At 64.6% G+C, this 135365-nt stretch overlaps 5 protein-coding genes across 13 annotated transcripts; 2 read left to right on the top strand and 3 right to left on the bottom strand.

Moving 5' to 3' along the window:
* The first annotated feature begins 13697 nt into the window (after positions 1-13697).
* RER1 (retention in endoplasmic reticulum sorting receptor 1) lies at positions 13698-24506 on the top strand. 2 transcript variants are annotated; one of them, XM_081224813.1, is made up of 7 exons: positions 13698-13855; positions 17370-17451; positions 18500-18604; positions 20609-20708; positions 21955-22033; positions 23182-23317; positions 23884-24506. In XM_081224813.1, the coding sequence occupies exons 2-7, from the start codon at positions 17371-17373 to the stop codon at positions 23971-23973; spliced, it is 591 nt and encodes a 196-aa protein (XP_081080939.1). In that variant the 5' UTR covers positions 13698-13855; position 17370; the 3' UTR covers positions 23974-24506. The 2 variants fall into 2 exon arrangements, with proteins under 2 accessions (XP_081080939.1, XP_081080940.1); XM_081224814.1 differs by lacking the exon at positions 13698-13855 and adding an exon at positions 14651-15492.
* A 595-nt stretch (positions 24507-25101) lies between these two features.
* Positions 25102-31371, bottom strand: PEX10 (peroxisomal biogenesis factor 10). Of its 5 annotated transcripts, none has more exons than XM_081224812.1 (6): positions 31147-31371; positions 30135-30215; positions 29338-29744; positions 27924-28074; positions 27769-27834; positions 25102-26247 (listed from the first exon to the last, which is right to left on the bottom strand). In XM_081224812.1, the coding sequence occupies exons 1-6, from the start codon at positions 31256-31258 to the stop codon at positions 26213-26215; spliced, it is 852 nt and encodes a 283-aa protein (XP_081080938.1). In that variant the 5' UTR covers positions 31259-31371; the 3' UTR covers positions 25102-26212. The 5 variants fall into 5 exon arrangements, with proteins under 5 accessions (XP_081080938.1, XP_081080936.1, XP_081080937.1 ...); XM_081224810.1 differs by having other exon boundaries at positions 25104-26247; positions 27699-27834; XM_081224811.1 differs by having other exon boundaries at positions 25105-26247; positions 27924-28099.
* A 54692-nt stretch (positions 31372-86063) lies between these two features.
* Positions 86064-111746, top strand: PLCH2 (phospholipase C eta 2; the record flags this gene model as incomplete). Its single annotated transcript, XM_081215979.1, is given in 24 exon segments — positions 86064-86187; positions 88552-88698; positions 90474-90780; positions 90895-91087; positions 94464-94634; positions 96138-96231; positions 96385-96588; positions 96869-96989; positions 98621-98792; positions 99186-99293; positions 100304-100462; positions 102864-102950; positions 103294-103376; positions 103747-103844; positions 103931-104113; positions 104498-104605; positions 105290-105414; positions 105489-105573; positions 105923-106069; positions 106484-106563; positions 108700-108997; positions 110487-110831; positions 110834-111652; positions 111655-111746. Coding segments are annotated over 24 exon segments (4350 nt in total).
* A 3014-nt stretch (positions 111747-114760) lies between these two features.
* PANK4 (pantothenate kinase 4 (inactive)) lies at positions 114761-131055 on the bottom strand. Of its 4 annotated transcripts, XM_081225306.1 has the most exons (20): positions 130924-131055; positions 127204-127286; positions 126696-126913; positions 126049-126232; positions 125601-125693; positions 125078-125231; positions 124813-124994; positions 124037-124118; positions 123243-123343; positions 120735-120890; positions 119680-119792; positions 119311-119398; positions 118241-118392; positions 117376-117431; positions 117172-117221; positions 116616-116720; positions 116353-116457; positions 116163-116263; positions 115991-116059; positions 114761-115303 (listed from the first exon to the last, which is right to left on the bottom strand). In XM_081225306.1, the coding sequence occupies exons 1-20, from the start codon at positions 131045-131047 to the stop codon at positions 115090-115092; spliced, it is 2430 nt and encodes an 809-aa protein (XP_081081432.1). In that variant the 5' UTR covers positions 131048-131055; the 3' UTR covers positions 114761-115089. The 4 variants fall into 4 exon arrangements, with proteins under 4 accessions (XP_081081432.1, XP_081081434.1, XP_081081431.1 ...); XM_081225308.1 differs by lacking the exon at positions 116353-116457; XM_081225305.1 differs by lacking the exons at positions 127204-127286; positions 130924-131055 and having other exon boundaries at positions 126696-127197.
* Positions 131056-133759: 2704 nt separating this feature from the next.
* HES5 (hes family bHLH transcription factor 5) lies at positions 133760-134446 on the bottom strand (the record flags this gene model as incomplete). The annotated part of the gene is made up of 3 exons (XM_081225858.1): positions 133760-134034; positions 134152-134317; positions 134393-134446. 3 exons carry the CDS (start codon positions 134444-134446, stop codon positions 133760-133762), a joined length of 495 nt encoding a protein of 164 aa, XP_081081984.1.
* Between the last annotated feature and the right edge of the window lie 919 nt (positions 134447-135365).

The raw sequence follows: 135365 nt of genomic DNA, 5'->3' as shown, positions 1-135365 counted from the left end.
CCCAGACGTGACCCCAAAAGAGGACCCCACGGGGCCAGCGGCAAGGCCGGGGGCACCTACTCATGGGGTGGCCGTCGACCCACACCCCTCGGTAGACACCCCCGGAGCAGTGGGCCATGCTGCCCTGTCCACTGAACACGTCACCGGGCCACTGTCCCTGTGGAGAGAACCACGGGCTCAGAGGGCTGGTCTCCCTGCCGCACAGCCCGGCGGCCCCCCAGGCTCGGAAGGCCCCTGGGGACCACAGGCTGCCGGGAAACCAATTTGCTCCGCAGAAGGCACTGCCCTTTGAATTTTAAGAAGCCAGGAAGTTTGGAGACAATGGCCTGAATACAAAATGCAAAGAAAATATGGCTCCAAAGGGCACACTTTTTAGCACAAAACCCTTTTAACACAAAGATACTGCATTTGTGCAGAGTCACAGGAGGTGTGCAGGCGAGTGCGCGGAGGCCTGCGGGGTCGAGGTGCTGAGCGTTCCGACACGCTCCTTGACAATAAAAAGGCCAATTAAAATCACACTGTGAACCCACACAGCCGCACCCTGGGGGCAGTGCCAACTCGCTGCACACCCCAACTCTGCCACCCCCATAATAAGCCTGCTTTGTAAACGATACACACGACAGGGTGGAAGAATGGTGGAAAAGAGCAGGAAAATTGTTTTCGTGGAAAAGTTCGAGATCTTAATGGTATTTTATTCAACTATGAATTACTCCTATTGGAAGAAGAATTAGCCAAAGGCACGTTTTGGTTCTATTCACTCTTTGGCAGAAGTTGATTGGGCTTCTGCTTTCCTGCCCAGCCCTCCGAGTGGCCCGAGGCCGCCCAGCAGCTGGGGCCGGGCTCCGGTTGGCGGGAGCCTCACAGGCCCTCGGGAGGGGCCGCCTGGCAGGTGGGGCCTGTGGGAACGGCCCCTGAAGAGCTCAGACACCCCAAGATCTGGGGGAACAGGTTCCACGGCTGTTTGGAACACACGGTCACTGTGCTCACATTACAAGGTGACAGGGAAGGGGCCTGGCTGAGGCTCCTCATCCAGCCGGGGCACCAGACAACTGTGGTGCCCTGGTGGGTACCTGGCAGTAGTGGCAAGGCAGCAGCTCGCGGCTGCAGGAGGGGCCGGCTGCCAGCTGGGGGTGGCAGTTGGGCAGAGGCATGGCTGTGCCCCCCACGGGAGGCCTGGAGCTGCAGGGCAGCCTCGTCCCTCCAGCCCCCAGGCCCAGAGAGCTGAGCCCTCTGGGCCAACACTTGGGCCGCGTTCCCGGAAAGCTCGGTGCCAGCACGGCTGACATCGCAGACGGTCTATCGACGTCCCCTAAGACGTGGCTCACGTCTGCAGGCAGCGTGCCAGGCCAAAGCGGGGGCGAGGCCCCAGGTATCATGCCAGAGCGGGGATCGCAGCCAACCCAGTGGGCCCCGTGCTGCCGTCCTGGGCTGGGGCTGGGGAGCCCCGGAGTCACTAGCTGACCATCCCTGGAGCCAGTGCAGCCTCCAAGCAGCAGCATCTGCTGGGCTTGATGCCTGCTCCCAGGAAGGGGTCCTGTGCACAGGTGTGCATGCATGTGGCCGTGTGCGCCGCCTGTGTCTGTTGTCTGTGTGGCGGAGGCAGCGGTGCTCAGTGATCGCGATGGGCGGGGTGACTGGGGGCGAGCAGAGCAGGAGGGTCCTGGGCCGAGCTGGGCCGGTGTCCCTGAGTCAGGGTGGGGACAGTCCTGGGGGGCAGGGTAGCCGCCCCCCACCCCCAAGCTGTGTAGAGCAAATTGATGTCAGAGCTTTTCCCAGCTTGAGCCCCCAGCAGTCGGTTTGCTTGGGGCAGCGGTGCTGCTCATAGGCGAACGGGTCGCTGGAACCCTTTGCTTCCCTCACGCCGCCATCCCCAGGCCTGAGAAGTGATCGGTTTCAACTCGGGAAGCAGGTCTCACAGCCAATTGAACGCAGCCTCTCAGCAGGCAAAGGAACTCATCACCCCAACCCGCCCCGTCCCCCAAGCCCTTTTACGTAGAGGTTCATGCCCTCTTCTGAGGCTCTGTGCTGGGGTGCCTGGGCAGTGGGCCGGTGGCCCCGGGGAAGGGTGGTCGCCTCCAGAGACAAACACCCTCCTGTGGGGCCCGGCTGCCTCCCCCGCACACCGTCCCCAGCAGGAGCTGCGCCCGCTCTGTGCCCAGGGCCAGTGTGCTGCCTGCCCGCACGACCGCAGGCCTCATCCCTGTCCTGGTCAGCGGTGCTGGGGTCACCGCCCCTGCGGGGTGGATGGGGGAGGACGCTGAGGGGCAGGTGGGAGATGGGGATTCCAGCCACGGGGAAGAGGCGGGACCTCCGTGCACACGCCTGCCTGCCCCCACGACATGGCCTCGGCCTCTGTTCGCGCTTCTCCATCTCGTGACTCCGAGCGCTCCCGCCAAAGAGGGCCGAGCTCTGTGGCGCTCCGCGGGCCCCTCCCAGCGGCCTCTCCCTTCCCTCTCAGTCGTGGTCCCGTCTTGTCTGTCTGTCTGTCTGCTCCGGGGCACGAGCTTCCCAGGGCAGGGCTCCATGGGGACAACTAGGGCTCGAATGGGCACGGGCTACTCTCCAAACAGTACGATGGCCACTGGGCCCCTCGACCGTGTTGGGGTCCATCTCTCTGCGCGCCCTGCCCGGCCCCTTGGCCCTCTGTGGAAGGTGCAACGTGGGTTTTCAGGAAGAAGGCAGGCAGGGCCTCGGGGTCACCTGGGAGCCAGGAGCAGACTCAGGCGGGTCCAGCACACAGAGCCTTGGAGCACGGCCTGAGGGCGCACGGGCTGCCGTGTGCAGAGCAGACGGTCAGCGAACGTGCCCATCAGACCACGAAGCCCCGGCCCACCATGCCCCGCTGGGTGTGAGCAGGGTCAGGCTCCCCGCGAAGTCGCTGTCCAGTCCTCGCCATCCACGTGTTGACCAACCGCTTAATCACGCTCCTGTAATCTGAGACCCCCCCACCCCCCAGCTCAGGCTGCAACACAGCACTTTCCCAGGACAGATACACGATACACTCCAGCAGTGTAACTCATCCAACAGTGTAGAATCTAATTAATGTTACAAATCATGCTTTTGAAAAGCCTGCCCTTTCTCAGTCAGCTGACAAGCACCAGAGCACGAACAAACACGTGTTAACGCATCTCCGCGCCTGGCGGCTCTTCCTTCTCCTCCCCGTGCAGGTGAGGACCTGTGTGTGCTGGCGCAGTGCAGGAAGATGTGAGGATGGCCGGGCCGCCCTGAACACAAAGCACGGGCGGACGGGGTCCCTGTTAGGAGAGGCCCTGCGGGGTGAGTGGGGCGCACCTCGTGGCCGGCGGTGGCTGAAGCAACCCCAGGGCCTCTCAGCTCCAGGATGGGGAACTATGTGCTCAGAACTCCTTCCCTGGTCCTTTCTTTGAAGAGCATGGAGTCGGGGGTGGGATGAGGGGCTCCTTGGGTGCCTTCCCCACCACACATGAGTTTGAATAAATTGTGAGAAATACACACTTGACTCTTCTCATTTCGGGAAGCACTTTCTAGTTAATGGATGCTATTTTTCTTTCCCGGGAAAAGTGACGGTGCTTTTCCTGGAATTGCTTCTGCGGCTGCGTTGCCCTGTTGCGTTTTCAGGCGCTCCCAGGCACACTCTGAAACTCCGCCCCGGTCAGAAGCGCACCTTCCCAGCTCACCCATCTCTTCCCCACCTCCAGTCCTCTCCAGGGCACCAGGGTTTGGCCGAGCACACCGGGGGGGCCAGGGCCCGGCTCTCCACAGCATCTGCTTTGATGGCATCCAGTCTGGAGGAGGTGACTTCCCACCTTTGCCAAACTCCCTCCTGGAGCAGGTGAGGACTTTCCTGAGGCCACGGGTCCTAGACCAGGGAGGGGCGTGGCCCCGGGTCACCTGCCTGGGCCTGTGGCTGCAGGGGGCCGGGGTCTCCAGCTTTCTGGGTGGCCTGCTGGGGCAGCAGTGGCCACACAGGCCAGAGTGTTGGTGGTCCCTGCCCATCATTCTCTGCAGACACAATGCCCCTCACTTCCCAACTAGCAGCAGGGTCCCTAAGGTGTCTTTGACCTCCACGATCCTGGCCATAAGTTCCTTGGATTTCAAAGTGTGACAAGCTCTGCTGATGCAAATACAAGCTGCCTTCACACTCCGGGTTCTGACATCCGTCTGCGTAGAACCGCACCGGGAACGTGGGGCAGCACTGGTTCTGCTCTGGCAGCCCAGGCCCCTCCTCCCACAATGCTTCTCGTGGGAAGGAGGGGCCCCATTCCTGGACTGTGACCTCCCGGCCAGGACAGTGGCACAGGGACACGGAGCCCCTGGCATTCCTACAGATGCACAGGTGAGGAGAGGGGAGGCTGGGAGCCACCAGCAGGTTAAGATGCGCACGAGGCCGACCACCTGCTCTGTGCGGTGAGCAGGTGCGCCGCCCAGCAGGCCTCCCTTCGGGCAACGCAGAGAAACGCCAACACGAGAAATGCAGCCAACGCACACGGAGGTGCCCCGGGACGGGCGGAAGCGCAGCTGCTGGAGGCACCACGGCACAGCCGCACAGGCAGGAACGTTCCACGTGCACAGAGGCTGAGGCTCACTGGAGAGGACCTGTCTTCCCCTCCGCCAGGTGTGCCCTCGCCTCCACAGCCCCCAGTCCGTCCCCAGGCTCCACGGAGGAGGCCCCAGAGGACGCTGCTCTCCGAGGGGCTGCCTGGTGCCTGTCTCTTAATCACTTCATTGGCACCATGGTTATTTAAAAAGCAGAAAACATGGGACTTCCCTGGCGGTGCAGTGGTTAATCCACCTGCCAACGCAGGGGACACGGGTTCGAGCCCTGGGAGTCCAGGAAGATCCCACATGCCGCGGAGCCACTAAGCCCGTGCGCCACAACTACTGAGCCTGCGCTCTAGAGCCCACGAGCCACAACTACTGAAGCCCACGTGCCTAGAGCCGGTGCTCCGCAGCAAGAGAAGCCACCACAATGAGAAGCCTGTGCACCGCAACAAAGAGTAGCCCCCGCTCGCCGCAACTAGAGAAAGTCCGCGCACAGCAGCAAAGACCCAATGCAGCCAAAATAAATAAATAAACAAAAAACAAACAAACCCCCCCCAGAAAACATAAGCGCTGGGGGAGGATGTGGAGGAACTGGAACGCTGGTGCGCTGCTGGTGGGAGTGGAAAATGGTGTGGAGGTTCCTCAGAAAGTTAAAAACAGGATCACCATGTGACCCAGCAGTTGCGCTGTTCCCAGAATTGGGAGCAGGATGGTGCTCACAGCAGCGTCACTCACAGGCGCCAAGAGGTGGAGACAGACCGAGTGTCTATCGATGGACGAGCAGCCGGACGCAGCGTGGAAGGAACGTCCACACGGCAGAGCAGGAGCCGGCCTCAAAGAGGAAGGAGGTCCTGACACCTGCTCCAGCGTGGACGGACCTAGAGGACACGATGCCGAGTCAAATGAACTGGACACGAGAGGACACATCCTACATGACCCCACTTCTATGAGGTCCCTGGAGGAGATCCATAGAGACAGAAAGTAGGAGGGCGGGGGCCGGGGGAGGGGGTGGGCAGTGAGTGTCTCATGGGGACAGAGCTTCAGTTTGGGAAAAAGAGAAAGTTCTGGAAACGACGGTGGTGATGGCTGCACAGCAATGTGAACGTGCTTGATGCCACTGAACTGTGCACTTATAAATGGATGAGATGGTAAATTTTATGTGTATTTTTCAACAAAGTTAAAAAATAGAGAAAGCTATTTGCCTAGTGAAAGCTTGGGGACAGCTGTACCCTCATGGGAGACATGCCAACTCCTTCTGGCGGCTCCATCTCTCCCAGGTGACCCTTCATGCCCAGAGGTCACAGGTTAGAGGCCAGGTGCAGGAGGCATCCCCACAGCACGGAGAGGCCGCGCTGAGAGCTGGGAGGTCCTGTGTCCACACCGTCGGGAAACTGTTTGGGATGCGGGGATTCAGGGCCTGGGTGTCCTCCCGGGGCCCTCAGGCTATGGTCATGGCTGCGACTGTGGGTGGGGGCAGCGCTTCCCGACCGCAGGGCTGCATGTCCCGGTGCTCAGGGTCTGGGTCGCGCGGGCAGGTCGTCTGAGTGCGTGGCCCTGAGAGTCTGGGGCATTGCTGAGCAGCTGGAACGCAGGCGGACAGTCTGAACCCTGGGGAAGGACCCTCGTTCACCTGCAAAGCGCCGGGGGGACGAAGCCGCAGGCCCCTCGCACTCTGCCAGTTCCCGCCTGACATCCAAGCTGGCGTCCACTGGGCATCCGCTTGGAGGGAAGCGGCTGTAGCTCCGCAGCCAGTGGAGGAGCACCCCCACAGGGCCAGGCGGTCGGCAGGGCCGGGCTGCCCCCTGGTGGATGGCGGCGGGGAACCCCCAACCCCCGCGGCTGAGCAGTGACTTGCCCGAGCAGGGCCCCCAGTGCCCAGGCCGCTGATGCGGAGGCCCTGGAGGCGCCCAAACTGCCCCTGGGGAAGGGCATGCCGGGTGGAGGGTGGGCGCTGAGGTTTTCGGGATTCCCTGGAAGAAGGCGAGGGCTTGGCCACCCCCGGTTTGGGAGGCCTCCTCATCTTTGGAACGGGGGTGGAGAGAGTCGGGGAGCCAGAGGGTAGCTGAGCGCAGGGCCGGGCACTAGAACCGCGCCCCCGCGCCCCCATCCCGTGAGGTGTGGACGCTGTTGGGGGGTCCGAGCGAGGAAGATCCTCCCAGGTCCCCCTGCGTTTCTCTCTTCCGTGGCAGCTCTGGAGAATTCAGGCCAGTGACTGTGGCTGCCCAGGGTGAGCCCTAAAGCCTGGCCCCATGAGGATGGACAGACGTCCCCCCTGGGGAGAAGAAGCAGAGCTCTGGCCGGGGCACAGCGGCATCTGCAAATGGGCTCTGGCGCAAACTGGCAACCGCAGCGGCCCAGGCGGCACCCCGGGAGTGGCTGGCTGCCCAGACCAGGACTTGCGGTCCCAGGAGGGGCCTGGGAGGTGGCGTCACCTAAGCAGAGCTCTGCGTCTTACAAGCAGGCAAGGTGAGCATGGCCGGCGGGGCGGGTGGGGGGGGCGCCTCACAGCCACAGGGAAGGACTCCACACTCCCCAGCAGGCCGCTCCATCTCAGGAAGGGCCCTGGCCGGGTACCACTTTACTGCCTCTCGGCCCCAAAACGACCCTTCCTGCCCGACTCCGTGCTCCGGGAGCTGGACCCTGAAACGTGTCGCTTTGCCAGCTGGTGCCGTGCTGGGCGCTGCAGGGACCCTGTGGGGAAGAGGCTACAGGGTGCCCACTCCTAACCCCTCAGGCACAGGGGTTTGTCCTGGGCGAGTTCTTCTGTGTCCCAGCGTTTCCTGCACACACGGCCTGGCTGGCAGCCAACGCCCAGGGAAGCTCCTCCAACCCAGCGGGCTGCGGCCACACCCTCTGTCTGCAGGGTCTGAGTCTCCGGAGGGGCTGGGCTTTCCCTCGTCTCCCGGGACTTCTGTCCCAATCTCCACTCTAACTTGGCAGACATATGAATTCAGCTGACAACCTAATTCTGCAACGCACACAATCCAATTGTTTCAGCCCTGAGGCTGTGAAAAGTGAGGGACTCTCAGGGCCGTGGCTGGAGCCGAGTGCGGACCTGAGCTCCCGTCCAGGACATCAAGGGCCTCGCGGCCGCCGTCACTACATCCACAGCCACGTGCAACCCTCGGCTCCCGAGGCGCATCACAGCTGAGCTCGGTGGCAGCTCAGTCACTCCCAAAGCTACCACGTGCCACGAGTCACATCTCCCATGGCCTCAGCCCCACGCGGTCAGGCCCGAGGATGCACCCAAGCCGGTCCCCACACCCCAGCTTTGGGGGCGCCTCCTGGGGCCACCTTCGCATTTGCTGTTGCCATATTCCTGCTTTCACCCCTTTGAGTGTTTTGCTGTCTTTCCCTAGTTAATACTTTCACGTTCAATTACTGGTGTGACTTCTGTCTTCTGGTGGCTTCTGGTTCAGGCATCACCACCATCCATCCGACGCTTGGGCCAAACATGCAGGGACATCTTCGCTTCTGCTCTTGTCCACCAGTCCAGTGTCTGTGCCTCCAAACCACCCCAAATGTGGTTCTACACCCCATGCAGGCCGCCATCACCTCTCTCCATGAGTGAGGGCAAGAGAAACCTTCCAAACACAGGGATCAGGTCACCAACTCCTTCCAGCACTTTCTGTGATGTGTAGGATAAAACTCCAACCCCTCGTGGCTCCAGGGCCTACGCGTGGGACTGCCCGGACCTCCTGCCTTGCCTCCCCCGACCCCTGCTCTGGCCACGCAGGCTTCTTCCTGCCTCGGAGCCCAGCCTCGCCCTTCCGCTGCCTGCAATGCCCTTCCCTGAGGTCTCCATGTGGTGGCCCCTTCCCATCCTTCAGACCTGGCTCATGCGGCATCCTCTGGCCCCTGGCTGCATCTCTGCAGGGCCGGCCGGGCCCACAGGCTGGCGTGCAGGAAGCACAAGGATGACGGATTCTGGGGGCCCGAGAAGGTCTTCCCTGCACCTGCATCTCTTGGCCTCGTGGCACCTAAAACCCCCCATCAACCCGAGAGTAGCAGCTGCCACGATGACGGGGGGGGGGCGCAGAGCCCTGCTCGCGAGGAGTGGGGAGGGGCCCTCGCCTGCCTCCCCAGGTTGTCGAGGGCACTGGGACCCCACGGGTATCTCCTCTCAAAAAGGCTTCACCAGGCCATTCCCACAGGAGAGAGTGCTGGGTCATGGGGTGTTTCAGGAACCAGATGGGACGGAAAGGTGTTAGCGGGTGGCCCTTAAGCTCTCTGAACTGCATCTTCTCATCAGCGAAACGGGAACGGTGGCCGACCCTGCCTCGCAGGGTCAGAAGCGCAGCACCTGGGCTGCGCCCCGGGCGGCACCGGCAGCAGAGGACGCCCGGCCGGTGGGTCCAGTACCTCATAGATGGAGCCATCCGCATGGCACAGCGTCCCGTGGCCCGGACCCAGTCGCCCTCGTACTCATCTCCGTTCCTGAGGGACAAACGCGGAGGCTGCTCTCAGGCTGGGAAGGGCCAGGTGGCTGTGTGACGCACACCGGCTCCTCCGACTGGGGCTCAGCACGCACCCCCGGGACCAAGGCAAAAATAGGCCCGGAACAGATGGCGCAAGCTGCGGCCTTGCCAGGCCCTGGCCAGAGGGGCAGGTGGCCTTGGCACCCGGTGGGGTGCAGTGATGGGAGGCCCCGCTTGCTGGGCCCCAGGTGTGAAGGTTTGGAGAGGATAACGGGAAGGAAATGGGGGGCCTGCAAATCCCAAGGGCAGGATTTTGCACGAAAACTGCCCAGAGTGTGAAAGACGCTCAGTACTAGGCCCGAAGCAGAGAGCCCGCGGGTGTCACCTGACTCGGCCGCGCTCCACCCTTGCGCCCACCCGACCTTCCCACCTGGTGTTTCATTGGAGGAGGGGGATGGATGTTCTTTCTACCAAATACACACAGAACCAATGTCAGTAACTGAGGGAGAAATTGCAGGATCATATGAAAGAATCACAGACCGTACTTTCAGGGCTGGGTGTTGGATGGGGGCACGGCCCGCAGGACGGTGGACTCACCGGAAGACTGCCCGCCTTGGGCCGTGCCGCTTGTTGTTGTGAAACGACCCCCAGTGCACTTGCCCATCTGCGTCTACCAGGTGCCCCTGTCCTGGAGGCGGGCGAGAGTCGAGGGTCACCTCGTGCCTCCATTGGGGAAGGGGGTTGTCTAGAAGAAGGATGGGGTCGGCACCCCCTGTAGCCGGGCCCCATGGGGGTCCCTTGGCCCCGCAATCCGATCTGGGGCGGCCTGGCAGCCACAGGCAGCGGGAGCAGCTCTGAGTCCAGCTCTCAGGGTCCCGAGGGAGGATGGGGGCGCCTGGACCCCCGAGCGCCGGCGACTGAAACGCTCTGCTGTCCGGCTGGGCTGATGCTGCCGCGTGGTCAAGGCCAGCTCGCAGGTGCCAGTTCACGCTGAGGACCGACCGTTGTGCAGGGCCTCTACCACCTACTCAAAGGGCCCAAAGGCCAGAGGAAGTGCTCATGAGGACACGGAGTCTCAGGGCCTGGACACTCGGGAAGGGGAGGGCGTCCTGACACCTCACGGGAGGGCTTGGAGGGGGACAGAGATGCGCCCACGCCGGGTGTGCTGTCGGGGCTGGGACTGCTCCGCTCGCTCCAGCGACCCCGGGGCTCTGCCTGCTGCTCCCCGGAATGTGGCCTCCTGACTCGCTGGGTCCCACAGGACGTGGAGGAGGTGACCGAGCCGAGGGTCAAGAGGACCCACAGCGCTGGTCGAGCCACTGCGACCCTCAGCGAGGCCAGGAGACCCGCCCGGCCGAACCCAGGCCAGACCACTGACGCGGGATCGAGGGCGAAGGCAGAGCGGGGACCTGAGTCACCGGGTTTGAGGGGCTTCGCCATGAGCCCTGCGCTCCGAACCGCACCGGACCGGGGAGCACACTCGCGCCCGGGCCCGTCCAGGCCCCGAGTCAGTATCCGGGGAGGGCTGGGGTCCGGGCCCCCCAGTGTCCACCCCGAGGCCGATGCCTCACGCCTTCCCACGGACCCCGGACCTTCTCTCAGGCCGCGGAAGAGCTCCCCATCGTAACGTCCGCTGGCTTTGTACTTCATGACGCCATGTCCTTGGGGTTCTCCCAAAACAAGCTGTCCGGTGTAGGTGTTCCCTGGTGTGGACGGGAGGCGGGAAGCGGTGTCCAGGGTTACCCTCGTTTCCTGAGTCCAGTGGGATAACCAGTAGTTCCTGCCCGAGCCCCAGGCACTGGTAGCAGAACACGGTGTCCCTTTATCTCACTGCTCACCCTGAACGAGGGAAATGGGACTCCCTCCCTCCCAGCAGTGTACGTGCAGACTCCATCACAAGGGGACCCTCTCTGGGGCATCTGTGTGCTGGGGGCAAAGGCCCCGCCAGGCCAGAGTCCATGGGGGTGAGGCTTCTCTCCGCTGAGAACCCAACACCCGCTTGCTGGTGGGGGCCTGAGGTTCTGCGGGCAGCAGTGTGGCCACCCTGCCCCAGGCTGGCATGAGGCCATTATGAGACACCTTAGGGAAACCAGGGGTCCCCACGTTACAGATGGAAGTGCCTTCTGCACCCGGAAGGGAGGGGCCAGCTCACACCAAGGTTGGTTTAGGAGGAAAGTGTCGGGCCAGCTAACCTGTCAGGGCCCAGTGCCGGCAGCCCTCTCCCGTGATCTCTCTGTCTACAAACCCGCCTTCGTAGTAACTCCCGTCTTTAAGCAGAAGTTTGCCCTGACCTGGTGAAAGATGTCGCGTTGTCAGGCAGTGGCTGGGAGTGACCGCTGGCCTGTGTGGCCGGGCTCATTCTCAGGGACGAGAGCGGAGCCGTGAAAGTCTCTGCGTTTGGCTCCATCTCTCATCCAGCACGTGCTCTCTGCAGGCTCACCCACACACGTCCACCAACAGGAACGTCCGTGAAACATGACTGAGCGTCGTCCTGCTGTCCTGGCCATCAAAAGTGCAAGGACCCCGCCCCCAGACTTCCTCAGAGGGGACTCGACGGCCACCTCGCCTCTGTCAGTGCAGTGGCAGAAGGAGAGAGAGAGAGTCTGTGGTCAAAGGGTGACACTGAAGCACACATTTCAGAAAGGAGGGACCACTTTGTCCAGGCCAGGAAGAGAATCAGAGATTTCAGCACAAAAGTGAGAAACATCCGTGGGGCAAAAACGTTACAAGAAAAGTCAATAAAAGTCAAAAGGTTCAAAATATAGAAAATCCTGGCAGCCAACAGATATAAAAATAGCTCATGAGAAAATACTGAAAGATCAATCCTCCAGTAGAAAAACAGGCAGAGGATGTGAGCAGACAGAACCTCAAACAGGCATAAAACCATGAGTGTAAACTTTGGAAAGTTCAGGTCTGTCTCTGGGGGGGACTCCAGGGGACTTTCACTTGATACTTGCTCTCCTCTGCTGCTTAGATCTTCTACGAAAACAGGCAGTCTCTTTATCATCAGAAAAAAAAGAAAAGCAGATTTCATCAGCACCAGGGGAGCTGTCCAGGCCTCCAGCGCTGCAGGATGGACCCTCACGGGCACTAGTGAGTGCTGAGGGCCCGGTGTGGCCAGCACCTGTGTGGCTCCCAGATCGGCAGGGACACGGGTCATCAGCGGCATGGATGCAGGAAGAGGCCACAGCCCATCCTTACCATGTTTCCTGCTTCCTCTCCATTCTCCTTCATATCGAAAGAAAGAATTCGGGTAAACGTAGACTCCGTAACCTGAATGTTGAAAGGAGGGTGCACAGGTGAGCAAGAGACATAGGTGACCCGGCTGATGACCAGCAAGCACTGAGGTGTGGGCCGTTCGGGGGCTTCTCCAGGTGTCTGTGGCTTCACCCCCCAGTGAACTGCCCTGCCCACTGCTCCCCAAAGGCTCAGTTTGGGTCACGACTCTCCCTGTTCATCTGTTTATGCACCAGACACGCTGAGCACCTACTCTGTGCAGGGAGGCCCGCGGGGAGGCAGGCTAGGAGTGAGCACAGGGTCCTTGAGAGGAGCGCTCGGGTTGGTGGGAGGGTGGATGGGTGTGCGCGGGGGTGGGGAGCCTTCCTGAGAGGGGACATTTGAACTGAGCCGAATTAGCTGGGGGTAAGTGAGGGCACAAGGGGAAGAGCCGTCCCGGTCATCTCTCTGCAGGGACCTCATCCCCCCAGTGGCCTCCTGTGCCCTCCGGACAAAATCCACACTTGCACCCAAGGAGGGCCTGCCCATCGTCACTGCTTGCCACTCAGCTGCTGGGTGCACCATCCCCCAACTCCAGTAGTTCCTGGAGGGGGCAGGGCCCCCTTCCCACCAGCCCCCCTATTTCAAGTCCAACTTGGGGCGAGCAGCTCTAGGGAAGCTTGGGGTTGCCAGACTCTGGTATCTGCCATAAATGAGGCTCGGGTTCTACCTGAAGTTAAGAGGTGTGGACTCGGATCTCTACGGCCCCGTTTTTTTCATTCTATGAACAGGTCCTATCAAACCTCCTCTGATCGCGCGTCGGGGACGTTGGGAGGCGCGGTCAGAGGAGGCGACCCCTTCCAGGACGCAGGGACACCCAGGGCCGACTCGGTTCCTGCCGGCTGGGTCTCCAAGACCCGGCCGGTTCTGCTACTCTGGGCCCGGCACCCCGCCCATCCCGCGGGCACCGGAGCACGCGAACGCGCGTCCCTCCCAAATCGGGGGCGACAAGGCTTCTGGGGGTTGCGGGCTGGGCTCGGGGGAGACGCGCGTGGGGAGCCCCGCTAGGCTTGGGGTCCGCGGGTTCTGGACTTCCTGAAGTGAAAGTGCAGGTGCGGGGACATGCAGCGAGCGCCGGACCTGCCCGCCTCCCTCCCATCCGGACCAAGGCCCGGCAGGGCGCAGTCGGCTGTTACCGTCCCGCGGTGGCCGAGCCGGCGGGTCTCGGCGCGCCAGGCGGGAGCTCCCGCACCCATCATGGGCGAACGCCATCTTGCCTCTAGAGTTCCCCTTAGCAACCTCATAGCACTCCTCCATTGGCTCGTTGGTCGCGAGGGGGCGCGGCCTCGGGCTCAATCTCTGGGCGTTACCAATCTCTGGAGCGGAGCTGTCTGGGCCCGGAGCCAGAGGACGCGACTGCGCTTGCGCAACGCGGCGAATTTCCGCTGCTTACATCCCTTCCGCCGACGGGACCACCTCGCCAACGGCCTGGGCGCCCGCACCGGAAGCGGAAATGGTTGGAGGCTCTCGGCCCCGCCCCGGCGGCCATCTTGAAGGCCCGGGAGGCGGCGCCGCGCAGGACGGAGCGGAAGTGCTCGGCTGTGTCTTCCCGGACCGAGCGAAGCGCCGGCGCGGCCGCCACTCGCGTCCTCCTTCCCGCGGCCCTCGGGAGACCGCGCTCGGCCGCAGTGGACCGCGAGGTGCCGGCGGGTGGGGTGGGGCGGGGGCCGGGCGGGGGCCGGGGTCTTGGGGGGCCGCGCGCGGGGCCGGGGCCGAACGGGGCTCCTGGAGTCTCCGCGATGACCGGCTCCCGCCCCCCGCTGGCGCGTCCTGGAAGGGGCCGGCCGCCCGGCTCGGGCCGTGGGGCCTCGGTGTCCTCGCCGACCCAGGGCGGCCTGCGGGATTTGGGTAGGAAGCGTCGCGGTGGACTTGGGTCTCTTGAGGTCGAGTCCTGGCCATTCTGCGAACCGAGGATTCCGAGCGCTCGGGCCGAGCCGCCCGACGGCGTCCCGCGTGCTGGGCCCAGAGCTTCCTCCGGAAACTTGCCGTGGGCACCTGGGCTTGGGAGCGTCCCGGGGCGCCTGCTGCTCGGTCGGGTGGGTCTCACTTTAGGGCATGTGTAAGGTGGATCCCCCGGGGCCCCCGGTTCTGGTGGTGCAGGTGCGGTGTGGTCAGGGCCCGGTGGAGACGGGAAGGTGGTCACGCCCAGGGGAGGGAGCAACCGGCGGTGGGGCTTGGCCGAGCGTTCGAGTGGATGAGGTCTGGAAGGGCATTTCAGCGGAGGGAACAGCATCAGAAGGCAAAAGTGTGGAAAATTACCACGCTGGGGACCCAGGAGGAATGGGGAGGGGGGATGAACGGAGAGGCAGTGGGAGCCAAACAGTGGGTGACCCGTGCGCCGGGCGGGACTGTCCTCTGTGCGTGATGGGGGTCATCTGAGGAGGGAGGTCCACTCCACAGGCAGGTGCAGTGATGACTCTGGAACTCTGTACGCAAATCTCCAGACGTGATACTCCTGGTCTCTGCTTGGAATGGTTTTGTCTTATTTTTGCCTTTGTTTTCTTGAGGCTGAGCCTGAAGCAGTGACATCCCACAGAGAACTTACCCACTGCGAGCTTTGTGCCGGGCCCTGTGGGCCGTGGGGCTGGCAGTGGACAGACAAGGCTCCCCCTCAAGAAGCTTGCGTTCTAGTAGGAGGCAATAGAGACAGAAAGCGGAAAGCAATCAGAAACGATCGTCACACAAAATAAAACAGGGTGACGTGATGTGAGGGGCCGGCACCTGTTGGACAGTCACAGGGGGCCTCTCTCGAGGAGGCGGCCTTGGAACAGCAGAGGGGAGAGGACCGCAGACGCCCAGCCGTGCGAGGGTTGCCCCGATCGGGAACAGGTCTGACATGCCTGAGGGAGACCCGCTCGCTCCCTCCCTCCCTCGGCCGCCCTACGGGCCAGGCCTGCTGCTGATGCTAACACCACGGCTGGTCGCTCACTCCCACAGAGGCCCGGGAGGGGCCTACGGTGCTTTACAGATCGGAGTGGGGCCGGCCGAGGTGGCCTGCGGGTCACGCCATAGACAGGCCGTTTGACTCCAAAGTTCACGTTCTAAACGTCGCTGTCGGCAAGCTCAGCCACGGCGTGGAGCCGTGTGTTACCACGTATGTCGTTTGCCAGGTGATCTGAAATCGGCTGTTTTGTTTTGGGAAGATTTTCCACACGTTCAGTTGAAAGAATGAGACTTAAAAGCGGTCATTTCTACTTAGGGCACGTGCTTTAAAGGAACAGCCAGGTTTTTCTAACGTTCATCTTAATGCGTCGGCTCAAGGAGAAGCGTTTTAAAGGTAAACACTTTGGTCATAAAAAAGTAAAATGAGGGGTACTTTGTATGGAACCGAAGGGTAAATGATGTTACTGATGTAGCTTTCCGCTGGCCTGGCTTTGGCCTAAAGAGGGTGGCTGTCCTAGGTAACAAGTTCTAATGTAGCCCCTTTTAAAAAATGGAATTTTCCCCAGTTGAACGTAAAGACAAACCTCCTCAAAAGACAGGACTGGGAGCCACAGTTCACCTGTTCAGTTCAGCCTCGGCTCCCCTGAGAGCAAAGGGCATTTCTCAGTCTCCTCCATGGCACTCCTGGCACTCCTGCACCCCCTAGCCTAGCTGGCCCCCTCCACGCGGTGGCTCCAAGAAATGGTGTCATTGAATGACAGACTTTTCAGCACAGGTGTGATGACGTGTGTGGTGGGACTGCTCGGGTTATTTTAACACCTGAGCTGTACAGTTGACCCTTGGACAACACAGGTTTGGACTGCGTGGGTCCCCTCACATGTGGAATTCTTTCATGAGAAGCATCCTGCGGTGCTGCACAGCCTGTGGTCGCATGAACTGTGGATCCAGAGGCTGCGACTGTAGAGTTACACTCGGCCTGTCAACTGCTGGGGTCCGGCGCCCCTAACTCTGTATTCTTCGAGGGTCAGCTGTAACGGGCACGTTGTTCCACTTGGGAATCGGGATCGCATTGTGAGCCTGCTGTCTTGCTCAGTGCACGTGGCGAGGACGTGTCAGCAGGCGTGGGTTCAGGCCCCGGCCCCGCTGTGCGCAGGCCGGGCGTTAGGGCGGCTCAGGCCGTCGGGAGCCGTGGTTTTCTGTCTGAATGGGAAGGGCCACTGTGCCAGCAAGTGCCATCTCCCTGATGAGGAAACTGAGGCCGCACAGCCGTGCCACTCAGGGGCCCTGGAAACAGACTCCGAGCTGGAGTCCACTTCTGGTCCCCAGTCCTGCCGTGGTGCCAGATCGGGAAGGAGCCGCCTGCAAGTTTGCGGGCAGCGAGAGCTTTGCCCCGGCATTTTCACCAGCTTCAGGCTGTCAGGGCCCTCCGTCCTCTGCATCCTCTGGTCCCGAGGTTCAGGCGGGGGTGTGCTGGGCTGCAGGAGCTGAGGTCAGAGCTACTCTTGACTTTGAGAAGTGGCTTAAACTATTTGGGGCTTGATCCTCTGTTGTGGAATAGGGGTGACGATGCCCTTGGCTTCCCTTAGAGACCTGGGTTCTCGCAGGCTAGATGCGCATGGAATCGCACAGCATGTTGAAATGGTCAGGAGCAGATAGGATTACCTCCACGCACAGATAAGGAACTGGGACACAGACGGGTGATCACCTGAGGATCCTGATCATGGAGTGGGGACCGGGTCTGGGAGGACCTGGAGGTACACAGCTGGCACTGTGGGCAGTGGCCTGGACGGAGGCCAGGGCAGGGCCTAGAGAAGTGAGGGCACCAAGGGGAGCCCGAGGAGTGGCAGGAGGAGGTGCTGGAGGCTGGCGAGCCCTCGGGAGGCTTGGGCGCAGTGACCCGTGCTGTGGACCGGCCCTGGGAGGTGGACACAGAAACGGGGCCACAGGACTTGGCCGTCAGCGAGGGCGGCTCCTGGGGACCTGCCGGAGGAGTGTGAGCCAGGTGACATTAGCAGGAACGAAAGTCCACCCAGTGCTGCTGCTTTGCATGTCACATGCCTTCCTGGCTCTCCACCAAAGCGTGTCGCTGGCTGGTTTCTTTTTTCTGGGTGACTGGTGGTAAAGACACACAGAAGGAAGCCACGGTGTGTATGAAACAGTGAATACTGAGGAAACCTGCTTGACAGTGTTGATGAAAATAGGGCAAAATGATCCAGTCCTTGGGTGCTTTTTATTTAATTTAAAAGTATGTTGTATTTTTCTTGTATACAGCATGTCAGAAGGTGACAGTGTGGGAGATTCCGTCCATGGGAAACCTTCTGTGGTGTTCAGATTCTTCACAAGACTTGGACAGGTTGGTTTTCGGGTCACTGAGTTGCGGAAACATTGAATGAGACTTGACCCCGGGACGTTTCCCTGGGGTGTAAGTGTGCTGGCAGCCCCCGCAGGGTGGGCGGCCCTTCCCTGGGTTTCTCGTTCACCCTCTTGGAAGCTTTTCCCGTTGCCGTGAGGGGGCTGGGTCTCCTGAGGTTCAGGCCATGTACTTGTCTTCTGTGTTTTTTCCCAACGACTTTTAAAATGTGAAAACCATTCTTAGCTCCTGGGTGGGATGGACCTGGCGGCCCCTGCTCTGCCCTTGCTGTCCCCTCGTCCAGACACCCGTGTCCGCGTCCCCTCGGCCCCTCTGGCCCAGGCCTGCGCTCCGGGGCGGGAATACCCCTTGGGGCTGCAGCGAGGCCTGTGAGTTCTGGAGGAAGGAGTCTAACTCAGTGAAGAATCGCACAGTTTGGTTCAAAACTAAAACTGTATTGATTTTTTAAATTAAAAAATAGCATCTGGAAAAGTTCATAATTATTGAACCCAGGCGACGGGCACATGTAGGCTCATGTTCTCTCTCATGAATGGTTGAAGTTTTTCATAATTAAAGTCTCAAAATTAAATTTAGACTACACACGTGTATATTTATTACACACACGTGCACGTGTATGTAGGCACACATGTGCACATGTGTGGATCTAAGGATTAAGGCAGTCAGCTCTGCAGCTCCTGGGCGGGCTGGGACCGGCTCTGGGGGAAGCAGGCTTTGGGACAGGACCGCGGGTGAAGTCCCACACGCAGGGTGGTGACATTCTCCTTTCTCTGTCCCATCCTCTCTGGGGTTTCAGTTCAGTCTCCCCACGATGGCCCCTTGGGCCGAGGCTGTAGGGCTGTGAGCTGCGAGAGGTGGTTCTGCAGTGTTTTTGCTTAAGGGGTGGCCTTGCCTCGGGAAGCACCGCAAATCTTGGATTAACTGTAGTCACCGCTTAGTGCCGTTGACTTAAAATCTGAGGCAAGTGCTGGCAGGAAGTGTTCTCTGCAGAAGGAACTGCAGGGTCTCTGTAACTTGGGCGCTCTCTTTCCAGATCTATCAGTCCTGGCTGGACAAGTCTACGCCATACACGGCTGTGCGATGGGTGGTGACGCTGGGCCTGAGCTTCGTCTACATGATCCGAGTTTACCTGCTGCAGGTCGGTGGGGGGTGGCGGTGACGGGTCACCGCACTGTGGTGTTGGCTGGGGTGTTGTTTTTCCTTCTGCTTCTGGATTAGTTGGGTTTATGGTGAAGGAAAGGGTCTCTAAAGATCAGTTTTCAGTTAAGCACCAAGTATAAGAAAGACTTCAGTGACTGTCTTTAAGGGGGGTTGTTTACGTCCCACCCTAAGTTCCTCGTATTCTGTCGCTGGACTTACCAGGACAGTCTTGGTGTCACAGCCGGGCCTGGTGAGGTGACGGCGCTGTCCAGTGTCCTGGTCTGCACAGGGGACCCTCTGGTGCTCCTTGACCCTTCTTCGGGTGGGACTTACGGGGGGGCTGGGGACTCTAGGGACAAAATCACCTGGACTGGCCACCCCATTCCCTGGGTGCCGTGAGCCGTGCTGGTGTCTGAGGAGGGCCGGGTGGGGTGACCGAGGGTGGCATGGCTCCTCCAGGGGACGGACACCCTCCCTGCACCTTCGGTGAGTGCCGGGCTCCTGGACGGGGGTGTTCTGTAGACCCTGAGAGGAGGGCGGCTCATGCTCCCTTGTGTCCAGAGGAAGGAGGCTGAGGCTTTTTCTCCCCCTCCTTGAAAGCAAACACCCTCCTTCCAGGTATTTCCCAAGGTTTAGGAGTATGTGTGTGCCTAGATGGATACTTCACCTACTGGATGCTGTGCTGGCGTCCAGTGCTGTGGGGAATTCTCACCTAAGCTAAGCGTAGAGACCTGTCCTTGGATGGTATTGCGACTGCGTTCCTACAAGGAAGCCTAGCCCTGGCTCGGCGCAAAGGCGGTGGGGCCTGGTCCAGCTCTGCAGCAGGGTGTGGTCTGTATTGGGTGTCTACAACTGATGTTCAGTTTGCTGTGATCGGGTCTAGATTTGTTTAAGAAACTGGACCTTGGGGCTTCCCTGGTGGCGCAGTGGTTGGGAGTCCGCCTGCCGATGCAGGGGACACGGGTTCGTGCCCCTATCCCGGAAGATCCCACATGCCGCGCAGCGGCTGGGCCCGCGAGCCATGGCCGCGGAGCCTGTGTGTCCGGAGCCTGTGCTCCGCAACGGGAGAGGCCACAGCAGTGAGAGGACCGCGTACAGCGAAAGAAAAAAAAAAAAAAAAAAAAAGAAACTGGACCTTGGTCCATTCTCAGTGGAATGAATGACCTAGAAACCTTGACTTGGGGGATTTGGGCGGGGGCGGGTGCATCTCGTACGGGTTGGTTCTCCTGTGCTCTGAGCTGAGTCTCCCCGACTTGGCGTCCCTTCAGACTCAGCCCACCATGAGGAGCTGTGGGAACACTCAGCTGTTAACTCTGCACATTTAGGTCTTTGTTGTTTGACTTGAAAACGTTTTAAGGTAGAAAGGGCTCATCTTGTTTGTGTGAAAATGTTTAGGCTTTTACAGTTGGTCCTGCAGTGCAGCTCTGGTTCTGATTGGATGAAGTCTCTCCTCTAAGAGCGAGTCACGTGGCACGTGTGCCCCCTTCTCTGTGCCGCCTGAGGGGGCTTTGGCTCCACGACACTTTGCTGACTCGTGCTTGGTTTCCTGATTTTCCAGCTCTGGATTTCTTGTGGGCAAACGTTATGGACATTCCTGACACAGCGTGTGGTGGTGTGAACCGCCCGCCGGAAGGAGCTCGAGCCCCAGGGTCTCAGGCTGGTCCGGAGCCTGTGTCTGGGTCAGGCGCCGCTGGCCGAGGGCAGGGCTGGTGACCCGGGTGTGCAGCTCGGGCCTGAGGCTTTGTGAAGCACCCCCGTTTCTGCTGCCTTCCGGGGGGCTGGTGGCTTTACGTTCTGGGTGCACCTAACTGGACCCTTGAAAACGTGTGCCGTGTGGACCTTGGCTTATCCACTCTCAAGACCCGCGGTGCAGTTTAAGATAAACTGTCAGCCTGGATGCTCACTGCACTTCAGTCACTTGTTATGACTCCATGTCCTGGTTCAGTCCAGACGGGGAATGGGTTCAGGGTGGCCTCACTGACCGTCTCTCCTTCTCTTCCAGGGTTGGTACATCGTGACCTACGCCTTGGGAATCTACCATCTAAATCTCTTCATAGCTTTCCTTTCTCCAAAAGTGGATCCTTCCTTAATGGAAGATTCAGGTAGAGTAGAGACTGTCCACTTTGCTCTGTTTGGGGGAGAGTTGTGGTCTTTCTCTACTTCCCAGGATTTGCTCCATTTTCTCTGGAAACATTTGAAATCTAAATTTTGGGACTGTTCTCTGGGTGCTTAAAATGTACCCGCAACTTCTGTGATCCTGACAAGTTTGTGGAACGACTTGCTAAGCCCCTGTGACAGTCACAGGAGGCAGGCGCTCCTGTCACCCCCCTTTGGCAGATGAGGAGAGTGAGCCGTCGGGCCGTGGAACCTGGCGAGGCCCGCGGGGGCTGGGGAGCCAGGGCCTGCTTCCTGGGAGCTGGCCCGTCCACGTCCCCTGCACGCTTGCCTGTTAGGTCCCTTTCTCACAAAAGCAGGCTTCCACGGCGGCTCCACGTGGCTGACTGAGGCCACTGGCCCCCCGTTGTCCCCTGAGGGCGATGGGTTGAAAGGTTCGTGGCTCTGGCTGCTCCTGGCGTATCTGGGCCAGGTGGGGGCCTTGGCACACACCTGCTGGGCTGGCTGGGGGCGGGGACAGCTCACGACCGGAGGCCGAGGCCTCCATCCGGCGGGTCGCAGCCACTGCTGGGAAAACCCGACGCGGCTCCTGTGGAGCCCGTGGAGTCAGAGGCACAGTTGTTAATGGCAGAGGCACACTTCACGCAGCCTGTTCACATCACGACTGGAGCCTGTGTATTTTTTTTCTGTGGAGTATTTGATGCAAACAGCAAAGGAAACAACCCTTTCATTTGGTGCTGCACTGGGGGATTAGGGAACAAGAGGCCCTTCCAGTGGCCTCAGCTTCTCCATCTGTTACCTGGGGGGGCACCTTCCTGCGGCGGGCGGGAGGCGGCTCGCGGCTCACTGCAGAGCGCGGCCGTCCTGAGCCCAGCGCCCCTGAGAGTGGACGCACGGCGCCCGCCTCTGTGCCCTCGTGGGCTGTGGCCTTCCATCCGCCCTGTACCTCGTGTTGTACCGTTGACGCGTTCCTGAAAATCGGCGTGTGGTTGAATTTTTACGTGATCACTTAAAGTGGTCTTAAAAAGAAATTCTAATACAGATCTTCTAAAGCAGTGAATTGGTTTCTAAATCAACTGAAGGTCCCCATTTTATGTCCGGTTAAAGGATGTAAATCTGTATGTCACGTATCAGGCCTGCTGGTTCACAAGCTCTAGGGAACCTTCAAAGGGCAATGGTGGAAATGACGAGGTGCACTGCCTGCCTCACCTCCGGTGACCTTCTGCCTTTCAGACGATGGCCCCTCGTTACCAACCAAACAGAATGAGGAGTTCCGGCCCTTCATTCGAAGGCTCCCAGAGTTTAAGTTTTGGTGAGTCACTTCCTAACGGTGGTTGCGAAGGACGCCCGTCCCCACGCATGGCTGTGAGACGGGGGCAGGCGCTTCGGTCCCAGCGAGCCGGCAGCTTAGACTCCTTGGAGAAACGCCAGTTCTGTTGTGTTTCCTCATTTTGAACGTTGACTCACCCAGAGCGTGAAGCGTGCCCGCTGGGCACGGAGGGGCGTCACGGGGCCTTGTAGTACCCACCCCCCTCCCAAGGTAACACTGCTGCACCTCGACACCACAGAAAAGAGGCTGCTTCTAGGGAGGTGGGTCCTGGCTATGTGGCACACTGGGCCTCGGGGGGACGCTGTTTTGTGCACGGCGCCCCTCCCGGTAGCCCGAAGGGGGACCGGCTCTCTCCCCACTCGGTCCTCGGGGTGGCCTGGGTGTCCCCAGGCCTCCTGGAGGCGGTTGCGTGTGTGTGACATTGTGACAAGTACGAATGTGACGGGAGGATGGAGGTGACCCCCTAGTGTGTGTGTGGGGGGCTGGTCTGTGAACGTGTCTGTCCTGTGTTGTCACAAAAGTGAAGGCAGAGAGCTGCCGCCCTTCAGCCTGTCCTCCTGCTGGCGCCCGGTGAGTCCCTGTGGGATGCGTGTGAAACGCTGGGCCCGGGGCTGCCGGGGTGGGGTGGGCAGCGGGCAAGGCCGGGTGCTGCCCGCCCTTTGAGGTGGCCTTTGTTCTCTAGGAAAGGGAGACCAAGGGGGATTTTAAGGAGGGCTGTGGCCCTGCTGGGCTGGGCCCTAAGCCGGAGGGAGGGCGGCCCTGAGGCCTGAGTCCACCTGCTTCTTGTCCTCCCAGGGGACACTGCTTGGCCACTGGGGGATGGCCTGCTGGGCGTGTGGGGCTCAAGCCTTGAGGCTCGGGACTGGATTTCTAGACGTGGGCCCCAGCAGCACATGGGGGCATCTGCATCCCCCAGCTGTCGGCCTGGGCAGTGCCAGGGCCCCCGCTGCTGTTTTACACTTTGTGTAATTTCAGAAAACTTCGAGTGTCCAAGGGACTAAGAACGCTGTGTCCGTGGTCACACGTAGTACGTCAGACACGCCACACGCAGCGCCCACCCCGCTCCGCACGTGGAGACCCGCACCCTCTGCGGGCCGCCGGCCAGCGCTGACCTTGTCTCCTCCCGTTAGGCACGCGGCGACCAAGGGCGTCCTGGTGGCCATGGTGTGCACCTTCTTTGAGGCGTTCAACGTCCCGGTGTTCTGGCCCATCCTGGTGATGTACTTCATCATGCTTTTCTGTATCACGATGAAGAGGCAAATAAAGGTAAAAGCCCAGATGGTTCTGCACCGTGAGACAGTGCCACCCGGTACTGGTAGCTTTGGGAGAGCCGGCTCGGGCCCGAGACACGGGAGGGCCGTGTGGACCCTGCTCTCCCTGCAGGTCTGATGGGTGTGGTGCCCGCTCCCCGCCAGCACAGCACAGCCAGTTAACACCCTCAGGTCTGGCACATGATACTGCGGGACAGTCGGGGCCCAGGACCTGCCGGCTGGTGTGTTCTGCCAACATCCCCCTAGAACGGGCCTGGCCAGACGGGGTGGTGCGGCTTCATCCTGGCCTCCCCACCCCCCCAACCACCTGGGCCCGGGTACCGCCCATCCCACGTCCCCAGCTCAGTAGCGCTAGCCTGTCCGGCACACAGGGCATCACGAAGCCCATCCCACACCCTCAGGGTTTCCAGCAGCTCGGCCGGCTCCGCTGGGCAGTGGGGGGACGGGGGCGTCAGCCGGAGCTCTGGCTCCACGCCCGGTATGTGGAGAAGGCGGGGCTCAGAGTTGGAGGGAAGGTGGGTCACGGGGAAGCCGTGCTGAGACGCGTCTGCCTGTCCCCAGCACATGATCAAGTACCGGTACATCCCGTTCACGCACGGCAAGAGGACGTACAAGGGGAAGGAGGACGTGGGCAAGACGTTCGCCAGCTAGATGCGGCCGCCCTCCGCGAGCCCTGGACGGCCGCAAGCTGCTGTGACGCCGTCTCCTTTCCTCACATAAAGTAGTTGATTACAAGGGAGTTATTTTCTTTTTAAAAAGGAGCTTCAATTATTTGTAACTGAAATATCAGGTTCTTGAAGAAACTGGCATTTAAACCGAATCGCGTTGATTTATTTTCCAGTGCTGGTCAGGCGTCCAGACGCTGGCCTTGCAGAGCGCAGGCCGGGCGGACAGCCGTGTGGGCTGGGGGGCGGGCGCGGGGGGCCGGGCCCACGGAAGGAGCCAGGACGCCAGCTGCTGCCTCCCAGGACGCTCACCGTGGCCCCGGAGGACGCTCGCCTGTCCGTCCGGCGCGTGGAGGAGATTCTGCAGCAACTCCGGGCTCCAATGCCAGTTTCCGAATTTCATCTCGCTAGAGATGTGTTGAGTTGGCCTCGATCATAATGACTCAAAACTTCATTCTTAACTACCGTGATTGCTTCTGAGGGCCTGGAATTATAAATATATATATTTTAATTGTTTGAGATTATTTTGACACATTTCTTTGATACGTGAAGGGTTGTTTTAACTTAAACGTGTTCTCATGCAGCAGCCCCTTTTCAGAGACACCCGGCAGGAGCAGCCAGTTCTGTGGCTTTTAACACATGGCTTCCCACTTTCTACAGGGAAACAGCTCTGACCTGCATGTCAACTTTTTTGATGTGATAAAAACCAATACTCGTAAACATTTTACCGAGTGACTTTTTAATTCCAACTTCATTAAAGACAACGCCCCTTCTCTCCTGTAGTCTTCATCTAACCCGCTACGCCTCCGGCACTGTGAGGGCCTGGTGGGGGAGTGCAGCCTGCCTGGAGGGCGGGCCGTGCTGCTGAGGCTGTGGCCCAGACACCGGTGGTCTGTTCCCACTCCCTGCTGCAAGCGCCGTTTCCATCTGTCTGCGGGCTTCAGACATCGAGTGTTTACCGCCTGGCTTTTCTTTTGCCAGGTTTTGCATAGCTGAAATTGAGCTCCTCTTGCTTTTAAGAGGCCGTATGAAGACCATTTGTGTACCCAATCCTGAATTTTAACTTCATGTGTAAATGATGTCCAAATCGGTACTTTTTTTTTTTTTTTGCGGTACTTGGGCCTCTCACTGCTGTGGCCTCTCCCGCTACGGAGCACAGGCTCCGGACGCGCAGGCCCAGCAGCCATGGCTCACGGGCCCAGCCGCTCCGCAGCACGCGGGATCCCCCCGGACCGGGGCACGAACCTGTATCCCCCGCACCGGCAGGCAGACTCTCAACCACTGCGCCACCAGGGAAGCCCCAAATCGGTACTTTTATTACCACATTGTGGCACCTGAGGTGTTCAAACTCTAGACTTTTGTTTTTCATACTGTTTTCCTGGTAAATGCACAGGCCTGAAATACGGGAAATTGTGGGCACTTGGTGAGTGTAAGTAAGGGGTTTTGGGAACTGTGGAGCCTCCCCTGGGGCTCCTGCCTGTCCGGAGCAGGGCCCACGGTCACGGCCTGCCTCTGGGGCTGACCTCTGCTCACTGAGGAGTCTCTGTTCCTGCATCACCGTGCCCACAGAATCACATGGAGGGAGAAGCGGCCTGCAGGGGCCCTGGGAGGGCCCCTTCCACACGGCCTTCTGTTCACCTTACGGCGCTAACACACCAGCACTTCTGTGGAATTGGTGTTTTAAGGATGCCTATGGCAAAGTCCTGTCCCTGACACGGCTTAGGTAGATCTAAAAACCTGAAAATAGCAAGAAAGGTGGCGGGAAGTGTGTTGGACACAGTGGTGAGCCGGTGTAGGCAAGCTGGCCCCCACCAGCTTTGGAGACGGGTGGCCTCAGTGGGTCAGGCTGGCTGGGGCCCACCAGGCGCTCCAAGCAGGAGGAGACCGCTCGTGTTGAGAGGCCAGGACGCACACTTCCATTTTCTTTATTTTTAAAATTTATTTTATTATTTTTGGCTGCATTGGGTTGGATCTTTGTTGCTGAGCGCGGGCTTTCTCTAGCTGCGGGGAGCAAGGGCTACTCTTCGGTGCAGTGCGTGGGCTTCTCATTGCGGTGGCTTCTCGTTGTGGAGCATGGGCTCTAGGCGCACAGGCTCAGTTGTGGCTCGCAGGCTTTAGAGCGCAGGCTCAGTAGCTGGGGTGCGCGGGCTTAGTTGCTCCGTGGCATCTGGGATCTTCCCGGACCAGGGCTTGAACCCATGTGCCCTGCATTGGCAGGCGGATTCTTAATCACTGCACCACCAGAGAAGCCCTCCATTTTCTAAAATGGGAAACAAACTTGACATTTATTAGAAGGCACCTGCCAAACGTGTTAGGGGGCGATCACGGCTCCTTTCCGGGAAGGGCTGTGCCCCCTCGCCCCAAAAGCCAGCACCAGTGACAAGGGTTAAGGTTTGTGGGTCGTTTGGGCTGGAGGACTGACCACACTGGGAAGGCGCACTGCTGGTTCTCGGTTCCTGTTCAGTCCCGGCCCGTCTGGCCCTGCCCTCACCGTGTGCCTGGTGCTGGATATAAATGACCGGTTTTGGGAAGGGAGGGAAGTTCTGTTTAAGTGCTGAGCTGTCTGGCTGGCAGCCCTGCAGGCCCTGCCCAACCTGCCCTGAAGCCATTTCACGGCTAGGTCCAGGTCCAGCGCCTGTCCTCCCCGGCGGCTGGCACGGTACCTTATGTGACAAAGAATAAACGACTTGAGAGTTTCATGATTTCTGTGCAAGTAAAGTCAACTTGTCAACCTTGAGAATAAACTTCCTCCTGATACCAGGCAAGACTCCTGGTTCCTCCCTCCGTCGGCTCAGCAGTAGTGCCTCAGCGGTAGTGCCTCAGCGGTAGTGCCGCAGGTAGACCAGCTTCTGGGGGAGGAACTTCTCCCTGCAGAGGGGACACTCCATCTGTGGGGGGAGGAGGAAGGTCACGGGTTGTGACTCCTACAACCCCGGGGGTCCCTCCCCCACTGGCATCTCCAGTAAGACATGGCTGTACACACACCTCTATTAAGACAGAAAAGCATTTTTTTGAGATGCTGCAGGCAGTCCGAGAGCAGAGCAGGGACAGTGACTGGCGAGGAGGCGGCTAGGCCGCGGGCGACGTGGGACAAGGGAGGGCGCTTGGCCGCGGAACGACCGTGGCTGCCCTGAGCCTCTCGGAGCTTCTGGGTGTGAGCTCACTGGTCCCCTGTCCCCACCCTCAGGGCCGGGTCCCTCCTGGCCCGGGAAGGTCAGCCCCTTGCCTGCCAGGCACGCGTGTGCCCCGGGGCCTCGCAGAGCGGCCTGGACCCCACGGAGGAGGCTGCAGCCACCGCGCCCTGCAGGCCCTGAGGAAGGCTCCTTGGGCAGCGCGTGGACGGGACATCCCAGTAATGAGGCGGGCTTGGCCTCAGGCCCCAAGGAGAGACGGGGCGGAGGTACACGGGGGCCCAGGAGCGGCCCCTCCCTGAAGCCAGCGCGGTAGTAAGAGGTGGCAGAGCTCCCTGCTCTGGCCCCCGGGACCCCACACCCTGAGGTCTCGAGGCCGAGCAGGCGGCTCTCGCTCCGAGGGTTCCCAGGTGGGTGGTTGGGGCCTGCCTTTCGGGAGCGGAGCCGTCACCGCGGGCTTCCGGCCACCGCATCTCCCTGCCTCCAGCCCAGCCGCCCCCCCCGCCCCCGCCCCGAACGAGCAAGGCAGCGGGCCCGGTGCAGCGGGGGCGGCCCGGGGGCCTACGCTCAGGACGCCCACCTTGGTGTCGGCCCAGTGGGTGATGCAGCCCCAGCAGAACAGGTGGCCGCAGGGCGTGGCCGTCGAGTACCTGCGCTCCTCCAGGCACAGGGTGCACAGCGAGGTTCTGCAAACGGCTCTCTCCTCTGCGTAGCTCCTGGCAGGAGAGGGGGGACGATGGGACAGAACTGAGCCCGAGTTCCGTGTGGCGCTGGGTAGCCCCCGCCCCGGCACAGCCCTGCGCACCTGCGCTGGGACAGGCCACGCTGCGGCCTCCACTCCCTCTGGGCGCGCTGCCTCTGCCGGAAGCCGTAGAGCTGCAGGCCCGCGGCCAGTGCCAGGTGCAGTAGGGACACGAGCCCCAGCAGCCTGTAGCTGGCACGGGCCCGAGGGTCCTCTGCGAACGGGTGGCGGACACGGAGCTGTCAGGGACCGGGGCGGGGGGACAGTCACACGATCTGTTGGCACGAGGCACTGAGTGGCCCAGGGGCCAGGCCTCGCCTGTGGGACGAAGCCAAGGCCTGCCCTCTGGCTGTGGGATGGGGCAGCAACGCCTGGCAGGCTCTGCGCTGGGCGGCAGCTGGGGGAGCGCAGCTGGACGGCTCAGGGCCTCACCCCCGGCGGGAGCCAGCACTGAGCGAGGACGGCCACGAACCTCGAAACCTGCAGTCACTAGGCTGCAGGCAAGGTGTCGCGGGGAGAGGGGGGACAACCAGGCCCCCAAGCCTCATAGAAAAAGAACTGGCAAAGAAGCCTGAGCAGGGGCGCCCAGTGGGATGGGAGGGGCGCCAAGCGTGGCAGACCCACTACTCAGCCCCGTGGGAGGAACAGAAGCTCCCGCTTCTAGCAAGGCACCAGACTACCCGGGTGATGTCCTGCAGCTGGGACTCCCGGCCACGTCCCCCAAGGGAAAGCTGCTTGCCCCCTGCTTCTGTCTCCTTCCCCCCAGGGAATGGGGACAGTCAGGTCAGCCAGACTGGCCAGAGCCTGGAGCCCGAGAGGCAGGACCCTGGGTGCCTGCGTAGGAAGAGCCCCGTGGCAGCCCCCAATGCCCTGACTGGGTTGAGCCCGTGTTTCCAGGCCCCTCTGTGGCTGCAGCTTAGCAAACACCCTACCTGACAGGCAGAGCAAACGTGGTGGGGACTGGGGCTGGGCTGAGGGGGGGGTGGTGCACGTGCCGGGACAGCACTGCCAGGGGAGCCTGGAGACCTCCGGGGAGGCAGGGGGCCCGAGGGAAGGCCCTCCGGATGAACCTGGGAGCAAGGGCGTCAGCTAAGACTCAGGAGGGTCGGAGTGCCTGCGGCGGGCGGAGCCCAGGGGAGGCTAGCGGGGATGCCGGCGGCAACAGGGTCACTGTAGGGTCACCATCAGGATGACCCTACACCTGACCCTCTGTCAGGGTGGCCTGGGGCCCAGGAGTCGGGGCCCCAGGCCTGCACTCAGGGTACAGAGCAGGGCGGCCACACGTGCTGGCGGCACGAAGACAGACTCGCCCTACCCTCAGGGTTTATGGAAACAAGACTTGCGCAGGTCTTTCAGCAAAACGGGACGTGACAAGACCCATGTTTCCAGTGGAGGATTTCAGCTCTGGCCCTGTGACTGTGCTCGGGGACAGAGGTCCCCTGCAGAAGAGCGGGCCCAGGCGGCACCTGTGACTTACGTAGGTGATGCCTGTGAACCTCTTGGCCAGGTGGTAGAAGGCGCCATGGATGTAGAACCAGGCGACGTGGAGACGCTGGAGGCACCCGAGGCCCTGCCTGAACACCAACACAGCCCGCAGGAGCGTCCCCTGCTGCTGCTCCGTCAGGGCGGCCGTGCACCGGCGCATCCAGCGCCTTGCCCCCGACTGGCCACGGGCACCGGGGGCCAGGCTGCCCCGCGAGGGCCAGGCGCCGTCGCCATCGGCCTGCAGTTCGTGCTCCAGGTGGAGCAGGGCCTTGTCCAGCAGGTAGGGCAGGACGGTGTGCAGCGCCACCAGTATCCCGCGGCGCAACCTCGCGGGCACTCGGCCCTGGGTTGGGTCCACCTGCAGGATGCTGACGTACTCCTCCCCGAGGGTCTGGTAGCCTGTGGGGAGAGGGACCGGTGAGAGAGACAGGCAGGGACCTGCCAGCGACTTCCCTACCGGGTCCCTACGATCCTCATAGCCCAGGCTTTGTGACAGGGCTCAGCGCTAGGACCCCTCTCGGGCCACGGGTTCAGCCGCGGAGAAGAGGTCCTAGACAGACGTGACAGGGGTACTTCAGAGCTTCCAGAGGCCCCAGCCTGAGCTCAGGGCCTGGCCTCCCACCGAGGGAAAGGGTTCGGGGTCCCTTCCTTCCCTGAGGCTGCATGCGGCCCAGCTCCGGGGACACTGAGAAGCACCTCCGGAAGCTTCTCACTCTGCTGGCAGCCCCTCTCCTGTCCTCTGGGCTCGGCGTGTGTTGTGGGCCTTGAGGTCCTGCCAGGGGCTGCTACCTGCCAGTGTAGTGAGGCCAAAGTAGGCGACATCCGACACCAGCTCAATCTCTCTCCTCCACTCCAGCCACTTCTTTGCACCTGAGAGGAGGAACCACGTCACTTCTGAGGGGTTGGGGCGAGGGTGGTGCAGCGTAAGGATTAGGAACAAGCCTACTTCCTGCTGCCAAGGCCCAGCCCCGTCACCCTTCCACGCGACCGAGACTGTCTCTGCCTGGCTCCCTGTGCTGTCCAGTCTGCTCCACCTATACCTGCCTCGCCTGGGCCACTGAGTATCCTGAGAACTTGCCAACCTGCAGCCACCTCCCCGTCCAGGACCCGCCTGGGCAACTGCTCTAGAGCCCAGAAGGGCCACAAGGACAGTGTAGTACAGTGACCAGGAGCTCAAGCCGAGAACACCCATCCAGCATCAAATCCCAGCTCCCCACACTGCTGGCTGTAACCTCAGGAAGTTACAAGATCTCTCTGGAATCCCCGCCTCCCTGTCTCTAAGGAGGGGACTAGCAGCAGGCCCGACTCACAGCGATGTGTCGAGAGTAAAATGAGTTAACGGTCTGAAGCACGGAGAGCAGTGTCTGGCACAGAGCAAGTGAATGTGTTCGCAAAACGAATACACGGGCCATCTGTTCTGATCGTGTCGTGTCCCTCTCCTGCTCAAATCCTGCCCATGGCTACCCGCCCGAGTCTACGGCCCAGCCTCGCTTCGGCTGCTCCGAAGAGGAGCCCGCTGTCGTCTGGAATCCACCCCACGCTCTTGCCCCTCCACTGGGCTCCGACGCCGCTGCTCCACGGGAGACTCCCCATGTCCCCAGAGCCGTGGACTCTTCCACGCTGGGTGCCTGGCCCCCACCCCGCCCCGGCAGCAGGGGGCAAAGCCCGGGGCGCTCGCTCCTTCCTTCGGCTCAGGCCTTGGGGGGACGAGCAGGGCCTGGCCGAGCCTGCGGGGGGCTAACCGGAGGGCCTGAGGCTCGTCGGCCCGCTTCGCGTCCCAACGGGCCCCGCGGGGGCTCACCCGCGAGGCTGTGCAGGGTGCCGCCCGCCGCGCTCCGCAGCCCGCCGCGGTAGTAGTCGTCCTTCTGCGCCGCGCGGACTACCTCCGGGGGGCTGGCGGCCGCGGGGGCCATGGCCTAGGGTTGCGGGGCCGCGGGGACCGTGGAGACCGGGGAGATCGCGGTGACCGGGGAGATCGTGGTGAGCTGGGGCTGCGGGGAAGCGGATAGCCACGCCCACGCGGCGGCGCCTCAGGACGACGCTGCTCGGCGTACGGCGCAGACCTTGTGCGTCACAGACCTTGTGCATCACGGCGCGCGCGCGTTCCGGGGCAGGGCCTGCGGCGGGGCAGGGCCTGCGGCGGGGCGGGGCGGGGCTAACGGGGGCCAGCGCGTGGTAGGGCGGTGGGTTACGTGCGCGGTCCGTACAGGGCGAACGCGGCCCGGATGAGGACCGGGCGCAGGGCGGGACGGGGCGGGTACGCGGGGTGGGGAGTTGAGCGGCGCAGGGTGGCGAGCGGCCTCGGGGATAGCTCCCAGGTACTGCGAGAGGCATTAGAGCTAGAGGGGGCGTGCCGACGCCCAGGGGGGAGGCACTTGCCCACCCCCTGGGGCCGGAAGTAAGGAGGGCCTCGTCTCCCTCCCTGCAGTGCCCTCCGCGGGGTGCTGGCACCTCTTGTGTTCTCATCCCTGCGACCCCCACTGCGGGCCCAGGAAAGGTGCTCTGCGGCCTGGGGCGGGGCAGGGAGCTCTGATTCTTGAACCGCGGTGTTTCTACTGGCGGCTGCCCAGGCCCCACAAGTGCAGACCCCTGACCCCTCCCAGCTGCTCTCAGAGAGGGGACCAAAGAGGGCCTGGGGAACTTGGAAGGCCATGCACCAGAGGGGACAGAGCTAGGAGAGCCCGGCGCCCAGACACAGGCCACGGCTGGACTTGAGCTGCAGCCCAGGGCTGGGGGAGGGGCCTGGGGGGAGAGCAGTGGGAGGAGGCAGTGGGGGTGCCCTGAGGGCTCTGGGTCTGGAGCAGGTCATGGCATCTGTATCTGTGACCCAGTGGAGGGGGTGCAGGGGTACCCCAGACAGACCAGAGGGCCCTGTCCTGTGGGCACTAAGGGGAGCCGTGGACCCAGCAGGAGAGAAAGAGGGCAAGTGGGCTGAGGGGGCGGGGGAGCCACGGGCCCCCCCCCTGACTTCGGCCGGGAGGGTGTGGGTTGAGACAGGCTGCAGCTCTTGGCCTCACTTCTGCTCCCATATCTGGGCGTCAGCTGTGGGTACGTGCACAGGCTGGCACAGCTCAGTGACACAGAACCAGGCCTTGGGGACAGGCTCAGAGCTCGTTGGGCCTCCACCAGGGGCAGGCAGGCACCTTTTAGAGGGAAGGGGCAGGACCTGTGTGGTCCCGCAGTGCCTCCTGCTACCGAAGCCCCCGTGTCCCTTTGGAGCGGTGCCCCTGTCTGTGTACCCAGTTTCCTAGTCGCAGAGGCCACCTGTTGCTTTGGTTTGCAGCCAGGGGTGGGCCCTCGGGCGGGGGCCAGGTGGAGACACTGAGGCCTCACAAGTTTCTGGCTAACAGGCTGGCCCCTGAGACCCCCTGGCCGATGGGCTTGCACAGATGGACGCAGTGTCCACCGGCACCAAGTCAGATCTGGAAGAGGTCTTGTTCCCTTCCTCAGGGTCACTGGCTGGCTCCTTAGGGAAGCCTGAGGGGGTGGGGCCTGCCCAGGGCACCTCCCCCACTGGCTGGTCCCGGCTCCCTGCCCAGAACTGCATCTTCCCAGTCTTCTAAGCAGCACAGCCGTACTGAGCAGGGCAAGGCCAGAAACAGCGTTACCGAGCGTCTGTTCTTGAGGATGTGCGGCCTGGGGTCCAGCTGGGTTCAGATCTCCCCAGTGTCCTCACTTGCCGTGGGGCTGGTTGTTTGGGGTTGCCGCTGGCGCCCCAGGGCCCCTACTGGGACTTGAGTTTGGGGTCAGAGCCCAGAATGGCCAGCAGATGGTGCCGTGGGTCCATCTGCTCCACCACGTGAGCGGGTAGAATTATGGATCGGGGAGTGAGTTTCACCCCAAAGAGTGAATCTGGATCAGAACCACAGGAGATCAGAGTGACGACTCGCCGGGTGCAGAGATGGCCACACGGCCAGGGAGGGAGATGAGGTGGTTTCAGAGGGAAGATGGGTGGGAGGGACAGACAGGAGTCCCTGCCTCATCAGAAGTCAGCTCTCCGGGTCCCCTGCCAGCCAGGCGAGCCCGAGCCCTGTGCGCTGCCCGCCGTGTTCTCGGGCTCTGGGATTCCGGATGGGCTGGAGGGACGAGGGCTCTTGCTGGAGGCCTCACCGTGTGACTTCTGACCTGGCTCCTGGGACAGGAAGGGGAAGAGCCGTGTGGAACTCGGGGAAGCGGCCATCCGCGCCGGGCAGAGGTGTCTGACCGGGGTCCAGCCCCAGCGTGGGGCCCTGATGTCCACTGCTGTGTACAAACCGAGCGTGCTGAGCCAGGAACCTGCTGTGACCTCGGCTGTGTGACCTCATCCACTGGGACCTCTCACACGCACTGTCTGTCCTCCGGGCCTCAGTTTTCTGGTCTCCGGAATGGAGATGCCGATATAACGAGCTGATGTTTATTAAGCGTATACTCTGCGCGCATCAGCAGACGCAGGCTGCGTCTAAGCTCATACTGCTCACCGCACAACAGGCCAATAATAGATGAGTTGTTGGGACAAGGCATAATGAGTTTAATTGGAAAGCCAGCAGACCAAGAAGATGGTGGGCTCGTGCTCCAAAGAACCATTGTGCCTGAGTTAGAATTCAGGCTCCTTTTGTACTAAAAGGGGAGGGAATAAAATCAAACATTTCCTGGTTCCGGTGAGCCTCCGGAGGGGGTGTGTGAATTTCTTCCTCCCTGCAGGCATTCACACTGTGGCCCTGGTCAGGATGTTTCCTGTGAGCTAAACAAAGGTATTTTAGCTGAATGCTCATTACCTGGGAAGCAGGGTTCCCAGAGATGGGCCATTATGTAGAATTTACACTTACAGGCAACATCCCTGTAGTGATTAACTTGTAGTAGAATACAAATGTTCTTCCCGATTACATCACCACCAAATTCATTCACTTCCATTGTCAGATCGGTCCCTCCTCCAGGACATTCATTGAGCCCGGCTTCGGGGGCGGGGGCATGGCCCTGCTGCTTCTCTCACTCTCCCAGCTCCCCCGCTCATCTCCCACCCTCCCACAGCTCCACCCAGCAGACTGGTGGGCAAGCCAGTGGCCAGCTGGTCTGTGTCCCTTTCCTGGGAGGCCGGCTTCACCCAACACGGGCTTCTTGCTTGGGTGGCTGCTGTGCCATCGAGCCTGGCTCGGGAGCACCTGTCGGGGGAAGGAAGGAAGGGGAGGGGCAAGGTGGGTCGGCTCGAGGCCCCTGATTCTAGCCGAGGCAGTCTCTCTGTGTGACCCCTCCCGCCCAATCCCAGGGCTCAGGGTCATCCGAGGCCGGCCGGACACCGGGCTGGGTGCACTCCTGCCCTGGGACTGTGGGGTGGGGTGCTCCCAGGCAGAGCCTTCGCTGGACCCCGTGTATCCCCAACCTATAAGGAGGAGCGAGTATTTCTCACTGTCGGAGAATGGCAGAGGGGCAACTGAGGCTGAGATGCCCACCCGGTGGTGGGGGTGGAGAGACACGGGTTGCTGGGCACCAGCCGTGCTGTGGGCCTGCGTCCATGGCTGGGCAGGCGCCTTTGGCGTGTGGAGCAGAGGTGGGTGCTGCTGCCCTCCGTGGGGCGTAGGGGGTGGACTAGCCTGTTTCTCCCCTTCCCTGCAGCCAGCGCCTGGGCGGGTGGAGAGACTGGGGAAGAGCCCGCCGCCCCCCACTGACCTTTAGGGCGCAGCACTCCCTCGGACAAACCTGGAGAACAGGCTCCTCCAGCTGGCGGTGGTGGCTGCGGCTGGGAGGTCTGGGAACACACCTCACCCCAGCAGGCAGCCGCAGAACTGGCCCCAGAGGTGCAGGTGCGTGGGGGAGGTGCGTGGGGCGGGGATGCAGTGGGCACAGGGTGGGCTCAGGCCGCCTGGGGTGGGAGAGGCCATGGGCATAGGTGGGCGGCCCCCCAGAACCGAGCTGGGACTCCCACCAGCCCCTTGGGCAGAGGCCTCGCCCAGTGCATGGGTGGGAAGGCCCTGCTGTAGGACCCAGAGCGGTGCCCTGTCAGGGGCTTGTTAGGTGGGGCAGGACAGGGGCTGCCTTGGTCTTGGGCTGGTCTGGGAAGTAATGTCAAGCAATTTCAGGGCACAGGGGCTGGCCTGGGACTCTGCCGGTGGCCAGGGCCGGTTGTCCCTGTGCTGGCCTGGGACAGGCAGGCACGATTCCTGGCCCAACGGTGTGCTGGGACTCCGGGGCCGTGGGTCACTGTCAGAGCTTCAAGAGGGCGGGACAGGAATCTGGAGCCTGAGGGGCCAAGGAGGGAGGGGGCACCATCCATGTGGCAGAGCTAAGAATCAGAGCTCGGAGAGGCCATGCCTGGTCCAAAGCAGGCGCAGGGTGAATCCCAGGTCTGTCTGGTCCCATGTCTGGATCCCAACGGCTGTGCCTGATGCCAGGGTGGGTGGAGGTGGCGTGAGTGCAATCATCATCTGGGGCTGAGCTGGTTGGTAACTAAGGCCTGGACACTAAGGGCCCAAGGAAAAGGTGATCCGGGAGGACTTCCTGGAGGAGGAGGCTTTGCACTGGCAGGAGAGGGAGGGCTCCGCCCAGACCAGAGGCCATCCTCCCTGCCTCCCCTGGGGCTGGAGGGAGGGGGGAGAAGCCAGGACCCTGTGGAGTGGGGCACCCAGAGAGTGAGGATTCGTGGGCACTAGGCAAGGCCAGGGCGGCCTGAGAGAGGCTGCTGGCTGGGCAGGGGTGTTGAGAGCGGCTGGCGCAGGTCACCCACACGCTCGCCTCACTCCGGCCCAGGGAAGGGCATCCACTCGGGGCTCCACGTGTGGACGGGCACATGGAGGTCAGGCCTGCTTGGGGGCTCTTCGTGGAGGGGGCTATGCTGGACGCTCCCTGGAGACGCCCTCCCCCCGTGTCACTGTCCCCATGACGGCATCCTCCTAATGGGGGCGGCCACGGGGGATGCCACCTCTGTGCTGGAGGTGTGACCTCGGGCAGGTCCTCACCTGCCAAATGGAGGATAGAGAGCCTTACATCCTGGGCCAGGGAGCCCCGGGGACCCACGCGTGTGTGGCGCGGACGGCATGGGGCAGCCCGAGGCTCGCTGTGGCTCCTCTCACGGGTGGGCCCCGGGGGCTGAGCTGCTCGGGGTTTGCTGGGAGGTGGCGTGGGGGCCATGGGTGGTAGGGCCTCAGAGGTTTGCAAGCATCTCAGCAGCAACAGTGCTTGGTCTGTGGACTCGGGTGACGGTGACGAGAGTCCCCGAGGACGTCTCCTGTCTGGCTCCCTTGTCTGTTCCCAGCGGGCGCCTGGCGTGCGGCAGCGCTCAGGGTGTCTATGTGGACCGAGCTCCGAGGCCAGAGCGAGTGGACAGGCCCCAGTGCGTGGCGGGCACCACACACGGCTCGTGCTCGCCGGGAACCCGAGGCCACGGCCTGCCCTGCCGGCGCCCTGCTGGCCGGGGCTGGAAGCAACCACTGTGCACTGGCTTCCACCTCTGCGTCCACGTGGTTCTGACTTTGGGTTTTGGGGGATTTGTCCTGATTCACAGCGACCGGTAGCTGCCAACGGCCAGTGCTTCTCACGGCCCCTCTGTAGCCTCGGGTGTTTACTTTCAAAGTAGAAGAGCTGATGCTATTGAAGGCCCACAGCCTCCTCACTTCAGACATGACAGTCAGGAAGCAACCAGGGCCTGGGGGCTGCAAGCATGCGCCACGGGGGCTCCCCGAGGCAGAAGCGTAGGAGCCTGGCTTGGTGTGGCCCGGTGTGGCCCGGCGTGGCCCGGGGCTTCTCCCGCAAGGCGCTGTGTGGAGACAGTGGCTCCCGGTCTGTTGGAGGCCAGGGGTCGGGGTCCCCAGCAGGAGGCTCCGGATCCCCCGCCTGCCCCCCGCCCCGTCCCCAGAGGCCAGAGCTGAGTGGGGGCCCCAGGGCGCGTCTTTAGTTTTCTCCCCCTGGCTGTGGCAGCTGTGGCCGGCACCCTCACTGGGTGCCAAGTGTGACCTCAGCGTCCCCTGTGCTCCCCCTTCATCCAAACACCAGTCCCCCTCCCCGCCCCCTGCCACTGCTGCCCCTCCAGACACAAAACTTCTCAGAGGGGATGCTCCCTCCGGGTCCCCCTCCACTCTCCCCGCCACCGGATCCGCTCCTATTGGGGGTCCCAGCAGCCCCCATGCCAGGCCCCCCAGGCCGTGGTCCTCGCCTTCTTCCGAGAAGGGGTCTGCGGCGGCCACCCCAGCTCGGGGCTGTTCCGGGGGTCTGTCCTCTCTGCCTGGCCTTGAGTTTCCCGCTGAATTTCAAGAGACAACAGACATCCAGGGGAAAATGGAGGGGCGAGCAGGTACCGGCCTCTGGACGAGAGCAGTGGACATGGCCGGAGGCCGGCAGAGGGAGGGGCTGATGCCCACCCGGCAGTGGGGCGTGGGGGCCACAGCTGGCTTCCCCTGGGGGCGTGAGGACGGTGACGGAGGAAGGGGGTCGGGGGCCTGCCCGTGGAGATGGCAGAGCCGGGAGGAGCCCAGAAATGCTTCCCTCAGCTCCCTTGGGGAAGGGAGGGGGCTTCTGTCTGAGGAAGCTGGACTGGGACTGGGGACTCCACGCCAGCCCTGGGCCCCAGGGGCCAGACGGGCCCTTCTGGCTGCAGGGCCTTTGCACTTGCTGCCCTTTCTGCCTGAGGCGCCCCTCCTGCAGATGGCTCCCCCTCTGAGCCCCTTCGGACCCTCCCTGACACTGGACCTTTGTGGCGAGCGAGACCTTCCTCCCTGCCAGCCTGGGTACTACTGTGGGGTGAGGGTGGGTGCAGGGCCCCCCCAGCCGCCCCTGGGGCTCTGGTCAGGAGCTCTGTGTCCTTGGGTTAAGGACACAGGGACGCAGGGACATGCCGTGTGCCTCCCTCCTCCTGGCCGCCTACCCCAAGCCTTGACTTACCTCTTCCACTCAACAGACACCATCCCGCCCGAAGACTCAGGATTCCATTCGGGGCCGCGGGGAGCTGGCGTCTGATGGAGGTGGTCCAGGCGGGACCCCTGCTGTCCCTTTTGGGGCCCTTCCTCTGGCCCCGGGGGGCAGTTTGACCCATTTAGCACTCTCCGCCACTGTGACGTGGAGACTGACCTCGCCACACTTTGCAGATTCTCGTGGAGCACGGAGGTTGGCAGTGACGCTCTCGTGGAGAGGGTGGGGCTCAGGCAGCACAGAGGGGCTGGAGCTGCCGGGAGGATGGGGGCGCTCCCAGGGCCCATCTCTGTTCATGGGGTGGACCCCAGTGATTGCAGCCCAGCTCCTGTGGGGTGTGCTCCTGGTGCAGGGGTGGGGAAAGTGCCCCCAAGGGCAGGGGTCTCAGAGCGTGAAGACACGGAAGGGTCTGTGCCCACCTGCCAGGCTGGGCTCCTCCAGACCTGGCTGGTGGACACGGCACCTGCCATCTCCTGTTGGGGAAGGGCTCTCTGTGCACCTGCTTTACGGGCCAGGAAACCAAAGCTCAGGGAGAATTTCTTGGCTACGAAGAGGCAGGCTTCAAACCAAGTTCTGACCTGGAGACGCCCACTTCCACAGCAATGTCTTCTGCAGGCCTCGGGCACAGAGGGCTCTGGGCACCACTCCTCTTCACATCCCGGCCCTGCTTTTGACTGATTGGTGCATGGTTGACTGATTACATTCACCCCATCCAGCCCCTTCTTGGGACGCACTCTGGTGGGTGTTCAGTGTGCACCTTTTGTTTTAGTTATTTTTCAGAATGCGTACTGTGTTTGGTTGCACTTACCTTAAAAGTTTTTTTAATACAATTTTAAAGGTTGTACTCCATTTACAGTTATTACAAGATATTGACTCTCTTCCCTGTGTTGTGCACATCCTTGTAGTCAGTCTTACCCCCAATAGTTGGTACCTCCCGATCCCCCATCCCCACATTACCCCTCCCCCCACTGGTAACCGCTAGTTTGTTCTCTATATCCGTGTGTCTGCTTCTTTTTTCTTATATTCACTAGTTTGTTGTATTTTTTTAGATTCCACATATAAGTGATGTCATAGAGTATTTGTCTTTCTCTGTGTGACTTACTTCACTTACTATGATAATCTCTAGGTCCATCCATGTTGCTGCAAATGGCATTATTTCATTCTTTGTTATGGCTGAGTAATATTCCATGTGTATATGTACCACATCTTTTTTATCCGTTCATCTATTATGGACATGATGGACACTCAGGTTGCTTCCACATTTTGTGTTGCAATTATTTTTGATCCATATCAATGTTAGCGGTGCAAAGGTTTTGGTCTCTGGACCCCTTTCCACTCTGAACAATTGTTGGGGACTCCGAAGAGCTTTGTGTCCAGTGGAGAGAGAGCTGGCCAGAGCCGGCTGTGAGACCTCCAGTAATCCTGGGAGCTGGCTGTTAAACACAGCCATTATTAAAATCAAATTACGTAAACCATATCAGTTATATAAAAGCACAAGCAATCAACACTCAAAGCTTAGCACTTCCTAATTATTCACATCTTACTATTATCCATGTTCTTGTCTAGATAGGGTTTGTGTCTGTTCCATCTGAGGACTGGAAATCCCAGGGGATGGAATGTCGCCCATTTCTTCCCAACTCCGCGCTCAGTAATCTCACGGGCATAGCTTGAAATTGGCTGCGGTGGGTGTGCTTACACCACGGACATCAGCAAACACCATCCTCAGGGCTTTCCTCCCCCGAGAGGTGGTTGGTCAGTCTCGCTCAGCACACCCCAGGTTATGATCACCTGACAGGTACCACAATAGAACGTAAAAGTGATCATTAAAAAAACTAGTTATGGATGAGGCTTTACTAAAAATAACAATCAAGTAATTACACGTTAATAGAAATAACATTTTATGAAAATAACTGTTTTTTTCCAAACAAAAAATTCAGTGAGAAGAGTGACATTTGTTTACCTTGTTGCAAATCTCTGTCGTGTTTGGGTAGAGAACACAGCATTCCATCTGTCCCAGTGCGTTGTGGTGAAGACTACGGGGAAATCTGCCCACTCAGGTAACGGTGGATATTCTCGGATGCTCCGCCAAAACTGAACCAATGGAGCTTCTTTAAGGGAGCTGAGATGTCTGCCTCCCTATCAACGGCCATCAGGGGCTCTGTTACGCTAACACCCACTGGTCTGGTTTTCGCGTGGAAAGGATCTTCACCTGTGAGTGATTTTGGATTACCCTGTCCTGGTCATCTGGGAAATACTGGTCTGCTGAGTTCGGTGGATTTTCCGAATGTTGACACGTTTCATTAGAGCACATTAACACCACCGCTCTCATGAGAAAAAGCCTTCACTGTCTGGAAACTGTCAGACTCACAGTGGTGGATTCAAATTCTTCCAAATGCTGATGTCCACTTAAGCTGTGGCTTTGATCCTTGCGACAGATCCTGTCATTCTATTTATTTTCTTTTGAAGTGGCGTGCTTACTTCACTTGTTTTTGAGGAAACTTCTGCCAGATGTCTGCACACCCGTACGGCATAGCCAGTTTGCCAGCTGTTCTTTCGGGTAAAAAAAATGGTGTCTGTGTGCTGTGTCCGCGACCAGTTCGGGGGCGGCAGCTCTGTGTGTACTCGGGAGCCCTTCCCCGTGGTCTCGAACAGAGTGCTAGAAAGAGGCGAACCCAGAGGTGGGGTTTAATCAAATTTGTCACTCTTACCGCTCTGTCGAGGACGGGCTCAGGGACACGGCGTTTTCTTTGTTTCATCCTGAGCGTGCAGTGATGCAGGAGGTGATGCGGCTGTGGTCCCGCAGCCTTGATCTGTGCGGGGTGTTACCCACTGTTGTGCAAACGTCAGCATGGGGAAGGAGGGTGGAATCATGAAAATAGTTCAGAACTCATGGGCCCCCAAAGCTTTGGGGGACCCCTGGGGTTCCGTGGGCCACACTTCGGGAAGCGGTGCTCTGTGGCGGGGCCTTGGTCGTCTGCCGCCTTCTGAGCTCTGCTTTCTTTGCTCGGCACTGTGCTCTCGAGACGCATCTCTCTCCCGCGAGACTCTCTTTCTTCCTCCTTCTAATGCCGTGTTGTTCCAAGTGTGTGTCCCCAACCCTGGGGCCTCCAGCTCCCCGACCTGACAGGGCTGCTCTGGATATCCGCGCGCCCCCCCAGTCCCTTGGGGCCTGGAGGGGCTCTTTCTCTGGAGCAGGGCGGCCGGGTCCCAGGCTGCACACACGTGCCCTGGCTGAGTGATCCCTGCTCTTACCCAAAACTTGCCCTCAACTGAAGCCCTTCCCTCCTGTCCCCGGGCAACGGTCCTGCTCCGCGAAGCCCCTGGACCCAGACGTGTAGCTGCATCACCCAGTCACTCCCGCCCGGCCTCGCGGTCAGGGCTGCTGACGTGTGCGGCCTGGCGGGCCCTGGGTGACAGCCTCTGCGCTGCGCTCTGGCTGCCTTGACCCACTCAGGGGGAGGCCGGGCTTGTCGCGGTCCAGCCTCCATTCTCTGCGTCCTCATCCGCTAGGACCAGGGTGGGGCACAGGGGAGGCTCTGGCAGCAGGTGGCTCCTGGTAGAGGGTCCAGCTCCAGACTCGCAGGCCACAGGGGAGCCCTGACCTGTCGCCCCATCATCAGGGCTCCTCCACCTTGGACCCCACTCCCAGCCTGGAGGCTGTGCTGGGGTGGCAGGGATGCGGGAATAAGCAGGCTCTGTGTGGGAGGGGGCTTCGGGGGAGGCTTTGGGCAGTGAAGGTCCCACCTGGGGAGGAGACCCCACTGGCAGCTTTGGGGGAGTAGGGAGGGGGATGTGCAAGGCTGGGGGGGTGCCCTGGGCAGCAGATGGGCCCTCCTTTTGATTCCCAGATATCGTGCCGTGTCAGCCCTTGGGGGCCTCGGGCCAGGTGTCCAGTATGGGGTGGACACCGGGGAGACCTGGGCAGAGGGTCTAGAAAGGCTGGATGTTAGGGGCCAGGCCCAGGGCAGCCACACCAGCTGGGCTGGGGTTGGTGGGTGGGATTCTTCTCATGCCAGCGCTGCCAGTGGAGGATGTGGCGGCCCCACTTCCAGGGCGCTGACACAGGGAGGCAACAGGGAGAGGGTGGCCAGAAGGGGGCTCTCTGTGGCCCCTGTGGCACTCTCCCTGCGAGCCCGCTGCTCTGTGGAACCTGGTGAGGGGGCGCCGCGGGGTTGGGCTGGAAGCTGTAGCCAGTATCCAGGCCGGGAGACCGGGCCTGAGGGACACCTAGGCCCCTGCAGTGGGCGACGGCAGGGCGGGTGGGCGCTGTGGACTCGCCAGGAACTGCTAGATGGCAGCCGCTCCATCCCGGGGCCTCGAGGCTGGGCACAGGCCATTCTATGGAGGCGGATCCACCAGTCTGGGTGTGGGCGTCGCCCCCTGGGCACTTGGGCTCAGCCGGGCCACCCTCCAGCCTATCCGGGCCTGTGCCGAGGGCCCTGATTAAACGGCCAGCTTCTGAGGGGCAGGAGTCCAGTAAACCTTTCGGCCCTGTGCCCCCCAACCTGGCCTGGCTCTGAATGATGTCACCGTGACTGCTCACCCGTGGGCAGTAGCCAGTTCCCAGGCCTGACACTGGCATCTGGGCCAGGGTCTGAGCAGAGGCTGGAGGCCTGAGAGGGGCAGTGCCCCTCCTTAGCCCGGGGTCAGCCTGTGAGAGGACGAGGGGCCGAGCTGGGGACGGCCAGGCAACCCTTCTGACCCTCAGCCCCTCCCCACGGGGGCCAGCGTGGCTGGAAGTGAGGGGTGCCGTCAGGGGCCCTGGCGTGGCTCGGGGGCAAGGCCGGGCGGCGCGGGGCTCACAGGTGCCGGTGCTGCCGGGACCTCAGCTCGCCAACCGCTGACCCCATGGCCCTCTGTGGCCTCGCCTCAGCTCCTGGTGGGTGCTGTGGCCTACTTAGGCTCAACTGTGCCAGCCCAGCCTGAGCCCCATGCCCGGCCCCGCTCTGGCAGACATGTCCGGGCACAGCTCCTGGGCTCCCGCCGCGGCAGGAAGCGTGGGGCCTGCTCGGAACCCTGGCAGTAGCTGGCTCAGCGGCCAGAGCTGGCGCCGGCCTCTCGGGCTGTGTGGTCAAGGGGCCGTGATGGTCCAGCCACCTCGGGGGAGCCACCGCAGGTGAGCCCGGGAACCGGGCAGTGACGAGGGGGCGCCCAGGAAGGGAGTGGGCCTGTGGAGGGCTGTGCGGGCCCAGCCGGGCTTGGGTGGGCAAGTGGGGGATGCGTGGCATCCCCTCTGTGCTCGTGGGACATGCAGGACCCCAGGGAAATCCTGGGGGAGCAGGGAGGGGGATGGGCAACCCTGGGGTGGGGGCCCTGACTGTCGGGCCCTGGGGGGGTAGCCGGTTCTGGGTCTGCTGCTGATATTGGGGGGCTGGGCCAGGTGGAGGGCTTGGCGGTTGCAGCCTGCCAGGGTGGAGGAAGGGCACACCGCCACGGGGCCCTCCTTCCTGGGCGGCTGGAGAAGGGCCACGAGGTAGGGCGGCTCTGAGGGGCCCTTGGGAGGGGGTGCTGACCCCCACCCCCGCTGTTTTTCCCACCTGGGCAGAGCGTGGCTCCGGGTGTCTGGGGGCCCGGGTGTCCCGATGTCCATCCGAGGGCCAGGCCTCAGAAGCTCCATCCTGGGCACGTCAGAAGTGCTTCAGGGCCCAGCGGCCAAGGCCTCCCATGCTGGCCTCTGTGCTCTCTCTGTGGCCCCCAGGGAGGAGGCCCAGAGGAGGGAGTGGGCACAGAGGAAGTCTCTGGAAGGAGCTGGACTGGGGGAACGAGGAGGGCCTTGGTTGGGGAGGAGCTGGAAAGGTGCCGCAGGGGGTCCTGTGCGGAGGCCAGGCGGGACTGAGCCTCTGTGGAGGCCATAAAGAGGCCGGGCGGGGCCTGGGCCCACGAGGGGGTGGTGGGAGCCCAGCCAGACAGCCCCAGGGCTGATGGCTGCCTGGGAGGCCAGCGTGGCCTCCACCCACTGCCAGACCGAGTGGTGGCTGGAAGGGCCTGAGACTGCAGAGCTGGGGGTGACAGTGCAGTGAGACCTGGGGGTGACAGTGCAGTGGGACCTGAGGGCAGGAGAAAGGGCTGAGGGGCCCACCTGAGCCTTGGGCTCCTCCTGTGGTCCGTGAGGCCCCAGCGTGGCCCAGGGCTGGCCAGTGCATCGAGCACCATCACAACAGAGGGGGGCTGGCTGCTCTCTGTAAAGTGACTCTGCGTTGCCTTTGAAATGTATCGGGCTATGGAAGGAGTCCCAGCACAGAGAAAGGGTCAACACTGCGGTGATGCAGCCACTGATAAGATCCCCCGCCCTCTGGCTGCATCTGCTCCTCGTCCAAAGCCCCAGGGTCCCAGGTGGGGTCGCCCTCCTGCCAGACTCCCTGCCAGGCTGCCCTGCACCCCACCTTGAAGGGCTGCTTGTCAGGGGACGGGGCGGGGAGCGGAGCTGGGCTGCAGTACAGCCTCCTCCTGCACTCCGGCCCAGCACTAACCTGGGTGCTGGACAGGCCTCACTCACCAGCCCCGCTGCCCCTGCCTCTCTAGGAGTGACGAGCGGCAGGCCCAGCCTCCATCCCGGCAGAGGACGCTGGGGCCCTCGGGGCAGAGGGACCTCAGAGCAGCCTCTCCCTGCCTCCCTCAGACAGCCGGCCTCAGCTGGTGATCCAGGCCAGTCCCACCTCCCACCTGCCGCCCCACTGCCGAGAGCCCTCGGTCCCTCCACGATGGTGCCCTCGCCCGAGGACCCAGGCCCCGATCTGGAGTGCAGACGGCCTCTCCTGAGCACGAACGTTCTGCCTGTGGGTGAGTGAGGCCACCGGGTAGACGGCCATGCCCTTCTGGGCTCAGTTCCCCGGCAGGTGTGACGTCCTGGTCGCACCTAGGGTACAGGGGCCCCGCCTGCTCCTCCAGGCTGGGGGGCTGCCGCGGCCTGCCAGGAGTGGGACGTCTCCTGGCACAGGGGAGAGGCACACGCAGACTTATCTGGAAGGTGGCTTGGGGGCTGCCAGCTCCCCCGCGGCTCCGCCCGGCCTGTCAGACCTGTGCGAGCCCTGTGCTGGCTCAGGGGCCTCAGCCGGTCTCTTGGCTGCGTGTGGCGCCTCCAGGCCTTGGTGTCCTGTGGCCTGTTGGCCGGGACACTTGTGGCCTCTGGAAGCGGGCTGTGTGGGTCGAGGAGCCCGCTCTCTCTCTCTCTCTGTCAACTTTAAAAACCATGAAACGATAGTATCCAGACTGGAAAGCGTACAGACCTCAGGGGCACCGCTGGGTGAGGTCACGCACTCCACCCTCCAGACTGGGGAGGGCGACGTCCCACCTGTCCTGGGGCTGCGCCCCCCCACCCCCCGCAGCAACCCCTGGCTCACCGTGCTTCTCACGTCCAACACCCAACATTTGTTTACTGCATCTCGACTCCCAACTTTTGGAATCACACAGGTGTGCAGGTGGACCTGGCCAGGTGCGAGAGCCCCTGCCTGAGGCGGTGGGGGGGGGGTGCCTGGCGGTGCCCTGGTCCTCCCCGGGCAGCCCAGGCTGCACGTCCAGCCAGAGAGACCATGCCCACACCGCATGGCAGACTTACATACCAGGCTGGGCCTGGGCCTGCGGGAGGTGGGGGGCTTATCCCCTCCCCGCCCAGGGCACCTGGCTGTTTTCTGCCCCGAGAGCCTAGCATGTTGGGCTGAGTTGGAGTTGAGGCCGCGGCAGTGTGTGCCTCCCCCCTACCGGCCCTGGGCCTGCCAGCCCTGACTCAGGAGCTGCAGGACGAGGGGGGAGCTCAGCACACCTGGGAGAGGGGATGGGTTGAGCCGGGGGGCAGCCCAGCACATTGGTGGGCGCAGACCTGTCTCTGGCATCTCAGCAGTGTTTCCTTCTCAGGTGTGTGGTTGGGCCGAGTGCCTGGGGATGGTCAGAAGGGCTCTGGGATCTCGCCTACCTGGAGTGGGAGACCCCGGGGGGTGCGAATTTCTGGCTGGTTTGCTGGGCCCTCTGCTGGTCCACCTCTGGCTGGGGGGCGGGGCGGGCAGGGGGTTCCTTGTGGCACCTCCTTGGCGGACACAACCGCTCATGGAACCCTGACTCAGCTCTCCTGGGACGGTCCCGGGTGAGGGTCTGCGTGGCGGCCAGCCAGCACCAGGCTTGTGGGCGTGATGACAGGTCTGCACCTCAGTGGGGGGTGTGAGTGCATGTGTGTGTGTGTGTGCACGTGCTCACGCACAGGAGGCCTGCTCTTCCTGGGCGGCCGAGGCCCCAGGAATGCGCGGTGATGGCGCGTGTGCACGCCTGTGGGCATCCGTGCTCCCTGCCCCCGTGGGCCCCGAGCCGGCTGGGACTTGTTCCTCCCACATTCCCGAGCTGCGCCCGGACAGGGCAGGTCTCTTCTGCCTGAGGGGTGGGTGTCTGTTCAGAGGCGCTCAGTCCCCTGCCTGGGCTCGGGGCCCTGCTTTTCAGCTCAGTCTGGAATGGACGCCAGAGGAAGGGGTAGTTGGAACGGGGGAGCGGAGGGGAGGGGAGGCTACCGGGCCGCTCCTCTGGGGAGCAGGACGGACGGAGCCTGTAGTTCAGGGCGTGCGGAGGGGCTATGATGTCGAGGAGAGGGGGCTCCACCCTCAAACTACCGACCCCTCCTCCTGCTCCCCCCCCCTCCCCGAGCTCCCTGTCCCTGCCATGCCTGGCTTGCTGATGCTGACGTCAGGCTAGGTCCTCTGCTGGGTGTGGGGCTGAGGGCAGGGCTGGGGGGGATGCCTGATCTGGCCCTGGAGTCCTTCCAGAAGGCTCCTGAGGCAGCCCCTGTGAGCAAGGGTGGTCTCCCAGCCACGAGGGCGGGGGAGGCCCTTGGGCCGGTGTGTGCTGGAGGCCGCCTGGGGACGGTTGGTCTCCTTGCGGCCAGGAGGCTGCTCCTTCGTTGGACTGAAGCACGTCCGGGCTCCTCTGCGCTGCAGTGCCTGTCCTGGCTGAAGCCAGCTCTGTCCCCAGGCGGCAGACTGGGTGGGGGGCAGGGGGGCCGCGGGTCGGAGCGGTGCCCGAGAGGCGTGGGCCCGGGGGCCGCTCTGGAGCCCTGGCTACTTGGGCTCTGGGGCCGGGTGCAGGTGGCACCCGTGACGTTACTCGGGGCCACTTGCGTCCACGCGCCCACGATGGGGACAAGCCCTGCTCCAGCCCGGGCAGTGAGTGTGGCTGGTGTTCCTGTGGCGCTGTGGCTCTCATCTCGGCCTTGGGCCCTTGGCCCAGAGCAGAGCCCGTGCACTCTGGAGAGAAGCCAGCTCCCGCTGGGCCTGGGTGGGTGGACAGTGCGGGGACCAGGCCCACGGCTGGGGCAGCAGGACGGCCACACCCCCACTGCGCCGTCTTCTCACCCCATTCTCCTGCGTCCTTGGTCACGGGGTTCATTTAGAGCTACTTAATCCCATTCAACAGGCCTAAGGATGGGAGAATGCAAATGAGCTGCCCTGAGGCTATGGATTTGGGGGTGGGTCTGGCCCCTCACCACACTGGGTCTTACAGTGCTGGGGCGCTGGACCGTGTGTCTGAGTCTGAGTCCTTATTGGCCTGGGGCTGGAGGGGCTGGGCGGCTGTAGCCTCTGAGCCATGAGGCTAGGGGAGGGGACTCGTGTAAGTCCACATGGCAGGAGTGCAAGCTCTGGGGGCTTCAGTGTGTTCGGATCCGCTGCTTTCCCTGGGACTTCGCGCCGGCTCTATGTTGGCCTCGCCTGTTTTTCTTTCTTCCTGGCTGTGGAAGCAGGACTTGCTCCGAGGTGATGCTTTGGAAAGTACAGAATACACCACCTTCCTTGAGCCATTGTGTGCGTGGGTTTCTAACTGCTCCAGGTTACCAGCTGCGTCTCTCTGTCCCCACCGCCCCCCCCCCCCAACAAGCCCACAAGCCCGGCCCTGGGGGCTTAGACCCGCTGGCTCCCTTCTAACCTGGCGTCTTCTTCTGGAGCCTGCATTTTAATGGCCTCCTCACTCTGGTGGACCAGGCCCCTCGGGCCTTGCTGAGCATCCAGGAACCTCATGAGCGCTGGCTGCTAGGAAGACTCGTGCTCGCGTCTTGGTCTGTGCCTCTGGTCGTCTCCTTGGAAGCACGGCGGCCTTGGCATTTGATGTTCACCGAGCTCTTTGAAGCTCCGGCCTTCATCTTCCTGGGCAGCCTCGGTGTCTGGTGCACTCGAGCCGGCCTCCCCCGCTGCTTTTCCAGAATCAGCCCCACCTGCTGAGAGGCCAGAGGCCTTTCCGGAGGATGCAGGACACGTGGACTCACCTTCAGGGCAATCTGCGCCTGGGAAAAGCAAGCACGGCTTCCTGGACAATAGCAGCTTTGGATTCCTTCATTCTCTGGACACCCCTGGGGGCCTCTGGGCACGGACGCGCTCCCCTTGCTCAGAGGGTCCTAATCCTCGCAAATACAGAATGCAGCCTGTTTCGGAAAAGCAAAACCAAACCCTGCCTCTGAGTAGATGAAGTACAAGTGACTAAGTCCAAGGACTGTGAGTTCATCTGCTTCCCTCGGGCGCTGTCTCGTGGCCTATTAACTCTCGGTTTATGCACAGTTCTAACAGGCAGCCCAAAGGGTCAGCTGGCCAATTTGACTCTCCAGTCTTGGAGAGTGTGGTGAGGGTCTTTCTCCCAGGAAACACCTCACCCAAGCAAGCAGAGAAGCACTTGACTGCGGGGTTTCCTAGCCAAGGGGACGGGGGACAAAACCTTTCTGGTCCTGTCCCCTCTCTGGGATCCAGCGGGCCCCTCTCCCTGGTGCCACATGCACGGATGTTCCTTGTCTTCATGAATCCTGGGCAGGTTGTGTAGATGAAGCCATGAGTTGTTTTTGTCCTCGGGCATCTACCCTGGGCCTGGGCGCACAGGGATGCCCGAGCCTCCACACTCGGGGGTGGCATGGGGGGTCCCCCATGCCCCGAGCTTGCTGCACAGGGGAGATTTCTTCTGAGAAGTGTGGGGCTTGCAGCTCCTAACTATCTGGCATGCGTTAGAACTGGGCTGGGCCCAGGGACAGAGACCTGGCTTTGATGGCAGATGGGCAGGAGGGCCCCAGACCATCCTGCCCAGTCTGCAGGGGAGCAGGCAGTCCAGGGCAGCCTGGGAAGGGGGTCGGACCGCTGGCCTCCACATCAGGGTATAGGGAAGGGGCTGCTGCAGTTAGAAGCAGGGGTGGAGCTGGGGGCTGGTCCTCAGGAGGGCTGGGGCCAGTGGACAGGCTGAAACTGCAGCTGGGGGCCTGGGTGCTGCTTCCTGCAGGAGGAAGCCTGGTCCTGGGCCAGGGGAGCAGGGGGCCCAATGCACTGGACCTGGGACTCCTCTGAGCTGACCAGTGCTGGGGGCTGGCCCCCCTACCGCCCTACCCAGCCAACCTGGCCAGAGGAAGCCAGCCAGGCCAGCAGCAAGCATATCAGTAGCTGCTTTGGGTTTGTAAGGTGAGGGATGTTAGGGGTGGTGGGGTGGGGGGCTCTCTGCAGGGACGGGGGAAGGGGCCCAGGCCCCGACGGGGCTCCCTGGGTGGAAGAACCTCCTGGTGTATGGAGCCTGGGCAGGGCAGCGCTGGGAACAGCCGCTCACCGATGGGGCTTGTGTGGGAGGTGACTCTGCACTGGCACTGCTGTGATTTGACAGGGGAGCCTGGGTTTCTGGAGTCTTTGGGGGTCAGGCCCGCTGCTACAGGAGGCCCAGCCCAGGCCTGGTGGGGGCCAACCTTGGGGGCTCCTGCCGTGCCCGGCGTGGGGCCCTGGGAGTCTCCTTCTTTGGCCTGGAGAAAGCGAGGGCCCCTCTCCGCCATCTCGCGTGGGGGCAGCAGCTCCCTGAGCTGAAACACCCGGTCGCCTGCAGGCCCTGTCGCTTGGGAGAGCTGGGGGTGGGCTGGCCGTGCAGGCTGGGCTGGCTGGCTATTCCCAGTGCCCTGCTGCTCCGCCCCTGCAGACTGGGGCCCGGGGAACACAGGGCTGCCCAGGGCACGGCCTCTCCTGAGTCTGGCTGGATGAGGAGGGGTTGGGGCCAGGAAGGACACCCCTTGGGTGGGGAGTGGGTGAGGGGGGCATGAAGTCCTGCTTGGCCCCTCCCAGGGTTCTGCGCCAGGACCCACGCCGGAGCCCAGAGCCCAGAGCCTCTGCCCTCCCTCTGGGCTGGGCAGCCCTGTGGACTGGGGACAGGCAGCCCTCAGCGTGTGTCGGCACAGGGTGCTGGACCCGAGCAGGCCCTGCATGAGGGGCTTCGGGTTCTGCTTTCTTTCAAGCGAGACACGAGGGGTGCACTTGGGCAGCAGCCGGGCATCACTTGGCCCAGCTCGGGCCCCCTCCTCTCTGAGCATGGTCGCCCGCCCCAGAGACTCGAGGTCCACCAGGGGTCACCCCGCTCACGGTGTCCGGGCCCCACTCCTGGCCGGGTGCACCTCGGACCTCCCAAGGCCAGCTGGACGGTTCTGCCTGAATCTCAAGCTCAGCAGCGTGAGAAGTGGCCGTCAGAGCCTCCGCAGCTTTCCAGGCGGAGCGGGCAGCAGTTGCCCCCGGAGCCCACGTCCTCTCCTCGGTGTCAGGTCCCCGCACTTCCCTCCACCTCTGCGGCCCTGCCTGTCTGAGCCGCCTGGGTGTCCCGGCCCCGCTGAGGAAGGCCTGCAGCCAGGCTGCCTGCTTCCCACAGCCCCCCATCTCCCCCTCTCCTCTCCCCGCCCCGCCAGCCAGCTGTCTTAATGATCTTCTGGACCCGACCCCAGAACACCTCCTCACGTTTGTCTCTAAGACCCTCTGTGATCTGGCCCCCGCGTCCCTTTCCTGCCTCGCCGCCGCCCAGCCCTCTGCTCGGTCCCTCCCACCCGAGGACCCCTCGTGCTGTGCCAGGAAGCCGCCTAGTGTCAGCTGTGACCATTTTCTTAAGCTGGCGAGTTGGTCGAGGCCTCCAGGGTAGGGCTCTTGGGATGGGGGCCCACTGAATTCCTAGCCACCCGCCGGGCACCCTGGGGACTCACAGAGGGTGTTTGTCAGTGGTTGCAGGAATGAAAGAACAAAAAGGTGAATGGATGAATGAATGAATGGACGAACGGAGCCGTCACCCCGCAGACGGGCTGGCTGCTGCGTGAGAGCCATAGCCGGTTCATAACAGTGGTGGGCGCAGTAGGCCAGGGGTTTGGGCGTGGGGTGAGAAGAGGGGGCCGGGCCCAGCGTCCCCTGGGCCACCCCCTCTCTCTTGCTCCCTCCCACTCTCCAAGGCACGCTCCCCTCCCCCACGCGCGTCCCTCCCCGTCACCCAGGTCCTTCCCTGCTCTCCCCAGCCCAGTGGCCCCCAGCTACGGGAGAAGGCAGTGGTGGGAACTGAGTGTTGGGGTGGCCGCAGGGAGGATGGGCAGGGAGCTGTGCTTCTCCATCCTGTCCTGCCCCCGCCCAGGGCCAGGAGAGGGCACCTCCAGCCGCCCCCCGTCTGGGCAGCTCAAGGACTCTGCCCGCCTCCCCGCCCCCCACCGCAGCCCCGGCCCCCCCTCCCTGGCCTGCTGGCCTCCACATCCACGTTGGCCGTGAGCTGCGGCTGCCGACTCTCTTCTCCCCAGCTGGCCTTGGCTCTTGCGCTGGGAGCAGCCCTCCACACTCCCACCCGCCTGCCCACCAGCCTCCCACCCTCCCCGTCCACAGGCACCTCCCCTGCAGGTCCCAGGACGTGAGAGCCCCCGCCGGGGGGGTCGCTCACATGGTCTACCTCTTGCACTCAGATGTGGCTGCACAGCCTGACCCAGGGGTCCAGGCTGGCCTGGGAGAGCCGAGGCTCTGGCCCTGTGGATGGCCGTATTAGACATGGCCTTGACCAGGCCCCCTCAGTCCTGACCCAGCTCAGGGGCCCCATCCTCGTCCTGCCAGACCCAGATGGAAACGCCCACCCCTGCCAATGAAAGAGGTCCTTTGGGGACAGGATATCTGGTCTCGGGGGGCCTGGGTCAGGTGCGTTCCTCTCTCTGCACCTCAGCTTCCCCCTCAAAGGAAAGGTGGGGTCAGGAATGAATGAGTCCTAAGGGCTGGCAGTGCCCACAAAGACCTCTGGCCCATCAGACATGCCCCCCAGTCGGCACCACCTTGGTGCAGCAAAGCGCCCTGGGGGCTTAGGGCAGGTGGGCCAGCCCTCCTCCTGTGCCCATGGAGGTGCCTGGCGGCCACCCAGGCTGACACCAGCCTGGCCAGGGCCGCCCCGGGCTCCGTGTGTAGGAAGCAGGAGACGGGAGAGCTGGATCTGATTCTGCAGGTTGTCTTGAGTTCTGATTGAGAACTAGACGTCTTAAGACCAGCTGCTGGTGAAAACTGAAACACGCTGTCTAAATTTAGCGGGTGAGAATTGCACATTCAGCCGATTCAGCTTATCGATCTGGTGAGCGTGCCCTCGTTTTGCCCATGGCACTCGCCGTGCCTCTTGCTGCCTCTGTGTGTGTGTCTCTGGGCCCTGTGTGCTCGCTGGTGACCTCCAGCTGCAGAAAGGTTTCTGAGCCGGGCTCTCGCTGGGGCCACCTGTTACACCCAGAGCCGGGCAACGCTGCCCACGGGGATGGTCTCTGGGTACACGGGGCAGCAGGTCACTCTGGCAAGCAGACATGCCCAAGGCTAGCTGCCAGGCTAGCTGGTGTGTTTGGGGATCATCTTGCTGGAGACAGACTCGAAACAAGGGCAAGGCCCCTGTGACATCTCAAGGGAAGTTATGTGACGCAGTCTCGGGGGGCGTGGTGCGTGGAATGAGGGAACCAGGGAAGGCTTCCTGGAGGAGGGGGCCTCACTCCAGGCCTTGGGAGCCAAGTGGGAGGGGCGGAGGCCAGTGGGTGGGGCCCCCTGGGTACCAGGCCGAGGGATCTGTGTCGAGTGACAGGAGAGCAGAGTCCCTGAGGGTTTCGAACCGGAGTAGCACTCTCAGGCCTGTGTAGGAGCAGCACAGGTAGGGGGCCTCAGAGAGGGGTCCAGAGGCCAGAGGGGGTGAAGGGGAGGCCTGGATAGCAGCCCGTCTGGGAGACACAGGTAAGGAAGGGTGGCCGGGGTGGCTCTCAGTGGGGGCGATGCTGGGCGGGGCGGGGGGCAGGCTGTCTGCCCTGGCTGCTGAAGCTGCCCCCGGAGGACCTGGTGGGCATGGTAGGCACGTCCACACACCACACACCGCGTGCAGCCTCCTTGTCTGGAGGCCCTGAGCCCCGCCTGTCCAGAGGTCCTGTGGCCTCCTTCCACAGATTCTTGGAGTCTCTGGCGCAGAATGGAGATTTCTCTTGAGGTTTCTGATTTGCATTTCAGTTTTGGTTTCGTGCAGGAAGGAGCAAGCCCGGGTTCCCTGTCTGGTCCTTGCCCTTGGTTTCCGCGTCTCTGTCTCTGGGTTTGAGTGTCTGTGTGTCTCTCTGTCCCCGGCTCTTGGGATCTCAGCCGTGTCCCTTGGGCACAGAGGGCACATCCCTGTGGGCTGCTGGAATCTCCCTGTGCCCAGGACCGGCATCTCTGTCCCTGTGAGAGGAGCCACCCCTCCCCGCAACAGGGCCCCATGCTGCCTGAGAAAGGTGTGCAGGTGTGCAGGTAGGAGGTGCTGCCCACGTGGGGTGCCCAGGAATTTTCCCCACCTGCCTGCACCCAGCCCAGCTGTCACTCAGGAAAGCCTTGGAGGGCTGGGGATGGGCAGAGGGCAGAAGGAAGCCCCCAGCCCTGCTCGCCAGGCCCCTGCCGTGAGCACCCACTGGTGTGAATGTCGTGGGGCCTCCCGGTAGGAGTCCCGTCCTGGCCGGGCTTGGCTCCCGAGGACCTGCGGGGGCTCCTTCACTCTTACCCTGCCTTCGCTCTCGCCCCACTGAGCCCCCTGCACGTTTCTGGGCGTCTCCATACTCCACCTTCTCAGCCATCTCGGGTCCTAGGCACTGTCCAGGTGGGGCTGGGGAGGAGGGAGAGGAGTGGGCGGCCCTGGCCCCGCCTGGGCATCAGGCCCTGACCTGGGGGGTGGGCAGAGAAGCCGCTGGAGATGGTATTCGAGGACAGGAAGCAGCCCAGAGCTGCCGTGGTGGTCCTGAAGGTGGAGGGATGCCCTAATTGCTGCCTCTGCAGCCCTGGATGCTTGCTCTGACAACCCCTCACCGAAATGTTGGTGGGATCTTTGCCTCCAGTTCACAGACCGGTGGGAGTGCCTGATGCCTCCCTGAGCAGGGGCTGCCAGAGCCGGGTCAGCCTCAGCCCAACGAAGCATCCCCAAACACACACCTGGGCACAGTTTCCAATGCAGGTGTGCAGGGCTGCGCTGGGAGTTGGAGCCCAGCCCTTGACCAGTGTAGCTGGAAAGCAGGAAGCCTCGGGAGTTCAGCTGGTCCTGGCAGATGCCAACATGCTGTCTCTCGTGCGTCATCTTTGGCCCTGAGAGGGATCTCAGGCCCACCCTGGGGTCTGTGGCACAGCCAAGGAATCTGCCGTGTGGCTTGGGGAAAGTCAGGAACCTCTCTGGGCTGCAGCAATCTGGAAAGAACCTTAGAAAACAGCAGGTCTTATACCTGGGGAAACTGAGGCCCAGAGAGGGGACGGGTTTAGCTGAGGCTACTCGTGGGTCCGCAGGGAGCTGGGACATGAGTTTGCATCTCGTCTCCTGTTGTCACTAGACCAGGCCCAGCGGGTGGGATCTCAGCCTCTCTGGACACGGGTGCTTGGCCGGACCTGTTCTCCTGACCTGCCTCTCCTGCCCCTCCTCCACTGCAGCAGAAGGGGAAGAAAGGCAGGCTGTAGGGGGCTCCCAGAGCCTGATCTGGCCGGGAGGTCCCACGAACGAGGGTCCCCAGGGTCCAGACCTCGGCTCTGTCGCTGCTTGGAGGACCCTCCTGGACCTGGATCAGTGAGAGGGCGAGTGTGCTGGGGCTGGTGCTGCCGTCGGGCAGGGGGCCCGTGTGGGGAGACAAGGGGGTGGGCAGCTCTCACTACTGCTTCTGGTCTCCACGCTCTCTCCAGACTCGGGGGTCACAAGTTTCCAAGACAGCAGCGCTAAGCGACCCTCCCCCAACCCAGGGTCGTCTGCCCCCTGGTGTGAGCTGAGCGGTACCTGGTGTCCCGAAGAGGAGCCGCTCCGGGGCTGGGCTGCCACCCCTCCCCCACCAGCTCCAGACACTGGTGCAGGTTTCTGCACCTGCCACCTTACATCTTGGGGGAGGGGTGGCCCAGGCTCCTCGCTTCAAGCACCGGGGTGGCGGTGGGTTGGGAGCGTGGGGGGCAGTGCCTGGCAAACACCCGTCTCAAGGAGCTGAGCCGCCCGCTGTGCAAGTGCCCAGCCTCTGGAGGGCGAAGCGGTTCTCGGCCCCGCCCCCTTCCCAGTCCCGCGGCCTGGGCCAACCGGAGAGGGGATTGGAGGGGGAAGTGGGGGGTGCGGGGAGGCTGCGGGCGCATCTCTGCGGGGCAAGTACTTTGGCCGCGGGCGCGGGGCGGGCCGGCTGGCACCAGTGTGCGCCCGGGCTCCCGCGCTCTGCGCCTGGGCTCCGCGTCCCACGCCCGCGGCTCTGCGCTGGCCGCGAGCCCGCGCCCCCGGCCCCCTCCCCGCGCGGGGCGGGCAGGGGGTGTGGTGGGGGCGGCACGAGTGACAGCGTTCTCCGCGCGCGGCGCCTCCACGGGGCGTAGTGTCAGAGCGCCGAGCCCGCCGCGCGCACAGCCCGCCGCGGGCTTCCGAGCCGGCGGGGCGATGCCGCCCGAGCCCGAGCCCCGGCCCCAGCCCGAGCCCGGGGCCGCCCGCTGACGGCGCCCCTACCCCGGCCGCCCCCGCTCCCGCCGCCGCCGCCGCCGCCGCCGCCGCCGCCGCCGCCGCCGCCGCCGCCGCCGCCGCCGCGGAGACAATGGACGCGGGAGCCGCCCCGCGGAAGCACAGTAGGTGCCGCGCCGCTCCTGTTGCTGCGCCTGGGGCTCGGTGGACGCGCGGGGGCGCCGCTGCCCTGGGCGGCGGGCCCGGCCGGCGCGGGGAGGGGGCGCGCGCTGCTCCCCTCGTGCCGGCCGCCACGGCCGCCTGGTGGGCCGAAATGCTTCTGAGGTCCAGACCCCGGAGGGGGGCCCCCCGATGTTGGGGGGGTCTGGCCGGGGTGTGGGTGTCGGATGGCGCGGGGCAGGTGAGGGGTCCGGGCTCTTTCGGAGGCCTCCCGGGCGGGCTGAGGGATCTGGGGGCCGCCCCCTGCGAACTTTCCTGCCCTGGTTGAGGACGGATGTCCCACGGGGCCCCTGAGCTGAGACTGAGCCCTGCTGAGCCCAGGCCAGGGCACCCCAACCCCTCACTGGTTGTAGGTGGTGCACTGCCATTTGGGTCTGCGGCGAGGGGCTGGGGGGACACTGCGCAGAGAGGGGCCTGGCACATCTCCCTGGGCTGCAGGTGCCGCTTCTGGCCTTGGGCCAGCCTCTCCCAGCACTGGCAGGCGTGCGTGCGGGCGCGCGGGCGCTGCCGGTTCAGGCGGGACCCAGCCAGGCTCCAGGGCAGCTCTGCCCAGGTTGTCTGCAGGTGCTGGTGGGGTGGGGGAAGCAGGCCCTCCTGGGGCTCTGTGCCTGCGAGCGGAGCTGTGGGGCAGGCGTCCTTTAGGGGACGTGGACACTTCCGGAACTGGCAGAGGGAAGGTGCCAAGGAAGCAGGAGACCTCCCCAGCCCCCATCCTGCCCGGCGACCGTTGAGGTGGACAGAGTGACCACAGATGCCCTGCTGAGGCTGGCCTCTCCCCCTTGGCCTTCTCCACCCCTCACCCATGAAAATGTGCCAGTCTGTGTCCTCTCTGTCCCTCTGTGCCTGACCTCTGAGAGGTGACACTCAGCTCCCCTGGCACCTGGTGCCCAAATGCTTCTGTCATGGGGACCCCATTTGTGATCTGCCAGGGTCCGCTGAGCCCACAGCTCAGCCCTCAGCCCCAGCGGGGAGTTCTGGCAGGTCAGAGGTCGTCATCTCCTCTCCTGGGTGGTGGGGGCAGGAGCCAGCCTGCCTGTCTCCCCAAGACCCTGGGATAATGGGAGAAATTGGCTCTAAAGACCCCCAACAGCCCCCCGACCCTGTCATATTTCCTCTGTACTCTGTGTGGCCCTGTGGGGAGGGTCTGGTGGTTCCAGAAAGGGTGGGGAGGCAGGTGGAGCATGTGCCGTTGGCCATGTCTGAAGGGTCCCCACGGCCCCCTTTCCAGAGGCCCGACTGCTCGGTGGCCCCGCCTGGCCTGCGCCTGACCAGAGGCCGCGGCGCTGTGCCCGGGGTGTGAGAGGGCTGACCCTTTGTCAGGCCAGGCAGTGTGTGCCGTGCCTGGGGCTTCCCAGAATTGGCGGGGGTGGTGGTGGTTCCGGTGGCCTTGATGTCTTGGACGTGGTGCATCCAGGGTGCACAGTGAGCCCGAGGCTGGGCTGGGGTGTCTAGGGGTCATGCCTGACACCCAGCCACGGATGCTGCTTTTGAGGGGCAGCTGGGGGCACTGGGAGGATGTCCAGCAGGCTGGCAGTGGCCCCTCCTGTGGGTGACCAGCCAGGGACCCCCTCAGCCGGTGCTTGGGCCAGGTCTGTGGGGTCCCATAGGTGCCAGAGGGACTTGTGGGTGGAGAGACCCCTGCAGACGCTCTTGGGGGTTCCCCGAGGCCCTCACCCTCTGTAGCTGAGAGCTCAGCTTACATAATCCCCCCGCCTGGCACACGGGCTGCCGTAAGCAGCAGCAGCCAGGTTTGACAATACGAGTTGTAATTGGATTTTAATTTTTAATGTCTGCAGTAGATGGAGAGAGATGGGCCAATTTGTATATACTCTGTTACCCTGCGCCTAATAGGCCTACTTCATTAGCTGCTAACTATTGTGCCCGCCCTGCGCCCTGCTCCCCGCTCCCTGGAAGGGAGTCTGGTTTGGAGACCCGCGGGCGGCCTGCCACCTGCTCCACCGCTGTCACTGCTGGGCCAGCCGTCCCCTCCCCTGTCCCGCACCCATGTCCACTGTAGCCCCCAGGCCCTGTGTGCTGGGGGTCACTGGGAAGGGACAGCCGTCAGGGGCCACTGGAAATGCAGCTTCCTTGTGGACTAGCTGGGGCTTTTGACCCCAAGGGCCACAGGGCACAGATGGGTCTTCTGGGCTTCTGCCTGCCACTCCCAACAGCCAGGCCGGTCCCTGGGAGCCAGGGATGGGGGCAGGAGTCAGGACTCTGCGGTCTGGTCTCCCAGGTGCTGGGGGTGGGCGTGCCCCGAGGTGCCCCCAGGCCTCCAGACAGAGCCAGGCCCCAGGCCCCAGGCAGAAGCAGGACCTACCTGCCCGGCCCCATGGCCTACCATAGCCTGAGGGGTCCTAGGAGGCTGGACAGCCTTCTCCCCTGCACTGCCCTCCCCCCAGATTATTCTTAGGTCTGTTGTGTAACAGGCCCGCATCCACGGCTTGGGTAGGAAGGGCTCCTGGGAGACGTCTCCAGTGCAGCCGCTCCAGCTGAGAGCGGAGCTTTTGTCCCTTCTGCTGCGGGGCACAAAGGGACAAAGGAGGCTGCCTGGCCGCCCAGCCCAGCCCAGGCTGTGGAGAGGGGCCCAGGGCCGGTGGGCGCTTGCTCCCTGGGGCTGATCTGGCTCGGGTCTCCTCCAGCCTCCGGCCCCTGCAGCTGTGTGTGTGTGTGTGTGTGTGTGTGTGTGTGTGTGTGTCTCCCTCTGGGGCAGAGTGGCCTGGGGGGCCCCACCCCGCTCCTGTTATGCCCCCCCCACCCCCCGGCTCTTCTTCCTGCCTTCTTCCCTGCTCTCTGCTCCCAGCAGCCTCTGGGGCGTTGATCTCAGGGTCCCCACCCCCATGGACCGGAGCAGACGCTTCACACCTGTTTTCACAGCTGCTGCTCTGTTCAGACGGGGTGGGCCGGGGGCTCCAGGAGGCTCAGGCTCAATGGCAAGCAAGCTGGGCCTGGGGAGGCCCAGGGTCGGGCCATCCACTCACAGCCCAGAACGTGTGTGGGGGAAGGCTCCGAAATGTTCACCTCACCTGCATTCCGTGGGGCCAGCAGCCACTTCATCGCCTCCTTCCCCATGGGGCCCTCGGAGATGTGCAGACCCCGGCCCTCGTGCACACACGCTCACCCCCAGGCCCCCTGGGGAAGAGGGTGAGTGGCCGGCGTTGGGGCTCCCACTTTCCACCTGTACTCAGAGGGGGGCCCGTCCCACTGGCTAATGGGACCCAGCAGCTGGGTTGGTGTGGGGAGCAGGGAGAGACATGGGCCGGCACCACAGGTGTGATGCAGGGATCCGAGGACCAAATGCAGTCCGGGGGCGGGGGGCTTTACCTGGGGCTTCACTTGTGACTGAACCCCCGACCCCACGAGCCGGGAGGGCAGGGAGGTGGGAGGCAGGGGGCAGTCTCTGAAATGTCCCTGCCCTGTCCCGCAGGGAGGCCTCTGACCTGAGCAAGGAGCCCGGTTCCCCCGCCTCGCCTCCCCTGGTCCCCTCACTGCTGCGGGACCTTGGGTCTGTCACCGAGGTGCCTGCCCTCCCTGCCCTCCTCCAGGGAGTTATGACCAAGTGCTTCTTTAATGGAGCTCCCTGCCAGCATGGGGCGGCTCCTGGGCCTGAGGCCTCTGTGGTCCTCGTCCTGGTGGCCTCCTGGGCAGCCAGACCTGAGCAGAGACACTCACCTCATCAGGAAGGCATCCTGCTTCCTGAACCCACGTGCCCTGCGGCCAACTCGAGAGGGCGGCATGAGTGTCCTGGGCCTTCTGGGACAAAAGACCACAAACTAGAGGGCTTAAAACTACAGACATTTATTCTCTCATGTCTGGAGGCTGAAAGTCTGAGCTCAAGGTGTCGGCAGGACCGCACTCTCTCTGAAACCTGCAGGGGAGGGTCCTTCCTGCCTCATCCAGCTCCTGGCGACCCCAGGCTTCCTTGGCTGCAGCCTCTGTCTCCGTCTTCACATGGGCTGGTCCCCCGTGTGTCCTGTCCCCGCTCTTCTTGTGAGGACACTTGTCATTGGATTTAGGGCTCCCCTGAGTAACCCAGGATGGCCTCATCTCAAGGTCCTTAACTTGATGACATCTACAAAGACCTTTTTCCAAATAAGTTCTGGGATGCAGCCGCATCTTTTGGGGGCCACCATTCAGCCCCCTACAATGGTCGTGTTGTCTGCCCGCTGCACCCACTGGTGGACACCTGTGAGCCAGAGGCAGGGCCCGTATGTCACCCCTCTGGGCCCCATGGGCTGAGGATGGGCTGGCATGGAATTCCCTGACAGCACGAGCAGAGCTGCCCAGGGTGGAGCCCTGCCCGCTGCTTCCTGGGTTCCCACCACTGCAGTCTCTCCTTGGGCTGGACACTGGCTCCAGAGGCTCCTGGGGGGAGAAGGGAAGGGGGCCCTGGAGGTCCTGGCCTCCTGGGGGATGTGGCGGCCAGGTGGGTCCTGGGCAGGGGCCTCACCCTCTCTCAGTGAATGGCTGCTCCCAGATCCCGCAGGCCCACTGCTCACAGCGCCCCTGCTGGGGAGGGCAGGCAGGGTCTCCCAAATGCCCCCTCATCAAAACCTGACCTCTGTGGCCAGCGGTCTGGGGGCTCCAGTGCGTCTCTGGGCCAGGAGCAGCCCGCCAGCTCCAGCGCATCGTTGGCTGCTCTGACCAGGCCCTCCTGGCCCCAGCACGGCTCTGAGCAGCCGCAGAATGGTATGTACCAGGCTTTAGGCATTACCTGGGAGCATGGAAAAACATATTTGAGAGAGGTGGGGGCTACTTTAGTAGAAATACATGTTTTAACCAGGATGCCAGGTGAGGGGTGGGTGGAGACCAGGTCTGCAGGTGGCTCTGCGCTTCCTGGGAGCACCCTCTGCTCGGGGCTGGCCCTCCCAGGATGGGCGGGATGCAGGGGTGGGAGGGCCCTGCTCCAGAGCGGGCGGGTGTGGCTTGGCTCCTGTTCTGCCACCGGCTCCCGTGTGGCCTTGGGTGGGGGTTCAGCCTCAATGTCTCCACCTGTGAAATGGGCGAATAGTAGCCTGCAGAGCAGTGAAGGAGGGGCTGTGTGTGGTGCTGTGCCCTCCGCCCCCGCCCGTGGGGACCACCGCTGCCCCTCGCCCCTCTCCCGTTCCCCGAGCTCCCCTCGGCCTGTTCCCCGCCGTTCCGCAGAACTTGGCTCTTTCCGCTGCTCTTCCCTGGAGAACCGCCAGCGCTCAGCCTCCCCTGCTTCCGAGCGCTGAGCAGCGGCTGCCGGCCCCACGGGCCTTGGGACGTGGGTGAGTGAGGCCGCTTCTCTGCACCCAGAGCTCAGCGGAGCTCAGCCTCCACCAGGGCCCCCAAGGGAGCCCACAGCACCCGCCCAGCAGCGGCCGGCACCCCGAGGCTGGTTGGAGGTGGTCAGCCCCTCCCTGTGGCTGAGCTGCCAGGCGGCCGATACCGGGAGCCCCACCCACCAGGGCCTGGTTCTCCACCTGCAGAATGATGGTGGGGGCCCTCCTGCACCTCCTACCTCCCGGAGACGTTCCGTGTCCTCGAGGGTCGCTTCCTTCCTTGGTGGCCTCTCAGCCCAGGGTGTTGCTCTGGGCCAGTTACCGAATGGCCCACTTTTCCAAGAGCCTCCAATTGCCTCTCTGAGCAGCGAGGACGAGGGCCTCCGGGAGGCCCCCTGCAGCCTTCGGAAACCGGCAAAGGGGCAAATTCAGAAGCCTGGTCTGGAGCCACGCCTCCCACCCACCCAGGCTCCTGGGCTGCCGCTTCCTGGGCTGTGGGTTCCTGGGCCAGATGCCGGTCTCCCCGAGCCTCGGCGTTCCCACCTGTCACGAGGGGTGCTGGGCATGGTGGGGTGAGCGAGTTAACCTGTAGCCAAGGTGAGGGACACGCGGAAGGCGGTGATCGCTCCACCAGACCTGGAGCTTCTTTGCTCGCCGTGGGGGGACGTGGGCTCCTGTTGCTCGGCCCCTGGAAGCAGGACCCAGGATGCCAGGCCGGGGGCAGGGGGCCCGGTGGTCCGGGAGGGAGGCCTCTGTTGGCCTCCACAGCACCGAGGGGCCAAGGGGCCTCTCGATCCCCCAGGCCCCACCATCTCTGGATGGGGGCCGGGAGGCGGCCCTGCCCCGGCTCCTAACTGTGGGTCTGGAGCCAGAGCTGCGTGTGCTCGGTGGTGCTGCCCTTATCCCACACAGTTACTTGGGGGAGCGTCGCCAAGGGTTGCAACCTGCAGCGACAGGCCAGGAACTGCCACCAAGAAAGTGGCTAATGAAGATGGATTCAGGGGCAATGCCGGCCGCTGGGAAGCCCAGTGAGCTCCTGCCTCCCCGGAAGCCCCTCCCCCTGCCCGGTAGCCTCTCTCCAGCCGCGGGAACTGGCTCCTCGGGCCACAGCTCACCCCCAGAGCTGCTGCCCCTACACCCCCTCGTGAGAAGGGCCGTGGGCAGCCCTGCGGGTCTGTGGTATGGACGGCCACGGCCCCTCACCCCGTGCAGGGGCTGCCCAGAGAGGGTCCCCTGCACTTGGGAGCACAGTGCCCCTGCGACCGTGGATCGGACCCTCCCCAAGGGGCTGGGCCAGCATCGCGGGGCGCAGGTGGGTGGCCCCACGGGGCGGTGGGCCTCCGCCTCCTGCGTCCATGGGCTCTGGGCCCCCGGCCCCGCCCCCCCGCCGTGCACCAGGGCTGCTGGGAGGTGACGATTCAGGCCCGAGCTATGGGGAGGCTCTGGCATCCGGCACACCGTGCACAAGCGTCTGTTCAGGCAGAACACAGGTTCGGAGCCCCGGGACCTTTGTCACCCTCCACAAACGCCAAACCCGTGCCGTGGGGCTTGTGTTCCCAGCGGCCTATGCAGGGCGGGCTGAGCAGGGCCCCCCGGCAGCACAGGTACAGCATGGCTCCCCTGCCCGGAGGGGGCGCCCCTGGGGACCGGTGGAGGCCTGTGTCACTGTCTCCTCACGGGCACTGTGTCCGCCCTGGTTTACAGAAGGAGAGGTGAGCCCAGGGGATGGCTGGGCCTGGGTGCTGGACCGGACCCTTCAGGGAGCAAACCGGGGCTTCCCGGAGCAGTGCCTGGGCCGGGATCCCCAGCTGCCCGTGTGGCCCACCCTGCGCGCGGGAGATCAGCCTGGGGGAGGATTTAATCTCAGCTCAGATGCAGCAGCGCCGACCTACGGTGAGCCCCGGGGACAGGGCTGGCCAAGGCGGCCGTGGTACCGCCCCCGCCCCCCCCTTGCTGCCCAGGAGAGCAGCGGGTGGGCCTGGGCAGGTGCCTAGATAATTCCCGGTGGGGAGGCTTGGCCAGGCCTCCCCACCCAGAAGCAGGAACAGGCCTCCCTTCCTGGGGGCCTCGCCCATCGGTCTGGGCCTTGGGAGACCCCCTTGTGCGTGTTATTCCCAGGCCTAGAAGCCTTGGTCCCGCTGTCGCCCCAGTTACATGGAGGCTGGGTGGGGTGACCTGCCGTGGTTCTGGGGCGGCAGGCGAGGAGTGGGCGAGACCCTCGGCGTCCGGTTAGCTGGGGCTGTCTGTGCACACAGCGGGCGCTCACTGGGTGCTGGTTCCGCTTCCCTTCATGCAAGGGGTCGTGGGGCCCGGGCGTGCTGGCTGCGGTGCGGGGGTCAGGGCTGCTCCTCCTGGCACGGACAGGACCCTCCACCCTCTGCACCGCCCGTCCGTCCACTCCCCAAGCTCTGTCTTCCCCTCTGAGGAAAGCCGTGCCCGAGGGTCCAGGTCCTGCTGCCCGCCCGGGGTCCTCGTGCCTGTGCACACTGCCCCCGGGTGCTATCGCCCTACTCTCGCCAACCCCAGCAGTGGGCACCCCCCCGGGTGTGGCCCCCCCGAGCTGGCGTGGGCTGCTGCAGCTCCCAGTGTCCCCAGGACTGTGGCCCACGGTGGGGCAGGGGTCGCTGGGAAAGCCCTTCCTGCATTTCTCAAGTGGGGAGGGGTAGCAAGGGGACCCCCCATCCCTGGATGGGCAGGCGTTGTGGGGCTGCCTGGGCCTGCTCCCCCAGGGTTGCAGGGAGGGGACCGTTGGGGAGCCCCTCCCCAGGTCCAGGCGGGTGAGCGCACCCCGGGGAAGGGGCTCCGGGCCAGGGCACCCCTGCTGCCTGCAGCTCCCTGCAGGCCACCTGCCGCAGAGGCAGATCCCGTGACCATGGAGCGTTTCCGAGCAACCGCTTTCCAGGCCAGGCCGTGGCCCACTTCTCAGGCTGCAGCGGGATTGGCAAAGCTGAATTCCACAGCAGCAGGTGGCTGCCCGCTCCAGCCAGCGGGCAGCGAGGCCAGGGCTCCAGCAGAGCTCTGTTTGCCTTGGTGGCCTTGGGGATGGAGGGGTGGGGAGGGGGTCTGCTTCCCCAGAACAAAGCCAGCCTGTGCCCCTCTGGGTGGAGCTGCGTCCCGAGGGACTGAGCAAATGGATGTCACCGTGGCCTGTCCTCGTTGCCCTCACCTGTCCAGCCTGGTGTGGCCTGCGTTGCTGTCCCCGGGGGTGGCTGCAATGAGGGGTTATTCTGTGCAGGCTCTGGGTGTCCAAGTCCTGGCCCTGTCATTCTGTAGGGCTGGACCAGCAGTGCCCTGTGTGGGCTGGGCCCCTTTACCGGCAGGGGGTGGCCTGATGGCCGACCCCAGCCTTCCTGGGGATCCTGGGGTCGGGATCCTGGGGTGTGGGGCTCAGTAGGGCCCTTGGAGCTCCCCTCTCGGAAAAAGCCCCGAGTTTGGGGAGGGGAGGATTTGGGCGCCGGTGGGCTTCTGCAGCCATTCATGGAGTCCGATTGGCCTCTGCAGCGTTTGGGCCCTGCAGGATTCTCGGTGGCTGAAGAAGAGCCGCTGGACCTGATGTCTCAGGAACAGCCCCTGGTGCCGTGGGATGCAGGGAGCCGGCCCGTCCCAGGACCCTCTGGCGAGGGAGCCAAGGCACCAAGCCAGTGGGCACCTGGAACTGGGTGCCAGCCGCTCTGGGTCTGGAACTGCCAGAGACCCAATAGGCGCCTCCTGCACCTGCCCTGGACAGATGTGCACCTGGCCCGCAAGAGGCACCCCACCCCCTCAGCGGAGCCGGAGAACGGCTGCCCGACAGGCCCACCTACGCCTCCCTCGGGTGTGGGGGGCATCGGCTGCTCCTCGGGTTGGTGGGGGGAGCACAGGAGAGCAGAGAGGGGCGGAGGGCCCAAGAGGGGGCCGGGGCGGGTGGGGGTGGGTGGAGGCCTGGGTAGCCCCACCTTCTGGAAGAGGAGAGCTCGTCCAGCACCGCCCCCCATGCGGGGGGAGCATGTCCCAGGAGGTCTCGTGGACAGGGTTGGGGAGGGCCGGGGGTCAGAGCCCTTGGAGGACTTGGCCGCGGTCAGGGGCGGGAGAGCGCTTTCGGGGCGCCCCGTGTGCCCCTCCGCCTGCACCGCTGCCTGGGGCCTTCTGTCAGCCGCTGGGGTGGGGAGGACAGGGTCCCCCTCCCGCCTGTGCCCTGACCTTCACCGCCTACCTGCCGGGGGCGGGGCAGGCATCCTCGAAGCGGGTTTGTGTGTGTGTTTGCGTGTGTGTGTGTGTGTGTGTGTGTGTGTGCATGTTTAGGGTATTTTTAAAGCAACTCTGCAGCTGTGCTCAGCTCAGCCGCATTCTCCGGTGAGAGCTTGGCACGTGGCTCATTGTGGGGTTATTTTGGGCTTGGCATTATTGGGGGTTATATTCTGTGTCTGTAAGGAAACAGCATCATTGCAGGCTGAGTTGGGGCTACTTGATGCACCTTGGAAAGCGGGGCCCAGAGTGAGGTGGGGCCCTTGGGGGCTGTCAGAGTGGCAAGGTGGCCGTCTCCTGGGGGCTGCCCCCCTCCGCCCGCCCATGGGTTCTGATGGCCTTGCCTGGGGAGTCCTTCCCCGGCTCTGCTTGCAGGGGCTGCTCCGCAGAGACCTGCCGGCTTGAGCTGGACGGCCGAGGGGCCGGGCAGGACAGGCTCTGGGCGGTGCCTGATCCTGGGGGGCTTTTCTCAGGACAGCAGACAGTCAGGCAGATGGACAGGGATAGATGAAGGCCCAGGGAGAGTCAGCGCGGCCGCGTGGGGACGTGGGGCACAGGGGGCCCACCAGCCCACACCCCTCGGGTCTGTAGCTGCAGTTGGGGTCACCAAGCTGCCAGGACCAGATGGCACATCAGACCACAGCTCCAGACCCCTACTGGCCTTTGATCTCCTCCGCCAGCTGCCCGGGACAGGAGGACAGGAGTGGGATGGGGGCTGCCAGGCCATCCCTCCTAGGAAGACCCTCAAAGGGCCACAGCCCGTCTCTAGGACACGACACCCCCAGTTGTGCAGCAAGGCCCACCTGGCCCTGCCAGGCCAGCAAGCGCACCATGCACCCTGCCTCCGGAACGCCTGCTCCTGTTCCGCTGAGGCCCCAGCTGCAGCTGCGGCCCTCGTGCCTGCGGGATCTGGGGGGCATCCCGTGGGGGGCACGTGGCTGTGTGCTCAGCCCTGACCTCGTGTTCTCTGCCACGTGCTCTCACGCCTCCTAAAAAAGACCTAAATTGCCCCCTGCACTCAGCTGTGCCTTAAAAAGCCCCGGCCGTGACTCAGCCATCGCCACTGGGCCCTGCTCCTGGAGGCACACAAGGTCACTGGAGCCGCTGGGCCTCACTGAAACCCCCAGGCAGCTCCCCAGAAGCTGACCTCCTGTGGAGCCCAGACTGTTCGTGACCGTCCCCTGGCCCCAGAGGGCGGGAGGGAAGATGGCAGGACAGGGCGCTGGCCTGCGTAGGGGACCCAGGCTGGACACTGCCACCATCTCAGGTGCCTCCCCTCCTGGGACTCGGGAGCTGGGCCTTCCTCTGACTTTGGCTTGTCCAGGGGTCTTGGTGGGAGGAGTGCCTCGGGCTTGTAGCCCACCCCGTCCTCAGAGGACCAGCCCTCAGCTGGGGTAGGACCCCTCCCACCCATTCCGGGGCCACGCAGGCTCCCAGAAGGGGAGGGACCTCGGGGTTTGCTCCCACTATTGGGACACCACGGGGGTGGTTCACACCTTCCCGGGGCCTCTGCTTTGGGTCCTCTGGCTAGCCTGGGTCCCGGGCCGCCGTCCTTTCCTAAGGAGTGGGGAGCCGTCCCCCAAACCCCCGGGCTGGCCTCTCTTGGCCTCAGGCACCCAAGTGTGGCTGCAGTGGCTTTCGGTCCTGCCCTGACGGTCATTACACTGGCGAGTCCTTACCCAGGGTGGTCTGGGGTTGGGGCACTCATGGCTCTCTCATGGTGGGCTGCATGGGGACGGCCACTCTTGGAAGAAAGCCTGGACTGACCGGCTGGTGGCTCCATCCATCGGGGACAGGAATGCGGTCTGGACCTGGGGACCTGTTCTGGGTCAGCCTGCCCCCGATTTACTGGGACTCCTGCCTGCCTGCCCACTCCGGGGTTGAGGGCACGTCCGGTGGTGGGGTGGGGGCTGTGAGGGACCAAGGGTTTGGGAGGCCTGTGCACCTCCGCAGTCCCGTGGGCTGTGATACAGTGTCCCTGTCCCCTCTGCTTCCATTTCCAGCTGCCAACAGCTTCTCTCCAGGTCGCCCGAATGAATGAGGCTCCTGGGGGAACCGAGGTGTGCTGAGATGGGTGGGGGGTGAGCCTGCAGGACAGGCTTCCGCTCCTGAGGGGCACCGAGGAACTGCAGGTGGTCAGTGAGGACTCCCTGGAGGGGGCAGCTTTCCTCGAAGTGACTGCCCAGAGGCTGACCAGCGCTCACGCCATGTCAAGGCGGCACCGGCACCTGCAGGGGTGGGTGTGGCAGGGCAGTTTCCGTCCTGCCCACAGGGTGCTGGGCGCTGCTCCACGCCCTTTGCTGGACACCCCAGTGACTCACCTGCCCCATAGGCTGATCCTCTTGCTGCTTTTCTTTCCTTGCCCTGAAGAGAAAATAAACATTTGCATATGTAGCGCTTGATGGCTGCTGGGTCCACTCATCCGCGGGGGGAGCTGGGGGTACAGAGGGCACAGGGGAGGGCAGGTGGCCAAGGGCGTGGTGCCCAGGCTCCCAGTGCTGTCCTCCAGGGCTTGACTCCCCCCAGGCTGCCGGTGAAAGTGCGTGTCGAGGGGACCCGTGTGGCAGTCACCATGGGGCAGGGGATGTGACCGGTCACCACCCAAGGTCTGTCATCTTCGGGAGCCTGAGAGTGAAGGAAAGGTGACTGGCTGGGGTTGGGGCCTCGGGGAAGCTGCGCAGGAGGCTTATGGACACGGGTGCCCAGACTGACCGCTTGTGGCTGGAGCCTCTGCCTGGGGCTGCCGGAGGGACCCCTCCACATCCCACCAGGCACTGAACCCACGACTGTCTGGTGGGTGGGTCCCCTGGTCGAGTAGGATCTTGGAGTCTCTGTCTTGTCTTGAGGGAAAATGTTTTCCAGGTGCCCTGGCCCCGCTCTGTATTCACCCCCCCACACCCTGAGTTGTGTATTCACACCCTCCCCTCCCCCAGCTGTGTGTTCACACACCCACCTCCCAGAGCTCTGTGTTCACAACCCCCACCTCCCCGAGCTCTGTGTTCACACCCCCCAGCTGAGTGTTCACACCCCCACCTCCCCGAGCTCTGTGTTCACACCCCCCAGCTGAGTGTTCACACCCCCACCTCCCTGGGCTCTGTGTTCACACCACCCCAGCAGAGTGTTCACACCCCCCCAGCTGTGCGTTCACACCCCCCCCACCTCCCCGAGCTCTGTGTTCACAGCCCCCCAGCTGTGCGTTCACACCCCCCCACCTCCCTGAACTGTGTGTTCACACACCCCCACCTCCCCGGGCTCTGTGTTCACACACCCCCAGCAGTGTGTTCACACACCCCCAGCTGTGCGTTCACACCCCACCCACCTCCCCAGGCTCTGTTTCCACACCCCCCAGCTGTGTGTTCACACCCCCACCTCCCCGAGCTCTGTGTTCACACGCCCCAGCTGTGCGTTCACACCCCCCCACCTCCCCGAGCTCTGTGTTCATACACCCCCAGCTGTGCGTTCACACCCTGCCCACCTCCCCAGGCTCTGTGTTCACACACCACCCCCCCGACACACTGCGTCCCTGTTGCTAAGTGCTCAGGGCACTGCCTGAGTCTCCAAAGGAGCGAGGTCAGGATTAGAGCCCCAGTGACTCCAGTGCAGGGGGAGGGGTGGAGGGATAGTGGCTCTGAACTGGGCGCTGGCGAGGCCTCCTGGCAGACCTGTGCTCTCAGAAGCTGGTATGGGGTTACCCCCCGACCCCCCATAGACCGTCTCCACAGGATGGTCTCGAGGCCGAGCTTCATTCCCCTTGTCCACCTCTTGTGTCCCCAGCCTCACTGGCTTTGAACATCTGTGGGGATGCAACCATCGTCCCTCTGGTGTAAAGAAGGTTAAAGCTGGGGTGTCATGGTGTGGGCGGCCGGCTCCTTGCACTGGGGCTCCCTCTCCCAGTGACCGGGGCAGCCCGTGGCCACTGGTCAGGATGACATGACCCTCCAGAGAGTTCTCGCCCCTGTGCTGACCATGGTCTTGTAGGGACCCGGCCCCTCTTTGTAAAGAGTCAGCCCTGAAGCCCCTCCCAGTCCACGTCTAGGGCTGGAGCTCAGGATGCACTGAGGGACCGGTTGGGAATCTGGCAGGTGCCGTGTTGGCAAGGCTCTCTCCACGCGCCAGGAGCCCCCGGGGCTGAACCATGGGCCGTTCCCTCTGTGGCCCCGTCCCAGGCGGCCTCGCCTTCCCCGTGTAAGTCATCATGACAAATTCAGCCCTCACCGTGAGCCCTCTCTAACTTGTTTATTGGGTTTTGTGGTTGGAGACGCATGTGCAAGCACCCAGGATTTTTGAATGGTTTCCATTCTACCAGTGAACACCAAGTAAGCAGTTGTCTGGATGTAGTGATGCGGGAAAGTTGGAAATAATTTGTACGTAAAATTGCACTGCCGGGGGCTTCCCTGGTGGCGCAGTGGTTGAGAGTCCGCCTGCCGATGCAGGGGACACGGGTTCGTGCCCCTATCCCGGAAGATCCCACATGCCGCGCAGCGGCTGGGCCCGCGAGCCATGGCCGTGGAGCCTGTGTGTCCGGAGCCTGTGCTCCGCAGCGGGAGAGGCCACAGCAGTGAGAGGCCCGCGTACAGCAAAAAAAAAAAAAAAAAAAAAAAAAAAAAAAAAAAAAAAAAAAAAAATTGCACTGCCGGGAGGACCCAGGACAGGCAGCCTTTGGAGGATGGTTTCAGGCGAGCGCCCTGTCACAGGGCCGTACATCCTCGGCACGGTGAGGGGGTGGGAGCTGATGGCCAAGGAGGGGTCTAGTATCCCCCCCCACCAACTCCCTCTCCTCGGCCCATTTGTGCCCTGAGCTGGGTCCTGGGCCGAGAGCTCTTCTCGCTGTGGTGAGCATGGCCCAGCCGACACCTCTGCCCCTGACCCGGCGCTCCCTGATGGTGGAGGCTGCTTCTGCTTTGCTCATTACTCCCCGGCCCCAAGCACAATGCCTGGCACACAGCAGGTGCTTAATGAACGTTGGCTGTCGGCTGGGGGTTGGGCAGTGGAATAGGTGGTAGGGGGAAGGGCAAGGGAAGATGGCCCAGGGGCACACAGGTGGCCAAATCTGGCCTGGGATGGTGGGAGCATGCCGCCTGCGCCCCCTCTGGCCCGAGAGCCTGGTAGCCAAAAGCAGGGCTTTGCATGCACGTGCTTCTAATTTCAAGGATGTTTGTATTTTTAATCGAAGCAAGTTGCCAAGTGGCTTCCCGTCCCCATGCCTGGGTGGCACACGGGCGCCAAGACGGTGCAGCGCAGGCTGGCGAGGCTGAAGGGGACGCCCAGGTGCTGGGGGCCTGGCCTGGCCTGCCATGGGGCAAGTGGTGGGCAGCTCCGCACAGACCCTGCTGGGGGTGTTGGGGGTTGCCCTGGGTGGGCTGGGCCAGCGACTGTTGTGGCCGCGTTTGGCCCGGCATCTGGCCCCTGTCTTGGTGCCAGGCTGGCCGTGGCTCTGCCCGGCACGCATGCGGGCACGGAATCTAGGTCAGGCTGGTGCAGGGGGGCCAGGAGGTGGGGGCAGTGCCGGCTCCCACGGGCTCTGTCCAGTGACTGGGCTGCGGCAGCCTGGGGCTGGGTGCTGACCCAGTGACCCGGCCAGGCCCCTGGCTGATCAGGGCTTGAGGTTATCCTGAGGGGGCATGGAGGGAGGCGCATGGATGTGCTGTGGCTGCAGGTACCACTGTCCAAGTGCGGACCGGGCCCCTGGGCAGCTGCGGGCCTGGGCACGAGGGTGTGGCCTCGGCCATTCAGGCAGAGCCTTCTGGAAGCTCTCCTCCCTCCCGCTGTCCGTGGCCTCCTCTCCCTGCCAGCCCATCGTCGCCCTGGATCGCCCCATTCTTCTTGCGTCCTCCCACGGGTTCGTCTGCTGCCCCAGGGCTCTGGCCAGATGAGGGCCTCGGCTCCCTCCTGCCCCAGCAGCCCTTGAGGAGGCTGTGGGGATGAGGACCTCCCCGGCCAGCGGGACTCCACTGCCCCTGGTGCATCCTGAATCCAACCATTCCGGGCTGTCGTTTCCACTTTGTTTCGTTCTTCTGCCTGGGAGTGTGGCGAAGACGGTCCTTTCGAAGTGTCTGCTGGCTCCACCAGGCTTGGGGGACCAGGAGACAGGTTCATGCCCGTGTTGGGGGCTGGCACGGGGGTGCTGGGGGCAGTGGGGGTGCCAGGCCCAGAGCAGCACCCTTCCCACCCGGTGCCTCTGCGTTGGGGGTCTCCTGGGCTGTTCAGCCCATACCCCAAGTTTCTGGGTTCCTCGGGTCCCACTTTCTCGAGGCATCTTCTCAGATGCCGCTCCCTTGGTTTGCGCAGGCTGCACACCTCACTGCTACTTTATACTCCAGCCGGCCCCCTCCATCTCCCCCAACGGCCTGTGGTCACTCTGGGCAGCTGTGGTCGATCTGGGTGGCTGTGGGCAGGCTGGCTCCCCTGGGTCTGTGACCACAACCTCAGGCCCGAGCCCTGGACTCAGCTCATCACAGGGGTGACCCCATGGGCGTACCATAACACTAACCCATACCCTAACCTGTACCCTAACGGTAACCCATCGCCATACCCTAACCTGTACCCTAAATTGTACCCATACCCTAACCCTAACCCGTACCCTAACCCGTACCCTAATCCTAACCCGTACCCTAATCCGGGCCTGGGGGAGCAGGGACTCTTCATATGGGGGACATCACGGGGCCCAGACAGAGGGGCTGTCCCCTGCCTGGCCCCCCGTGTGCCACTTGCTTCTCCCTCCCCAGCTGCTTCCCAAGGTAGGATGTTGCTAAGCCCGTACTGGCGTGTTGAGTGTGTGTCTCAGGTGGTGGGGTGGGTCCGGCCACCCACGAGGGCCTCCCGAGCGGCTCAGTACCTTAACAGAAGCCTTACCATATACAGAGCTCTTAAACCAACCAAGAAAGTGACACTAAATTGGCTTCAGTGTTGAATAATTAATAAAACTTCCCCCGCGTGGCTGCCGGGCCCTGTGTCTCTCCCAACAGCGGGGCTGTCAGTACTGTGTCGTCACCCAAGCGGCCGCCTTTCCATCTTTTTTTTATTTTTTTTTGCGGTACGCGGGCCTCTCACTGCTGTGGCCTCTCCTGTTGCGGAGCACAGGCTCCGGACGCGCAGGCCCAGCGGCCATGGCTCACAGACACAGCCGCGAGCGGCATGTGGGATCTTCCCGGACCGGGGCACGAACCCGTGTCACCTGCATCGGCAGGCGGACTCTCAACCACTGCGCCACCAGGGAAACCCCGCCTTTCCATCTTTAAACAAGCACTCGACTCTTTGGAGAGGTGGCTAAGATGTGCCGCGTGCTGGCTGGGGTGGGCCGCGGTGCCCACACTTGAGGTGGCAGGAGGGGCCAGTGTGACCTTCGGGGTGACCCAACTGGAAGGGGAGCTGCCTGGGGTCAGGGCCTGGGTCCTGGTCTCGGCTCAGCTCTGCCTGGCTGTGAACCCCGGGCAAGACCCCTCTGTTCGGTTTTCCTTTCGGAAAAGCAGAGGTTGGACCCGGTGGCCTCTGGGGCCCCTTCTAGCTGGGACATTCTGAAGAAGCAGCCTTGCAGAAGCAGCATCAGGGACCCTCCGGGGCCGCTCTGCTGTGCACGGGTTCCCTGCTGCTGGTGGGCCCTCGGCAGAGCCCTGCCTGCACCTGGGCTGCGGTCTCAGATCAGTCTCTTGAGCGGGTCGTGGGGAAGTGTTTCCTTGGAGATGTATGTAGGACGGAAGTCGGAAGCCGAAATCGAGGTGCCCCATGGAGGTTTCTGAGGGTGTACGTCTGCCTTTACTCCACTGGTGGGAAGGTGATCGCTCACGGCCTCTTGCTCCTGGGGTCTGTCAGGCTCAGTGGCTGCTGCTGCCCAGGCACGGGTCAGGGCCGTGCTCTTCGCACAGCGGCCCCCCTCAAAGTGGGCATTGCCCTTGGACCTTCGGCGCAAGATGGCCTGGCCCCGGCTGGTACCCCACCAGGTGCCCACTGCTCCGCACTGCCCTCCAGACCTTCTTCCGTGGCCTCAGGTGGGTCTCCAGGCTGGCCACCCCCTCAGACCTGCTGGACCTTCCTCGGTTACAGACACGGACGCTGAAGGCAGAGGGCGGTGAATTCCACGTGTCACGTGGAGGCTGACCCAGGCTGTGCACGGAGGCGCCCCGACGAGCCTCTGGGCACATGCATGTGCACACACACAGGCCCTGGCAGCCCCCCCAAGACAGGAGAGGCCCTGGCCTGGTCATGGCCCACGTCTCCAGCCTCACCCTGGGACAGGGGATGCCTAATGGTTTTTTTGGGAGATCAGAGGTGTAGGAGTGTTTCCTGCAGGACCACCAGAGAGGGGCTGCATTATACCCTTCAAGTAAATCGTGGAGCTCTAAGTGGAAAGTGGGTTTCAGGCTGTGGCAGGGCACTGGCGGGCCACGGAAGTCAGGGACCCAGGTTCTGCCCCCTGAGGCCCTGGGCTGCCCCTGCCCTTCTTGGGCGCGCGTGGGGAGCATCAGGGCCAGGTCTGGGTGGGGCAGCCCAGGGCCGGGAGGAGGGGAGGGCTCGGCAGGGTTCCCACGCGGCCCTGGTTGTTGGGCGCAGACAGTGAGGGGCTGCCCCCCTTTGCAGAGCCTGGCCCCGGGAGCACGTGTGCAGTGTTCCCATTGTTCAGGCAAGGAAACCGAGGTGACACATGAGGTTTGTCCCCTTACAGGCCTGGCCGGGAACCCAGGGCTCTGGGTCCAAGGTCCAGGCTGGCCTCCACGTCTTAGGGCACAGTCTCCTCCTGGCAATGCTTGGGTGGACTCAGCTGGAGCTCATGGCCAGGTCCATCCTCAGACTGGCCCCTGTCCGGACACAGCGCTTTAGACCTGGAACGCAGGGACCCCATCCCAGAGGCGGGGTAGGGGGACGACTGCTCTAGGCTCAGTCCTCCTCCACTGTTTTGACCTGTGAGGCCACACCCACTGCCCCCACCCTGGGTGTAACCCCAGGCCTGAGCAAGGCCGTCTGCCTCCCAGTCAGGCAGGTTTATGCAGCTGGGCCTGATCCCGAAGCCGGGGTGCTGCATGCAGGAGCAGGGTGGTGGGAGGGAGGCAGCTCAGGCTGTGGAAGGGGCAGTGCACGCGGCCGGGGACAGAGGTGGGGCTCAAGGGCACAAGGTGCCCACCCCAGCGACAGGGGCCCCGTGCCCACCCCCCATCACCTGACTGTGTATTCCAGTCCCCTTCCTCAAACAAGAAGGAAACTAAACCCCTGGGGGCCAGCAGGCCCTTCCTTCCACCCACTGCTAGCCAGGCCAAAGGCTCTCAAAGGTGGAATTTTGCTTAAATGCCCAGAAAGGAGATTTAGGAGATCAGAATCTTAAGCAAATTAACATGTGCCGTAGGCGGCTTTTAATCACCGCCTTGAATCGCAGGCCCAGGTAACGGAGCGGTGGGTGGGGCTAGCGACACCGATGGATTATTCATTAGAACCTGAACCTGAGTTTCATCCGACTACTTCGCACTCCAGGGAGACGAGGCGGGGCCAGCCAGAGCCCCCTCCCCCAGGGACCCTGTGGTCCGCACGCCCTCCCGTGCATTCTCACTCTCTCGGGTCTGGCTTTGGTTTTGCCTCTCATCTCCTCTCCCTTGGTCCCCTCTCTCCCTGCCTCGGTTTCTCCTCTTCTGAGAGTTTGGGGCTGCTGGGCCTTTCCCAGAGGCGACCGGACTTACCAAACCCAGGTGTGGGCTGCTGGACTGCCCCTCCCCGCTTCGCTCGCTGGCCTCTGGTCGGCTCTTGCACATTTGCACTTGGTGCCACTGCTTGGACTGACTGCACCCCTGTCCTTGGCTTCAGCTGTAGGACCCCCTCCTGCTGCTACCAGTGGGAGCTTCAGTCAGACTTGGTGCTGGAGGGAGGGTGCAGCCCCTCCCTTCCGTGGTCTCTGCCAGCCCTGCGGACCCTGGCTGTGCTGAGCAAACACACGACCAGTGTGGACACGGGAGGGTCACAGTGTCAGGTCACGAGGGCAGGTCCCCAGGGCCCAGGCGCTGGCCAATCTGGCCCAAGGGCCAGGTCTCCAGGAGGGCAGCCAAGGGGGGACGGCTGCCCCTCTAAGGGAGCTGGGCAGTGGGCCCTGGGTCTTCCCTGGGTGGGATCCAGGCGGTGGTGGTGACAGCTGACGTGCTCCCCTCCCGTCGGCACCTGGGTGCCTTACCTGGCAGGAGGCAGTCACCCCTTGAAAGGCGGCAACTCAGAGAGCCCTGAGGAGCCCCAGGCCCTCCTGCTCAGGCCTGACACCCGCCTGCCCATCCCCAGACCAGGGTCCCCATTCCCGTAAACCTCCCCAGGCCACCCCCTGGGCTGTGGGTCAGCCCTGACGGACGGGGCTTCGGGCAGAAGCGGCAGCTTTCCCAACAGCCCCCCAGGGACAGAAGTCTCTTCTGTTGATGTGGGAAATGTAATTTCCCTCAAATGCTGGATGCAGCAGGTCAAACCAGAGCACAGCGGGGGGAGGCGGGCTTTGCTGGGGATCGGGACCAGGTGGGGGCTGCTTGGCACTTGCCCTCCTGAGACTCTGCCCCCGGTTTCGCTCCCAGCAGGACCCCTCCAGGCGGCGTGCAGAGGCGGGCGTGGGGGGCTATTCTCCGGTACCCCCAGCAGCCCCCCCACCTCCCAGCCCCCACAGGCCTCTGGAGGACCCTCCCTTTGGGATGCGTGTAAGGCGGGGGGGGGGAGCACGGGAGGGATCTGGATGCCGAGGGGGCTGGGCTGTCACCAGGGGCCCTGGGACCCCCGCTGTTGTCATCCTGCACACCCCCCACCAGGACAGCCAGTGAAATGTCACCCTAGCCACCTCTGAAGCGCCGAGCCTTCGTGGGGGTCCCTTGTGGGGTGGGGTGACTTGTCCTGGATCCAGCCCATGGGCCTGGGAGGAGGCTCTGTGCAGTGACGTGGGGGGATGCCAGCTGGGGGACATTTGGCTCCTGGGGGGATGCAAGCGTCTCCCGCTCTGGTAGGAGGGCCAACCTGGAGGATGGGAGGGAGGCCAGGAACAGCCAGGGTGGTGGGCAGAGCCCCTGCTGGAGGAGCGCACAGCACCACCCCCACCCCGTGCTCCTGCCTCCGCCCGCGCCCCCTGCCCCCCACTCCCACCCCTACACGTGCCCCGTGTGCACCATTCCACCCTCTGTGGTTCCCAGCCTGTCGGCGGCAGTGGCAGCGAAGGGTTAAGGCGGGCGGGGAACCCGCGGGCGGGGCGGTCCCGGCAGCAGCGGCAGCTGGGGCGGGCAGCGCGTTGATCGGGCATGGGCACGCGAGGGCTGCCCAGCTTGGACACGGGGACACACGGGGCCTGCACGCTGCCTGGGGACCCCTCAGGCTGTGCCGGTGGCAGTCGGGGTGGAGCCTGTGGGCCATGGCAGTGCCTGGGGACCCTGGCGGGCTCAGCCGGGACCAAGGTAAGGGGGACAGGAGGGGCTCAAGGAAGAAGGCTGTGATCGGCCCCGTGGGGAGCCCAGGACCAGGTGCTGAGCTGCCCATCGGTGACCCGCCGACCCCACGTGGGCGGTGCCTGACACCCCCGACCAGGGACCTCTCCGACGACCCCATTCGCACCAACACCCGCACACTTCTCCCCACCCCCGGCCTCTGGCCCCCACGTCAGCCCTACCTGTGCTGACATCCACTCTGAAGGGTGGTGACAATCCCGGTGGGCAGCAGGGGGCGGTGCCCTGTCAGAGCCGACACAGTCCCCTGACCGCCACCCTGCCCCCAACGGACTTCAGCCTTGTTGGGGGTCAGAGCTGGGTGTCCTGACCTGTGGGACCCAGGGGCCAAGCCTGTTCACGCTGTCCCCATCCAAGGCCGTGGAGGCAGCCCCGAGCCTCTGTCAGCACCATGGACAGGGCAGCGGCAGCCTCTACCTGAGGGACCTGCCCTTGTTTGCTGAACCCTGGCACCTGTGTGGGCAAGTTCTTGCTCAAATCTGTCATGCTGTCTTGATCTGGGTGCTGCTCCGGGCAGACAGCACAGATCATCAGGGCTGGCGGGAGCCCTCTGAGGCTGCCCGGAGCTGCCCGGCACCAAGGAGCTTGGGTGTAGATGGGCCGGGTGCTTGGTGTCAGGGCCTGTCCTGCAGGGACAGGATGGGGCCGAGCTTCTCCAAAGAGGGTCTCTGTCTGTCCCCAATGCAGCACTTGCTCCGGACCAGGAGTGGGAGTGGCAGGGAGGGAAGGGGGGCCGGCGCCACAGCTGCAGCAGGAGTGACTTGGGTCAGACAGCAAAAGAACTTCCTGACTGAGGCCTGGGATTCCAAGGGCAGTAGGAGCTGCCTTCTGGTGATTTGTCTGGATCCTGGTTGCTCTGGACCCAATTTGTTCTGCCCTCTGATTGGCATGGACGCGGGGGAGGGCCTGGGGAGCCTTGGAAAGCATGTGTAGCAGGCAGGGGCGTTACTACCAGGCGGACTGAGGATGGGTCCCCGCCGGTGCCTCTGATGAGCTGTGTGACCTCAAGCAAGGCACTGACCCTCTCTGAGCCTCTCATGGAGGAGAGGGGCAGCAGGGGGTTGCCTTCATAGGGTGGCCTTAAGGAGAGTGCGCCTGGCCCGCGTGGCTGCTCCGGGAACGCCTGTCCCCTCCTGCATCCCAAGATGAGTTGCCCTTTATGAGCGGAGGACAGTGTGGCGTGTGCAGACGGGGCTGGTGGTGCAGGCGTTCCCAGCTCGGCCGGGTGCTTAGGCCACCCCCGGTGCACCCACTCCCTGACCGCAGCCCCCAGCGCAGGGCAGGGTTCCCATGGGTGGGTGGTCCCTGGGGAGGGCCTGGCCCAGCACATTCCTGCCAATCTGGCCTGCAGAGAACTCTGTGGAATCAATAGTCCTGGGCCGGCCCGGCCTCGTTCAGAACCGCTGGGTGCAGGATGCCCGCTTGAAGGCGGTGCAGGAATGGCTGCTGCCATGTGGCCCCAGGGCCCCAAGGTCCAGGTAGCCCCGACATAGCCAGTGTCTTCAGCCAGCGAGGGAGCAGCCTGGGCTGGGGAGGGGGTTGGCAGCAGGAGCCTCCGTGAGCCCCCCTCCGTGCCCTGTCCTCTGGGCTGAGGGCTCGGCCAGCCTCGAGTGTGGGGATGAGAGGCGTGGCCGAGCGTGCTGGGCCCCCCTCCCAGGGAGGGAGCGGTCTCAAACGTGCAGCTGAGGATGGAGCAGCTGGCTGGAGTCTTGGGTCCGGCCTCCAGCTGCACAGCTGATGAGCCGACGGCCGAGGTTTCGGCTCTCCTGTCACCTGTCTACTGAACAGCCAGTGGTCCGGCCCCCACCGGGAAGCACCCCTCTCCAGGGGCAGGGTGCGGGTGAGGGGCATGCGGGGCCCCCTCCTGTGCCGTGCCCGGGCCGGCTCCACGTTCTCTGAGAGCTGTCGGTGGGAGGGGGCTTGAGGTGGGGCACGAGTAATCGGAAATGTGTTTCTTCCTGGGACTCTGCTTCCAGCTCGTGGGCTCCCGCGGGCTGGACGGACGTCCCGTGTGGGAAAGGCCAGTGGGCGTGGGCCTCCAGGTGGGGCAGCGGATGCCCGCCCCAGGACAGGATGTTTCTGTGGCTCCTGCGAACTCTGGGGAGAGGAGGTCACCCACCTGGGCAGCCCTCCACCAGGGTTTCCACCCGCCGGGGCAGCGTGTGCGGAGGGTCCCAGGGTGGGGCCTCGTGTGCCGGCCGGTCAGCCGAGGGGACTGAGCGGCTAGGAGTCTGCCTGCTCAAGCAGCGCCAGAGCCCGTGGAGCCTCAAGCTCAGTGTCCCAAGGATGGGAATGCAGGCGTGGTGGCCCAGGAAGCCTCCGTCAGCAGGCGGGTCCTCGGGAGCCATGATGAAGCCACCGCTCAGGGAAAGAGGGCCACACTGTCCTGGGGGTCCCCTCAGCCTGCCCAGGTCTGGGGACCCATAGACAAGCCTCCAGGTGACTCAGGGCGGTCCCGGTTTCACACTGACCCCCGCCCCAGGCCCTGCCTCAGCCGAGCTGCTGCTTCCTTTGGAAGCTCTCGCTGGCGGTCAGGCCCCCGCGGTGGAGCTGACCGTGGGCCGGGTGCAGGCGGCTCTTCCTGGGCATCCTTCCTGGTCAGCAGTGTGCGTCTGGGGCTTCATGGAGGGGAGTCGGGGTGAGGCCCAGGCAGGTCCACCGGGCCCCTTGGAGCAGGAGCAGGGGCAGGCAGCTGGCCCAGGCCCCAAGTGGGGTGGGAGGGGCGTCCTGCACGAGATGTGGGACACTAGTCAAACTTGGAGGGCCTGCCCGGTTCTGGAACATCCCCTCTGTGCTGAGGCCCCTGGGCTCTCGCGGCAGCTGCTTTGGCGGTGGCTGGCCACCCTGGCTGGGAGGTGAGGCCGGGCTGAGGGAAGGGCTCAGCCTTCTGTTCCTCGTCTCCCCCGTGGTTCTGCCTGGTGGCCGTCCAGCCCCACGGGCTACTGCCCCCCGACTCCCCGCACGGGCCTGGGCGGGTGAGGGCTGGGGCGGGGCCGGCTGGCCAGTACTGCGAGGACCCCTCCCCTGGAGCTGCCCCCCAGCCCTGCAGGAGTTTCCTCTCCTCCCCACAGGCGGACCAGGTTCCATCTGGTGACTTTTCAGGGAAGTGCCCCCCGCCCCCGGTGCCGCTGTGAGCCTCTCTCTCCCTCTGCAGCCACTTGCTGGGGCTCCCTGGGCCCCTCCTGATGTGGGCCGGCACCAGCCTCGGCCCCCCACCGCCTGCCCGCCCTCGCAGCCTCACCCAAGTGATGCCAGGTCAGGAGCCCCCAGAACACAGGCACCAGGGCAGTTTTGAGGGCGGGAGGCCGTGGACAGCTGCTAGCGGAGTCCTCTCCTGAAGGTCTGTCGGATGTGATTAATGCTGCCACTGTAGCTGAGCGGGGGACCTCCAGGGCTGGGCCTGTCCCTGCCAGTGCGAGGAGGCCCTGGCTCTGCTGGATGGGCAGAGGAAGGCCCAACGTTGGGACCCCGCTGTGCTGCAGACCCCCCGGGCCCCCGTGGTGCTCAGACGGCTCCATGTCAGTGTGGGGGCCCACTGCGGGGGAAGGGGCTTGTCCAGGGGGCACGTGCGGGCACTGGGCACCCTCTGCCTCAGAGAGTGTCCTGTCCACCAGTGCCCACTGCCACAGGAGGCTGGGACAGCTGTGGAACCCTTCTGCTCCGTCACTCTCTGTTGGGTGGTGGACAGAAAGTTCCCGCTGGCCTTCCCAGGGCTGATCCTGGAAGGAGCTCAGGGCACCGGCTGGGGGGCCAGTGGAGCAGGCTGCTGCCGTCCCCACCCAGAGCAGGAGCACCAGAGGCCTCTGTGGGCAGGTGGAAAGTGCAGGCCCAGCCCAGCTGGTCAGTCGGCCTGCTGGATGGAGCGTGGCTGGCCACCAGTCCGTCCCCACTCTCTAGGACACTCTCTGTCCCCGACTCCCTGAGGTCTAGCGCACAGGCCCAGAGAGGGCAGGTGGCCAGAAGCAGCCTGGCCCGCTCACGCCCCGTCCCCCTCTGGCCCTCCTCACGGCCCAGCTGGACGATACAGGGGGGCCAGGCCCCCGTCCACCGAACGCTCATCTCTCCCGCTGCCTGCCCCGTGGGGGGTGGGCCCTGCAGGAGGAAAAGGGCTCATCCTGGTGACAGGGCGTCTCCCTCCCCGGCTGCTGCCCTGCCCCCCGGGCCCTCAGCTCTCACCCAGGCTTGCCTGGGGCCAGGCCCAGGCCTTGCTGACCTGGCCAAAGGACCCTCTGGCCCCACTGCCGTGGTGCGGACCCCTCGGGCCAGCCAGGGCTCCTGTGTTCCCCGACCTGGAGCACAGCCACCTTGAGGTCTTGCCTGGGAGGGTGGGCTTGAAGGAGGCAGCTCACACTCCCTGATAAAATAAAAATAGTTGGGGAGGAGACACCCAGACGTGCGGGGGCGTGCCGCTTCTCAGACTAACCGCTTAAATAATCTCCACCACACGTGAGTGGGCCCGTCTCTCCCTCCTGGAGGCCCCGGCCTCCTTCCCCTTCTCCACCTGAGCACTGTCTGGGCGCCTACTGCACGCTGAGCAGGGCCCCCCGTGCAGTGCGTGGGGAGGCTGGTGGGGGGCTGAGGACCCTGTGTGTCCCGCTGTTACTGACCATTCTGAGTAAAGTGGACACGGGGAGGGTCCACTGGAAGGTCCTTCAAGAAGGCAAAGAAGCTTCAGAGGAGGAAAGGGCTGGAAGCAGACAAGCAGGGAGGGCAGATGCTGGTTTGCCCCACAAAGGGCAAGAGAACAGGGCGTGTCCCTGCTGGGGGGGGCCTGCGGCTCCGCAGGGGTCCATGCGTGCACATGTGCGTGTGTGTGTGTGTGCGCGTGTGCGTGTGTGCGCTCGCGCTGGGAAGCCTGTGGGTGTAATTTGTGGGTGTTGTTGGAAGAGTAAATTGATTTCCCAGCCTTCCCTGGGGGAGAGGCGGAGATGCCGCTGCCACTGCTCCCTCGTTGCTGCCGCGTTAGGACAAGATCAGTCTCGGCCACGAAAACAAAATGAAGCCAGAGCTACCCGGCTTCTGACCGCAAGGGCGCTCCTTCCTTGGAGCCATGGCCGCCCGTGTCCTGCGGCCGCCCGCCATCCTCCGTGGGGCTTGGGGCAGGAAGGAGCCGGGGGCTGGGGGCCGCCTTCTGACAGCTGGGGGACCTGAGACAGGGGGCCGGGCGAGGCCCGTCTGAGGTCTCCGCTCCCTGGCGGCTGCTGGGCCAGGCGTCCTGGGCGGCGGTTCTGCCGCAGTGCAGCGGCCGAGGCGAGGAGGGCCCCAGGCGCCTCTCCCCTGGAGGTCGTGTGGGGTCGAGGGTGCTGTGCTCTCTCCCCGCCTCGGGAGCTGGCCCTGCCCGTCCCGTCTGCTGGGCGCGTCTGCACGCCAGGCTCTGCGGCTGGAGGTGTCGGTGCTGCCTGGTGAGGCTGAGCCCTAGAAAGCTGGACGGCCAGGCCAGACGCCAGCTCCGTGTCACCTCCTGGAGCTGGCTTGGTGGCCTGGGCCCTGTGCCCACCCCTACTCGAGCGCCTGGTCCCAGCTGGTGCAGGGGCAGAGCCGGACAGGCCCGGGACGTCCCCTCCCTGGAGCACACAGCGTGCAGGCGAACACACGTGGTCCTGTCAGCAGCCACAAGGCAGCGTGAGAAGCCTTGAAGGAATCACCCGGGGTCACAGGGCAGGACCTGGAGAGGGGAGCATAGGGGAGGGCCCGGCACGTGGTGCCCCTCTGGGTGCCGGTGGGCGTGAGGGTGGAGGGGCCTGGGGAACCCCCTCCCCGACAGAGCCCTCCTGCCCCTTCCTGACCTGGGTAGCTGGCCCCCAGCTGTCCTGGCCTGGGGGTGCAGGGGGTCCCAGTGCAGGGCAGGCCTCCTGGTGGGCCTGTCGTTCAGGGTGGGACAGGTATGAGGGCCTGGAGGCCAGGTGTGCTGCTTCCTCCCACCTGAGCCACACAGGGCTGGGCCAGGGCGGCAGGCTGGGCACCTGCAGCAGGTGTCCGGGCTCGAGCAGGGAGGCCCCTGACCGAGGGCGTGGACCACAGTTGGGGTCTGGGGCCTTGTGAGGAATGGCAGCCCCCACCCCGGGGAAGGGTGCGTGGGTCCCAGGCAGTGGGGGGAGCACACCAGGTTACGGTGGGCTCCCCTGCCTTTGTGGGGGTGGGGTGAACCTGGCCCAGGTGTGAAGGGCGCCCCAGGGCCCCATCTGTGGCCCCCGTTATGGGGCCAGGTGGGGCGCTAGGCCCTGCTCCCTCCAGGGGTCACCCAAGTCTGCTCTCAGGCAGCCCCCTGTGGGGCTGTTTCTCAGGCCTTGGGACCTGGGCCCCGAGTGGGACTCTGTGGGAGTGGGGGTCCCAGCTGGTGTTGCTGGCCTGGCACCTTTGGGAGGCTGCTGGGGGTGTGAGGCAGGGGTCCCACACCTCCTGGTTTGGGAGGCTGAGCCATGTGGGCTTGGGGCCTGTAGGGGGTTCACCTCCGGCTTGGCAATTACCGGGGGTGTGGCCTTTGCACCCAGTGTGCTCGGTTGCACCATGCAGGTGACACAGCCACCCCTGGGAGGGGTGCTCCCCGCCAGCGTCCTGCAGCCCTGGGGCATCCCCGTCTTGCACAGCAGCTGTGGTTCTGCGCCCACCTGACTCCTGGAGCGTCAGAGGAGGAGCAGGGGTCCCCTGGGCAGCGGCCTCGCGAGCAGAGCCCTGCCTGAGGCAGATTAGCCGGACCTCATCTGCCTGGTCAGTGGAGGATTACGGCCTGGGGCAGCCGTGGAGACTCAGGGAGTCTGGGATGCAGGGGCCGGGCCCCCTCCCAGAACTCCTGCCCAGGAAGATGGGGGCACCCAAGCCCCCCGGGGTGGCGGCGGGAGACCCTTGATCAGCCAGTGGCTGAGAGCCCAAGGGCGTGGCTTGGCGGGAGAGCTTGGGGTGGGGGAGCTTTGTGGGGGGAGGCGAGGGCACCTCCAGACTGGAGCCAGCTCTGGGGAGGGGAGAGCAGGAGGGACCAGGTGTGAGCTGGGCTCGAGGAGACGCAGGCTTTGGGGTGGGAGTGTGTAGTACAGGGCCACGGACGGGATGAGGGCAGTGACTGCAGGAAGGGTCAGCAGGAAGGAGGGGTGGGTATCACACGGGGCCCAGGGCACCGAGAGTGTGGACCACTGGGCCTCAGCCGGGGCTATCCCTGGCCTTGCTCTGGTCCTGGTGCTCCCGGGGCTTTCTGGTTCCCCTTCCCCCACCGCCCATCACAGGGGCTCCGGCAGCCTGCGTCTTCCTGAGGACGCCCAGGATGGAGTCCCCTTTCCAGTTCCGTGCAGGGCCACCTCCTGCAGGGACGGAGCCAGTGCCTCCTGGGCAAAGCTCCTAACTGGGTTCGGGCACTTGATTCTGAGTCGATGACGGGACCCTGGTTCTTGTGGTCAGCCCAGGTGACCCGTTCTGACTCCTCAGAGCTTGCGCCACCTACCCTCCCTGACCCTGGACCCAAGGGAGTGTCCCAGGCTGCCCGGCCTCTGGTGCCCTCTGGCCCTGGCTCTGTGGCCTGGCCCGGGCTCCGCCCCTGTGGCTGGGGAGGGAAGGCTGATGGCCCCGGCACAGCCCAGGGGCAGTGAGGACTGGGGGGTGCAGGCCCAGCAGTGCCACAGGTGGCCTGGGACACGGATTCATGCTGTCCCTGCGGTGCCTGGGCAGGGGGCACAGGGTGGGCTGGGGTCTTGTGGGCCCAGCGGAGGAGGAACGTGAGGTCTTTGGGGCAAGACCCCAGTCCTCCCTGCTGCCGTGACTGGGGTGGGGTTCTGCCCCCCGGCCTGTGCCCCCTTGTCTGCCAGGCTGGCCTGCCCTGGGAGCCTCCGACGCCCGGCAGCCCCTGGCCCACAAGAGGTGGGGGTGCCGCCCACTCTGCCTCTCCTGGTTGCCCCTCGTCTGGGCCTTAGCTGGGTGGCCTTGACTGGGCCTTGTGTCCGGTCAGCAGGCAGCAGGCGGGTCTCCCCTAGGCCCGGCCCTCCTCCCCCAGGACAGGTCGGTCATGAGCAGGGCAGCTGGCCCAGGCCAGCCCAGCCTCTGGGGGCAGAATGCTGTGAGGAATGTGCCCCCTCCACTGGGAAAGGTCAGTCTTGGGGGCTGGTCCTTGGGGACTGCGGCTGCACGCCAGGGGCCTGGAGCTGGGTGACGGAGACAAGGAGGGCTAGACCCAGGCTTGGGGACCTGCACCCTTCAGCCAGTGCTGGTAGTCGCAGCAGAAAGGGGCCCAGTAGGCCCAGGGTCCCCCGTGGGCCAAACAGGCCTGGCCAGGCAGGCCCGCCCAGCTTGGCTCTCGGGCGCCATCCCACGGGGAGCTGGGTGCTGGGGGGCAGGATACTACTGCTTCCGTCCCACCTCCAGGCCCACTGGGACTTCAGGAATCCACTTGGAGTTCCCGTGGAGTACAAGAGATGTGGGGTGAGATCAGGGCCTTCTCCTGGGGCACAGGCTGGGATGCAGCAGAGCATCCAGCCTGCGGAGGCGGGTAGGGAGACCCCCTGGTAGGGCCTGAGAGTGCACCCCAGTGGGTGGTCCCATGAGGACCATCACCCCAGGCCTTACAGCTGTGGTCTTCAGGTCCCCAGGGAGACCACCTGTCTCTCCTGCCTGTCGTTACTCAGCCAGGGCGTGGGGGCTGGTGGCCTGGGGCCTTGGTCGACACTGCCACCTGCCTGGTCCCCTCCCGGTCCCCGGCTGGGAGTTCCCTTGGCCTAAATCCTCTGGCCAGCTGGGCTGGATCCAGGCTTGGATTAGCCCAGGGGATTGGTCAGAGGGTGGGCGGGGCGGGCAGAGGCCCTGCAGCTTCCCCACCTCAGGCCTGGGGCGTTGCTTCTCCTGGGACCCCTCTGTGGTGGGTGGGCTGGCTCGGGGGCCATCGGGGACAGCAGGTGAGAGGCCAATGCCAGAGGCGCCTGGGAGCAGCCCTGCGGGGGCCTCGGTGGGCAGTGACGGGGAGGAAGACGCCGAGGAGAGAAGGGGGCCCCGTGGAGCCCCCGGGCTGCCTGCCACCGCCTGACCTGCCGCTGAGGTGGGGCTGGGGGCTGGCCCTCTCTGGCCTCCGTGAGCCCACCCCTGGCCATCATCGGGGCATGTCTGTCCCCTGGCCATTTACCCCCAGCCGGACCAAGGGAACGGTGGCCTGCCTGGCAGAGGCCCTCCTCTGGGTCGGCGGCAGCGTGGCTGTGTCCCCGCAGTGGCAGCTTGGCCTGCTAGGTAAGGGAGCAGCCTGGTCTGGTCATCTGGGGCGGGGCCGGTCTGCTCCTCCCTGGCTAGAGCCCCGCCCAGCCCCAGGGTCACTGGGCTCAGGAGCGGGGCGGGGGGCTGCTCCTGGGGCTGTGAAAGGCCTGGGGGCTCCCACCCCACCTCCATGCAAACCTGTAGCCTCCTGACCCCTCGGGTCTCCCTCTGGGGATCATGGGGCTCTGGCAGCATCCCCCGGTGCACCTGTCTGACCCCCCCTCCCGCTCAGGGCCTGGAGGCTGAACCCCAGGCGGGCAGTGGGGAAGGAAGGGGTGGGGGAGTCAGGGGTAAAGGAGGGGCTGGGGCCACGGTCCTGGTGGATGTGCGGCTGGACACTCTCTGAGGGGGTCCCTGTTACTTTGGGGGGCAGTGGCACCTTCAGCCCAGGTGTGGTGAGGCCAGCATGCTGGTGCCAGACACGTCGGCCCTTAGAGGCCGGCAGGGTGCCCGTCACTGCGGTGAGACTCTGGAGGGTACAGTGTCCGTCCTCGTGGGGCCGGCCCACGGAAGGCCCCATTCGGGTCCGCCCGCCCCTCCGGCTCTCTGTTCCAGCTGGTGGATGGGGCCTGGTCCAGGTACCACCTTCCAGAACCTGGTTCTAGGCCTCTGGGGCCCGTCCCTGTCCCCATCCCCAGCCTCCCCCCTCCCCCCTGCTACCTGCGTCCTGGCAGCCACAACGCGTCTTTACCTCCTGATGTCTCCCCTGGAGCCCAGCCTCCCTGTGCCCGGCTCCCCACTGCGCCCCCCACCCAAGGCCTGCAGTTCAAGGTCAGAGGTTGGCTTCCTCTGAGAAGCCCTCACTGCCTGTTCCCTCGGGCTGACGCTGCCCACGGGCCTCCACAACACCACCCGAGGGTTCCTCATCGGGGGGACCTCGTGGGGTAATTACTTGTGGGACTTCCTGGGTCCCGGGCTTTCTGTAGGCAGTTGTGAAGGGCCGGAGGGGGGCCAGGACAGACCTGTCCCTGGGACTTCTGGAGCCTGTTGCCTCTCCAGCCTGGCCAGCCACGGCCTCCCCTGGTACCTGGGAGACATGCAAGCTGCAGGCGGGAGGCTGAATAGATGGAGGAGGAGGAGGGGAGGGAGGAGAGGGGAGGGGAGGGGAGGGGAGGGGGAGGGGAGGGGAGGAGGAGGAGGAGGAGAGGGGAGGGGGGAGGAGGAGGAGAGGGGAGGAGGAGGAGGGGGAGGAGGAGGAGGAGGAGGGGAGGGGAGGGGGAGGAGGGGAGGGAGGGGAGGGGAGGAGGAGAAGGAGGAGGAGGGGAGGGAGGAGAGGGGATGAGGGGAGGGAGGGGAGGGGAGGGGAGGGGAGGGGAGGGGAGGGGAGGGGGAGGAGGAGGGGAGGGGAGGAGGAGGGGAGGAGGAGGAGGAGGAGGGGGAGGAGAGGGGAGGGGAGGAGGAGGAGGAGGAGGGGGAGGAGGAGGAGGAGGAGAGGGAGGAGGAGGAGAGGGGAGGGATTGGGAGGGAAAGGGAAGGGGAGGGGAGGGGAGGGGAGGGGAGAGAAGGGGACGAGGGGAGGGGAGGGGAGGGGACTAGGGCAGGGGAGGGGAGGGGGAGGGGAGGAGGAGGAGGGGAGGGGACTAGGGGAGGGGAGGGGAGAGGCAGAGGGGCCCCCTGGGGGTAGGTGTGGGGCCTTGGTCTCGTGGAGCCTCCTCCGTGGCCTCCAGGTGGATGTGTGTGGTGCCACCCTTGTGGCGCGTGTGAGGAGGGCGGCTTTCCTGAAGATGCCACGGGAAGGGGATGCAGGCTCTCAGGAGTGCCTGCAGCCGGGCCAGTGAGCCAGGCTGGGCATCGTGGGGGGCTGCCTGCATGCCACCCACCTGGGTCCACCCTGTGCCTGGCCCGGGACCTCGTTGCATAGCAGCTCCTGAGAGCGGGCTCGGCCACCCATGCCTGTGTCCTCTCGTGTGTCGTAGCCTTTGGGGCAGGTCATGGTGGTGGAAGGGGGTGGGTGGGAGGCCGCTGAAGCAGGGTAGAGCTGGGGGGTGGGCAGGGTCCCGTCTGGGACCTCGCCTGGCCCTTGGGCCGCAGGACCATCGGGGAGGCCAACAGGAGCCTGGCTGTGCAGAATCGGTCCTATTCTCTGTGTGGACTCTGGCCTTTGATCAGGGTTCCAGATTGGATCTGTGACCTGAGCCAGCACCTGGGGCCGCAGGCAGGCCTGGAGTCTGAGTTTGGTGCCCTGGTGGGTGGGTGGTCTCTGCACCCCCTTGAGCATGTGTGGGGTGGGGCTGAGGCTGCGATGAGCACAGAGGGGCTGCTGCAGCGCTCACCGGCACCCCCGTCTGTGTCTGTCTGTCTGTGTTGGTCCGTCTGTGTGCCGGGTCGGCGGGCCACCAGTGGAGCGATGTATGAGCGCCATGCAGGCGGGGACACAGATGGTGAAGCTCCGTGGCAGCTCCAAGGGCCTGGTCCGCTTCTACTTCCTGGATGAGCATCGCTCCTGCATCCGCTGGCGGCCCTCACGCAAGAATGAGAAGGCCAAGAGTGAGTGGGGTGGCCCTGGGTGGGGGAGCGGCAGGCAGGGCAGAGCCCCCAGACCAGCACCCAGGGGGGCAGAGGACCCTCCCAGAGCAGCCACTGGGCAGCTGAAGGGGCAGCAAGACCCGGAGCCCTGGAAGTCCCCAGGCCTGGCCCATGGGCTCAGCTGGCCTTGGAGATCCTCGGGGACACCTGGACGCAGTGGGGTGAGGGCCCTGGCCCTGCTGCCCAGCTAGCAGAGCCCTCTGGGACTCAGTGGAGGCTGAGTGGCCCCAGCACCCAGCCCTGCACCGGACGCTGAGATGGGCTGAGAGGCAAAAGTCCTCCAGTCTAGCCGGGGAGATAAGACCACTCATGAGCAGAGAGAGAGACCCTGCTGGGCACCCTGAGGGCATGACCCCGGTGCGGTGCTGCATGCTGGCCCAGGCCGCCTGGGGTGTGAGCAGCCGACAGGCGTGTGGAGGCTGCAGAGCTGTCTGGGTGGGTGGTGGCGGGTGATGAGCTGTGGGCAGGGACCAGGCTGGGGGTCCTAGGGTCAGGAAGAGACACGTGGGTCCTTATAGGCGAGAGCGGGGACTTTACGGCCCCTCCTCTGGCGTTGGTGACTGGAGGGACGCAGGTGTGCCGGGCAGGGCCTCCGCCCCGTGGTTGCTAAGGCCACTGCTGCTACCACGAGGCCCAGGACAGAGCCATGCTGTGGAGCCCCCTGGGAGGGTGTCTTGGAGGAGGGGGCTGGGACTGCCCTGTGGGCCCCGGGGAGGTGGAACCGCCACTGGCTGCTCAGGCAGGAGCCCCTGTGCTCCATCCGGAGCACCTGCTCTGTGCCAGGCACTGTTCCCAGCACTGGGCCTCCTTTGGGAACTGAGCCGCCATGAAGCTGGTCTTCTGAGTGCGAGGTGGGTGACACCACCTAATGGTAGGACAACTTCATATCATGACGAGAAGAACACAGGATGGCAAACAGAGGGGAGCAGGCGGGTAGGGGTCGTGGAGGCCCCTCTGGGGAGGGAGTGACAGGGCAGAGACCAGCAGGCTAGGACGGGGGGAGACCAGGGGCTCTGGCTGTGGAGGGGTCCCCAGGAGGGAGGAACAGTGTGGGGGCAGCTGTCTCCTGACTGTCAGTGCCCCCTAATCTGGGGGCCCAGAACCCCCACCCCTGCCACGAATGTGCGTGCACACAGGGAGCTGGGGAAGCAGGAGCTCCCAGGGAGGGGGTAGTAGGGGCAGAAGACAGAAGGACTCGCACACCCTTCACTGCGCGAGTGGGAAAGCCCCATCATTACTGCCCCGGACACGGTAACGTCCAGGGTGGTGCCGAGCCTGACGCCGGGGGCAGGAGCCGGGCAGGGGGTGCAGGGCTGGAGTCCCTGGCTGTGCCGAGCCCAGGGTGCCTGCTCCCAGCGGGGATGCTGCCCACCTGTGCCCCGACTGCCTGAGAGGGGGCCCTGCCTCAGGCACAGGAACAGACACTACAAACGCCTTTCTCAGCTCATCTCCTTGCGGTGACTCAGCCTCTGAACAGATGCTCCACGGAGCTGCAGGCGCTGCAGCCAGTGATGAAATTCCTGATGGTGCCTGAGCTGGCGTGCACCAAGCGGGACCCCGCTGCCCCCCCGGCCCCCACCTGCTGGTGCCAGACTTTATTACCGAGGCGGCCCCAGGCTCAGACGGGGTGGGAAACCCCAAAGGGCCCCAGCTGTTGCTGAGAGCACCTTGGGGCCTGCGGCTGGAGGATGCCTGGCCCCAGGGAGGGCTGTGACCGTGCCCCCCGCCCCCTGCAGTCTCCATCGACTCCATCCAGGAGGTGAGCGAGGGTCGGCAGTCAGAGGTCTTCCAGCGCTTCCCCGACAGCAGCTTTGACCCCAACTGCTGCTTCAGCATCTACTACGGCAGCCACCGAGAGTCGCTGGACCTGGTCTCGCCCAGCGGCGACGAGGCACGCACCTGGGTCACCGGCCTGCGCTACCTCATGGCCGGCATCCGCGACGAAGACAGCCTGGCCCGCCGCCAGCGCACCCGGGACCAATATCCTCGTGGACGGCGGGAGGGCCCCAGGGACCACCCCTCACTGTCCACCGTGTGGGGCGGGTGAGCCCCAGCTGGCTCACATATTTCGGGAAGTGGAACTTGGGTGGGGGTCTTCCACGCCTTCCTGCCCGGGGAGGGGAGGGGAGGGGAGGGGAGGGGGAGAGGGGAGGGGAGGGGAGGGGAGGGAGGCGTGGCCGGCCTTGCTGCACCTCCGTTGGCCCCTAACTTGGCCCCAAAGTGGCTGAAGCAGACATTTGACGAGGCCGACAAGAACGGCGACGGCAGCCTGAGCATCGGGGAGGTCCTGCAGCTGCTGCACAAGCTGAACGTGAACCTGCCACGGCAGAGGGTGAAGCAGATGTTCAAGGTGAGGCCGGCGGGGCCGCCAGGGGTCTCGGGCCCCGAGCGAGGGCTCCTGGGGACAGGTGTGTGTCCGGCAGCAGGCCGGCCCTGTCCAAGCTGCAGGAGGCCCGGGCGGTGCCATCCAAGCTGCAGCAAATGGCAGGGAAGCAGCCGTCCTGCACCTGTGTGGGGCGGTCAGTCAGATGCCCCAAGCTGTCCCCTGTTCGCGGCTGTGCCGGCACCACTGCAGCAGCTCCCGGGGCCTCCCCAGGCCGGCGGACCGGGCATGTGGGCAGGTGCCGGGTCAGCTAGGGGAACCACCCACGGGTCCTGCACCCCACGTCCCACACTGCCCCACGATTCCCCAGACTTAGTGGGGCGCACGGGCCCTGCCTTTTGGGCAGCAGCTCTGGTTACCCACCGCCCAGCCTGTGGTCCCCAGCCACCCCGGTGTTAGCAGTTATGAAAATGCATCCTCAGCTGAGCGGCTGCCTTTATTGTCTGTAATTAGTTTCTCTCTTTGTGGAGCCCCTGCTGGGCCGGGGGAGGAAGGCGGTGTCAGCAGGTCCTCGTTCCGGGTGGGGACGGGCGAGCAAACGCCACCCTCACTCAGGCCTCACTGTCTTGCTGCCACCTGGGAAGAGGGTTCCGTGAGCTTGACCCAGGCCCTGTGCCCCAACACAAACACACACACACACACACACACACACACACACACACACACAGCCAACTGCTCCATGAGGCTTGGCCCCCGGCTGCTCCCTTCTGGGCTCTCATGAGGGACGGGAGGGTGTGGTCGGCTGGAGGGAAGGGAGCTGGCGGCTCAGAGCACGTGGATCCGTGCGTGAACGGCGGGGGCGGGGTGGTGTGAGCAGGATGCTCTCGGACTGCTGGGTGAGGACTGGGGGGCTCACAGGGCCCCTCCTGAAGGCCCCAGCGGGGACAGAGCCTGCCTGGGCAGTGAGGGGCTGGCAGATAGCTCAGGCCCACGGAGCAGCCCCAGCGTTCCCTGCCTGCCCTGCTTCCAGGGGCAGCTCGGGGTTCAGCAGTGCCTTCCAGAACGGTGAGGCTGTGTCAGGGGCTCAGACTGGCCTCGGAGGCAGGACGAGAGACGAATGCCCCCCACGGAATGGGTGCGAGTGGGCACAGGCTTCTGGGGCCTGAAGGTCCACCACCAAGACCTGGTGAAAATGCCCCCCGCTGGGAGCTCCGGAGAGTCCACGCCCCCTGCCCCTCCTGTAAGGAGGCTGGGCCTCTCCCGCACTCCCTGGGCACAAAAGGGGCTCCCCACAAAGCCCTCTGACCAGCCCCAGGACTAGTGGTGTCCGGGCGCTGTCTAGACTGCTTCAAGGAGGACCTGCCGGTGGGGCCCTGTAGAAAGGCCAGCAGGGGGCTGTAGGCCAGAAGCTGCTGGCCCCAGACCCTGGGCAGCTCAGCCCCAAGTGGGCGTTGTCCACAGTGGCCCCTGCGCACCCAGACCTCCCTGCCCATCTGCACGGGGCCCTCTGTGGGCGCTCGGGAGCCCAGGGAGGGAGGGCTGACCTCCAGCCAGGCAGAGCGGCTCTGATAATTAGTAACAATTTTATGGTCGAGAAATCTCAATATTGTTTCCATTGCCTGGAACTGCCCCAATCAAAGGAGAGATCTGTATGGTGGGTAAAGAGTGGCTTGAGCATAATTTCATTAAGCCTAAAATAACCATGGAACATAGGCCAGGCCGCCCCCTGGGCGGCTCTGAGGCCTGGCCCAGCAGCACAGCTCCGGCCAGCATGTGCTTTCAGCCACTGCGGTTTCCCTTTGTGGCGAGGAGAGCGGCTGCGTGACCACATGGAGGCGTTTCTGGGGCCGAGGGCTCAGAGCCACCTTTCCGGCCCCTGAGGGCCGCGTCATCACAAAGCATTTTCAGCCACCACCTCGGCATGCTGCCCAGCCCGGAGCCTGCGGAGAGGCCAGATCACCCTGCAGGTGGACACTCAGCAGATGGGCATCTCTGCCCAGCTGCAGCCACGGCCCCTGGGAGGGCTACCAGCCGGCCTCTGTCCTGAAGGGGCCCTTTGACCTGCAGTGAGTGCCCTGCCTGGGTCTGTCTCACCAGCTCTAGACACAGGGCTGCCCCCAAACCTGGCACAGACACAGGGGTCCTCATCTGGCATCCGCTGGCCCCGTGCACGTGGCCCTGGGCTGGGCCCCTCATACCAAGCTGGCCCTGTCCTGGCCTTGGTGTGAGCACCCGGCATGGGCACCCGGGTCCTGGAGGGAGATGCTTGGGCTGTGCTGGGCGCTCACCTAGGGGCCAAGCCACCGGGCCGGGGCAGGCAGGGCAGCCTTCCCAGGAGCCCTACTCTCTCCAGGGCCGGGGACATGGGGGTGGCTGTGGCCTGCACCTGGCTCGCTGGTGATCCTTCTGGTTCAGAGGGGGCCTCATTCCCATCTCCAGCCACCCCAGATCGTGTGGCCATAGGAGAAAAGACAATGCAGACGCCCCGAGAGGCTGGCGTGCACTGCTATCCGTGGTGCTGAACCTGGTGTCTCTTTTTGCCGGGCAGTCGCACCCGCACCCGCCCCCCGCCCCCCGCCCCCCACCCTGCTCACCGGGCTAAGGACCCAACCTCGGCACTCAGGGTCTTGAGCACCTTCCACATGGCCCTTCTGGCCCAGCTCCAGGGACCCCCATGACCTTGTAGCACCTCAGGCTTCCTAGGGGCAGCCTGGCCTCCATCACTGGGTGCCCTTGTCCTCTGGGTCTGTCCCTGGCCTCGGCTCTTGGTGTCCCCAGGGTCTGACACCTCAGCAGGTGCTCCCTGAGTGAGTGGATTCATGAGGGAGTCTGTGGTCTCATTAGCAGCCTGGTGGGTTTGCCTGGGGGGTTCCTGTGGGTATTGTGTGAGCTGCTTTCTGGGCAAAATGAGGACGGTGGCTGAGACCAGCATCCTCTCATCTCTGCTGTGGCAGCCAGAGTCTGGGATTCCTACATGCCCGGGGGCCCTGTGCTTTTCTAATCAATGGATGGCCAACCTTAATTACAGATCACAGCCCAGCATAGGCATTAACTCCTGGGTGGGGTGTTGTTGGCTTCAGGGTGGGGTATTTCTCCAGGGTGGGGTGACTTTGCTGGGTTCAGATGCAGGTTGACCTTGGAAGGCTCGGAAAGGGGAAGGGGGGTGAGATCTGTGTTAACAGGTTACTCGGTGGCTTCTTGGTGGGAGAGGCGAGGGGGAGCCCAGTGAGGACGCCGGGGCCGGGCTTGGGGAGCACTCATGAGCCCGTGACCTGGGCAGTGATGCTGGAAGGGGGAGGGGTGATTCGACTCAGGGTTGACGGAGGAATGGGGAGCTTGGAGGCACCCTTGCGGTTGAGGCCCAGGGTGGGATGTGAGGGGACCTGGAGGCCTTGCGTTACAGGAAGCAGACACAGATGACCACCAGGGGACACTGGGCTTTGAGGAGTTCTGTGCCTTCTACAAGATGATGTCCACCCGCCGGGACCTCTACCTGCTCATGCTGGCCTACAGCGACCACAAGGACCACCTGGACGCCGCTGACCTGCAGCGCTTCCTAGAGGTGGAGCAGAAGGTGAGGGTCCCCAGCGGGAGCTGGGCTCCTGGTGGCGGTGGCCTCACCTTGGCCTCCCGGGGCATTTGAGCCCATCCACAGTGTGGCTGAGAGCTTGGGGAAGTGTGGGCACCAGTCTGGCATTCGAGGCCCACTTACTGGACCTGCCTCGGTTCCTAGCACGGGCCAGCCGCCAAGCTGGTGGGGAAGGAGAGTGGCTCAGCCCTGACCGTGGCCCCCCCGGAACTTCCAGAGGGGAGCCCGTGCTTGACCACGGCCCCAACATTAGCGTCGAGCATCTCCTGGCCTAGGTCCCTTGGCCCAGCCTTCAGGCCTGGTCCAGCCACGTGGGTCTGGCCGGCTCCCACCCCCAGGGCTCTGGGCCCATTGCCAACTCACTCCAACATTTGTCCAGCAGACGTGCAGGTGCCTCTGGGTGCCAGCAGGGTGTGCCTGCCCACTGTCCTCGGCCCCAGGCCGCCCCATGCCTCCTGAGAGGCCGAGTGCTCCCCAGGCACTGCCTAGCTGAAGCTCAGGGTCCAGAAGCTCAGGGGTCTGGACCCCTCATCCCGGGCCTGGGTTGGGGAGGGGAAGGCCACCCCCTGAGGGGACAGTGCTCCCACAGCGGGGCTCGGACTGCCTCGGACCACAGATAACATGAGTGCGGCTACTGTGGGCAGCACCGGAGTGAGGCTGAGGGGCCGCTGTTCCAACAGGGGTGGAGGGAGGGAATGTGGCCTGGGCTGGGATGGGCAGACCTGACCCGTTGCCCCCTGACCTTTGCCCTAAGCTCTCCAGAGCTCTTCCTACCGTCTGGGGCCAAAACTGTCCACCGGCTGGGTGGTTTGAGCCCTGGCCCCTGACTCTGGGCCTCCTGGGTCCACAGCTGCTCCGAGCTCTGACCCCATTTGCCCCTCCCCCCACTACATACCCATCCCCCCATTCCTGGGGATGTCCAGGTAGCCCCACTAGTGGGCCTGCCTCTGGGAGCGGGGGCCTCCTGGGGGCTGCACTGTGGGGCCTCTGACACACGGGTCCACCGATGGGCAAGGCCACCTTGGGCTCGGCTGCCATGGGCAGCTTTCTCACGAGGGACTTGGGGAGGTGACAGGAGGGGCCAGGTGAGCCCCCTGGGCTCCTCCAAGGTGGGACGTGGCCCTGGCCCTCCTGCACCTTCTCACACGAGGCCTTGTTCCCTGCCAGCCCACCCTGGTCCACAGCTCTCGAGACCCCTAACGCAGCAGCGGTGGCGGGTGGCCCGGCTGATGCTGCCAAAGACGCCTCCCCTGCCAAGGGTCCTCAGTCAGCGCCAGCTCTTCCAAACCCAGGGGACCCTCTGTAGTCTGCGGGTCACTGAGTCCCAAGTCTCATGCCACTGGGGGTGGCCAGTGAGCCCCGCAATCGGGGGAGCACGCCGCAGGGAACAGGGCCTCAGCCTTGCGTGGTCAGCACCCGTGCACGGAGGCGGCCCACGGTGGGGCTGGAGATGGGCCAGCCTGGCCTCAAGCCCTGGCTCTGGCCTAGATGACGGGCGTGACCCTCGAGAGCTGCCGCGACATCATCGAGCAGTTTGAGCCGTGCCCGGAGAACAAGAGTAAGGGGGCGATGGGCATTGACGGTGAGTGGGCGCCACGCCGGCCCAGCTGCGCTGCCAGGTCAGCGGGGGGCGGAGGGGTCCACGCGGCATGGGGGCGGGTGGTCCCGAGACGAGCCCACGGCGGGGCTGGCACATGGGGCTGAGCCCCTTGTCCCCACCCTGCTCCCCCAGCAGGTTTCACCAACTACACTCGGAGCCCCGCTGGCGACATCTTCAACCCGGAGCACCACCGTGTACACCAGGACATGACGTGGCCGCTGAGCCACTACTTCATCACCTCGTCTCACAACACCTACCTCGTGGGCGACCAGCTCATGTCCCAGTCGAGGGTGGACATGTACGCCTGGGTCCTGCAGGCCGGCTGCCGCTGCGTGGAGGGTGAGTGCTGGGGCTCCGGGACCCAGCACGCCCCTTGGCCCCGGGGGCCGGGCCTTGGCCGTGGGCTGACGTCTCCTGTGGGAGGGCGGGGTGGCCCCGAGGAGCCCTCCGGAGCCTCTGGGCACGGTTTCTGCCCTCTGCCTGGCCGGGGCTGGTATAGGTCTCTCCTGGTGTTAACTGCGGAGCAAGAGGACCGACTCCGGTTAGTGTCCACGGACTGTGGGTCTCTGGGCATTGGTGGTCCGGCCCCTGGAACCCACTGAGGCCTGTCTGCCTACAGTGGACTGCTGGGATGGGCCTGACGGGGAGCCCATTGTGCACCATGGCTACACCCTGACCTCCAAGATCCTCTTCAAAGACGTCATTGAAACCATCAACAAATACGCCTTTGTCAAGAACGAGTGAGTGGCTGGGACTGGGGGGCGCTGGCCCTGGGGTTTGGGGTGGGGAGGGGCTCAAGGGCCTCTTCCTGCCCCTCCTGCACACCCTTTCTGCGGAGCCGTGCAACGTTTTGGCGGCTGGTTTCTTGTTGAGGATGAGGGGCAGGGGAGGGGCGGAGGAGCGGCAAGGCGGTGGATGCAGGAGCAACAGCTGGGCCAGGCAGGGCGCGTGTGTCGGCGGCCCCGGGCCACAGACACCTGGTGTCAGACGCCTTCGACAGTGGTGGCTCTGGCACTAATTGCCCTTAAGAAGTTACTCTGTGTCCAGACTCAACTTGCTGTCACTCAGAACGGCTGTAGACACTGTTGAACAAAATCCAGTTTGGTTTCTGGAGATAGAAGGCTGCCTCCCCACACTGTTACCCTGGAGTCTCAGCTCAGTGAGGCCCACAGGTGAGAGGGAGGAGCTAACTGAGTGAAGGAGGGGGGAGGGGAAGCGAGACAGATTTAAGAACTAGGAACAGAGGTGCCCCTCCGGGAAGACCTGGCACAGGCTCTGTCTTGGAAGGGAGTGGGAGTGAGGGACCTCTGCAGGGCCTTCTGGACTCTGGAATTGCAGGTGGGGGGGCGTCTCAGGGCAGGGGGGCTGGGACACACGGGTCTCCTGTAGGCGCCAAGGGGCCAGGGGCCTGCTGGGGTCTCAGGACGGGGCTTGCACCTCCCATGCCAGCATAATCTTTGTGGGCACAAGGTTCTCCCCCAGGCCTCGGTCCCCTGACTGGGAAATGGGGACAGGAGCACCTTTGCCCCAGGCCGTTCTTCTCCACATCGCAGGACTCACCCACCCATCTCTTGCTCTAGTTTATGACTTCTAGGTCTGGGTCATTTACATTTTCTAAAAGGATTATGTTGCCTTTGGGCAAAAATCCAAGTAAATGTGCACATGACTGAAAAAATAAATCAAACAACTGAAGAACTTATCATGAAAATCCCCACGCTGCACTCCGCATTCTGCACCACGTAGGTAATAATGATGTTCCCCCCAGATGGTGTGTACCAGGCTATGTCTCCTTCCTTACTGGGCCAACGTTGGGCCCCAGGGCCATGCACAAGACAGTGTCTCCAGTATCTCGGTGAATGGGATCATCTTTCTCACAGTCTATCCATTGCTCCACATTGCACCTCAGTGTAGTCCACAGCATTTTTTTTTTGGCCGTGCTGCGTGGCTTGTGGGATATTAGTTCCCCCACCAGAGGGGAACTAACCCTAACCCTGGGCTCCCTGCGGTGCAAGCGCAGAGCCCTAACGCTGGACCACCAGGGGGGTCCCCCACATCATTTTCAAACCATGACTTGCTTGAACGTTTCCTTCTGTTTTTCCTGGGGTTTCTAATTGCCTTTGTTATTTTCTTATTGGGAGAAGTACATGCCTTCTTTACCCATCCCTAAGGTCTCCCAGTTCCTTTCCCCCACACTCACTTGCTTTTGAAAGCCATTGGTGGGCCCCCTCCCAGAGTGGCTGGCAGCCCCGTCTATCCTGGGCTCCTGTGAAGATTCCTCCTCATTCAGTGGTGCAGGTGACCTGCAGTCCTACATACGGGAGACCTAGCCTTCCCCTGGCCTCATTCTGCACCTTCCCTCTTGGGGCCACAGGTATCCAGTGATCCTGTCCATTGAGAACCACTGCAGTGTCGTCCAGCAGAAGAAGATGGCCCAGTATCTGACCGACATCCTCGGGGACAAGCTGGACTTGTCATCAGTAAGCAGTGAGGATGCCACCATGCTACCCTCTCCACAGATGCTCAAGGGCAAGATCCTGGTGAAGGTGAGCCCCTGCCTGCCCCTCCTGGGGCCAGCATCCTGCTGAGCCTCTGACCTCCGACCTCTAACCTGCAGTCAGGTCAAGGGCAAGGCCCTGCTCCAGACAGGCTGGGGTTCCACACCATCTGTGATAGATTTGAGGGGTCACGGCAAGCCCTGCCCCTGACCTGGCCTCCATCTCCCCATGCCGGTCAAGCAATTTGGGGCCTTTGGCATGCACACCCGGGCATGTCCCCCCCACGCTCCTGCTGCAAGGATGGGTGGGCCGGCCCTGCCCCCGGCCTGAGAGCCACAGGCCAGCTTGGGAAAGGCTCCTACGCTTTGCTGCTGCTCCTGTGGGTGCCGGCCCCCCAGCACTTCCCACAGGGCCCCTGCCGAGGTCCCCCTCCTCCCCCAGGGCAAGAAGCTCCCGGCCGACATCAGCGAGGATGCTGAGGAGGGCGAGGTGTCTGATGAGGACAGTGCAGATGAGATTGATGACGACTGCAAGCTCCTCAACGGGGATGTGAGTGGGGGTGGGGGGCGTTGGGGGCCGGGGGAGCTGCAGCCCCGAGCAGCCAGCTCAAGCCTTGTTGGGGCGTGGGGCAGATTCTGAGGGTGATTTGCAAAGCTGCCAGGCTGCTGGGCATGCACTCGGCCTGGGCCAGCGGGGGACACCCTGCCCACCCCTCCACACAGGACACGAACCCCGCGTTCCCAGCTAGCGGCTGTCACCTATTCTCAGAGAGTCGCTGGGACCAGGGGCAATGCTGCGAGGCTGAGGAGTCCACAAGGGCTTTGAGCAGCCAAGGGGTAGGCGGGGATGGGAGGCGGGACTCTCTAATTAGCGTCTTCCCTCTTCTGGGTACCGCCAAGGTATTATTTCTCCCTGAGGGGCCATCGGATGGGAAAATAATTGTGCAGCTGGCTAATTGTTTTAGAAAGCCCTGAGGCAGTGGATTCCTCCCGCTCCGGTGGGTTTGCATGTTTCCCTGCCTGGCCAGGGGTGATAGTAAACCCTCTGTCTGTGGTGGCCACCTTGCACCCACTCCAGCCTGGGCATGGGGGTGCCCAGATGCCCAAGGCCCAGGCCCTGTCTGGAGGGTCCAAGTTGGTCAGGGCCACACTGGGGGCTGTCCCCACCCCGTCCATCTCCTTGAGGCGCACGGTGGCTGGTGGTGGGTTCCCAGATCCTGAGCTGCTGAGCGGCTCTCAGAGCCCAGAGGGGCCGCTGGGTGCCCGGTGAGAGGTCCACTTGGTCCCGCGGGCAGCATCTGAAGGAGACAGGTGTTAGAATCAGATGGGCCTGGGCTCAGGGCCTGCTCGGCCCTGTTTGAGGCCCCGGGACAAATCACATGCCGGGACGCACAGCAACGTGATGTAGGAACGAGCCTGGGGCCAGCTCCAGGCGTGAGCTGGAGCTCACATGGGGCGAGCGTGAAGTGGTGCTGGCCCTGCCTGAGACTGGACGCTGTCCCCGCTGCTGCCTGCAAGCTAGGGACCGAGGCCAACGGGCTGGCCGTCCGCCTCTTGCAGGCCTCCACCAACCTGAAGCGTGTGGAAAACATTGCCAAGAGGAAACTGGATTCCCTAATGAAGGAGTCAAAGATTCGGGACCGTGAGGACCCCAGTGACGTCACCGCGGCCACGCTGCCCCCGCCTGGCAGACGCGGGCACAAAGCAGAGGCCACAAAGGTCAGAGCCCCGAGGCCGGCAGGGTCGGCCTGCAGCTGGGGGAGGGACCAGAGCGTGAGGTTTCTGCATAGCTGCACGCACACACCTGCACGCACACACACCTGCCCCCCCAAACCTGCACACACGCACACACCTGCACACACACACCTGCACACACATCGGCACACACACATACATGCCCACATACACACACACCTGCACACACGCACACACACATACCTGCATGCATACACACACACTGCCCCTGGTGTACCTCTCCACCCCAGGTCCTCCAGGAGCTCACACTTGGCTGTTCCAATTCTCATCATGAGGGACCCTCAGCTGTCACCCTGTCACAGGCAGATGGCCAGGGAGGGGCTGCCCTGTTTGTGTGGCTAACAGCCTGTCCCCTGGAGGCCTGCGACAGGTCCTCTAGCCCACACCCTCCCTGCCTGTGGGCAGGAGCGGGCTGGCAGCCCCCAGGGCACCTGCAGCTCCTTGCAGAAGAGGACCTGGGCGTGGCCTGGGGGGTCTGGTGGTGATAGGGAGGGGCTCCAGGCTCTCAGAGCCGAGTGAGTCCTGGGCAGCTGTGCAGTCCCTGGCCTGGAGGCCCTCCAGCCGCATAGGGAAGGGCCGCTGAGCTCTGGGAAGTTCCTCTGTGGGAGAACAGTGTGGGGGCCGTCAAGGCGGACGTGAAGTATATGGGGGCCGGGCCAGTGCTGCTGAGCAGTTGTGGTGCTGTCTGGAGGGGCCGGCAAACACTGGAGATGGCCACATCAGCTGAGTGGCCTGAAAGCCGGCGCCCTGCGGGGGCTGTGGTGGGCAGGGCAGCTGGCCTTGGGGCCAGGAGGGTGCCGGTTAGCCCCGCAGACCCCATTTTGCGAGCGCGAGGCCCATCAGGCGCTGTGTCCTGGTGGGCGGGGCTGCCCACACCCCCTGAGGACGGCAGGCGGGCGCTGCCTCCCCTGCTGAACTTGGGGTGCGCACGGTGGGAGCGGGTGCGCAGATTCTGGCTGTGGCCACAGCACTTCTCCAGGATCTGGGCCCGCAGGCGCCTCTCCGCGCTTGTGCCCAGATTCAGGGGTGCTCGTGTGCTGGGTGACCGCGGGGTGTAAAGAGCCAGGAGGTGTGTCACCCCTGCCGGCTCCTGACACGCCGTGAACACGGCTTCCCGTGCCTCTGCCAGCTCGCGGGTTTTCTGAGCGCCTACGTTGCTGTGCCTTGGGCTCTGGACCAGCGCCCCTCGGGGCAGCCAGCCAGCGGGTGGGAGACAGCACTCCCCAGGGGGCGGAGGAGGGGGTGGGGGATGGCCCCGTGGCCGTCCCGACCCCTCTGCCCTCCTTGGCCGGGCCTGGGGGGCCTCACATCTCCCGCTTGAGCTCCAGACTCCCTGCTAGGCGACTGGAACCCAGACCTGAGGGGCTCTGCTCATTTTCTGGGTGAGGCCAGCGAGCCAGGCAGGGGCGTGGCCGAGGGAGGCGTGTGTGCGCAGGGGCGCCCACAGCGGGGTGTGTACAAGCTCGCGTGGGTGCACGCAGGGTGCGTGTGCAGATATGTGCAGATGTGTGTGCCCCTGGCTGAAGCCCCTCCTTGACAGGGAACCTCGGCTGCGAAGCCAGCTCCCGCCCTGGTGGGCACGTCCTGAGCAATGTTGGGAGAGTTCGGGGGCGGGGGGGGCATCTGTGGAAGGGGCTGGGGGCGGCAGGTGACGGCTGTGATGAGGGACCTCGGGGACGCTGGCACAGACTCCCAGCTGCTCCAGAGGTGTGACTGAGCTTCAGGATGGATGAGAGCTTTGTGCCTCGGCCCCAGAGGGGGAGGGACAGGCCAGGGTGCCGCCAGGACCGGGGGTCCCTTGGGTGGGGGCAGGAGGGGAGCCGCCAATGCTCATGTTCTGTAACAGCAGCGAAGAAGCTGGTCCTGTAGCCTCAGGAGGCTCACCGTAGCCCCGTGTGCAATCGGTAACGGTAAATGGCCACGGCCCAGGGGACTGTCTAAGTAGGTAATAGCTTTGCCGCTGCAAGAAGCAGGCGGGGACTCCTGAGCTGCGGGATCCCCGTATGAGGATTACCTAAGCGGGCTCGCCAAGGAATGTTCCAGACACACAAGAGGCATTTATTAGGCCATCACCATCCATGGGAAAAAATCAGGACTAGGCACTTGATGAGTTTCGAATGGCACATCGTGGGGAGCCGATACGGGCGCGCGAGTGGGCACTGTTCTCAGGCCTCTGCTCCCGGCACCCCGGGGGCTGGATCAGTGGCCAGCCTGGGGCCCGGCTCCCCCCTTCCTCCACGCCCCTCCCAGCTCCCTCTCTTCCAGGAAGGCGGCCCAGGGCCTCTGGGAGGAGCTGCCCATCCCAACCCACGGTGGGGTCTGAGGCTGGGCTCACCCCACCCCCGTTGTCTGTCTCTCCTCCCAGGCCGAGGAGGACGTGGAGTCTGGGGAGGAGGCCGGTACCAGCAGACAGAACAGCCGGCTCCTCGTGGGCAGCTTCTCCAAGCGCAAGGTCTGCCGGGCTCCCGGGTGGGCTCCCTGCCCCCATGTGCCCCAGCTGTCCCTGCGCCAGCCAGAGTTGGGGGGTCTCCTCCAGGACCGAGGGCCTCTGGGATTCCTGGAGCCCTGGTCGGGGCCGGATGGAGCAGGGGCCTCGATGGCCCTCCCCTGGTCCACACTGGTCGATACCCAGAGTGCAGGTCACCCAGGGCCTGGGCCAAGCAGGGCACTGCAGAGGAGGGGGGCGCCAGGACCCCGGGGCTGCAGGCCCTTCCCTCGCAGCCTCCTGGCCTCTGCAGACGGCCCGCCTGAGCCTGGGGCTCCACCAGTCCTGACTGTGCCCTGGCTCTGCACAGAAAAAGAGCAGCAAGCTGAAGAAGGCAGCCAGCGTGGAGGAGGGGGATGAGGACCTGGACTCCCAAGGCAGCCAGAGCCGAGGGTCAGTGCCCTGCCTCCATGCCGGGCCCTTGAAGAGGCACCGCGGCAGGAAGTGCTGAGACCGTTGTCCTGGCAACAGTAGGCGTCAGATGCGCAGGCTCAGGGACCCGCACGGTGGGGAGCGGCCGTGGGGGCCCAGGGCAGGGACCCCGGGGTGCAGGGCCAGACTGGAGAGCGCGGGTCCCTGTGCTCGTTTCTGTAGCAGCTGTCGCGGTCGGCCACCTGCCCCCTCCCCCAGTGTCACCTCTCAGCACGTCCACCGCATGTCCCGACGCCTGGAACACAGGGGCATAGTGGACGCCTGATGGACGCTCCCCGGAGCCTGAACAGGGAGGCGTGCGACCCAGGTCCTGACCCCACCCCTCCCGCAGGGCCGCCCGGCAGAAGAAGACCATGAAGCTGTCCCGGGCCCTCTCAGACCTGGTCAAATACACCAAGTCCGTGGGCATCCACGACGTGGAGATGGAGGGTGAGGGGCCCCTGGGTGGGGGGAGCATCAGGGCCCCGGGGGGGTTGCTGACCCGGTGCCCTGACGCCGCCCGTCTCACCCGGCAGTGGCGTCCAGCTGGCAGGTGTCTTCCTTCAGCGAGACCAAGGCCCAGCAGATCCTGCAGCAGAAGCCTGCCCAGTACCTGCGCTTCAACCAGCACCAGCTCTCTCGCGTCTATCCCTCCTCCTACCGAGTGGACTCCAGCAACTACAACCCACAGCCCTTCTGGAACACCGGCTGCCAGATGGGTGGGTGCCGGGGCCTGGGGCGGCCGGGCTGGTGAGGGGGTGCAGCTGGGTTCTCCGCGGCCGCTCTGCTTGCCCTTGGCTCTGGAGAACCTTCGCGGCATCCAGCCAACGTCACCAGGATGGCGCCGGGGCGGGGGCCGCTGGGGCGGGGGCCTTAGGACCCCAGGGCAAGGCGGGAAAGACACAGGTGCGTCCAGGCTCCTCAGGTGCGCGGGGCCGCTGTGCCGGCTCTGCGGGAAGTCCTGCCGGGACGCATGGCCCTGGTCGTGCCCGATGTGAGCCCCAGGGCCCCTGCTCGCATAGTGGACGTGGGCTCACGGGCAGCGGCGGGGCGGGACACATGGGCTGGGCGTTGAGCCGGCCACTTCACGTCCTTCCCCACAGTCGCCCTGAACTACCAGTCGGAGGGGCGGATGCTCCAGCTGAACCGGGCCAAGTTCAGCGCCAACGGCAGCTGCGGCTACGTGCTCAAGCCCCCGTGCATGTGCCAGGGTGAGGCTGCGGGCTCAGGACGGGGACACGGGGGTGGGGGCTGCTGCACGGAGGTGGCAGGGGGCGGCCACAGCGAGGCCACCTGTCGGGTCAGGCTGGGGCACAGGGAAGCGCCGCCACCCTGCCGGGCATCTGCGGCCCCTCCCCACCCTGCCCCAGTGCGAGGGTCCCCGGGCGAGGCGCCCTTGGGTGAGGTCTGCCTGGCACTTCCTCCCTTCTTGGTCACCTCAGTTTTCTCCCCGATGTGCTGAAAACGACTTGTGGGTTTCTTCCCATCTTAATCCTAACCCGTCCTCCCACGTGCCTCTTGGCTTGTGCTGTGCAGCGTTTATCTGCAGTGGCCTCTTTGAGTTATCGACGTGCGCAGCCCCAGGCCCCCCACCCTGGACCCTGTCCCCGGGCACCCGGACCCCCACCCAGAGGCAGTGTGGCCTCGCGCTGAGCCCCCGTGGTCCACCTGTGGGAGGAGTGAGCTGGGCCCACATCATGGGGAGGCCACAGAGGTGACCGGCCTACGGCCCCCGGCGCCCACCCCTGCCCTGGGAGCCTGCCTCCCCTCCCCTCCCGCACCCGGGGCTCCCATCCAGTGGATGGGGTGGAGGTGGGCGTGGATGCACTGGGGCTGCCCCGGGAGCCGGGGGTGGGTTTGCCCTGCCCGCTCAGCCTCACCCTGGCCCCCCTCAGGCGTCTTCAACCCCAACTCCGAGGACCCTTTGCCCGGTCAGCTCAAGAAGCAGCTGGTGCTTCGGATCATCAGCGGACAGCAGCTCCCCAAGCCGCGGGACTCCATGCTGGGGGACCGAGGGGAGGTAGGAGGCAGGGCCTGGGGGGCCGGGGAGGGCCGGGGCGTGGCCCGGGGGTGCCACCCTGCGCTGTGTGCCAGATCATCGACCCCTTCGTGGAGGTGGAGGTCGTCGGGCTCCCCGTGGACTGCAGCAAGGAGCAGACGCGCGTCGTGGACGACAACGGTGAGGACGCGGGAGGGCCGGGGGCGCCCGGAGGCCAGCCTGTGCCCCGAGGCCCCGTCACAGCTCCTGTGCTGGTGACACCAGTCTGACCGGGAAGGGAAGGGTGAGGGCCACCGCCTGTGACCCACATAACTGTCCAGGATGCCCCCTCGGCTGGACGCCCAGTGACAGCCACCTGGCCTTCCCGTGTTGCTTCTCTCAGCTGGTGGCCAGCCCAGGAGGAGGTGCTGGGAGAGGGCGTGGGCCCACGTGGCCTCCAGGCTGGAACTGTGGTGCGGACGGGGACCGGCCTGTCTGAGAGGTGGGGGAGGGGCAAAGGTGACAGACACCTCCTCCTGGTGGCCTCCAGGATTCAACCCCATGTGGGAGGAGACCCTGGTGTTCACGGTGCACATGCCTGAGATAGCGCTGGTGCGCTTCCTCGTCTGGGACCATGACCCCATTGGGCGTGACTTCATAGGCCAAAGGACGCTGGCCTTCAGCAGCATGATGCCAGGTGGGCAGGGGGCCAGTGGGGGTCGGGGAGGGCAGAGCCCTGGGCCAGTGCCCCCCGTAGCGCGTCCCCCGCAGGCCAGCAGAGGACGCCAGGACAGGGTGGGGCTCAGCTTCCTCCTGCGCGTTGCCTCCTACCACGGGTGGGCCTGGGGATACCGAGGGAGCTGAGGAGGAGGGTTCAAGGCCACGGCCCTGTGTGGTCAGGGTGGGGGAGGGGAGCACCAGCTGCGGAGCCCCTTAGCCCCCAGAAGATGGTTGCTCTGCAGGAGACAGCAATCCTGGCAGGCTTCCTGGAGGAGGTAGGCTCCCCAGGACCGGGCTCACAGGTTGTATTCAGGGCTTTGGGACCTTTAAGTAGAGTGGGGGGGACGTGGGTGGGTAGGACCCGTGGTGAGCACGACCCCGGCTGTTTCAGGCTATCGGCACGTGTACCTGGAGGGGATGGAAGAGGCCTCCATCTTTGTCCACGTGGCCATCAGTGACATCAGTGGTAAGGTGAGTGCCACCTGCAAGGTCACTTGCTGTTGGGAGGGGGTGCCCCAGCCCCCCCCCACCCCCCACCGCATCCGTGTCCCTGGGGCCATGAGGCCTAGTGGTTACCTTGATGGGCCTGTGTCTCCATCCACGAAATGAGTGGCCGGGGCCCCCGGGCGTGCCTCTGTGTCCCGGGGCCAGTGTGGCCACCAGCATATGGAAGCCATGGCCCTTCCTGGGCAGCCCCGGCCCCTCCCATCTCTCCTGAGCCTCCCCTTCTACTGCCCGGGGTCCCCTGGTTCTCTGTCCCTCCTTGAAGGCGTCTGCCTGGCTTTGCCCCGTCCCTCACCTGCTCCCAGTACATTTGCCCCACACGGGGTCTCACTCTGACTTCCCCAGTCTGCAGAGCCCAGGGGTCCCTCGTTCTAAGTCTGGGGCCTAGCAAGGCTGCACGCGGTGGTCTGTCAGGCACACACGCGGGTCCACGTGGCTTCCGGCACTAACCGTCTCTCTCCTACCGTGTTCCTCGGCCCTGGGTGCGGCCGATGGAGGCCCCGCAGGCCTCCCAGCTCCATTGTGCGTCCGTGGTTGCCCTGTCGGTCCTGTGTCTCCGTCTCCGCGCTCCACGCCCGCTTTTGGTGTCTCACAGCCCCACTCTGTCTCTTTGGTCTTGCAGTGGGCTTCTGTATGTCCAAAGTCTACTTTTAGAAGCACGGCCCTGTTAGGAGCTCAAAGGTACCCCAGCGCGGGGGCGGCGTGGCCTGCCCGCCCCCCACCTGCATGCTCAGGCCACCCCATTAGCCTCCGTGAATTCCTGGTAGCATTTTGGAGACTCTCAGCTCATGTGACATGGGTCGGGACGTGGTTCCGGGTCCCCTGGGCCATCCTCAGGCACAGAGCAGCATTTACGAGGCAGGTCCAGGACTTCAGCCGGGCCTCCTGTGTGTCCGCCCCGAGGTCTGGCCCATCTCCTCCTGCCCTTGGCCTCTCCGACTCCTGCACCTCCCCCACCCCCCCACCCTGCCCTGCCCCCCTGTGTCCGGTCCTCTAGCCGCCGGCCCTCCCAGCACCCGCGCCCCCTCCGTCTCCCCACCCTTCCCTCTGTGCTCTGCCTGCCTGTGTGCCCCTCTGATCTGTCTGTGCTTCGATGCCCAGTGCTGGAGGGAGAGGGTGGGTGGGTGGGGGCAGGGTAGATCCCAGGGACCAGGAGCTCCGAGCTTGAATTCTGGACCTTCTTCTAAATGACTTTCTAGCCAACTTTGACCAAATTGCTCTGGATTTGGGATCTTGAATCAGACAGCTGATTCAAGTGCTGGCCACTAACGCCTCTGCCCAGATGTGCCCCCGTGTCGCGGGGGCCGTGGCTGTCTCCAGGGTCTCTGCATGTGAGGACCCTGCCGGCCTCTCCGGGGTTGACCCAGGCACGTGCCAGCCGGTCCTGGGGACACTGGCTTCCTTCCTCAGGCCGGGAGGCTGCGGGGAGAGGCCTTGTAGGGGCCTCCCGGGCCCGGCCGTCTGGGAAGGACTGCCTGGCAGGCATCTGGAAAGGCTTCCCGGAAGAGGCAGCACCTCCAGGGGAGAGGGCCGGGCAGGAGTATGGGTGAGCCGACCGCGGGGCTGCACCTGGCTGTGCTTGCTTCCTCGGCCACGGTGCCTGGGGGCGGGTGGGAGCGGTGCTGCTCCGTCTGGTTCACACCCTGTCTTGTTCTCCACACCAGGGCCACCCTGGGGGCCCCATGCCAGCCTGCCCTGCCAGAGCTGGGGCCCCAGGGGCTGGAGGGGTGAAGAGAGCAGTGGGCACAGGGCTGGGGTCCAGGTCTCTGCTTGGGAGACCCTGGGGAGGCCTCCCCGCTCCAGCACTCCCTGGCCACCTGCCCTGAGAGCCACAGACCGTCCGCCAGCGCCCACTCCCTCCACCCTGGTGCAGGCAGGCGCCGTCCATGCTGTGCTGAGGCCACAGCCTCCTCCGCCCCTGGTAGAGCCTCCCTGGAGACTGTCCTCCTTACACACAGCCCTGAGTGGTGCCCCAAGCGAGCCGGCCCGTCGGGCCGCAGCAGGCTCTCCTGGGCCACGGCCTCCGGAGCACGGCTGGATGGGGCTGGGCAGTCTCCGGCCCCTGGTGCCCAGCTGTCGGCTATGTACCTCCTTCTCTTGCAGGTCAAGCAGGCTCTGGGCCTAAAAGGCCTGTTCCTCCGAGGCCCAAAGCCCGGATCCCTGGACAGTCATGCTGCTGGGCGGCCCCCGACCCGGCCCTCTGTTAGCCAGCGGCTCCTGCGGCGCACGGCCAGTGCCCCAACCAAGAGTCAGAAGCCAGGCCGCAAGGCCTTCCCAGAGCTGGTCCTGGGCCCGCAGGACGTGGGCTCTGAGGGGGAGGCCAGCGACGCAGCACCCTCCAGCCCCGGACCCACTCCCGAGGCCCCGGCCCTGGAGGAGCCGGGCAGCCGCAGCCCTCGAGGTAAGGCACCGGTGGAGAGGAGCCCGGTGCAGGTGCGGCCCCCGCAGGCCCCCGAGGGCCCTGGGCCTGCCAGGATGGCCACCACCTGCATGAAGTGCGTGGTGGGCTCTTGCACCGGTGAGGACGCTGAGGGCCTGCGGAGGGGGCAGCTGCCCAGCCCGGGGCCCGAGGGCAGGCACGCGGCCATCAGCCAGCAGCCCCGCGCCTGGGCAGGCTCGCTGGGGGCCCCCCCCACAGCCCCGGGAAGAAGCAGAGGGGCCCCCAAGGGCCCTGGGTCCCGGCAGCCGGGGCCGGGCGGCCGCGGCTTCGTGTCCTCGGACTCCAGCAGCCCAGGCAGCCCCGAGGGGACCCCCCGCTGGCCTGAGGGCGCCCGCAGGCAGGCAGGGGCCCTGCAGAGGGAGATGAACGCCCTGTTCGTTCAAAAGCTGGAGGAGATTAGGAGTAAGTCCCCCGTGCTCTCCACCGGTAAGCCCAGACACTCCTCTGCAGTGTCCCCGTGGTGGCTCCCACGCTGCCCCCGCATGGCCTGGCTGGCGTCCCCACTGTGCTTCCGTGTCCAGAACCGTGGCCTCCGTGTGTTCACTGTGCCTTCGTTTCCTTGCTCCACTGGCTGGTCCCATGGCCCCCTCAGCCCCCAGACCCCCGTCTGACCATGATTTGCCCTGCAGGCCCCCGATGCCCCCCAGGGGCTGGGAAAGTGATTGCAGCTCTGGCTGCAGGCGTCCTCACCCCGGGCTGGGGACTGGGGAGTCCGAGCCGGGTCTGCTTGCCGAGGCCTGCAGCCCAAAGGGTGGCCTCTGGAGACCAGCCCCAGTGCCCGGGCCGAGCCTCCCTCCCTGGCCTGACCACCAGGGCCCGGGGGCAGCTTCCAGGCCCTCCTCCTGCCTCCCCCTGGTCCCTGGCCGGCACCGCAGTCCTCTGGGGAGTCTGGCCTGGGTTCCTGGCTGGGGCTCAGAGTCCCGACATAGAGGCCTCTGTTTGCAAAGTGTGAGGGGAGCAGATCGACCGTGGCCCTTGGCCTTGGGGACGCACGTGTGAGAAGCTCTGCTCTGGACACCCCCCACCCCGGCCCCAGGGCTGGTCGTGACAGAACTGCCTGTGGCCCCTGGTCACAGGGAGCAGTCCCAGCCTGGGGAGGGCGTGCTGGAAGCTGGGCCATCCTCCCGCTCCCCCTCTGTACCCACCCAGCCTTGCGTCCGTCTGTCCACGGCCAGCCCCACCCCGGCGCTGACCACCCTCTTCTCCTTTCTGTCCCCATGCTGCCTTCCTAGTCAGGGATTGAGAGCGGCCGAGTGCCAGGTAACGGGGCCCGGCCACGCGTGGGCCCTGAGCTGCGCCGGTCCCGGGAGGACCCTGCCTGTGCGCCCAGGCCCATCTCTTCCCCCAGCAGCAGCAGAGCCGGAGGGCAGGGTGGGGGCAGCTGTGAGCACGTGGAGGGGCCTGGAGCCCTGCGGGCGCCCCTGACACGTGCCTCCCCCTCTCCCCGCAGATGCCCACCCCTTCTCCTCCCTGTGCAGCCTGGAAACCATTGCCGAGGAGCCAGCCCGGGGTCCTGGCCCCCCACTGCCAGCTGCCGTCTCCCCCAGCCACGCCCCTGGAGGGCCCCAGTGCTCCTCAGGGCCCAGCACCAGCTCGGCAAGCCCCCCAAGGGCGGCTCTGGGAGCTTCCGGGCCCCTCCAGCTCAGGACCGGGAGCCAAGGGAACACGGAGCCAGCCCCCGAAAGCAGGCAGTGGGCGTGCCACGGCGGGGGCCCTGCTGGGGCCTGCCAGGGGGCCCCCGGTAGCCAGACGGACAGCAGGGGCCACCCCCGGGCTCTGGGCCATGTGCCCAGAAGGCCAAGAGTGAGGGGCAGGTCCCCTCGGAGTCCCTGGGAGGATGGTGGCCCCTGGCCGGGCCCCGCCCCGTCGTGTCCTTGGATGCCACTGGCAGTGACCAGCTATGGCAGCAGCTGGAGCCAGGCAGCCACTGTGGCAGCGTGTCCTCGTCCTCCAGCCTGTTGTCTGGTGACACGGTCATCGCCCTCTCCCTGCTGGGCCTGGGCTTGGGACTTGAGAGCCTCCCAGGGGCCCCAGCGGGACACCTGCCCCTGTGGCCCTGCTCGGCCTCGGCCGCCTGCCTGGACCTGCCCGCTGTGACCAAGAGCAAATCCAACTCCAACCTGCAGGCTGCTGGCCAGCTGCCTGTGGGGCCTGACGAGCTGCAGCCCCGCCCCCTGGCCCCATGGCCACCCTGGGCCCGCCACTCCCTGGTGGGCCTCCCGGACTGCACTGTGGCTGCCAAGTCCAAGAGCCTCGGGGACCTGACCGCGGACGGCTTTGCCCCCCGCGTGGAGAGCCCGGGCCGCGGCCTGGGCCTCGCTGGGGAGAGGCCGGCAGGGCGGGGGGCGCGGCCGGACGCCCTGACGGAGCAGCTGCGCAGCCTCACGGGGTTCCAGAAGGCTGGGGGCATCACGTTGCCCACCAGCGGGGGCCCGGCTGGGGAGCGGGCAGCGGGGGGCCCGGGCTTCCTGCGGCGCTCCTCCTCCCGCAGCCAGAGCCGTGTGCGCGCCTTCGCCAGCCGGGCCCGCCGGGCCCAGGAGCGGCAGCAGCGGCTGCAGTGCCCGAGGGGCCCCCCAGAGGGGGAGCGGGGTACCCCTGAGGGCGCCTGCTGCGTGGGCAAGAGGGCTGTGGGGATGCGCTGGCCCCCGCCAAGGGCGCTACCAACCAGCTGTCAGGTGCTGCCGCCACTGGCCTCCTGCTGAGGCTCTGAGCCGCCCTCCCTGCAGCCCAGGGCTGGGTGGGGCCCGCGTTTGCTCAGGATGCGGAACTGCCGCCCCCCGAGGCTGCCCGCCTGTCCGGTGTGGCTGTGCCCCTCCCTCCGCCCTGCCCCTCTTTCTGGGAGGAAGGAGCCCGCCCTGGGGCAGGGCAGAGTTTTCACGACCTTTTAAGATCCACATACACATAGAGAGAGATTTAAATTTTTAGAGGCAAAGCTTCTACAGTAAGAAAATGGTGCCGTGTCCTTTTCCACTTTGCCCTGGTTTCAGCTGCGGGGCGTGTGCGGGTGCGCGTCTGCTGGGCCCTGCCATGCGAGGCGCCCAGAGTGACCTGGAGCGTGGCCATCCCCGCCCTGACTGCTGGCTTGTTCTGCACACACTCTGCTCTGTACGGGATGTTGTAGACTCTTGTAAACTCCCAAACACAACTCCAATAAACACGCTTGCGCTTGCTCCGAGTGGGCTGCCGGCCCGCTCCCTCTGTGGCCGCGTACCCGGTGTCACTGGGCTGGAACCCAGAAGATGCCCCCCACCCTCTGCCCGCAGATGGCTTGGCTGGACCGCGCCCAGGGTCAGGGCCACAAGCCCCGAACACACCCCTGTTCTTTCCCTCCCTCTCTCCCAGCCCCACTTATCGGGGGCAGACATTGGCCCTGGCAGGGACTCCAGGCCAGAGGGTCCCCAGCTGTGGGGCTGCTGCTCCCGAAGTCTCTGTGCCCACGGTTTCAGGACCGCTCCCTCCCTCGAGAAGCCGGGGGGCTGACTGCTCTCCCCACCCGAGCACCTGGCCTGCACAGAAGCCAGCTGAGGTGTCAGAGGCCACCCCAAGGGTGGACTCTCTCGGTACAACAGGCAGGGGCTGGGGGCAGCCCACCCACGGCTCAGTTCGGGGAGGCCTCGGGCCCCGCACCAGGATCAGCCCTATGGTCCAGGGTCGGAGGCCCTGGGGACGGTGGGTGCCGGGCAAGGCGTCTGAAAGGCTGGGTGTTGGTGGGCGCCAGGCGCTCTGTGGGGGGCTGTCTCTTGCTGTGTCCCTTGTAGGCCCCAGGGACCCACGCCGGCCGCTTGCCCAAACTCAGCAAAGGCCTGGGGGATGGGCAGTTGTGCCGGTGCCACTTTCCTCCCAGGACCTGTCAGGCCCCTCGGAACCGGGAAGGCCCTCCTCCTTCCTCTGGTTGGGAGAGCTCAGCCTGGGGGAGCTGTGGCCCAACCCCGGAAGGGAGGGGTCCCCAAGGCAGGGCGTCTGGGCTCCTAGAATCTTGGGGGCAGTGAAGGGGAGATGGGGGGCAGGGAGGGACACAGCCTGGGGCAATCTGCCAGGGCTCACAAGATATGGGGGAGGGCGGTCAGCCCTTCTCCAGCCCCATGTGGGCACTGCTTCTTGTTCCGTTACCTCCCAGGGGCTGCCCTCAGCTGCTGGGAGGCCCAGAGACTTTCTGTCCCAGCTGAGAAAGGGACAGGGCATCGCAAGAGGGGTACCTGAGGGCAGGGCAGGTGCTCAGAGCCCTGGTGCCCTACTCACTGCGGGGCCACCGCAGGCTCCCCCCGCCTGTCCAGCGGCACTCAGGGGAGGGCCAGGGCCTGACAGGAGGGAGGCCCAGCGACGCATCATGACACGGGCTGAGCTGGGCGCTGACTGGACCTCTGGAGTCCTCCTGGGTGTCTGTGCAGGGCATGCCGTGCACAGGGAGCCCCAGACCAGCTAGGATGATGCTGCTCCACCACCAGGGACGGGAGGACAGAGGGTGGCCTGGGCAGAAGAGGGGCCAGGCCAGGCCTCAGAGGCGAGACCACAGGAAGCCGAGCCGTGCCTGGGTGCAGGCTGGGGGGTAGTGAGGGGCTGTGCTGGGGTCAAGGCGGGTGAGCCTTCCCGGAAAGGGGATCACAGGGACCACCCACTGGACAGGCCTGGCCTGTGCCCTCTAGACGGCCGTGCCCCCTGCTCCCCCTGGTGGCTGCTCACAGGACGGCTAGGGCCCTCTCTGCCGACAGAGCAAGTGCTTTGAGTTCCGTCCATCCAGGAGTGGGGGGCAGCACGTGGGTCACCCAGGGGGGCTGCTGTGGTGCAGGACGGGCTGAGCACCCTCTGAGGTTCAGTGCAGGTCCCAGACCGCTGAGCTCAGTCTCCCGAAAGGGGGTGCAGGGCCCCGGTTTCCCTGGCCCAGCAGGGCAAGTGCGAGGGGGTCTTGGGCAAAGAGGGCGGGGCTCAGGCCCCTGCAGGGGCAGCCCCGCCGGCCTTCCTCATCCCACCCGTCCTCACGTTGCTGGGTGCTCCAGCAGTGAGGGACCTGGGTGCTGGGCAGTGGGGCTTCCTCAGTGCACAGGGCCCGGGGCCACGGCAGCAGGGCCCCCGCACAACTCTTGGTTCCTGACACCCATGGCACACACAGGTGGCCTCGCAGCTCTGTGGCCAGTTCCCCTGCCGCGATGTGGCATCTGAGGCTCAGGTCTGCACCCCGAGGGACGGGTCCAGCGGGGGAGGAGCCCCCGCCATCTCGCAGCACCTCCAGCGCCGGGCCCAGTGAGCCCCCCACCCGCCTGCCGTTAGGCAGGGCTCTGGGCATGGGCTCAAGGCCATGGCGACAGAACCCACGTGGTCTGAGGTGCTCCGAGCAGGAGAGTGGACCAGCCACCAAGTCCCTGAAAGTCTTCGAGGGCCCTCGAAGCCCGTGGCCTCCTCTCAGGAGCTCTTGAGTCAGGAGTGCTGCTCAAAGCCTGTCTGTCCTTCCCGTGTGCAGTGGGCCCAGGCGGGGCAGGGGCGCAGGGGGAGGCCTTCTCCAGACAGACACGCTGGGGAGTGATGCTAGAGGCCACGTGACAGGGCAGGGGCCATGGCCCACGGGCCAAGGTGGGCCTAAGAGCGCTAGAGATCACCTAGGGAGAGACCCCACTGCTGGGCTCCCTGGGGGAGGGGTGGGCAGGGCCCCCCAGGGGTCTGCCCACCCTCACACCGAACAGCAAAGGCAGAGACGCTCTGTTCTCACTCTGGAAACTATTTGCTGTGCCCTGACCTCAGCGTCCTGTCAGAGGCGTATACGTATATATTTATATTTATATATATATATATATATGTATATATATATAAAAGATTATTTAACAGTTAAATATATTCCAATAAGAACGTCTCACGGGACAGAAGTCGTGTCTCCCCACCACGAACACGTCAGCACTGAAGAAACACCGAGCCTGAGGCCGCGGGCGCCGAGCCCACGCCCGGGTGCAGCCGGCTCACTCACAGAAGCACAATATAAATATTTGGATTTGAACGCGGGTCCCTGTTGCAGTCGAGACACGTTCCTGACGCGGCGGGCAGAGCAGCCCGGCGGTGGGGGCGCCTCACTCGGCCGGGACCTCGTACTTGAAGATGACGCTGAAGAGCCGGCCCCCCAGCCGCTCGGCCAGCCACGCGTTCTTGATGACGGCCAGCTTGAGGCTCTCGCAGCGCAGGGCCGCGTGGTAGTTGGTGTGCACGGCGCGGCCCATGCCCTCGATGACCACCAGGTCGGCGCCGCGCTCCCGCACCAGCACGGCCAGCCCCTTGTCCAGGCGGCTTCGGGGAGGAAGGGGGCAGTGAGGAGGGTGCAGGCGGGGGGCCCGGCACCCTGCACTGAGCTGCACCCGGGGCAGACGCCACACCCTGCCTCCCGCCAAGGGTGGCGACTGGCGGGAACGCCGGAGACCCCCGACCCTCGGCCCCCCCAACTACGTGGGCCCTGGGTCCAGCCTGCTCCCCGGACAGCCAGCCCGGCAGCTGCCCTCCCGTGGCCCGGGGCCCAGGGTCTCGGGGACCCCTGGCAGCTGCGCTCCCGTTACTACAAGGAAGCCGGTTCTGAAAACTGGGCCTTGATGAGACTTTTGTATTTTGAACTTTAAAGAACCTGAGTCCTTCCTACAGCTTTTTACTGACCCTCCTTGTTGGTTAATAGCGGACCTGGAAGGGGATTAAGTCAACACTGGAGAATCGGCACCGGAACAGATTGAGAGCCTAATGGTCCCAGAGCCCCGATGTGCCCTCCTTTACACGGGCCGCTCCAGGTTCTAGAAGCCCCAGGGTGGAAAGCACTACGGTGATGAACTGATTATCCAGGGATAATCATCCAAGGTGGGGACACAGCCCCCCTGCTTCTTCCTCCCAGGGTCCCGAGCCCAGAGTGCCTGGACCCCACCCGGGGCTGCGGCTGGTAGAGCTGACTTCTGCAGGGGACCAGGGGGACCCGGGGGCAGAGGGGCCACATACCTGAGGTCGAGACACGGGGAGCTGGAGCCAGTCTGCATGAGCAGCAGCCTCCCTTCTCTGAGCGCCGAGCTGCCGAGCACAGGGGTGGTCACCCGTGAGGCGGCGCCCTGGGAAGCTGCCCCGCCACGCCCCCACCGCGCTGCGCCGGACCCCAGCCTCCCGCCCAGCTTACTGGACGACGGGGTCCATGGCCGCGATGCGCTCAGCCACGATGAGGGACTCGCTGTAGGTCACGTCGTTCAAGGCGGGGCCCGAGTTGCACGCCAGGATGACCTGCGACAGGACGCCGGGCTCTTTAGGGGCCTCGGCCGCCGGCAGTGCCTGGGCTCGCCCACCCACCCTCCCGCCCCCCACCCACCCACCTGGGGCCGCTGGCGGAGGAGCACGGCCTCCGGCCACCTCTCACGGCTGGGCCGGCTCTCGGGGAAGGACGGGAGATGGCCCCAGGGCCCCGCGGTCAGGCCGACCTAAGCCCCAGGACGCGACCGGCTGGGTCTCCTCCTCCGCTCCTGCCGTGCCCCCGCCCACTCGGCACCTACCTGCACACGGAGGGGCCCGGGGCGATGCCAACCCCACCGAGCACAGGAGCTGGGCAAGGGACCCGCCACGCGGCCTCCACACTCACCTCCGTCCCTCTAGAGAGAAGCTCCCTGACAAAGGGGAAGACTCCCAAAATGACGTCTACTCCACTGTTATCTGCGAAAATTAAGGCACATTTGTGAGGGGGCCCCTGTAAGACAAAACCAGGACGTTCAGTTGGGAACAGGCGCGTCCAAGCGATCCAGACACCTCCACGCTCCGCGCCCCGCGGCCGGGCGATCCAGACACCTCCACACTCCGCGCCCCGCGGCCGGGCGAGGGCTGCTGGGCCCTCTGGGCACTGGGGGCACAGGGGCAGCCCCGGTCTCTTCCAGAACTGCTAGCCCGAAGGACCTCTGACCTGAGGCCAGTGACCTCATCACTGTCCCGCCGAAGTCAGGCTTGGAGCGGGGAAGCCAGCTCGTACTTGTAGCTCGGGGCGGGGGGCTGAGGGGGACACTCCTGGGGGGCCCTCGGTGCACTGCGCGGGCCTGCTCCCCACCCTAGGCAGCTCTGTGCCTGTCGCCCGCGCCATCTCCCCGCCCATGAACCCCGCCCGGGCCCCTAGGGCACAGGACAGAGGCGGGGACAGCTCCATGTACCTTCAGTCTCTGAAGCCACTTGCTGTAGGAGTCCACGAGCCACGGCCGCTCTGTGGGACACAGGGACGCGGTCACCCGCCCGCCGGCCTCTCCGGGGAGCCAGTCCTCACCTCCCCCCAGCTCAGCGGGGATGCGCGGCCGCCTCGCTCCGTCCCCCCACCGGCCCGAGTCCTGGCACTGGAGGAGAGCCCGGGGCGCCCCTACCTTGCAGCTTCCTCTTCGCCTCCTCAAACCCAAACTGGGGGTCAGATTCAAGGACGCTGCACAGGGGACGAGAAAATAGAGTCACCCAAGCCCCGGACCTCGGCCTCCGTCGCTCCTGTGGGCCACGAAGCCCCTCCCGAGCTGGACGAGTGCACTGTCACCCGTCACTGCTGCCGCGTCAGCTCGAGGACGGGGGAGGTGGCACGGGGAAGCCTCCGTGCCTGCAGCCACAGGCCAGGCCCCCGGGGAGCACTGGCCACCAGCCTCGCCCCAACGTGCGGCCCAAGGGGCAGCCAGTGCCGAGGACAGGGAGGGGGCGGCGGCTGTCCCGGGTGCCCGGGTCCGAAAGCGCACGTTGGGTGATCCAGCAAGGCCCCTGCACGGGAGCCCCGGGGAAGGCACCAGACGGCGGGTCCCGGGACGGGACCCTTGGGGGGCCGGGGAGACGCGTGCCCACCACTGAACTTCACGAGGCACCTGTGCACTCCAACACCCAGCACCGTCTAAGCCCACCCACACAGTCACTGTGACACGGAGTTTCACACTGACGACACCCACACCTGCAGCCCTCCATGTGCCTGCTCTTGCGTGCGGGCAGGGAGGCTGGGTCCCAGCACCTGTCCCATCCGTTCCCGAGGCCACACGTGCCCAGCAAGCCCCGAGCAGCACCCCATCTCCCGAGAACCCCCGGTGCCCCCACTGCCACCTCCTCGAGGGCCAAGCTGGGCCGGCTGAGGCTGGGACTGCCGGAGCCACGAGTGGCCCAGGCGTCAGTTTGGGCCCAGGGGCTGTGGCTCTAAGGCCGAGCTGGAAGGAGGAGGGGAGGGGACGGGCCTGCGGGGCTGTGAGGACAGCGGGCACCTACTCAGAGACGGCTTTTGCTCCCCAGTCGAAGACGTTGCCGGCCAGGAGCCCTCGCACCAGGGCCAGCTGCCTCTCCTCCCAGCCCAGGGCGTCCAGAGAGTGGATCACCCTCTGGAAACACTTTAATGCCACGCCGTTGTCTTTCTGCTTCACCTGTGGGGAGACGCGCATGAAGACGTGGTCTGCCCTCCTCCAGGCCCCTGGCAGAGCAGGGAGAGGAGGGCGCCGTGCCGGCACGCTGCGGAGAACGTCACCGACAGTGCGCCTGCTCCAGGGGACAGAAGACTCCCACGTGACGTCACTGCAGGAGGCTGAACGAAGCCAGATGGCGTCAGGTTAAACGCAGCGCTGACTCGGAACAGCGCAGGCTGAGAGCAAGTGCGGGGGGCATGCTGATATCGGAGCAGGTTTGAGGTGTGCACTGAGGGTGGAGGCTCAGGTGTGACTGCGCCGTGGCCGAGCGCGGAGGACCCACACCCCCACGGGTGCCCACTGCCCTGACCGTGAGATCCTCAGCACCCAGACGCACCGTCCCCAGACACTCCTGTGCGAGGGCAGGGAGGAGGTGGCAGGGAGCTGAGGTAGGCTGGCTCTGGACCCCGCCCACGGCTCCAGGGCATGCGGCTTCCTGGTCAAAGAGCCCAGGGAGGCACCTCCAGGCCACCAGCCAGGCCCTGGATGGCTCGTGGCCAGGACGGACATCCTCAGGCACCAACTCTTGAGTTTCCAGGCTGAGCTCAGGAGGCCAGGAAGAGGCGAGGGGGCCTCAGTGCCACATGCCTGCCACCCTCACCGACGGCTGGTTAGAGCCCCCAGGACACGCTGCTGACGAGGTCACAGTGGTGCCGGCATCGGTCCACAGCTGTTCAGCCGGTGCTGCCGACCGAGGGGCCGCGGCCCAGTGCTCCTGGGAGACGGACCCTCACCAGGGCGGCTCCAGGATGCAGCCTGTCGCCAGCGCCGGGGGTCAGGGCTGCCAGCACACCCGCTCGCTGGACAGGACGGGACTGACGCCCCGTCCCCCACGGCCCCCTACAAGCATGTGCCCACCCACCAGAAGGGGGTGCTCACCTTGGAGTAGGGGTCCGGGAAGTTGAACTCATTCAAACAGTGCTCCCTCGTGTCCAGGAGGCTGCGCACGGTCAGGGTCCCGTAAGCGCTGAAGACAGAGCCGGGTGGAGGGCGGCTGAGGGGCCTGGACGGCTGGCTGCGCCGCCCATCGCACCCTCCACCCCCAGGGGCGTCCTTGCGGCATCCAGGTGCCAATAGGAGAAGCCCAGGAGGCCAGCGGGGTGCTGAGCGTCCCCGAGTGTGTGCCAGGGGAGGGGTGCAGAGCTTCCTGGGAAACTTCGAGGGACTCGGCCCTCGGGTGCGAGTGCGCGTTCCCATAGAGGCCGCCTCTCGGGGCTCTGGCCCAGGGCAAGCAGGTGGGCCACTCACAAGGGCTGGTGCCGCAGCGTCTGCAGCTTGTTCCAGTACTTCTGGCGGAACTTCTCGGCCCTCTCGGCTGCATCCACGGAGCCTGGCTGGCTCGCCACGGCGCGTTTCACGACCTACCAAGAACGGGGCAGCCAGCAGTGCTCAGGGCAGCCCCCAGCCCGTGGATGGGAGGCATTGGTGGCAGCCACTGGGGGCTTCCCTTGCCAGGTGGGAACGGGGTTGCCGCCAGCCCTGACCCAAAGCTCATATTCGTGTCCTCTGATACCAGCCCCAGGGCCCCACTGCACACCAGCTCCTGCTCTGCTGAGGGGACTGGTGGTTATGGACCATCCTCCAAGTCTGTGCAGAGTCCAGAGCAGGGTGGGACCCCTCGCTCTGAAGACAGACCCCATGGGCCTCTCTGAGGGGTGTCGTGGAGGAATGGGTGTTCCCAAGAGGCTCCCATGGCCTTGACCCTCCTGAGCCCGGAGCTGGAGGCCAGCCACCGCTGCCCCTGAGCCCTGTGCGAACCGCTTGCTTTTTTTTTTTTTTTGCGGTACGCGGGCCTCTCACCGCTGTGGCCTCTCCCGCCGCGGAGCATAGGCTCCGGACGCGCAGGCTCAGCGGCCATGGCTCACGGGCCCAGCCGCTCCGCGGCACGTGGGATCCTCCCAGACCGGGGTACGAACCCGTGTCCCCTGCATCGGCAGGCGGACTCCCAACCACTGTGCCACCAGGGAAGCCCGAACTGCTTGCTTTTTAAAGAAACAAGGTAGCCGGGAAAGCCACTTGCGAGCTGGTGAGGACGCACCTCGCTGACACCACGTCCCAACAAACTACTCGGTCAGGCTCCCACCTGGGAACTATGAATCACACCCCAAATAAAAAGCTCCTGGAAACCCCCGCTCTCCTCGTTCCCGCCTCTCACTGCCCTTGGGAACCTGAGACAGTCAGAGACGGCCAGGACCCCCAAGGCCCACAGCCAAATCCCTGGACGGACGGGTGTCTTCTTCCTGGGGGTGTCCAGCCCCGCCCCCAGCCCTCATCCCAACCTCACCCCCACCCCAAGCCCTCACCCCGTCCAGGGCCTCCTCAAAGCAGGTGAGCCAGTACTTTCGGGCCAGCGCGTCGTCCGTGAGGTCGACCGTGTCAGGCACGTAGGAGGACGGGTCCAGAAGGAGAGGCAGGTTGACGAGTGGCCTCTCCAGACGGTCCATTTCCAGCAAGTCGAACTGGGAGGACGAGAAGCAGGTGGGCACATCAGCCGTGTCCTTCCTGAAAGACCAAAACCCCCTCCTACAGGTCTGGGAACCAGCTTCTCCTCACGAAGGGAAGCTGCCGTGCGCGGCTCGTGGAGAGCCCGGCTCCTCCCCGGCCCTGGGCCCTTCCCGCCGCTCACGGCCTCTCTCAGCCCGGCGAGCCCTCCACTTGTCCGGGGGCCCGAGCCCGACGCCCCGACCCTGGGTCCGCTCATGCCCCCCGCCTTCCCGCCGCGCCCCGTGCTCTGAACCACGCACACCGACCGCCTTTCTGGTCCTCCCGCCCTGCCCGCCGGGCTCTGTCCTGCGGCTCCTGCCCAGGGTTGGTTCCTAGGCGGGGACACACCGCCCCTTCCCCCACACCCCGCATCCAGACCCACTGCCCCTGCCACGCTCAGCAAGGCCGGAATGCTCGATGCCCACGCCAGGGTCTTTCAAACGAAGGGTCCTGTGTGCCTGGCCCCGTCCTCGGATGAGAACTGAGTCAGGCAGCTGCTCCAGGGACGTGACAAGCAAGTGAGCTCAGGGCTAGTCCTCCAGGCACCCCTCCTGTCCCCCACCCTCCAGGGAGCTGCCCACCTGGGACTTGGCCCTGTGTTGCTGACTCGCCCACTAGCAGGGTGAGGCGGCAGGTGTGCTCGGACCAGGGATGGTCTGGATAAGATCCACCCCACGAGGGAGAGATGGGCTTTGGGGACGCGCCATGTGACCGCACGTTTAGCAGGGAAGGAGCTGGTGTGTTTCCACGGGGGTCAAAGGCAGCAATGGCTGCCTCCTGCCCGGCCGGCCTGCAGGGGCTGCTCTGCCCTCCGATGAGTGGGAGCTCAGACCTGAGCTCGGCCTGGCCTTGGCTGTGGACACCCAGAGAAGCGGCCTGGTCCCCTGCCCCTGGGGATCCCCACGCCCACTCGCAAGGCCACCCCAGCACGACAGGCGCGTGGGGTGCCCAAACTGTCATGGAGAGGGGCCGTGTTGCACGTCAGCACTGGCTGAAAGGCTTCTGGCCCGCCCACCCATTTCATTTTGCCATCTGTGTGGCTGGCATCCACGTCGCCCTTGACAAGTCAGAGACGTTAAGGCCTTTCTCTGCACACCCGTCACGGTGGGCCTGGGCCTTGCCAACCCTGCCCCTGGCACCTGCCTTTGGGAAGGGCCCAGCTACCCCCGCACAGCTGGCTGTGAAGAATGCGGTGTGGAGCTGTGGGAACTAGGGGTGCCACATGCGGGGGACTCTGCCCAGGAAGTGAAAGGCGGATGAGGCACATTCTTGCCATGTTTACACCGATTTACAAGAGAATCTCCAACTACGACTGAAAAGCAACTTTCCCTCCAAACGGCCAGCAACCTGCCCTGAAGGTGGCGTCCCGACCTGTGTGCCCAGGCCAGGCCAGGCCAGGCCAGGCAGCTGCAGGCCTCAGCCTGTCCTCCAGCCCCGCGTGCGATTCTGATAAACCACTCCCTGGGTTATCAGGGACGTGATGTCAATAAGACGGCAATGGGCTTCCCTGGTGGCGCAGTGGTTGAGAGGCTGCCTGCCAATGCAGGGGACATGGGTTCGTCCGGGAAGATCCCACATGCCATGGAGCGGCCGGGCCCATGAGCCATGGCCGCTGAGCCTGTGCGTCCGGAGCCTGTGCTCCGCAACGGGAGAGGCCACAACAGTGAGAGGCCCGCGAACCGCAAACCAAATAAAAAAATAAAAATAAGACGGCAACAGCTCGTCCAACGATGATCTGGGCCAGGACGGGGCCATGGCAGTACCATCTCGTCCCAGCTGGGAGACCCTCTCCACACCGGCTCGGCTGGCCGGGGGAGCCCCCATCCAGACATGGTGGGCCTCACCGCAAGGGGCGACTGAGGAAAGGGTGGAATCGCCTGAGGAAATTCGCAGACTCTGCAGGCTCGGTACTGACTTGAAACCATCATGCAAAAACGTGGTCTAAGAGAAGGGGCCCAGGCTGGTGCCCGCGACCCATGGTTTTAACCCGATCCTGCTGTGAACGGTCCCAGAGCCCTAGGAGAGACCCCCTGTGCTCCCGGAACTTTATATCCTCCCTGCAAACACGGCGGGGACTGCGTGGCCCCGGGCGCTCTGGCTGAACACCTGAAGAACGTGAGACACTACGGGAGGAACGAGAACAGCCAGCTGCAGGCTGCAAACGTCTCTCTTTGGCCCCGGAGTCTGCGGTTCATGACCGGCCTGCAACAGGAGGAGGCGCCTTCGAGCCTGGCCACGGCAGCACGGGGGCTCTCCTCGGGGACCACCAGGAGGCCCTAGCTGAGTCAGCGCACATGGGACCCAGCACCACCCGAGCCGGTACTCACGGTGCCACTCCTCGCCCGCTGCGTCGGGCAGAGCTCGGGCGATGAGCTCATGAGCCCGGAGCTGCCGGCGTAGTTCTCTTCCCAGCTGTACTGGTTCGGGTCTGCGGGACAAGAGACCCGGCGTCAACAGAGGGGCGAGCGGCTCGGCAAACCTCGGGCGGCCGGACTGCCTCTGGGAGGACCAGCTGCCGAAGGCCTCCCTGGCGCCAGGTGAGCCGGGGGCGTCGTTCTGTTGTGTTATTTCTTACTGGCACGGAGACCTCTCAAGCTGAGCAGTAGCTTCCGAAAGGTACCGTGGTTTATCTCAAGTAAGAAGCTGGACTTAGGGAGGCGGTGAAGGTCTGCCTGGGCTGCTCTGATTGGCGCTGACTCCCAAGCAGTCTGCCCTGTGCTTCCTGGGGCAGAACCACGCCTGCGATTCCCTCACGCGTCCTTCAAAGAGGACAGGCCGGACGCGCACCTGAAGCGCCAGTGGGGGGCAGACGGCCGGGCGGCGCCGGAGGGCCGAGGCTTTCGGAGGGGAGGCCGTGTGCGCGGCCCCTGCATGGAGCCCCGTCGCTCACAAGGACCCAGGGGTTGATTACGTGGCACCCACGCGAGTCGGTGTCCACTGGCCCCTCAGGAGAACCACAGCCAAGGCTCCTGCCACTGCCGGGGAGGCCCACGAAGACACCAGGTCCACCCACAGCCCTCGACCGTCGCTTAGCACGAGCAGCCCCTCCAGTCACTCCCCAAGGCCCCCCCCCGCCCCCGCCTCCGAGGCCGCAGCCCAACACAGGCCGCGCTGTACTCACTGTCTTGCTCGGCTCCTTTAAGAAACGCTCCTATGGCGCCCAGGTAGCCTTCGTGCCTCAAGAACAGCGCCTGGACCTCCCCCTGCCACGGAGACGCCCCTGAAGCGCCACTCAGCCCAAGGCTGCAAGTCCACCTGACACAGGTGGCCTCCCTCCCAACTCGGCACTTGTCCATGGGGCTGTACGCACACGCGGAATTCAAGAGCCCATCGTTTAGAGCAGCAGTCGCCAGCCTTTCTGGCACCAGGGACCGGTTTCACGGAAGACAACTCTTCCATGGATGGGGGTGGCGTGGGGGTGGGGGTGGGGGGGCGTGATGGTTCGGGCGGTAATGCGGGCGATGGGGAGCGGCCTGCTTCCTAACAGGCTGCAGACAGGTGCCGGTCCGCAGCCTGGGGCATGGGGAGCTCCGGGTCAGAGGGTGAGTAACTTCTTCCACAAAATGCACACCCACCCAGTTCCCCACGCTTGCTGGGGGCCACACACCCCCCCCCCCACGCCATGACTGACACCTAGAAGCTCACCTGGAGCTCGCGGACAGTGGGAGGTAGTCCCTAGACCCCACCCCCGGCAACACGCCAAACTCAGGGATGGCCACGGCGCCCCAAGCACAGGATGCCCGGAGCCAGTGGGTGGGAAGGGGCTGGGGACAGGGGCTTGGGGGTGCTCAGCGGGGTCCTGCCTTGCTCCCGTCCCCTCTCAAGCCTGCGAGTCTGGAGACACGGGGGCCCGGGCCAGGGGCGGGCAGAGCAGAGGAAGGACGCGGCGGCCGTTACCTTGGAGAAGAAGTTGATGCTGTAGGTGATGGTGCGCATGGTGACGGGGTGGCCGCGGATGAAGAAGCCGCCGAAGTACACCCGGTCCAAGCAGTGGAGCTTGGCGTACAGGCAGGCGAGCTGCCCGATGTCGTTGCTGATCATGTGTAGCAGGCTCTTGGCCATGTCCTCCCTGGAGAACTCTGGGGGCAGAAGCAGCAGCTGGGCAAGCGGCCGGGTGGGCGCCTCGCGCCTCCGGGGGTGAGAGCGGGTGCGAGGCTGGTACCTGTGTCCGCGGTGGCCGACTTCCCGAAGCTGCTTGCAATGAGGTTGCCGCTCAGCCCCAGGGTCTGGTGGGCCCCTCCGTAGATGTCCTGCACCAGCATGTCCACGTTCGTGTGTTGGCCTCGGGAAGCCAGATGCAGCAGCTCGTCAAACTTCTGTGGGGACAGAGCAGACGGGAGCACCTGAGGAGCCGCAAGCTGGCAGAAGCCCACGGCCCTGGACGGGCCCACGGAAGGGGGCCAGCCACCGCGCTGGGTAGGGAAGGCCCTCTCCTGTCACGGCCCAGAGGTGGGGGGAGACGGGCAGCCTCCGTGGACCACCTAGCTGGGTGACACTCTGGCCACTCGGACGCCCGTCCTTCAGAGACGCGGGAAGCAGAACGAGGTACACGGAAGAGCCACCTTCGCAACAACCCCAGCCAAACACGAGCCTCCGAGCCCACAGCCGCCAACCCTCTCCCGAGGGGACCAGGAAACAGGCTGTCCCGTGGACCCAGGAGCATCCTCCTAGAGCCGCCCAAATACCTTAGTTTTGGTGAGCAGAGCCCCGAGCCCCCAGAAGGTGCCGCCCCCGATGGAGCTGCCGCCGACCCACTCGAACCTGTCCTCTGTCTCCACCTGCAGCGAGATGAGGGCAGGCGCGTTAGCAAGGGGGCCCCCAGCCACTGCCCAGCAGGTCCCGGGGACGCGGTGGCTCAGGGCTATCCCCCGCCCTGGGTGGCGGCGCTCTTGAAGGCCGAGTCTGGGTGGGCTCGGCAGGTGCTCATGCTGGAAGCAGGGGGCCCACCTCCCCGCGGACTGCCCGCGCCAGGCACTCCGCGTGCGGCCTCGCGCCCGTGAGCACCAGAGGCAGGCCTGGGTCTGTGCCCGCCTCCCCGTGCCTGCGTGCCTGTGCCTGGCATGGCACTGACACGCAGCCATTGCTCAACAAAGCGCTGCGGAGGCCCGTCCTCTCCCACAAGCCAGGCCCCACCTTCACGATAGAGACCCCAGAGCCGATGCTGACGAGGAGGTACGGGAAAACGCTGGGGTGGCTGGTCTGAAACCGGAACTCGGGGTTGGAGCCCTTCTGGTACACGAAGGCCTCGTGCGGGATGTTCTTCAGCACGAAGTTGCAGCCCTTGATCAGGCAGGTCATCACGTCCTCCTTGTCAACCCTGCCAGGGAGCAGCCCAGCCACTGGCACCGGCACGGGCCACGGCACGAATGGCCCCTGCCTCCCCGCCCCCGCGGCAGGGCCGTAGCCCCGGGACCCTCCGTCCGGCAGGACGGCGAGCATCGCGGCACCGCGGGAGCGGGGCCGACTCGGTCTCGGGGCTCCGTTCCTTTCCTTTCAGCCCTCGCCTCTCCCCACCTACCATCTTCAGTCCCCCGAGCCTTCCTGAGTTTCGGCCACCTGAATCCCACTGCAGCCAGCCCAGAGCGTGGCCTCAGGCCCACGGCCACCCACCAGCCACCCGGAGCCTCACTGGGTCCTGAGGTCTTAGGAACCCCCAGAGCCGGGCGAACGGGCTGGTGCAGGAGAGGGGCCACTGCGGCCGCCACGTCAGGGCCCGGCCCCGTGAGCGGAGGCCAACTGGCCCCCACGCTCCCCCTCCCCGCCCCGAGGTCCCCACTCACTTCAGCTGCAGCTTCTCTTCGATGAGGTCTTTGAACTTGTATGCCCCGCCCCCGGTCGCCTGGATGACTTTGGTCTCGGTGTTGACCAGGTGGTCTTTGATGAAGTCCAGGCAGGCTTCTATGTAGGTGTTCTCGAACTTGACAAAGTGCAGCCTGGCGGTAACCTCCTCCTGGACGGAGATCTCATAGGGCGGCTCGTGGTCCTCCTGCTCTGTGTCCTGGGGGTGAGGTTGGGGAACCCGCGTGTGTGCACTGCCTCGGGGAGGGGACGACGCTGACACACAGCCCCTGAGCACCCTCAGCAGCGCCGACGATTTCTGCCTACCCTGAAGTCCGTGGGAGTCTTGATGGCGACGCAGGTGGGAGATTCGGGGCAGGGAGGCACGAGCAGGCGGGGGTGCTCTTGCCAGGGCTGGGATGGAAGGGGAACTAAGCTGGGAGCATGGAGGGAGGGGCATCGGCACTAGAAGCTTCCAGGGCCTGCCCGGGGTCCTCCCAGGAGGCTCACCTTGTCTGAGTGGTCGAAGGACCGCACTTTGGCAACTTTGTGCTGCACGGTGGAGTAGTAGGCCAGCTTGGTCAGCGACCCGCCTACGGGGGAGACACAGATGCAGCAGATTCAGAAGTGGCTGGACGGGACCCGAGGCTGCCCTTGCACAGGCCCTCATCTGCCAGACCTGGGTCCTGCCCACAAGGAGTTTGGTGCTACTTGAACTTGAAAACCCTGCAGGGCACCAAAGAGAGGAAGGGAATGAACTGCGAGACCTAAACACACTCTGCCTTCCTTGAAAAGCTCTGTTCCTCCTCAGGGCCCAGACTGAAACGGAGATTGTCCGTCTCTCCACCAGCACTGAGTCCTTGACGAGCAAGGAACCTGCTGTTTCTGGGTGACTCGGCGATCCTCAGTGGTTTAGGAAAATTCTGCTTCAAACTCTGATCTTGAGGATGAACCAAAGGAAAATGCTGACAAATCCACTGTTTTCACTGAAAAGCATACAACGGACGGTCCGTGGAAAGAGGTGGAGAAGGCAATGCGAGGAGCCCTTCCCAGAGCGGACGGGCGGGGGAGGGGCTGTTTTCACCAGGAATGTGCAAGGGGCCGCAGAGCAGCAGCTGAGGCCCGGACTCACCAGGGAGGCCCTGCAGAGGGCGGTGGGGACTTGTTAACGCCCCTGGGAAGCCTGGATGCCCCTGGCGTGTGACCAGGGACAGAATATCAGGAAGCAGATGAGGCCTTTGGGCAAGTTAAAAAGATCCCCAGAGCAGTCCTTCTGGAGGAGGAGTTCTGGCGAGCCCCGCTCCTGAGTCAGAGAGGAGGCGTCGGAGGCTACAGGTGATTCAAGGCTGTGAAAGCCACGAACGGCAGAGCAGAGAGAGGCAGGAGGCTCAGCTCTGCAAAGTGACCTTGGAACAAACTGTGTTTCCTAGGAGGCCCGACAAAAATCAGGGGGGAAACCCCTTGTCTTGAGAAGGCGGCTAAAATTATTAACAACTGTTGTTTTGTGACAAAACACTAAGGGAATATACCACAAACGCTCAAGTCAGAAACACAGATTTGGAAACACAGTATCCGAAGGCCAAAGCTCTTCCAGGTGAGAAAAATCAAACCCCAGCTTCCGAGACCAATCACACCTGTCCCATCGGAGCCGCCTGCCTGGCAGTGTGGACAGGGCCTCCTGGGACGTCCTGCGACCTGGCCTCGTTGGGCCACGTTTGGTCACTGATCACCGTCGTCCTGGGCTTGCTCTCATCCCCAGACCGTGAGCTTAAGACACTGAACTTGGCCTTAAGCCTCCTTATCCTTCCTCCCTGCCCCCAATCCCGGCCTAGCCCGGAGCATCTTTCACTGAAATGCCTGTTGCCCGATTCACCTCTGTGAATAAATCGTTTCCTAAAAAGACAGGCAACGCAAAGGGATGAAGACATCTTTTGAGAAGCTCATCAAAAGTTACCCAGGTCCCAGAAATCCAATTCCAGACAGTGTGCTCCTCAAGTCAGCTATAAATTACAACCAAAACACACAGTGCTGGGGTTTGTGGGGGGCCGTGGGGGGTGAGCTGGGTTCTGTGCACCGCACACCATGCACCCCGAGTGGGGCAAAGCCCGGCACTGCCCAGACTTGTCTCCCACCCCAGCCAGGAGACAGCGGACGGGGCAGGGGGCTGCGAGCAGAGCAGTGCGGTCAGTCTGAGCCAGGGTGAGTTCACAGAGCAGCACAGGGGGCGCCTGCGGGAGCCCTCCTGCTCTCAGGGTCCCTTGCGATTAGAGTGAACGCCAACTTGGCCCGGGGCCGCACACGTCACACCTGATGAGGGCAGTGACCAGGCGGCCAGCACAGTCCCGTGCTCTCTGGTGGACGCCATGGGCTCTCCAGGCCACCCCACCCCATGCTCCACCCTGGGGCCCACAGCATCCTCGACTGATGGGAGGAACATGAGCCAAGACCCGCCAGTTTATCCAGAACCCCGGGGCCTGGTGCGGGGCTGTCCTTCCACTCCAGGCACCTCTGTGCACATCCCTGCCCTGTGGCCCCTGCTGCTTCACCCAAGGGACCCTCCCTCCGCCCAGCAGAAACCTGGAGTCAAGTCAGCTTCAAGTATGTGTTGACCCAAAGCGTCCCTGAGGCTTTTGAAGCAGGGACTCCACCAGCGGAGAGGGCTGCCCCATCAGAGCTGGACTGAGAGGCTTGGGGAGGGGAGAGGAAACCGGCAACCTGCTTGTGAACCACACCGCTGACTTGCGGATTCCTGGCTGGAGGGCCCCTGCCCTGAGCCCTGACCTCCCCTCAGCTACACTAACAAAAGTCTGTCCTTGTGAATTCCCTGGCGGTCCAGTGGTTAGGACTCTGCGCTCTCACTGCTGGGGGCCCAGGTTCAATCCCTGGTCGGAGAACGAAGACCCCACAAACCTCGCAGGGTGGCCAAACCCCGCCCGCCCCCCCCCACAAACACAAATGTCTGTCCTTAGTAGCAATACACGTGTCTTTTAAAGAACCAGACAGAGGACCCAGAGCCAGGGGGAAATTTCAGAGAGAAAATAAACACGGGCACTGAAAATACGCCTTTGAGTGTCCTTCTGCTAAGTAACCCTGACAGGGCTTGCCCCTGGAGGACAGGCAGGCACCCCTTCCGCGCCGCAAGCTAGGGCCACGCAGAACGACCCAAGTAAGCCCCGTGGCCAGCCAATCGTCAGGGGCGCTTCAGAAGCGTTAGGTGCCGACCCGTAGGAGCAGAGCCCCCAGGGTTAGGGCAGCAGCATCACGTGCGGAAGCTCCGAGCGCACGGCCACTGGACTGCCATCACATCAGGAGTGCTCAGGGCTCCGAGGACAGCGGCAGGGCCCCGAGGGGCTGACTTGAGCCCCCAGGCGGCTCCTCCGCGCTCACCGTCTCTGGCCCAACGTCCAGCCGGGCACCGTTCAGGCGGGTCCCCTTCGCGGGGACGACCTCAGGCTCACAGCTGCCCTCGCCCGCCCTCTGCCTGGCTCCGCCCGGCCTCCGGCTTTGCAGGTGGGGGTTCAGGACGCTCCCCACTTTCCTGGACACCGCCCCTCCCCCAAGCCCGTGACTCCAGGGACCGCCCCCGCCCTCAAGGACAGGGGAGCGGGGCGGCCCAACCCCTCCGGGGAGAAGCGCAAGGTCCGTCCCTGCATTCACTGAGCGGCCACGGCGGGCCAGGCGCGCGGGGGTCCCGGGCCGGAGGTCATGGACCGGCCGCGGACCGCCCGGGTGTCCGCGCCTCGGCGTCCACATCCGAGAAAGCGGTCAGCGGGAGGCGTCAAGGCATCGGAGAGGGAAGGAGGGACCCGCGGGGGGCGGGGCTCGGGGGTGCTCCCGACCTGAGGTCTGCGCCCAGGTCCTCCAAAGCCCCGGCCCCAGACATCCGGTCCCCGATCGCCGGCAGGCGGGGAGCTGGGCCGCCCGGCGGCCGACCCCCACCCCGGCTCCCGAGGCGGGATGCCAGAGGGGCAGCCAGGCCGCCTCTCCCGCGGGACTACGAGCCCCTGCATGCCCCGCTCCGGCCGCGCGGCGCCTACCGGGAGCTGTAGTCCGGCTGCCGCGGCGAGCGGGCGCCGCCGGCTGCCCGCGGACTACAAGGCCCGATAGGCCGTGCGAGCCGACGGCCCGCGCCCCGCCCTTCGTCCTTGCCACCGCCCCGGCCCGCCGGCCTCGCTGCCCGCGCCCGCGCCCGCCCCCGCCGCCCCGCTCCCCGCGCCCGCCCGCGGCGACCTATGTCTATGGCGAAGCGCTTGGCGTTCTCCAGGTTGCGGAAGATCTCGTCGGGGGGCAGTGTGATGCTCTTGTCCAGGCTGTCCCCGCTGCTCCCGCTGCCGCTCGCTCCACACTCCGCCATTTTGAATGTGCTCGGCCAGCCTAATCAGCCATGGAGATATATGCGCATATATTTGACTGCTAAACGCCTCCCGCGCATAGATTATGCTAATGAGCACTCGGGCCGGCCCTCGCCCCTCCCGCCGCGGCGGCGGTGGCGGCTGGAGGGCCGACTCACGCAGGCGGGCTCGGGTGCCCCAGACCGGACCGCAAGGTCGCTCAACACAAAACCTCTGGGCTGTCGTCGTCTTTGTTGTTCCTTCACTGAGTTGGCCGGATGCTGACCTCAAATGATATGAGCTAGCGCAGAGGGGGCACCTGGGGTTTGGAGACCAGCAGGGTAATCGGCTTCTTTAGTGACTGCGGTTGTGAGTCTGGCACCTGCACGTGAAGACGCTTGGGACCCACCAGCTTGGTTCCCTAGGAGTGCGGGACCGTGGGTGTTAAAAACCCTATGCAAACAGGGGGAGTTGGGGACCCTGCCCTCTAGAAGCCTTTCTCACCCCGCCTGGAGTAGGAGCTACCCTTGCAGTGAATGATGGTGAGATCCTCAGAAAGTGCAGGGGAAAGCTGGGCAGCCTTCCTGGAGGAGGCAATTTTCTGGCAAAAGAGGGAGTCTGTGGGAGTTTGCAGGGAACAAGCTGAGAAAGCTTCCATATGGTGTTGGGGACAGGCTTCCAGGGCTAGTCTCTGGGAAGGCGTGGAGGCTCTTCTTAAGGGGCGCGTACCCCTCAAAAGCAGTGGGCACTTTGCAAAAGAGCCCAGTGTTGGAAGCATGCCGAGGGCCTGCTGTGGCTTTGGCACCTGCCTCCTATGTGACCCTGGGCCAGTTACTTTGAGTCTCTGGACCTCAGCCTCGGTCTGAGCATGCCACCAGCTGCCTGACCAGGTCAGCCTGACCAGGAGGTACACCCACGAGGACAGCGATTGCCCCCGCTAAGTTCAATTATGTGCCTGCCGCACAAGCAATAAACGTGAGGGGTGTGAGAGGGGCTTCCCATCCCTTGCTCACCACTCCCAGGGCTCAGCAGGGACCCCAGAGGCCACTAGCAGTACTGGCCTGGAAGGGGTGCTATGGACCTCCGCTGCAGAGTGGACAGAAAGGGATGGAAGGCAGAGCAAAGAGAGGTGCCAAGCAGGAACGAGGGAGGGCCAGTCTGGGTACCTCTGGGTCCCTGCACACTCAACCAACACCCTGGGCCTGCCTAAAAATAGGTGCCCTTTCTGAGACCAGGGCCTGCCCTTGGCAGGTTCATTGCCAGCACTGCCTGTTTCAGCCTTGGTGAGCGGTCCACCTGCAGGAAGGCAGGGCAGCTGGCCACCTGTGGGCCAGCCGACAAAGTTACCCCAGGAGCTTGTCCCAGGACAGGGCCACCGGGCAGGGAGGACCGTGGAGGGGCAGACCCCTTCTGTGTGTTTGGCCCAGCCACACCCTTTTTGCTGCAGCAAGAGGTCTGCTGCAGGCTGTGGCTTTTGGGTTGCTCTCAGCTGGACAGAGCTGGACATTCCTGTCACTTCACCACCACCCCCCACCTGCAGGGAGCTATAGTGAGAGGTCTAGGGCGGGAACCCAGGTCCCCCGCCATGTCCCCCCCTACTACACACGGGGGACCTAATATGCTCCGTGAGGCCCTCTCCCCTCCAGCCTGCCTCTCCCCTGCTTCCCTGCCTCTCACTCACTTTCTTCCCCCAACCCCGTTTCTCCCCAGCCTCCTGACCTGACCCCTCACCCCTCATTTCCAGCTTCTGCTCCACCCCCCCCCACCCCCCCACCCCCCCCCCCCCCCCCGCCACCGCCTGTCACCTCCGCTTCCTCCCTCCGGGCTTCTCCTCTGCCTGCCCTCCTCCCTCCCCTCTCTCTTCAGCAGGAGCCCAGCCCTTCTTCCTGTGTCCAGGGGGTCGCTGGCAAGGACACTGCCCACCCGTGGCTGCATACCACGATAGTGCCCACTCCCCGTCATCCCTGCAGACCCGCCTGCCCGGTGGCCACCAAGGACACGTGTAAGGCACAAGAGACAGACAGCGGAGGGGGCTGAACTAGTCGGATTTTATTAGAAGTCTTTAGAGCAGTCCCGTGGCTCCCACGTGACTGAGAGTTCAAATTCTGAGTACAAAGTTGTGCCCACGCGCACCCACCCACACGGGAATCCTTTAAGGATCGTGGTGGAGACCCCCAGCCGCCCCACACAGCCCCGGTGTGAGCCCGGAACAGACAGCAAAGCATCCCCGGGGGCCTTGCGCCCACGGCTCTGCCCTGTCCTTCCACGCCCATCCAGGCTGACACTCTCGTTCCTACGAGGATACACCTTGAGTTCCGCCTTCACAAAAGGCAAATGTGCCCACGGCACGGCCTGCGCCAGGCCCACTGGCCTGGCAGCACCGGATCTGAAGAAAGCCCTCTACGCATGGGGCGCCGGCTGGCCGAGCCCCGCCGCCTACAAATATCATAGAACCCCGGCAGTGGGGACTTCCCAGAAGTCACTTGCTGAAATGCAAACACAGAGCAACCCCATGGGGTCAGACATTTGGCAGAAGATGGGCCCTAAATGACAAGGACACTGCACGCACATTCTCTGAGAATGACCCTCCTGCTGGCCCGCCAGCCTGGAGAGAGAGCCTTCCGGAGAAGGGGCCAGTCCAAGCCAGGGGCGGCACGGACGATGGGGAGGCCCTTCCCTCTGCCAGAGGAACGCGCTGGCCCTCTGGTCCTCCGGGCAGGGCGGCCGCCCGCGGGTCACCACGGCCGCCAGAGGCCGCAGGCGGGCTGGCGCGCAGAGGCGGCGGCGGCCTTGGCCGGGGCGGGCGCGGGCGCGGAGCCAGGCGCCTTGGGCTCCTTGGCGGGCGCGGCCGGCGCGGCCGGCGGGCGCTGGAAGTGGTAGAGCAGCTTCATCTGCGTGTCGCTGGCCGCGTGCAGCGTCAGGAACTGCACGGCCTCCTGCAGGCACCACGAGTAGCCCTCGCTGTAGTCCTGGTGCAGGCTCTTGGGGCCGGCGGCGGCGGCGGCGAAGGCTGCGGGGAGTCGGGGCGGCGGTGAGCGGGGCCGGGGAGCCCGGGGCGCGGGGCGGCGGGGAGCGGGGCGGGGCGGGGGTCGCGCGGGCCGGGGCTCCAGGGCGCCGGGCGGCTCACCTTTGCTGTGTTTCAGGTAGCTGACGGCCATCTCCAGGATGTCGGCCTTCTCCAGCTTGGAGTTGGGCTGGTGGCGCGCGAACTCCTGCTCCAGCAGCAGCTTCAGCTGCTCGATGCTGCTGTTGATGCGGTCGCGGCGCATCTTCTCCACCACCGGCTTCCGCAGCTGCGGGCGGGAGGAGGGGGCGTCAGCGGGGCCGCGCCAGCGCGGGGGCCGCAGGGGCCGCGGCCGCGCACTTACTCGGTTTTTCTCTTTGGGGCTGAGCAGCTCCACAGCCACGGTGCTGGGGGCCATGCCTGGCGCGGGGAGAGGCGAGGAGGCGAGGAAGCAGGGAGCGGAGCGGGCGCGTCCCGTGCTGGCGCGGGCCCCGGCCCCTATATAGGCGCGGGCGGCGGGCTGGCGCCTGGGGCCCGGGCGCCGCGGCCGTTCCCACACTCCGCGGCCAATGGCGGCGCGGGCCGCACAAAGGCGCCGGCCCATTAGCGCACGCTAAATTGCCTGTGAATTGGCGCGGGCACAATGGGCGCTCCCCGAGGAGCAGGTGGGCCGCGCGGCACAATGTCGGGGCTGTGGGAACGCGCTCGCCCTCATTAGCATCCCGGGGCCTGATGCTGGGAGCCCCGCGCCTCAATATGCTGCCTTTTCCCAGGCCGCGGGGACAAGGGTGGGGGCAGGAAGGAGCTGCGCCCCTCCCCTCCCCTTCCCTCCCTCCCCCTCTTCTCTCCCTTCTCCCCCCCTCCCCAGCGACTCCTCGCTGCTGGCTGGCAGAGGCCAGGAGCCCAGATAAGGGGAAGCTTTAGAATGCACAAGTGCGGGCAGCTTCCAGGAGGGTGGGCACCGTCCCTGACAGGCTAGGGGGACGGAGGAAGCCGCACTTTTCCTGAACAGACACAGTCACCTCCCTCTGCACAGGTGGAAGAGGGGCCCAGGCTCTCAGGATCAGTCCTACTGGCACATGTGGCAAGTCCCCAGGCTGTCACCTGGGACACGTGACTTCAGAGCTAGAAAATGGGCCGCCACGCCTCCCTGGCTGGGCTCTGGGTAGCTTCAGGGAGCCAGAGTACCCGAAACGCCCAGCATGGAGCCTGGCACCTAGGCGGTCCCCCCAGGAGCTGCATTCCCTCCTCCCTGGAGCAGTTCAGCAGACTGTGGCATCTGGGGTGCTCTGAATCAGCAGGTGGCCTCCAGGGTCCCACCCCACCCCCATCTGGAT

The sequence above is a fragment of the Mesoplodon bidens genome (genome assembly GCF_964165515.1).
Source record: "Mesoplodon bidens genome assembly, chromosome: 2".
NCBI lineage: Eukaryota > Metazoa > Chordata > Mammalia > Artiodactyla > Ziphiidae > Mesoplodon > Mesoplodon bidens.
This window is presented reverse-complemented; position numbering and strand designations above follow the sequence as displayed.

Excerpts from the sequence above, each read along its gene's own strand:
- PANK4 (XM_081225305.1), bottom strand. The coding sequence starts at position 127,153 with ATGCCCCTCCCTCCATGCTCCCAGCTTAGTTCCCCTTCCATCCCAGCC. Across the intron at positions 125,232-125,600 it reads CTCTGCTCACCAAAACTAAG|AAGTTTGACGAGCTGCTGCA; the intron begins GTATTTGGGCGG and ends CTGTCCCCACAG. Across the intron at positions 117,222-117,375 it reads GGCGAAGAGGAAGCTGCAAG|AGCGGCCGTGGCTCGTGGAC; the intron begins GTAGGGGCGCCC and ends TGTGTCCCACAG.
- PEX10 (XM_081224808.1), bottom strand. The coding sequence starts at position 31,258 with ATGGCCCCCGCGGCCGCCAGCCCCCCGGAGGTAGTCCGCGCGGCGCAG. Across the intron at positions 29,745-30,134 it reads TGGCCTCACTACACTGGCAG|GCTACCAGACCCTCGGGGAG; the intron begins GTAGCAGCCCCT and ends CTCTCCCCACAG. Across the intron at positions 26,248-27,698 it reads CCCACTGGGCCGACACCAAG|AAAATGGAGGGCTTCTCTGG; the intron begins GTGGGCGTCCTG and ends TTCCCATTTTAG.
- RER1 (XM_081224813.1), top strand. The coding sequence starts at position 17,371 with ATGTCAGAAGGTGACAGTGTGGGAGATTCCGTCCATGGGAAACCTTCT. Across the intron at positions 17,452-18,499 it reads TCTTCACAAGACTTGGACAG|ATCTATCAGTCCTGGCTGGA; the intron begins GTTGGTTTTCGG and ends CTCTCTTTCCAG. Across the intron at positions 20,709-21,954 it reads TTCCTTAATGGAAGATTCAG|ACGATGGCCCCTCGTTACCA; the intron begins GTAGAGTAGAGA and ends TCTGCCTTTCAG.